Here is a 124,632-nt window from a genome sequence, read left to right on the forward strand (position 1 = left end):
AATAAGCGGGAGGAAGACAAAAAAAAAAAAAAAGAACATGGATTGAAGTACTGATAGCAAGTATGAACACGCTAGAATTGGCCAAGAAAGTAGCTTTAGACATAATTGAATGGAGCAAATTTTGGGATAAGGCTATTGTGATTGTTTTTATTTTGATATTTATGATTAATTCATTTGTATGGCTTTAGACATATTGAAAGATCAACATCGATTAAAGTTTGTAAGGTTTCAGGGGAGAGACTGAGGCGAGTGATTGTGCGACAAGGGATTCCTTCAGTGATTCATGCAGCAATGAGAGTGAGAGCGAGAAGTTGTGGAGATCGGATGGTGGTTCCTCTGAGGATTGTGGATTTGAGCAAGAGAGCCCATGGCATATGAATGATAGGTTGGGATACCTCTATTTTCAGTACTTTGAGAGAGCAGCTCCTTATGGAAGAGTCCCCCTTATGGATAAGGTAATTCATTTTTTCATATAATTATATTGTATTTAAAGATTCGGCAAAGAGTAATGATTTTCGAACTCCCCCACATGGCATACTCAAAATACTCTCCTGATGTGGCATGTGCTAGAACCATAAATCTTTTTTCATCGGAACACAGAATTGCACATATTTATGGGGATGTGTAGATGTGTATCCCAAGGCAAAAATCTATGGTTATAGAACATGCCAAGTAAGGAGAGTATTTTGAGTATGTCACATGGGGGAGCCAGATTATCAGGACTCATTTGACAAACTTCATGTGATTTTAGATATAGAGTACTATTCATTAATTATATACAAGTATTATTCAAAAAAAAAAAAATTAGGATTTTTTTTTTTTACTTTTCTATATGACAAACCCAATTTATATTACAATTCTTCTTTTCAGATCTAGCGATTTATATGATGAAATAAACATGAAAACAACCAAGAAACACAAGATTTATGTGGTTCAACAAGATTGATTCCATTCATATTAGTATATTAAGTTAATATCCTACCAATAAGGAAAAAAAACAGCTTAATTAATATTCTTTCTATAATTAAACCATGGAAGTAATGAAGTTGGTTGTGGATTTGTTAGTATCCTTACCAAGCATGGTTTCAAAACTTTTCAAGACCGAGACGTATCGCTCGAGTTGTCTCAGTATTAGGTATGGACAAGATGGATAGACAAGTCAATCTTTCAGACGAGATTTATAACCCCATGTTTTTTTTTCTCTTTTTTGAACGAGACATCTTAAACATGTTGGAAAACTCATTGGTCGAGATGACTCGGTATCTGGCATGGACAAGATGCGAAACCAAGTTTTAAAACCATGTATCAAAGATATCAATTTAGTGACATATAACTGCTAGAGGAATTTTGAACTTTCTAAATCGTGACCATTTCATTTATAGAATTATTGTTTTGTGCTTTCTATGATGTTACTTTATTCTAGGCTTCTTTATTTTGATATTCAATTAAAGTATTTCTTTCTCTCTTTACCTTTCATTTGCACACATTTTCTTTTTGGAATTTGGATTCTCATCGATAAGGAGTTAGATTAACGTGACTAACTTATTCATTTTTGTACCTTTTGGACACACATAGACTGCCACATTTACCAATAGCACGTAGAGTTTATGGCCTAGATTAGATTTAAATAAATGAATTTTTGTTGTTGTTAAATACTTCTAAAATGGAGATTGGACTCTCCAATTTAAAATTCAAATCCTACTGTTAAAATTATCTTTAAAAAAAATTAGGATTCTTCAAATTTTGTACTATACATCGATTGACAAAAAGTCATGCTTTTGGATTCCACATGGATCTGCAGTCATGGAACTTTGGTGACTACATAAGTACCAAAATTATCGATAAATCAGCCTATCTTTCTTCTTCTTAGGATGAGAAATTCAAACCTCGATTCTCAGATTTTTCAAACAAAATATTAACTCTAAGTTAGATTTGAATTGGACAATGTTGTTACTTCTACCTAAGTCTGCCTTTTTTAGATTTATTATTCACTTCTTTAGAAAGAAAACTATGTCAGATTAAGAGAAAATGAGATTACTTAATTCTTGTTCATTCTTTTAGCTGTAGCCCTTTCCCTATTCCATAAATTCCAATGACCTTTAATTTTCCTGTTCTTTTGTTTCAGATCAATGGATCAGCACGAAGGTTTCCTGGATTAATGACTTTAAAAAGTGTCGATCTTTCACCAGCTAGTTGGATAGCAGTTTCTTGGTCTCTCACTCACTCTCTCGCTCTCTCATCTATACATATAGGAAAAAGGTTGCATGTCCTTGAAATTTTTTTATTATTATAATTTAATGTAAAAAAAAAAGTAAGAGTATCTAAATCATTGTTCAATTACATTTTTGTAAATATTAAAAATCTCAAAAATAAAATGTTTTACAAAAATATCATTCCACTCTGACAAAATCATCCTTGCTATTCTAGTAGTACTAGAAAGCAACATTATATTGCTCTTCAAGAACATTCTGTTTTGCAAAACCCAAGTTGTAGATGCTAACAACATCCCCTCGAAACCTTGGACCTTAACATTTGCGTTAATTTTACTTTTTTTATTTTCATGCACTAAATGACCCATACCTATGTAATTAGGTGATTCAATATTAATTAAAAATTGGGAAAAACTGGATAGCATAGATAATATTGAATCAAGTGTTAGTAAAAAGTCATGATGTTGGATATATATAATGGTGTACCCATCATACCATGGAATGCCACTAACTAATATGATGTGCTTAGATTACATCATTGTGATACTATTCTACTAAAACTATTAAATGAAGAGGTGATTAATGTTATTTGATTTATTCCTACAGGTATCCGATTTATCACATCCCTAGGGGGAGAACTGTGAAGGATCTATCTGCATGTTTCCTTACATACCACACCCTTTCATCCTCCTTCCAAGGTTGTTTTCGTCTTTTATCTGTTCATCTTTTTCATAATATATATACTAGATGTGCAAGCGCGCACATACAGATTCTTTTATTTATTTGTTCATCTTTTTCATCATATGTATGCTTGGTGTGCAAGCGAGCACATACAAATCATCTCCATGTCACAAGTCTAGTGGGCATGTGCGTATACACAACCACTAGACTTGTAACATGGAGGTGATGTCATGCAGACAATGGGAGCGCTCAGACACACACATGTATATATATATACACACAAACACCCACTAAACTTGTAACATGGAGGTGATGTCATGCAGATAAGGGGAGCACTCACACACACACACATATGCCCACTAGACATGTAACATGGATGTGATGTCATGCAGATATAGGGCCTGAAGAAGAGATGGGGATAGCCGAAAGGAAAAGAAAGGAAGGGGATGGCATCGCTCTGGCTCCATTTGGGCTAGCCACTTATAAGATTAATGGAAGCATATGGTTCTCGGATGAGAATGATCGAGACCCAAAACAGTGGTTGTCTTTGTTAAGTGCGGCAGATTCATGGCTAAAGCAGCTAAGGGTCCAACACCATGATTTCAATTACTTTACAGGGATTCAACATGGCTGAAACTCACAGAAGCTTTCCTTCACTCAAATTACTTCAACACCAACTAGAGAAAGCACAGTCAAAGACTTACCTTGCTTTGCTTTTGTTGGAGCTTTAATGCTGGGGTATTCACTAGGCTCGGCCTGGCCCAGACATGTTTTGGTTGAGTATGTTTTAGAGACTAGACTAAGTATATGCTGGGCCTTGGATAAGGGCTTTAAACGTTTTTAATGAGAGATGTTGTTAGCTAAGAGAGAGGAAGTGAGAAGAGGCCCATGGACTATAGAGCTATCTATTTTAAGGATGATATATTATTGCTTAAACAGGTGGAACAAGGACAGATAGTTTCCTTTTTTATTTTGCTTGCACTGAAAGATTGGAAGCAAACATAGTTCTTTTTATCCTTTATTTATTTATCTCCCTCAGTGGTTAGGCACATCAGAGAATTTAAATCATGCAAACCTGTGGATAACAACCCTTGCACTTTGCACCTTTTCATGTTTGAGTGTTATAGTGAATCATTATCGGTAAATCTTGAAGGGAGATACCCGTGAAAAATGTTGGATTTTATTAACGTGTGCTCTAAGGGCATACGTCAAAGTGTAGTTATTTCACTTTAATGTTTTCCTAAGGTACATGTTAACAAGTACTACGTGAAAACTGGAAAATTTGACTGAAAAAATTAACAGGCCAAGGCCCACTAATTTTAGAAATTGAATTTTGACGGTTTAGGACCATTGAAATTCTTGATGTACCCAGATTTGACGGTTTAGAGCTATCGAATTTCTCCCATCCTTCATTAATTTGACAGTTTCGACCCGTGTAAAAAAAAATTTTGACAATGAAAAATTCGATCCCTTGTTCCGTCGAATTTTATGAAATTTGATGGCCTAGAGCCATTAAATTTGAACTTTTATCACATTGTGAAGACCCAAAAATGTTTTGCTCACATATTAGTCAATCTAAGATTTCACAAAATTCTGGATTTACCAAAAGTAGAAACCCTTAGGAGTTGAGGGCATCTCTAACTTTCAAAACTACCCACATCAAGCGTCATGCAATTGGTCGACCAGGATATTGTGAAATACCAGATTGAGTTTTTTGTGATAAAAATCTCTTGATGTACCTAAGCATCATTATCAATGTCATCCAGAGGCAACGCCTAAACTTCTTTAGGAGATCGTGCTAGTGGCAAGTTTCAATAATAAAATCACTATATATGTTGAACTAGACAACAAGTTAATGGGTTTGGAAATTATTTTTTGGGACTTGGGATGTCGCATTGAGCCAATATATTTCTTTTCTTTTGCCAAATAGGTGGTCTCCAACATCAACCAAAGACAGGGTGATTCGATATGATAATGACAACTTCAGATGGAAAATGATTAGAGATGGATCGAATAGTGGTTGAAAATGACTCATGTGAGTAAAACAGTGACGATATCAACGGTAATTAAGAATTGTAAATAATATACTCAACTAGCTTATCTTTGGCTTGAGGATGGATCCATCAATCAATCTAGTATACTTTTATTTTATTTCCTAAGCAAGCCAAATGAGTACTTAGTAATAAGAAGGTGAAGGCCTCACTTACTTTGACCAACCAAGCATGTTGGAAACATGTCCAATCATACATGCCCTTCTATGGATACTGTCCCCAAGACATGAAACGATAGCATTATAGGCATCCCAATTATTATCAAGGTCACCCCCACACCATAGTCAAATTGCTGTCATATGTGGGTTAAATTTTTTGGAATAAGCTGATTTTTGGTGAGATGATCTAGGATTTCTAAATATTTTTAAAAATTAATAAAAACTAGAAAAAAAAAAATTTATAAGAGAGGGATGCACAACAAAAGGGGGACATACTCTCTCTAAGAGCTCATCCTCTCTCTCACACATTTTAGAAGACGAAACATATCTTCTTCTCTCCATCTCTTCCTCTCCCCACGTTTTAGAGGACAAACTAGTTCTTTCTCACAGACTCTCTTTCTCCCACATCTCTTCTCTCTCAGACCCCTTCTCCCCCACGTTTTGTAACAAAAACAGACAGCCCCTCCACGTCTCCCTCTCTTTATAGATAGTCTCTCCTTATTTCCAACTCTCCACAGCAGTAGTAATAACTGTAGATGCTGGAATTTGCTCTATACTTTTCCCCTCTCTTTGCTCAAGCGGACCTGCCAATTAGTCCACTCCGACGATCAAGTTAGACACTATGAAAGTATATCAATCTTAATCTAATTTAGAGAGAAGAAGAATTCGAACCCCCTTTTTACCCATGGTCATCTTCCTTTTATAAGCATCCTATTTGATCGTTTTTCTATGCCATTTGCGGAGGTGGTTCAGGGCAGTTAGGTTACTTCCTGATATGTCAGATGCAGGGGCAATTGCAACTGCTCTGTCAATCCTGGTATAATCAGAGTCGATCTGACATGATATGGGCTGTCAGAGCTATCAATCAATGGCACATCTGTCAGACTCGTCTTGCCGACCTATATCGACATTTGATATCCACTGAGCGCGCCACCCGTGTTACTTAATGGATTGGTGGTGCAAGTTCGAGCTGGACACCCGTGCAACTGAGGAGTTTAATCAACTAGGCCCATATAACTGTCCATCCGAGCTTCGAGTCCATATTTCCGAACATCATTCGAGCCACGTGTCTATATTTGAGAATTTCCCCCACAATAATAACCACAACCCTTTCTTCTTCATAGAACGTCCTAAAATCAGTAGCCATTACAGCCTTCTCTTCTATTCTAAAAAACGTCTTAAAACCAGCAGACATTATGGTCATATCTCCTTTTCAAAAATGTCCCTAACCCAGCCCTTACAGCCCTCTCTTCCTTCTTCACTACATCTCAGTAGCCACCACCACCTACAACCCCCTTCTTTCACATCCATTTCTTCCTAATTCAACACATCCAGCACAAACTCCCCACAGCCATAACCAAGCAGCAATTAGCATCGATGTCCTAGTTTTCCCTTCTTTTGCTTAACAATAGCCACATCAATGTCCATCTTTGTTCTTCTTTCTTTTATCTTATAACCAGCAACCACAGTAACTACCCGCAAGCTTCTTGGGTTGTATAAGGAACCACCCTGCTACTATTTCGTCCTATAGGTAAGTTGTTTTTTTATTGTTCTCTTCTTTGTCTCCTTATTCTTCATGGTAAATTCTTTTTTTTTTTTTTCTTCTTCTATTTTCATGTGTCCTTATAGTTATATATGCCTGTCATTGATATCTTACATTAATTTTGGCATCATGATCATCATAGAGTTTATCATTGGGAAAGTTTTTCATGCTAGCAGGGTTATGTAATGTTTTATCATGTTTAAACTGATTCACAATAATAGTGATGCATTCTTTTATTATTTTTTGCATATTAATAGGAATAGGAGAATAATTTCAAAAAATACTTTACAATCATCGTGCTCGAATTAGATTTATATGATTTGTGATGATAGAAGTTCAAGATCTTTTTATTATTTTGGAGTTAGAAAATATTTATGTTTTTTTGCGATTTCTTCATAATCTCGTGCTTAATTTGACTTATATGATAAGTTTATGATGGCTTGAATTTTGTGGTTAGGAGGAATCATCCCTTATGATTTCATCACAAGGAGTTTGTGATGATTTGAAAATTATTCCATATGATGGTGCATTTTTAACTTGATGAATGTGCATATTTTTTAATTATGACTATTTTAGAAAATCGAAAGTTGTGCACGTTTATTTAATTTAGAAATTGGATAAATATGGAAATTTTCGAATTTGGAAACTTTATATGTATTAAAATTTTGTCAATTTCCAATTTGATAATTCGTCATACGCTTGTAATTTTTTATTTTAAGAAATTTGTTTCTAATTTTGGAATTCATCAAATATTTATAAATTTCTAATTTAGAAAATTTCTAATTCTAATTTAAAAACTTCATAAGTTACCATTTTAGAAATTTCACATTCCTAATTTTCTAATTTGGAAAATTTTCGCAAATTCTCATTGTTGTTGATTTAGAAAATATTTGCATATGTGGATTGCTAATTGATTTTGGATCATGGGGTATAATTATGATTTTTTCACATATTTTTCCTTTTTATGCAAAATTTGAAAAATCATTTAAATAATTGGAGAATTTTAACTATAAGATTCGTTTAGCAAATCCGATATAGATTTATGATGATTGGACCCTAGTTTGACTTTAGTCTTTGTATGTTGACCATAAGGTAGTTTTGGATAGTATTAAAGACCGATCATCTTGATCTGACGGAATTGGTGTCTAACACCTTCCAAAACCCGTAATCTGACCCTTTACCCATTTTCCTTATATGTGGACCGATGTAGATCCATTTGGAGTTATTTTTGATTCTTAAACCTAAATTAGATGGTGACTCTCATTTCTAAAAAAATCCCCAATTTACCAATTGGACTCCTTTAAACTATTTAACGGAAAGGGTCGAGGCGATTTTAAAAGGAAATAAATATTTTACATGTAATATAATTAGAAGAACTCACTCTAAAGTATATATCCCCACCCATTATACAAAATAAAGATTTTAAGGTTGAATACAAAATAAAATTTAATTGAATTTCAATAATTTCACCCATTAGGAAGTAAATTGGTTCATTTGGTGAAAAATCCAAGCTCATGCACTTCTGGAAAAGAGTCGTGGTGTGGTGACATTGGATTTACTGTGATTTTTACATTTTTGACATGGAGGTGCGCACAAAACCGTAGATGCTATTTCGTGTGCCCCAACCCATGGTTGCGTCTCGCTATTAACTTGAAGGTTGTATGCTATGGTTTCTTAAGAAACATGTATTTCTAAGTAATGAGTCATTCTAAACCGACTAAAAAAAATACTCATTACCTGGCAATGTACACAAAATCATAGATTTTTTCATCTAGATGCAAGGAAACAATCAATAGTTTTGCGCACACTACCACGTTAGTGAGTGTCTTTTTTAGTATATTTTTTTAAAAGTTAGTTCAGGCTTTATTCCTAAATAATTTATAGAGTCATACGAAATTGACTCAAAAAAAGATTTAAAGGGAAAATTATTGAAAAAAAACCTATAATTAAAATAAATTATCCAAATACCAATTTTTTCAAATTTATCAAAAGAGTAACAAATTAGCACTTTAACTACCGAAAAAATTAAAAAAAAAAAATTCAATTCAATTTTCGGCACTTAATGTTTTGAATACGACCATTTTATGAACCTTATCTATCCGTTGTGAAAATTTGAAATTTCTAACCGTTGCACTCTATATAAACTTATATTACACTTTCATATTTTTCACAAATTTTACTTTCACAATTTTCATTCTCAAAATTTTTGTTCTCTTTTTAATTATTATAATTTTGTTACAAGATTTTATAATGTAATTGAAGATGTCTACAAGAATTATTATTTGTTGATATGGAGGTTATGTTGAAGGTATCACGTGTATTGATGGAAATATGTGATTTTTATCGTCTTCATTAGAAATTTCATATTCCAAGTTACAAGCTCTTATTTTTTCGATTTGCAATATTCGACAATAAGTTTCGATAAGATCAGTTATCAATTTAGATAAGAAAAATTTTAATTGATATTTTTGACTAGGGTATTTGAGAATATATATTATATAGTAATCAAAATTCCCAAAGTATAATTATTTTTTATCGTACAATATGAAAATATTAGAATATATCAATCAAATTATGGTCAAAGTGGGCCTAGCTCATCCAATCAATGTCTAAATACTATTATCGACCATAATATTGCATATAGTTCAAATGAACCTAATGTTGTAGTACTAAATGATTTTGATAGTGATGTAGATGCATTTGTTGACAATAATTTGAATTCGTCGTTCGACAACGATGAAAATATATTTGATATTTATATTGGTAAAAGAAGAAGAAGAAGAAGAAGAAGAAGAATCAAAAGGAAGAAAAATCTGTTACTGTTCATGTTTTGTAATTAAAATGAACAGTGATCTAGAAGCCCAAATTGATCAAAAGTGATTAGGCAAGACACTGAACTGATGTGGCGGTGTACATGGAACCGTAGATCTTTTCACTAATATCTATAAGCATCTATGGTTCTAAATCCATTTCTACGTCAGTGTTGCAGTGTCAAACACAATATCTGGCAAAGTCACTCTAGCATCACTCATTTTAAAATTGTGTTAAACTATGGGAAAATCCTAAACTGACTTCCTAGGACATTGCATTTGACATTTGACAAATGGGGTAGTGGATATAGAACCATAGATGTTTTTCCTAGAGATACGAATGAAAAGATCTATGATTCTGTGTACATCGGCATGTCAGTACAATGTCGAATGCAGTGTCCTAGGAAGTCAATTTTTAAAAGCTCTAAACTAAATTTAGGGGTGCATTATTTTCACCCATTTTTTTTGTTAGCCACACTCACTTAAATGTTAAATGTCAAAAATGTGTATGTACATAAATACTCTTTTGGGTTTTATTATGTTTTATTGCATACACCCACCTAATACTCACTCAACAAATGCAAGTTTTCCCTCCTACTGATTTGAAGCATATCAAACCCTACTGAAATATCGATGAAAAACCCTATCAAAGTTTAGTTGAATCCACATTACCAACCAATTTTTCTTCAGACATTCATCAAATGATAGTGTTTTGATCCATCTGTGGGGACATTATTCATTAAAATCTATTTGTTTTAACCCTTATTTAGTATAACTAAACATTTAATAAATGGAAGTGAGTTTATATCATTTATTCTCATTATTGTTTGTTCTTGGAATTGTTTTTATCCGTTTCGCAAATGAACCATATTAAAAATTCATTTTACTTTATCGTTTGCATCGATTTTTTATTTTATTTTTTTAAAATTTTGAGTATGTTCGATATGTCAGGACTGAACTCATCGGCATTATTTCAATAGGTACATACCAAATGAATTTTCTCGGATGGGATCCCCATGTAAAGAACTGTTCGGAATGTGCCTGTCATATGATAGCGTATTTTTTCATTATGTTTCTATTGAATTTATCTTTCTTAGATCAGTAGTTACATATTGAACAATTTCGTGCATGAGATCCCATGTGAAATGTGTTTGATATGCTGTTGCTAAACTTTTTTGAAAATGTTCAGTATGCATTTATCGAATTTTTTTGAAAGGTTCAATAGGTTACTATTGCTTTTAAAATAAATTGATGGATGAAACTAGTAGACAATTTTTTGTTGCATACACCCATAAGTACAGTGGGTGAAAGTAGTTAGTAAGTATATTGAGCAAAAAAGTAGGTGCCAATAGCTCGCCCTAAATGGTTCGAAAGGAATAGGCGAACATAAAGATTGTCCAGATATGATTATTTCCATTTTGAGTCTTATCTTTTGTTGGTCCAAAGTCTATAAGGAGTTTAGGGGTGTGTTCTTTGAAGATTTTCTGTACAATTAGAATGGGATTTGTTGTTTTATGCGTGAATAACGGTTGTTTTGTAAAGCTTCACTGGGTTGGTTTTCTCGACTGACCTGATTCTGATTTATAAATGAAATGTTACTTATAAAAAAAAAAAAAAAAAGCTCGCCCTAAATTTATTGTTTAAAATCTAATAGGGTTTTGTTAACATTATGCCATAAGGGCTCACGTTTAGGTGCATTAAATATACATTGGAAATAGAATTTCTTACCAAAAATAACGTCAAAAGATTTTATTTTGTTTGAAATACCCTTAATTGCTTCTTTCCAAGGTCTATTTAATGCGCCTTAAACAAAACCCAACCTAATAAGGTAAGAAATTTGGGGTAGGTACCTTAGAATTGACAAATTAATCTTTGGCCAATCAAAACGGATCTAAAGGATTTTGTATAGCTGTGTGTAAGATTTGTATTTAATTAAAAAATAGCTCAAATCTGCAAGACTCCTCGAGAAGTTAATGTGACTTTAAATGCTACCCTCATTAATTTCTCCTATAAGTATCCATATTTTCACCCCATTTTTGCTCAGGGTGATCCAGGAAAGATCTTTTTCTACTCTTAAGATGTCATTGATGCCCCAATAAACTTTCTTTTATTGTTTTGACATCCATGGATCTACCCAGTTTTATATCGTCAAAATTGGAGATGTTACCTGCAGAATGGAGCCAACAGTCGCTGTCTTTGATCATTGTTTATGACATTTCATCTAGAGTGCATTGGATGGAGAAAGGTCCTGATCCCTCTATGTCCGATAACAGTTGAAGTGACTTCCTGTCAAATCTATGGCCTGTTTTCGTGACACAACGCGCTGAAACGTCAGAAATATGGACCTTCAAGGCCTATAAAGGGCAAGTATACCATATGCTGCCATCACACACAAGGCATACCTCCATTTCCTGCAGTTCTCTCTAGTTGGTAGGGTTGTTTTTGTTTTTGTTTTTTTTCTCTTTTATTTTTAAGAGCAAGCGGGTTAGTGTTTAGTAATTAGTGAGTCAAGGTCGATTTTGAACTCAGATCGTGGTGTTAACACTCAGGAACTTTAACCAACTTAACAAGTTGTTTCTTCGCCAATTTGGATCATGAATATATTAGTGTATTATGGAAAGATAGTCTCTGTTTTTTTTAATCTTTTGTGAACTTCTATATTGGTTTATTTTGTATTTATTTTTTTATGTTATTTTCTAGGGGTTGTAACATGATGAATTAATTCTCCTGATATTGTTTCTTGCTTGAGGAAGGCTAATGTTACTAGTAAGGAGTGTGGCCATAAGTCTCTAGAATTGAAGGATAGGTCGCTCCCCAACTTTTTGGTAAATCTTTTTGATACTCACATGTTTTGTAAAGTAATGAAAGTTGATCTCAATGCCCTCTCATCATCATCATCATCATTATGATTGTCATCATTTTATTGAAGAGGTTGAAGATGACTGGTTTTTGAAAGAAAAATCAAAAGTTTTTAAGTCATTTGTCTTAGTCTATGAGAGAAGACTCATATTGAAAAACCTTTTTTCATTGATGGTGTGCATGATCAAATCTCAATTTATGGCACAATTAAAAAGCAATCATGAATAGAACCAGATGAGAAATAAAATCAAAGAACATACGATAACAAAAATAAAATAAAAACAAGATGGATTTATATATATAACATGCAGGCATCTTGAATTCTGATTGATAAAATTCTTGAAACGAATTGACAGTTGTAGGGAAAATGAAAATTTATGGTTTTTTCTCTCGCTTGTTCGATTTTCGCCCTCTAATAAAATTACTGGGTGGCTCACCTTGTAGAAAATCCTCTGACGATCAAATTAATTAGTATGTCATTCAGTAAGAATTCTTGCAGAGTAAGTTCTTATCGGAAAAAAAATTGCATGTGTATCCAGGGGCGGAGCCAGGTTATTGTTCTTGTGGGGCAAATTACAAATAGAAAAATTTTCTGATTTTCTATGGGGGCAAAGCAGTAGAATGTTAAAAAAATTTGGGGGACAAATTACAAATAGAAAAATTTTCAAAACTTCTGTGGGGGCAAAGCAGTAGGATGTTAAATTTTTTAAAAAAATTATTAATACCTCCCTATTGATTTTAGAAATTCTTGTGGGGGCAATTGCCCCCACTGCCCCCACTGTAAATCGCCCCTGTGTGTATCTTTGTTACGTCGAATAGGTCATATTGCAACATTTTTTTTCCTTCCATGCACGATCCTCCTCCTCCAAAGTATGGCATTCCATTAGGGAGTTAATAGGGAAGATTCGTATTTGCTCCCCATGATTTCCCTTCAATTGTGGAGGTGATTTGGCAATTAGCTTTCCCATGATGAAGATTCTTTTTGTCTATAACTGATTCCTTGCTGTCATGCCAATTGTTTAGATCGTGAGAGAATATTCTTTTGAAAAAACGGGCGATTTACCATCTAATCTGCGTCATCCTATCTACGTGTACCAAAACAGTTGAGCCTATGCCGGTTGCAACATTCTGGCTACACTTTTCTTGTCTACAAACCATTTCCATCTGTTCTAGATATCTATTTTCTACCACCTCTTCCTTTCATTTATTGTTATATTAATTAGGTCTTCGCGATACGTAATCCTTCTATTTATATCTACGTGAAAATTGAAAATTTTGACAGTAAAATTCGATGGGTTAAGGCCCACAAATTTTAGTAATCAAATTTTGACGGCAATGACTGTCGAAATTTTTTATGTTCCCCAATTCGACGGCTTAGAAGCATTGAATTTCTCTCATCCTCCATTAATTTGATGGTTTCGACCCTTCAAAAACAAAAATTTTGACCCCTTGAATATGGCCTTTATTCTTGTTGTGGATTTGTCACGTGTATGTGTCTGATGCAGTCAGATTTTATGAGCCCACAGTGAGAAATTTTCTAACCCGCCCTTTATATGCTAAAAAAAACTCATAAATAATAGTTATTTTTGAGATGAAGGAATTATTTGGTAAAAACAGTACGATTGGAAGGATGGACTACACACGCGTATAGCTATAAGTGGTCAATATCATCTAATAAAATCAAAGTTATAGAACAGTTTCTTTGTGTCTTAAAAAAAATTATCGAGAAAAAGTTTTCTTAGGTTAAGTGGAATATGCTATACTTTGATGCTTGATTAAAAAGACTGTTGGTGAGGTGCAAAACAATAAGACCAATAAAGTAACGATATGTGGGAATTAGCTTATCTTCAATCTGTAGTTATAGATCTCAGACTGGTACTGGATGATGGCGCCCCAAGTCACATTTTGGATTTGAAGATGCTAATTGCTAGGGCTTCCAATCCAACCTGAGTTTTGTTTTCTTTTATTATTTTTTCCAATTAAAGTAAGTAATATATTATGGTTTGTATATAAGAAAAATACTTTTACAATGAGCCATGGTCAGCATACACTGAGAATTAAACAGATACAACCGATGGGAGGCCTATTTCATATATGATCACAGCCTTTGTAACAATAGGAAATGCAAAATTTAACCTTGGAATAAAAGAAGACAGGATAAAGAAGAAAAGAGATTTTATTCCTTTTTGTAGATTTTGTACATTAATAGGAGAGTGACTTGTGAAATTCACAACTTAATTCAATTTGTGAGAATTTTATAGACTTAACGTTCACTTGCCCAATGTAATCCTTGATATATTTCGAGTCCAACTCAAAACCAATTGGCAATGACTGGAGAGGCACAAGAGCTTTTAAGGAGAGAGACAAGGTAGTGAGTATCAGCCCCCGCACGTGTGGGCCAAACTGTGTGAAGCACTTGGAGATATGAATTGGATGATGTGGAGGAGAGAAAGACCCGCTCTAATACCATGATAAATTTGGGGGTCCAACTCAAAATCAATTGGTAATGAGTAGAGAGACCCAGGAGTTTATAAGGAGAGAGACAAGGCAATGAGTGTCCGATGTAGGATAAAACTCAACAATCCTGACTATTTCATTTAAAATGAGATTGTCTAGTTCTCATGCCCATATATGTTATTGAATCTTGTATCTTGGGAGGAGAATAGGAGGTCATTGTTGCATCCCGAAGGAATATGGCTTTGGGTCTAGATAGCTTTAGGATGGAATTTTTCACCTTGCATTGGGACATTGTTGGATTTGATGTATGTAGAGTGCTTTATTTTTTCCATCATGAGAAATTTCTTAAAGAGGTAATACCACCATCTTAAGTTTGATCCCGAAAAATGCAAATTCCAAAAGACTAGAGAGGATCCTAGACACATATCCTTAACAAACCGCAAAATAATTTGAAGGAAAATTACCTTCTACAACCAAACACTTTATGAATCTTGTAGATACACCTAGCACCCACATCCTTGACCCCAAAAAAAATATTGATTTTTGAAGGAAAAAAAACTTATTATACTACTAGAAAAAGGACTTTCGATGTCACTTTTTTTTTAAATAGACATCATTTTTTGAAAAACTAACATCTAAAGTGCAATTTTCGCAGGTGGAGGGATCGCGAAAAAAGGTTGGGAGACTTAAGACATCAAGTTTTGAGAAATCAGTATCTAAAAATCGCCTTTATGAGCATTTTTTCATCCGTAGAATAGACATCACTTTTTTTTTACTATAGACATCATTTAAAAGTGATGTTTAAAGTCTTTTTTATAGTTATACCCCCACATGCAAAGAAATGAAAGTATAAGGGAAACAAATTGAGATTTTATTGCCACAACCACCTTTGCTAACACCAACCCAAGTTGTGTGCTAATTCTTTGGTGATTTACATATGAATTGAGGTGGCGTTAGCAAAAGTTGGAGTGACAATAGAATATCTCTAAAAATTTGTATTCTTTAAAATGTCTAAATTGGTATTACCCCTTCACCTCCAACTAGAATAACTTTACTTTTTCACTCTTTAATTCTTGGAAGGAAATAAATATTTAGCATGTAATATATTGGAAGAACTCATTTTAAAGTATCTACAACCATTACACGGCAAGTTTCGAGCTCAATTTTAAATGATTTCCTTGAAAATGTGGAAAGAGATTGTTAATGGGAGAAGATTCATGAATAATAGAAAGATTGAAGGATGAGAGAATGAAGGGGTATGGTAATTCTAAATAAAATGAGCAAGATAATTTTCTTTGAAGAAGACTAAGTGTCCACCATTCAATCTCTCTGATTGGATGGTGTAGTTGAATTTATTTTCCATTCTATTTTTAATTTAAAAAACAAATCTAACAATTTCACCGGGCAGAAGGTCAGTTGAGACATTGGTGAAATTTTTTTGACAACCCTACTTTTGATGATTGGAGTATTAATATAAGACGTGAAACTGAGTTTTAAAACCATGAGACGAAGTGTCCACTGTTCATTCTATGACTGGGATAGTGTAGATGAATTTATTTTCCATTCTATTTTTAATTATAAAAAAAAAAACAAAGCTAACTGAATTTTAACAATTTCACCTGGCAAAAAGTTAGTTGAGACATTGGTGACATTTTTTGATAAATGTAACCCTAATTTTGACAATTGAGGTTAGAGGCGGATTTATAGTGGGGGCACTTGCCCCACAAATTTTTTTGAATTCCATAGATTAATGAGTTATTGTGATAGATATTAGGGAGGGATAAACACAAAATCCGTCACTATTGCCTCCAAAAAAATTCTCACTTTTAGTTGCCTCTACAAGATATTTTTTCACTCTAAGTTGCCCTCACAAAAAAGTTTCTAATCTTAGTTGCCCCAACATGGGCAAAATCCTGGCTTCGCCCTTGATTGGGGTATTAATATAAGAAAATTAAATACTTGCCCCCAAACAGAAAATAAAAAAAATCCATTAAAAAAATCCTAAGAAAATTGTAGCTCTAAGAAAATTTTGTTTTTCCTCTAATCTCAACCGTCTACTGCTATGTTACCCAATTTGTTGCTACTAGCCAGAACCGGTACGAAGTATACCAGTTTGTGGTACGGTTTGTAAAATCAAGCGAACCATGAACCCTCCAAATTTTGATTAAGTGCATTCTAGAGTGGCGGATAATGAATCCCAACCCGAATTTGAATCAAGTGAACCAAACGATCCAGGTAACATTGTTACCAAATGTATGAGATAAGTGGGACCAAATCTCGACCGTATGCACCGCATGTTAGACTTCAATTCCACTGAATCTGCAATTGTTAAAAATAAATAAAAATAGAAGAAAGCCGTGTAAATTTATATTAAAGCAACCAAATATGGAAATAGATTGAAGGGTTACCAAGGCTGTCCATAATATTTACCATTTAGTATCTAATTGAATAAAATAATTTTAGGAATATTTCTCATCAGCTTTAATGTAAACCTTCCCACTTTTCCTCCATATATACTCATTTTTTCTTGGAGTTATCATTGAAAGCCATTTCTTCTCTATTGTAGAGATTTCTATGACGCTATTAGTCTTCTTTTCTTGTTTTGAGATGAGATTTTGGAAATGTTACCTGCAACTTGGGATTAGATTTGCCTTGTGTTCGTCTTGATTGTTGTTTATGACATTTCATTGATATTACATTAGCAGTTTGCAGCTTTGTATGGATCTCTCAAGGTATTTCTATAAAACTTTTCTTAGTTATGCTTATCTTAGTTATTTTAAGTACTTAATTATCCAAGTTATTATATATTTATAGATATTTCTTTTTATTTGTTGATACCATCTCCCTGTCTTGTTTTGTAAAGCTGGACACCCTGTGGACCAAAGAGGTATTGGATGAAAAGTGATGGCTAGAGTTCCCGGAACTTACGATACTGAGCAAGCAAGGAAGCATTTTGCCCATGATGGGGAAAAGAACTTATTTGATGCTCCTCTACCACACGACGAACTCGAGTTTAACTTACAGAAGTTTCGGGATCGAAGTCCCGCAGCAGGCTATTGACAACACATTACGTGGTCACCCCATTGTTCATGCAAACTAGGGTTAATTAGAGGTCGCGTTGTGTAGACAACTTGGCCTCACTGTTCATGGCATTTCATTGTAACCAACTTTTGTGCCCATGTTTTGGGCATCCTCTTATAGAACATTCTCTCATAAAAAACTTCTGGTATTTTCATGCTTTTGTAGATAGGCCCAATTATGTTTGTGGTGTGACTTTGTAACCATTATTCAATGACTCAATGAGAGTACATGACCAAATGTCTTCCATTGAAACAGTTCACTCTTAATTAGAAAAAATAAAATAAAAAATTACGTCTGGTACACTTTTTTTATAAGGTTAGGGATATAGGACCCCTCGTTTCATTAACATCAGAGAAGAGGCTTATACATGAGCAAATTTACAAGTGACATCATCTAATAAAAGGCATAAAACAGTTTCTTTGTTTCTTCATTGTTATTTTCTTGAAAATGTATCTTTTTAGCTAATACGGCACGTTTTGTACCTATGTTTGAGTGATGAGGGGCGATAAACTACGACCGACAAAGTAATGAGAAGTCGGACTTTGATTATCTTCCATTTGTAAATATAGTCCTCGGGTTCATGCTAGATCACTACAACAGATGTCACTTTTTGCAACAACATATTTAGCCACTAAACTCATTTTGTCCAGTGTTTAGGTCTCCAATATTTATTTTATTTTATTTGCTAAGCAAGTAATATGGTTTAATATCAAAGAAAAATAATGTTTTAGCAACTGAAGGGAGACTTAATTATCTGTGATCACAGCCTTTCTAACAAACATTAGGGAATGTGAAAATTAGGCCTTAAAAGATGAGAGAAAAAAAAGAGTGAGTCGTGAAATCAATGTGGATGTCCATGTCATTACAAGAGGTTACAATGGGTCAACTTAATCAATTTGTGAGAATGTTATTCCTACGAGTCATGCATAATCTTACTCCCCAACGTGGCATACTCAAAATACTCTCCTGATGTGGAACTATAGATATTTTGCCTCATGATACACATCTGAAGATCCCCATAAATATATGCAGTTTTGTATCCTGAGACAAAACGTTCTTTTCCAAAAGTTTGAAGATTTGAAGGATATCCCATCGAAGATTTGTAATGTTTTCAGAGAAGGGAATTGGGTGTCTGATGCTCTGGCAAATCATGCTTCTAGTACTTCATCCACTTCGGCCGGCCACCTATTTTAAGTTGAGAATCTTGCTTCCTTTCTGTGATTGTCAAAACTTTTTATGATAAATTGGTGTAGAAATTGGAGAGATTGATGGCATGCCAAAAAAAATTTCCCACAATCCTCTACACACGCCAATGGAGAAAGAACTATGATGATAAGTGAATATAGATTTTTTTTTTTTTTTTTTGTTGCTAAAATGCAGGGTTTATATTAATATGGAAACTATACACAGGACGAAGTCCTTTAATTTACAATGCGGACTTGAGCAAAAAACTCAATTATATCCCCTATCACACATTTCTTGTAATTAATTAGGGGAAGGTAGGATAACGAGAAGAACATTTGAGAATTCAAACAATTTACCCCAAGTGGAGCCAAACGTATTCTTTTCCCTCCAAAGATGCTGAACTCATCAGATGAGAACAGATAGATGACTCTGAATTCTTAGGAGCCAATTTCCAAGGAATACATAAACATGGAATTATTTGCATTACTTGATGAACCCATGATAATGAAGAAAATGACTGAATCAAATAATTAAACCAAGCCTGTTAGAGGCTTTGTTTGAGTCCATATAGAACTCTCTTCAAATTTGCTCTCCATTTTATGATTGCATTCCAAAAATAAAAGCTGCACTGATTTTCTTCTATCTGGAAACCAGAGGGGAACCAGATCTCCAAAGCTTCATTAACGACAGAAACAATTTTCAAAGCTTCATGGTCCATAGGGTGGACTCTAACTAATGATAGGTTTGGTGTGAAATTTACAAGAGTTCTTGTTAACAATTCAGTATTGAAGTGAACTTCCTTCTTGAGAGTAACAAATTGGGGTAGGATTAAAATTATTAAGAGAGAATAAAATAAAATAAAAGTAAAAAAATCTTTTTTTATATGCCACTAGATGTATATAGATATAGGATTATAAAATATAAGTTAAAGCACCGCGGACACGACAGGCCCCTTTCTCAAGACCGAACCTGGCACAACACCTAAACTAGCCTAGTAACACTACCCAAATCCAGTCCATGCAAGATGAGCCATGCTGAAACCTAGCCCATGGAGCTGACTGTGATTTAGATTGTCGTGGTATATGAACTAATTTCAATGCTTCTCCAGCCAACCTAAAACCCATTTTTGGTGGAAGCCGTGAGCCCGCAATTAATTTCAATGTTTCCCCACCCTGCCTGAAATCCATCTTTGGTGGATTTCCCCCAAAGGTGACAATGAGTATCTACCAATGATCCAGAATCCTGAAAGGAATTCATAAAGTCGATAAAATCCATGGATGTTCCAGTGGACATTACACACTTGTTACACAAACAACCCTCCGAGGAAGGGCCAAGCAAAGAGAACCAGAAGTGGGCCTCAGAGAGTAATAGCATGCTCAGACTTGATCATGCTTCATTCCTCTCAGCATCAGAGGAAGATTCACTACATAGAACGAGAAATAAGAGTCAACAGTGATACCATAGTCCCCCTCCAGGCTTTTCTTGTGTGTTGTAGTGGACACTGAAGCCGTCTCTTGCAAAACTATGAATGATAGAGTGGTCTACCCAACCATCGGTTTTGTCCATCTTTTCAAAGCTTAAATGCACCATCACCCACTTGAAACACATGGATTTAAAGATCTCAGTGAAGTTGCAAAAATTAATTCTAAAAATCAGGATTGCTTGCCAATACAACTGATATTTTTTTAAGCTTGACAACATCATCTCTTTAGCTTGCCGATATACAAAATATCCACAAAAGATATGTTTTCAAGTATCCACACTTTGGAAAGTTGAATTTATAGTGCATAAAGGCATACAGATCTCTTTTCTCTTCTACTTGACATAGATAAGGGATGAACTGGAGTTTTAGCACTATTTCCAAACATGCCCAAAGTTCGTTCTAATACAGTTTATACATTCCAAAAATTAGGCGACTGTCTGCACCAAATCAGTTTCACAATTTCTTCTGTTAATTCAAATTATGTTCATTTCAGTTAACAGTACCTCAATCCAAATCCTCTCGCTACCAGAGTGCCAAAGATTATTTCTTTATTTAATTTCCAATGTAAGTCATGAACCACCATTATAAACTTGTCTACATTCAAAGAACCATAGATCCCACAAACTACATTGTTGAAAAATTTAAACCACTGCAAAGTACAATAATCATTCAATAATTATCATTGTAAACACCATAATATAAGGAAAAACAAGAGGTCAATGTGTATAGACTCTACCACCGGAACAAATAGAAATAAATGTTATCTGAATTATTAATAAATGTGTATACTAGAAGTTTCATCCAAAATTTCTCCAGAATCCTTCTTCAAGTTGCACTTTTTGTTTTTGAATGCAAGCAGCTGTTTTACCGTATTATGTTCAAGTAGAAAACTGACTTTCATTGTAAGACCCAAAGTACAAGTTGCATCATCTACTAACATCAAGCTCTATGGTTTCCGGATGACATAAGTACACAGGGCTACCGGCTTATTCTGATCCACTTGAAAATCCAAATATAGCTGCAGAAGATGTAGTCACTAAGCAGGCGGATTTAGACTCTGATGCTGATAGAAGTGAGGTGCAGCCTCTATTAGCCAAGAAGGGTCAATGGCGATGACGTTGCGCATATAATGTCGATCAGTTGAGACAAGAGAATGGTAGATAATCCACTTTGGATTAACTCTGAAAAGGGAAGGAAAATACTTAGAATCTCTTCTTTCTATTTATATTTGAATTAAATAATGGAATGAAGCGGAAGGGTTACCAAACTACAATAGAGATAGAAAGGCGGATACAAGTATATCATGGAGCTACTATTAAATTTCGACATATTTCCACCAGCTATATCAAAATATTTCCCTTTTCACATGCCTCAACTTTAAAATATTTCCATTTCCATGTCCACTATTTAACAGAGTTTCTTTCCTTGTATATTTAAATGGAATCATTAGTCAAGTTTAAAATCCAAGATTTCAGTAAAAATATTTAGATAAATAGTGAAATTCACTGATATACTTTTTTTTGCTACTAATTATTCAAAAAAATATTGATAAGATTATATAAAAATAATAAATTTCTCATAGATAGGACTAATAAATCACATAATTTTGTTCAATAGTAGAAATTAATAGAGAAAATTTTGTTATTTATATATCATCGTACTTTGATATATTCTAAAGCATATTAGCACATTTGACAAGCACTTATACATAATCATCCATGTTCTAATTAGCCGGATATAGTAATTTGTACATACTATTTAAAATTAAAAAAATATAATAATATAATAATTTGTGAAAGTAGTATTGAATAGTTGGTCACTTTGCAAGTGTTTATATATTGAGGTGTATGTAATCAATTTGATGCATACCTCAACGGAGCGCTACTATTTTCATTTGCACACTCCATGCAGTTATTTATTGTAGTTTGGTGACTTGAGAGTATGTTTCATATCTTTCCTTTTTTTTAATTTCCTCGACTTTTTTATTATTACAATGAAAATTGCATTAACTTTCACTCTAACTGTATATTCCTAAGAGATATATCCATTTCCAAGGTGACCAAAATAAACAATTAAACCAAAATCTAATATATCGATTGAATAGGAAAGGTAGAATTTCATAAATCCAATCATAATTTGTAACATACATATGTACTCAAAGCTTTGCACTTCTGTTTCATAGATCAGACGGATCCAGGATAAAATTTTAGTCCAGAAGAATGAAGCATTATGGGCACACTAACCTGAATAGCACAGATGATGGATGGATATATACTTCTTGCGAACTTCGAACAGTCTTGTACATCCCAGAACTGTATGCCTTTCGAAAAATATAAATTACAAAGAATTAGCAAATTATCATACAAATGCTTTCTTAAAAAGGGAAGTATGAGAATAGATGTTACAGAAGCGTTTATCGTAAAGGTTTTTCAAAAAGGCAAACAACTGGAAACAATTAGATATCATATCCATCAAACAAATATATGTATATGATTTTATGTGCAGGAAAATAAGTAGTGCTTCAAATATAAACATGAGTTAAAAAGTCACAAGTGCATGAAGAACTCCATCCAATAGATTGCAGTGGATAATACAATTATCACTTTCCAATGAAATTCATGACGAGGTTAACACAAGGGTACTCATTCTTTTGCTGAAACATAAAAAAGAAATCCCCTTTCCAGCAGCCACCAACATCTATTTAAGGGAACCGCCGACGAAGAATGACAGAGGGCATCTGTCCTAGTCTCTTTCTCAAAAAGACAGGAGGGTATTTCGATGGACATTGGGCTGATCGAGATTTGGAGGACCCAAACTCGATTCAGGTGGAGAAATTGATAGTACAAACAGAGATGGAAACAGTTGAATGGTTGGTGAGTCAAGCATTAAATATGGCGGAGGAATTTGGAATAATACCTGAAACAGAAGATAAGGATTGCTCGCTTATCCTAAGAGTAGTTATAGGAGATTTGAAGGATAGGGCGTTGCTTGAGGAGGAGATGCAAGAGGTTAGCAAGGAAAGTGGTGTAGGGGCAGAGGAATTGGGGATAGTAAATTTAGATGGTCAGGAAATTCAAACTTTTAGGGATGGTCAATCGAACGAGGTGGTAGTGGTGGCGTCGATAGAGACAGTGAAGAGGATCTCTAGGCCAAAGTTGGCCAGTGAGGTGGCATAATGGTAGAGGTGATTCTTGGTTTAGATCGGGGCTCTTAGTTAGGTTTCTATGTCGATCAAAATTTTTTCTTGGAATGTGAGAAGTTTGGGAGATGGTATGAAGAGGGCGGCAGTAAAAGCGTTTATCAAAACAAAAAGACCTAGCTTAGTCACTCTTCAAGAGTCAAAGCTTTCAGTGTGTGATGAGAAGATGATTAAGGATCTTTGGATAGGAAATATTGGTTGGGTGGCTCTTCCAGCTCTTGGGAGTGCAGGTGGTATTATTTTGATGTGGAATAAGGATCTGATTCATGTTCAGGATGCCCTGATTGGGGCTTTTTCTATCTCCATCCTCTGTAACTGTGTGAATGAGGAGTTCCAATGGGTTTTTTCAGGGATTTATGGTCCAACTAATAGTAGGGAGCGACAACAATTTTGGGAAGAACTGGAGGACATCGAGGGTTATTGGGATAAACCTTGGGTCTTGGGTGGAGATTTCAATGTTATCAGATTCATCAATGAAAAGAATGGGGGGCAAAGCATCACTAAGGGGATGAGGGACTTCAATGCTTTCATTAACAGATTTGCTTTAATGGACTTACCTATGCGCGGTAGGAGATTTACTTGGTCAAATAATCAAGCTAACCCTAGGTTGTCCAGATTTGATAGATTTTTGGTGAGCGGGGATTGGGAGGAGAAGTTTCGTAATGTGGTTCAAACGGCAGCTCCTAGCCCCATTTCGGATCATACTCCTATTGTTATTGAGGTGGGGCAATGCCGTACTAATCCAATTCCTTTCCGTTTTGAGAATATGTGGCTTATCCACCCAAATTTTGCAGATCTAGTTAAAGAGTGGTGGAGTGTTTGCCCTAGGATGGGGCACCCAGGAGTTGCCTTCAAGAATAAGCTCAAATTTCTAAAAGAGAAATTGAAGACGTGGAACAAGGAAGAAGTGGGGAGGATAGAAGTGAAAAAATGGGTGTTACTCAAGGAAATAGAAATTTTCGATCTCAAGGAGGAAGTGGGGGAGCTTGAGATAGATGAAAGAATAAAGAGAACGGAGCTTAAGTTAGAATTCCAAAGAGTGGTCTTGATGGAGGAGATAAGTTGGCGGCAAAAATCAAGGATTCAGTGGCTTAAAGAGGGTGATAATAATACTAACTTTTTCATAAGGTGGCTAATTATCAAAGAAGGAATAACCAAATGTCCAACTTGATGATCAATGGTAGAATGGTGGAAGGAGAAGAGAGTATTAGAGAGGGTGTTGTGGGCTACTACAAAGAGCTTTATAGGGAAAGAGAGGATACAAGACCTCGCCCTGACAATATCGATTTCAATTCGGTAACCCATGAAGAGAGAGAGTGGTTGGAAAGGAAGATTGGGGAGGATGAAGTGAGATTAGTGATTGCATCCATGGGTGGGAACAAAGCACCGAGGCCAGATGGTTTTACAATGGAGTTTTTCAAGCATTGTTGGGATATCATAGCCGAAGATTTCATGAAGGTGGTGTGGGAACTGCAGGATAAAGATTGCTTGGATTATGGTCTTAATAGTACCTTTGTAGCTTTGATTCCCAAGAGAGTAGGGGCAGAAGAGTTGAGTGAGTTCAGGCCTATCAGCTTAGTGGGGTCGGTTTATAAGATTATTTCTAAGGTGTTGGCAAACAGATTGAAAGTAGTGATGAAGAAGTTAATTGGCTTAGAACAAGGTGCTTTCCTCAAGGGAAGACAAATTCTGGATGGTGTGTTAATGGCTAATGAATGCTTAGATTCTAGGATAAAAGATAAGAATGCGGGGCTAATAGGAAAAATTGATATGCAGAAGGCTTATGACCATGTGAGCTGGGATTTTTTGAAGTATATGTTGGGCAGAATGGGTTTTGGTTCTAAGTGGATTGGGTGGGTTATGAAGTGTGTCACTTCGGTTTCCTTTTCTATCTTAGTCAATGGCAGTCCGGCAGGTTATTTTAGGAGCTCTAGGGGGTTAAGACAGGGAGATCCGTTATCCCCATTTTTATTTCTTATAGTGACGGAGGCCTTGGGGAAACTGTTTAGGAGGGGAGTTGAGATAGGAAGGTTATCTGGGTTTAGAGTGAATAATGAGGGTCCTCTTATCTCGCACTTACAATTCGCAGATGACACCTTAGTATTCTTAGATCCTGTTAGAGATCAAGTGAGAACTCTTCGGGTTTTGTTGGGTTGCTTCGAAACAATTTCAGGTTTACATGTCAATCTGCAAAAAAGCAAGTTGTTTGGGGTTTGTGAGGTGCCGAACCTTCCAGTTTTAGCAGCTATTTTGGGATGCCGTAGCGATACGCTTCCTTCATCCTACTTAGGGTTACCTTTAGGGGCTCCGTACTGTAGTAAGAATATTTGGGAGGGGGTTATCGAGAAAATGGAGAAGAAATTGAGCACGTGGAAGGCAAAATATCTCTCTAAAGGTGGTAAGGTTACGTTGATCAAAAGCACGTTAACGAGTATCCCAATTTACTTTTTATCATTGTTCTCACTGCCTAAATCGGTAGAAGTTAAGATTGAAAGGCTTATGAAGAATTTTCTGTGGAATGGTAACACTGGTGGTAAAAAGTATCATTTGGTGAATTGGAAGTTAGTTTGCACTCCAAAGAAGAATGGAGGACTGGGGATTAGAGGGTTAAGACTAACGAATAAAGCCTTGTTGGGTAAGTGGCTTTGGAGATTCGGGGAAGAAAGAGACAATTTGTGGAGGAGAGTGATCCAGGCAAAATATGGAGAGAAGGGGTTTGGTTGGTATAGTGGTGAGGCTAGAGGAACTTACGGGTGCAGCGTGTGGAGAGGTATCATGAAGGGAGTAGATAAGTTTGATCAGGGGGTTAGATTCAAAATTGGTTTGGGGGACAAGATTAGATTTTGGGAGGATATTTGGTGCGGGAATTCATCTCTGTCTACCCAATTTCCATCCTTGTACGCTTGCTCTTTGAAAAAAAATAATTCGGTAAGGCAATGTCTGATCCGGGACGGGAACACAGATTCTTGGGATTTGGGTTTTAGGAGGAATTTCAATGATTGGGAATTGACGGAGGTTGCATCTCTTCTAGATCTCCTTAATTTGACCCAAGTCAGAGAGAACGAACTCGACAGAAGGGAATGGTTCAAGGCTAAGGACAAGAAGTTTTCTGTTAAGTCATTTTATCATTGTTTGCTTCCGTTGTGTGAGGTTGAGTTTTTTCCTTATGTTATTTGGTCCACTCTGGTTCCCTCTAAGGTTTCGTTCTTTTTATGGCTTGCTTCGATGGGTAGAATTCTTACCTTGGATAACTTGATTTCTCGGGGGTGGATTACACCAAATTTTTGTTATCTTTGTTCTAAGGATGGGGAGTCTGTCAATCACATCCTTATTCATTGTTCTTTTACTCGGGCTATTTGGGTGTTCTTTTTATCTCGATTTCAAATGGATTGGATTCTTCCTTTTTCTTGGTTTGCTCTTTTAAAAGGGTGGAATTTCAATATCTTCTCTTCGAGGAAGGGGTATCTTTGGACTATCCTTCCAGCCGCTATTGCTTGGGGTATCTGGAGAGAGCGCAACAACAGGGTGTTCCACAGCAAGGAGAGTTCATCTAACAAAGTGATTTTTGAAATTTTGGGGATACTTTTTCTTTGGTCCAAGATGAGTAAGGACTTTGAGGGGGTGCGCTTTCGAGATTTGGCTTTTAATTGGGACAACATCGGAGATCCTTAGATTCTTGTAGATCGAGCTTGTTCTTCTACAATTCATTATCTGTGCTTTTTATTTGTATTTGTCGGTTTTATTTTCGTTTTTGTTGCTTTTCTTGTTAGCTTGTATGGGGGCTTCCTCAGCCACCAATCTTCTTCTTCTTCTCCTTTAATGATAGTTATATTTATCAAAAAAAAAAACATCTATTTAATTTCAAGGAATAGATGACTAATATATATTCTTGAAAATTCATAACTTTTACTGCAACCATGAACAACACCCTACCCCAGTTATGATTTTGTGACTCTAACCCTTGCAAGAAGGGTATTTACTAACTCATCAAAGCCAACTCTTTTACCAGGGAAATAAGATATCTAGGTCCAAATGCCACATGAGTTGAGAATGAGGTCCTTTTGGGTATTTGGAAATTGAAGAGGATTTACATTATTTCAAAAAGAAAGGAACATCCAGATCTATTTGAGGAATAAATGGTATAATTTCCCTTGGGCAGAGGCACTATATAAGCCCCTTTTGAAGGAGAAATGAGCTTTTGCTGACATGAGAAACAGAAAAAGTTGATCTTGAAGCTCCAATCCTAGAGGGTCGAAGGTTGAACTTTCTCTCTCCACCTCTTGCAATTAAGCTCCACTCCCACCTAATCCAAGCATCAAGCTTCCACTCAACCTCCCCAAGGAAAAATGTTATTACTTACATCCAAACGACATGCATTAGCAAAAAATCCAGCAGTAATTGCCTTCCTTAAAACCTGCAAGAGGTGCAAACAATTATCACAGTCAAGGTCCAAATCAGATAGCTCCGACATTCAAGGAAGGGAATGCTATTATTTATATGAGAGAACATGTAATGGAAACAAGAAAAATAGTTACAAAAAGATTGGGGCACTCCTGTCATAGAGCCTAGAAAAAACATTATCATAAAAGCAATATAGCAAAAATCTGTGTCCGACTCTAGGCACAAACCTTTACAACAACCAAAAGAAAAAAAACGTAGTCAGGAATGAATCCAAGGAACATAGCGAAGCTTTAAAATCTCATTTTGATCAATGTTGTTAAATAGCATATGCCACCGTGTGCAACCAGCACATGTTGTTCACATATGCCATTTCGCACATCACATATGCTACAAAAAAAATAAAATAAGGAAAAGGAAAAAAAATGCAGAAAATGTTTAAATCTCGATTCTTGAGTAGTTTTCTTTTTTCTTTTAAGTCTTGAGAGTGAGAAAGTGACTTGAACTTTGAGAGTAATAGGGTAGAATAGAAATTAGAGAATATTTATAATTATGTGAGAATGTAGTAGAAAATGTAATGAGATTTAAGAGTTTGAGGCTTTGTGAGAGTAAGAAAGACATTAGAAGGTAGAAGAGATATTGTAAAGGAGTATTGGGGGGGTAGAAGGGGATATTTATATGAGAAAAATGAATTTAAGCTTAAAAAGGAAAAAAATAAAAAACTGTAACCAAGGGTCAGAAGTAATCTGACCGTTGAACAGTTGCCATCACATATTGTGCAATGGCATATTTTGGGTGTATGCGACCGCATTTGACAACATTGGTTTTGATACAATGTTTCGGTCAAGAGAAAAACCGAGACAGTCTCTAGGAAACATTTCAAGACAATCCAAAACATCCGATGTATCAAGTTCCACGTTCTATTCTGGACTCAGCCTAAAGCAGAATATTCCGCCAAAACCTTCTGAAACAACACGAAACTTCAAACCATGAATAAAGCTTCGAGCCATCGACCATATTATGTGGCATGGAAATACAGAACAGGTCAGCTAAATTGAAGATTCCCCAGGGCGACCACCTTACCCAACCAGGATCCTTAGTGCTTAGGCAAGTGCTAACCCAGAGTCCACCACAGATAAGCCTAGGTACTGAACAGTGTTGGCCTAGGCATTGCATGCAACTTAATATAGTGTATCTTCAAAAAGAGTAAATCTTGTATAATACAAAGTACAAACGGCTCCAACAGATTATTTTCACAGGCATTTTGGAACCCTAGCTAAGAAACTAAGACAACCTCCTCCTCCCTTTTTATTTCCACAAAAAAAACATCCCCTCCCCCCCCTTCCCCTTCTCCAACCCCACCCACCCACCCATACATCTCTTTTCAGTTTCACGGGGATGAATCTGTTTAACACGCAACATAGGAAGGTCCTCCCTTTCAATTGTTCCATTCCCTTCTTTTATTTTCTTTTTCTTCTTCCCCCTTTCTCTTTTCTTGAGTTTTTTTTTTTTTTTCTCAGTAACCCAAGAAAATATAGGCAGCAGGGGCTTTAGGTTTTCTAGCAGCATTCAACACTAACATAATAATCCCATTTTTTTTTTCTGTGTTGCATAATTTATGGGCATAAGTTTTATTACTTGTACTTTTAAAATTGTTTATTTTTCAGTTTCTTTTTCTTCTTTTTTTAAGGCAAGCGGGTTAGTCGTCAGTAATTAGTGGGCAAAGGCGGGTTTTGAAGCTAGATCATGGAAGCAATACTCACTGACTCACATACCTTACCAACTTAGCAACCTAGCACCTTCTCTTATTATTCTTATTCTATAATCCATACAAAATAAAGTATAGAAGAAAATGAATAAATAAATTCTAGGTTAGGTTTCAGCTTGGCTTCTCCTGGGCACCTAGCCTAAAGGATTCATTGCCTAGGCAGTGTCTAATGAGTTTGAGTTCACTAGAACAGATAATCTCCAATAACATTGGAATACATTTGAAATGTTAATATATGCATAAGCACAGAAAGCTATCTAAATATTTAGGCAATACGATGTTATGATGTTTCTTCTTCTGTCTATGTACTTGGTTATCGCCCTTAATGAGAGCACTGTCCCAACAATTTTGGGTCAGCTAGATTATTCCTTTCCACAATCCTACTCTATCTGGATTCTAGAGGCATATCTTTCGCTAAAGCGTCTAGAATTCGAATTAAATATCACTGAACTGAAAATAAAGCATTAGAGGATCTCCTCAGGTACTTCAAATGAGCATTAAAAAGGGCAATCAAATCTGTCAAGTGCAGAGATAGTATATAAGATGGGGACAGAGCAAGAACAGAAGTGGGGAAGACGTATGTGTAGCACGATAGAGATGCATATTCAAGTGGAACATCTTATATGAGAAATGACACCATTGCCCGGGATATGTGAGTATTGGTATGAGGAGAAAAAGTATATCTGCAAATTGGTGGGCTTCAATTGGAAGTAAGTGTAGCATGATAGAGGTGTCTGTTTGAGCTGGCCACACACTTAGCACGTAAATTGATGTTTGAGGGGGAGGTATACCTGGAAAATAGGACTAGGATGGGAAGGTTGAGCTCTAACACCAGAAGTGAACAACTATGACCAGATAAATGACTTCCATGCTGTACATCAAAGCCACAGTGGGGGCAATTTCTACATCCAATGCATTATGCATGAAGTATGCTCCTACCATCCATCACCGTGGCAATTGTAGTTTCCACATCGAATGCATAATACAGTAGAAACATACTAATCAGTTTACTAGAATTAAGAAGAGTAGGAATTCTTTAAATTGGCAATTGACTGCTTTAAGAGAAGAGATGTCACGAACATTGTGTTTCCATTCCAAGGCTGTTATGAAGAAATATGACCATGTTACCATCTGTCACTCAATGATTGATGGATGCAAGTGGATCACAGATCCTCAAGAATGATTGGAAATTGTTTTCTTAAAAGGAAGTTTCATGTTTGAGTAGTTTTGCTGGTTATGCGATTAAATTTGGTAAGTTTCAAATTATTTGGATGAAAACTTGATCAAGTTTGGCCAACATATAACATGTTCCACACCGATGATAACAGCTAACCAGCTAAGGAGTCATTGGTACTGTTCGTGTGAGTCAGAATGAGGATCTTTCAAGGACAGGTTTCATAAATCATGCTTACACTGAAATGAAAAAATCAAAAGAAAGGCCTCATCTCCAATTTAAGGACGGACAATAGAATATTATCCAACCAGAACAATACAGGAATTACCTGTGTGTCTCTTTCACAAGATTTTAAGCCGATACCTAGCCGCTTCGCTATTCTGTTGAGTTGTTCTCTAATTTCCATGACCTTCTTCTGCTCAAGAATTATGCGCATTAACATGTCAAATGACAGCTAATCATACAATTGCCATTTCTTAAAGCTTTAAAAACATAGATACCTACCATGGCCTGATAATTTATGAAGTTCTTATGACACCACTGTGAAGATCTACCAGACTGAAGGAATCCTTTATATATATTCAAGTACGTCACATGATCACCCTGTATGTTTTTGTAAAAGAAGAATTAGAGTGGACACAAGAGAAGAATCAACAAATGTCAAATAACTCTCAACAGTAGAGATGTTTTAGCGCTAAATTAAATATCTTTCAACCTCCAGAGAGATATTTTTCCACTATGCATGTTATATTTGAAATGCACATTATCTTACAAATATTTTGCATACCTGCCACAATCTGACCTTTACAATTAATTATAATTTTCATGATACATTTTTAATGTTGACATAGCTTAAATGTATGCAATAAATAAGAATTTACAATAAAAATAATTTTTAATGAAGAAAATGTGTTAGTAACAATTGGAGAGCTTCTTAATCTTGATTTCAACAACTCACAACATTTTCGGATCAGAGGCCTTGATGCTGTGATCAATTTCCATTTGACAATCTTCAAAAAGCAAGCAAAGATTGGGGGAAAAAAATGGGGATAGAAATGCTTCCATACTTATCAATAAAAAAATGGTTTTATACACTTTTCATCCCTTTTAAAGTTTCGATCATGAACAGTAAGTCACTGAAATATTACAGGTCAAGTATGCTTCACCAAGTTATAAATTGATTAAATCTGACTATACTCGGACAATTTGGTACCATTCATGCACATGCTACAACTAGATGACTGAGGACAGAAGTTTTTTGGGAACATCTAAATCGTGATATAGCATCATCAAGAACACATCTTTCACCAAGAAAGAAAACAATAAAAATTTTGGATGGAAACTAGTGGACCTATACATATTGGCTGGGATTTGAAATCAATAACCTCAGCAGCAGCAAATCGTAGCTTGATTTCATCCAATTCCTTTTGTACTCCTCTAATAGAAACCCAAATAGACTGCAAAAATGGCACATAAAATGTCAACACCCATTCTGACATGGCAATAGTCATAAAATGGATCAGGGTAATGAGACTACCCACAATATAGTATGACAGTAATATTTAGTGACGCAAGTAATTGATGGTCACCTGAACGGAAAGAATTGCTGCTATAATGATAATCTCTTCAGAACACCCAAGAAGGTTTCCCGATAAGATCATTTTAGAGATCATTGGGTCCTACAAACAATTGAGGAGTTAAGGCATCTAGATTTTGTATCAATGAACAATATATTAAAATTCAAAAGCAAACATGTATCCATGCGTTCAATCTATTCCAAATCCAATTTTTGCAATCATATAAGGTAGTTCTATTCCATCATTATTATCAGCCTTTGTTATGTGTAAGAGATATGCCTTTGTTACGAATAGAAGGACAGACCAATATCATCAGCCCCTTCACATTTGTCTATCATCATTGGGGATGATCTGTAGAAAAGATATAATACCAACCATCATCATTGCCATCAAAGGCATATCACAAATACTTGGTTCAGCTAAATGAACCAGGTTCCTCCAATCAGAAAATCTAATAAACTAAAGGGATAGAGAAATTTGGCTGTAGTGGATGTTTATCAATTTGTTTCCTGGAAATATTTTAGCTTGCACTCCTATTTGGGAGCTCGCAACAATAGCTAACTTTAATAAATTTCCAATTTATATTAGTAGAAATAAATTTCCAAATAATTAATTAGTAGTACTGTGTCATACCATATAGTTCCCCTTGGGTGTCACCCACTTATACATTCCCATCTTTGTAATTTTCTAATTTGCCTTCTACATTATATGGATTCCTTGTGAACCTTCCTACAATGATGAACCGTGAACAACATTAAATATTTTTCTTCATCCAAAAATAAAATTTGATTAAAACATATTTAAGCTTTGATGAAAAATATTTAATGTTGTTCACAATTCATCGTCGTAGGAGGATTCACAAGGAATCGTATAATGTAAAAGGGGAATTTGAAAAAATATATATTTTTTAAAATGGAAACATATAAGTAGTGACACCCAAGGGGAACTATACAAGAACCCCGTCCAAAGATACCTCAAACCCCATAACACACTCAACACTGACCAAACAAATACTCTGAAAAAAAAAAAAAAAAAACAAACACTCTGAAAAATGGTCATCTTAACTCTCATTCAAAACTTAATCAAACTAACTATAACCAACATTTCAACCTATATCCATTATATTGGAAATAATCTAGTTGTTATTTTAGTTCTAGCTGTTTTCTAGTAATAGCTTTTTTATTTATTTCTTATATGTAAGGGCAGTTTCGTCTTTTTACTCTTTTTATTATTATTATAAATTCCTGCCAAGATCTCAAATTGAGACTTGACTTGATTCTTCTCAAATCCTTCTTGGAATCAGAACCAAGGAATTCTGCTCCTCCCCCTTCCTTCTCTTTATTTACTAAACCTAACCTAGAACAACCTCATTCGATCTTCTCCCCTTCGGGTCTTTTTCTTTTATCACATGCTGCAATAACCTTTCTGCTTTGTGTTTATACCCTATGTTAGGGTTTGTTCCTTCGACTTAATTTCTTTTTTTGGATTATAACAGCAGTTGTTCTTTTTTGTTATTTTTAGGGTGTGCGGCAGCACTGGGAGTTCTGTTGAGAGGATTGACAGCCCTGCCACAGCAGTGGGTGCTTTTTTTTTAGTGCTGCAACAGCAACTTCTCCTTCCAACCTGCCTTGCAACAGCACTAGGAGTGCTGTTGGGGAGATTTACAGCCCCTACTAGGCCCTTTACAGCCCTGCGGCAGCATTGGGAGTGCTGTTGGGAACTTTACAACCCTACGACACCAACCCCTAGCAATTCTCTATATTGCGGCAGCACTTGGAGTGCTGTTGGGAGGATCAACAGCCCTGCGACAGCCCCTATTAGGCATGTTTTTCAGCCTGCTACAGTTCTTTGAAGTGTTAGGAAGACTTGTGGCAACATCTTCACAGCCCTGGGAAGCTTGGTATTGCACCTAGGGTGCCCGTAAAGTTTTTTTTTTCTTCTTTGGCCCTCCAACTTCCTTCTTCAGATCTCCCTTCAAACCAAAACAATGTCTTCTAAAAAAGGAATTATGACTTCCGCTACAATCCTTGGGTCTAACTCTTCAACCCAACGTATCACCATTGCTCTTCTTGATGGTCGAAACTTTCAATCATGGTCCCGATCCGTGCGACTCTATCTAGGTAGTAAAGAGAAATCTAGATGGCTCCCTAGGACTATTACTAAACTACCACTTACTGATTCTAAATTTGAATCATGGGAGATCGAAAAATACACTATCCTTGGGTGACTATTTAACTCCATAGAGCAGTGCATGTATACCATGTTCATGTATCATGAGACAATCTCATCTTTATGGTTAACACTTACTCAGACATACGCACATGCCAGGAATAACTTGAGGATTTATAAGCTTTATCAAGACATTGCCCAAGCTACCCAAAGGACTTAGAGTGTAGCCAATTACTTTGGATTCCTTCAGTCATGTTGGGAGGAACTCTCATTATGAGTCTATGGCTGAGTTGTCTTCAAATACAATCAGTTATATAGTTAAGAGGATTGCTCGACATCAGACCTACTAGTTTCTTATGCGTCTACGTCCAGAGTTTGAGGCGCTTCGGACACAGATCCTCAGTACCACTCATTTACCTTCTTTATTTGAGATATTTGCGACCATTGACAGTGATGAGCGTCGTCACAGTATTGCTCCTTCTCAAACTCAGGTACACATGGCATTCTTTCTGCTCTACCTACAGATCAGATGGCTTTAGTTGCTAGCTCGAGTTTCTCAGACTCTCGTACCCCTAGATCAGGGAGTCATGGTAGTCATAACGGGAGTGACCTTACTTACAGTCATTGTGGGAAGACTGGCCATGAGAAGGCTCATTGCTTTTAACTCTATCCTTACCTAATACCATTATCTTCTTCCACTTCGTCTTTGGGACAAACTATTCCTCATGCCGCTACAGTGGAGTCATCATCTATTTCTCTCACTGATCATCTTTCTTCACTTAGTATGATTGACTTGCAACAGCTACTGACTCAGATTGCCACTATTATCCGAGATCATATTCATGCTCACACTCACTCGTCGATTGTGGCCTCTACTATTACGCCTCCAAGTACATTATCTGCTTTCCATGTCACTCAATCTAGCTCTACTCCTCTGACATAAGTAATTGATTCTGATGCCTCTGATCACATGACCGGTGAATGTAGCTATTTTACTTCTTCTATTTTTCCTACAGCTCATAGGGACGTTCGCCTTGCTGATGGATCCTTTACACCTATCCACAGTAAGAGTATCATCCCTTATCCTCTGAGATTTTACTAGATTTTGTGATTCTTGTCCCTCCCTTGTCTCTCAATTTTTTGTTTATAAGTAGTATTATTAAATCTCTAAATTGCTCAATTACTTTTTTCCTACTCACTGTATTGAAAGAGGATGTTGGCATGGGGTATGAGCGATGGGCTATATTTGTTTGGATCTCAGCCTACTGCAATTCCAGCATTTGTGCTTCCTTCTTTTGGGAGTCACACATATTCATCTCAGACTCTAGACTTATAGCATGCTCGTTTAGGACATGTCAATCAACACTTATGTTCTTTATATCATACTTTAAAAACTACTTGTAGTGGCCATAAATTTTAGTGTTCTGTGTGTGAACTTTCTAAACATACATGTACTTCTTATATTCCTCGTATGTATCGATTTAATGCAATGTTTGATTTAGTTCATTCTGATGTTTGGGAGCCTTCTCCCGTTACTGCTTTTAATGGTCATAAATATTATGTTACGTTTATTGATGACCATTCTCGTTGTACTTGGGTTTATGTGATACTTTCTCTCTCTGAGGTGCTTTTTATCTTTGTCAATTTTCTTAAAATGATTCAGACTCGGTACAATATTACCATTTAATCTCCTAGGTCTGATAATGGAAGGGAATATATATCTAATGGGATTCGCTACCATCTTCATGAGCATTGTCAAGCTGGGTTTAGTTGATATATTTTCCCCAGCTTGAAGGGGACTATTGAAAATAATCTAGTTGTTTTCTAGTAATAGTTGTTTTATTTATTTCTTACATGTAAGCCAATTTTGTCTTTTTACTCTTTTTATTATTATTATAAATTCCTACCAAGATCTCAGATTGAGAGTTGACTTGATTCTTCTCAAATTCTTCACATTAGATGTAATACTGAACATCGTTCATAGGAAAATGAGTAGGCCCAATAAGAAATTACGAAGTTGGGCCCATCATATAACCCTGCCATTTTCATTATCTCTCGGCAATGCCATCCTTCTTGTTTTGAGTCACATACACTCAATGATCATTTATGATGTTGAAAATGGTAGAATGGTAACATACTAATGGAATCTCTGCAACTTGGAATCCAATGGGCGAAGTAAGTTTGGCATCATCATCAAGAATTCCAAGTGAATAAAGAACTTCAAGCGCTCTAACCATTGCCTCTGGTGATGGGGATGCAGGCCAATCAAACCCTAAGATATTATCTATACCCAAGGCCTTCAACTGTGAAAATAAAGCACAATCATTAGCATTTTAATTATTAAACTGCAGCAGTAAATCATTCCATAGAAAACATAAAACACGTAGGATAAGAAGATTGTAAAGATAATCAGGGTGTTATTAGCACAAAAGCATCTACTCTGTCATCCATTTCAAAGAAATACTTAAAAAAAACATCTTCAATTACACAAGATGTTTGTACGTATACAATTGAAGTAATAAATATTAATGATTCTAATACCCATAGAGCCTTCAATCATTGTGGCAGAATTACGTACTTGAATTACACAAGAGACAAGGTTTGATCTTTGGATCTCTGGGATCCCTCCAGTAGACATTTCCTTAATAAAATACTCCTCAGTATATAACCTGGTGTGGGGAAGCAACAAATCCAACAGATAAGTGCATTATGCAACTATCGGCTACAAGAGAAATGAGAGAAAATGTACATGGAAAATGTTAACTGAAACTAACACGAGAACATATATTAGGGCTTAGACCCATAGCTCAGTTTGTTTGACATATTGTAAAAACAACTTTGAGACTGTGGGTTCAAGTCCAGCTTACCCATAAAAAAGACATATTAATACAGACAATGTTATGAACTTTGAAGATGAAGTTCTAGAAATTATCAGGATGGTATCAGAAACAGAGAAACAACTACGTAAGTGTACAACTCCAAAGGGGCTAGCCAGTGCAAGTGTGCAATGGAGATGATTTGAACAATATGAAATCTCTCTAAAGCTTTATCCCATATAAGTGCAACATAGCAATAAAAAATGCATGGCAAGACCATAGCATGTGCTAGAAACATAATTAAACCTACAAAATTTCAAGAGGCTGATCTTTCAAAACTCTCCACTATCAGATCCAAGAAAGCCTAAAATGGTAATTAACTCCTAGACAGTAGCCGAAAAAGAAAGGAAGAGAACCATCTTCTACGGTTGTGCCTCAAAGTCACAGAAAGCTCTTCCAGTCTTTGAATTTTGGCAACCATAGAGCTCTGGATTTGCTTAAAAAATGATTCTTGAACTGGAAAATATTTCAAATCAAAGAAGAGTCCATTCTAGATAACTTAAATGCTATGTTTAGCCTTACAAAAGAAATAGCAAACTAGAAGAGAAATAATTAGACCAATAATGGAAACTGGGAAGCCTTCTATGAAACTTTTCATCTCCAACCAAGCCTGTTCAAAATGGGACTCCCTGGTGAAGACCCATATCCAAAATAAACCTACTAGAGGCCGATCCAATATCTCCAACAAGAACTTGTGGACACATGTAATCCCAATTATTTCCTCCATTTTATTCCAAACCCCAACCTTTGGAGCGTATAATGCAAGAAACACTAAGTGATATATTCATTTGCCCTCTTTCACGCATTTGAATTTTTTATATTACTATCACTGTAACCTTAAATTGGTTATTGACTAGTATTCCTAGGATCTTGGATAGGGAAAAATTTTCTATACTGTACAAAGCCAGTTCTACACACTATTATAGGAGTTAGAGAAAAACATCACAAGATAATTACGTAGCGTTATTAAGTAGAAGCCCTAGAATAATTAAGTAACCAACTTTGATCTAAGATTACCCTACATGAAGAGTTAGAGCAAAGGTATGGAGGAAACAAAACATTCTTTCTCATGCGAATTAGCCATCCATTGCATGTTAAATACCTATAACACTTCCCTGGACGTACTCTCCCAGCTCTCCCAGCCCTTTGTCGAGCAGATGCCTTGGATATTGGTGCCACCACCAAGTTTTCAATATCTGAAATCTGTATCAAACCAAATAACGGAAAAGGTTAACTTATTTGTATTTTACACACTGAAGAATGGGAATGAGTATACCGGATTATAGAACCGCTGTTTCGAAAACCCACTATCCACAACATAAACAATTCCCTGCCATAGTTTAAATGAAAATAAAGATGAATGGTAGAGAAAAATGACTGTATACCATATGGATACAGTTATTGGTAATCATTTCTTGAAAGGATTCCAAAAGAATACAAAGATGTTACCTCCAAAGTCAATGATGTTTCTGCAATATTAGTTGATATTACAACTTTTCTCTTTCCTCTAGGCATAGGTGAAAACACAAGGTCCTACCAACAAAGCAGTTCTACGAAGATGAAGATTCCACCAGTTAAATATTAAGTGCAAGGACTAGACGGCCAGATACCACATGATACATCACTGACCTGATCTGCGCGTGAAAGCCCCGAGTACAAAGGCAGAACAACTAACCCTGAAAAAACAGTTTGATACAAAATTAAGTACCTGAAAACCAAGAGGTGCTCGCATATGCCGTAAAAAATTCAGAAATTTTGAGAAATGTAAACTGTTTTCATTTCAGAAAAGCATCACGAGCCACAAAATTTTGAGAAGGATAATCCATAACATGAGTGCAATTGTTTTGTACAGAAAAATATTCATGTTGTGAATAATCTAACGATGGGCTATGCTTTTTTGCATGGAATCCAAGATGCATGGTTAGGGTAACCAAAAACAGCGAGTTCAACAAGAAAGCCAAAGAGTGTACAGATTGATCATTCATTCATTCATAGAGTGACCACCATCCAGGACAAAAATTCGTTGAGTAAAAGTACTAGACGTGCTTTGCTTGATTTCCGATATGAACTATACAGGTTGTAGATCGACAGCTAGTCACATACAGACTAAACGATGAAATTTGTTCCCACAATTTGTAGATGTGTAACCACAATTAACATGGATAATCAGTAAAAAAACACCCTTTAAAACAGCTAATTGTGTATAATGGATGCACATCTGATATTGCCGAAGGCACCCATTGAGCTATGTTTCAGCTTTTTGGTTTGGGTAGGTAAGCATATAAGAACTGGAAAAAAAAAGGTTCTAGGAATTCAGTTGCCTGAGAAAGGAGACAGACTTCCATCTTGGATGCTTGGGTTGGCAATTCCTGTTGGAACTAAAACACATTGTGTCGGAGTCAAGAAGACCCTATGCTAGAAACGTGAAGTGAAAAGTCGAAGAATACCATGTTTATTGAATGGCCAAAATGGATGAAAATTAACTAGAATTATTTATGACATTACTACATCACTCAAACATGAATTAGAGTATTCAATGCCAATGTAAGGATACCCGAAGAGTGTTTTCCATGACTTTGAGCTTCTTCTGTAAGTAATTGAACGGCCGCATCAATATCATCTTGACCTGTAAGGAACACCAGAACATCCCCCATAGGTTCCTATAAAACAAATTTAAAATGGATAATGAGTGAAAAATATTAAATATCAAAGGGAAGATACAAAAAAAGAGGAGGATTAGGATAACCTTTTTTATGAGTATGGTTGAGAAAACCTACCTAAAAAGATAACAACATCATCTACCACCACTTACCTTTCACAAGGGTGTTCAGATAAAAGATAACAACATCAGCTACCACTACTTACCTTTCACAAGGGTGTACCATCTAATATCCTCAGTAACCCTCTACACTCCTTGGAAAATTTAGAGCACAAGAAAATTGATAACTAAATGTCCCAAAAGAAATAAAAGAAAAGTTAGTGGATTAAGTTAAGAACACCAACTTCATGGTGGAAGCATTACCAACATGATCAAACATCCTACCAAACATTACAAAACCTTCTGCTGTGTGAAAAAAACATGAAAGACAGTAATCAAGAATTTCATAGATTGACAAGGAGCAGTCTTGGCGAAATTGAAAAACATACAAGACCAATAGGGACTGCATAAACTCTACAAGTGAGCAATGCATTTCAGTTCTAAGAAATTTGGAACTGTGCCGCTGGCCTGGTGGATGAGCTCCACCCAACACGATCAAACATTTACAAAAACCTCAATGAGGAAGAAGTAACCAAGGACGTGGCAATGGATAAGGTTAAGGTGGGACTTGGATGCATCAGATGCATGGGTCTTAGACATCAAACAAGGGATTGTCCGAGGAGAAGAAATGATGTTCAAGTAAATTTAGTGGAAGATCAAGAAAGAGAGGTTGAAGAAAATTTTACAAACATGAAGGGTAAGCCACATTATGATGTAGAAAAAGAACCCGAAGGCAAGACAAAAGGCTTGAATGACTAACCTTAGCGTTTAAAAAATATTGCCTCTTACAATATAATTCCACAAGTACAAATTTCTTTGTATCCAGGATAGGTTTTATAGTGTGTTTGGCTGCTAGGATAACCGAGGGATTTTCATGGAAAACCATCACCTTGCCCTGGAAAAGTGCTTCCATTGATTTACAACTTTTTCCCCTATTTTTTGGTATCTATGTTTATAGGTCGGGTGGAGGTGGGGCTGGGGTAGGAGTGAGGGTATTGGATAGCATAATCCCCATCCCTTTATTCAACCACAATCCAAACAGCGGGTGATCCTGGACAAGGAGAAAGCTTACGCAGTATCCAGACACACCCAACTTTATAACTCTGAAGACATAATCCCAACAATCTTTCCACTCCACTACCCTTTTTAGACAGTAAAGTCATTGCAGAAGGTTAGCACTTACAACATTAGACCGGTAAAACACATTGGTGTATCACACTGAAACAATGGATCCACCAAACAGTCAAATGGATAAACAACACAGGCAAAATTATCGAGGATGACCCATTCATCAAAGCAGAAATCACTAAAATGAAAAGGTGTGGGAGCTAACAAACTTATGAATATCAATAGGGTTCTCTCACCAGTGTCAAGCAAACAAAGCAGGTCTCGAAATACTATGTTAAGAGCTTATTCTACAAATTACACAAAATATATTGATGGCATAAACATTGTCTAAACAAAATTCTACTTATCACAACATGCTACCTACCTGATCATGAATCGCTCGCACAGTTGAAATGGCAGCTTGCAGATAGTCGGAGACAGGTTCCTCAAGGTAATGAATTTGAACATTAAACCCTCTACCCTGGCAGTAATACAAAATTAGCTGAGACTTTGATTTGAAATATTTTAATTCTACAACACCAAGGATTAAGTTGTAAGATACTCTAAAAGGCAATTACCATTATAAAAGAAACAAAAACTAGAGATAGCAGTTAACATACTTCAACAGAAAGAATGACAGGCTCTGTTCTTGGTCCTGGTTCTTCTCTTGCTTTCCCTTGACGGTTTTTGCTGGTTAACAGTGAGAGCATACAGAAAAGTGTAAATGCACATTTAGACTTGAAATCTTTTGTCGAAACAGACTCCAATTTTGAGGAAACCGGCTTGAGAGGGGGCATCGAATCTTGGGTGAGGATGATATAGAAAGGTCGTACAACAATGCTTAATGGGAAATTTTCAGATTAAATGCTATGGAGGATGTGTACTATGATATGTATATCAACAATAACATTCTCCATAGTAGTTTATAGTTCTCTAGAAATGGTCATCAAAAGTTCAAGATGGCAAACACAAGGTGATCCTCTATCTCCTTTTTTTTTGGCTTATAATGCTAGCAAAGAGGCTCTTAGTCACCTCACATCAAGGGTGGTAAAGGAAGGAATCATCAACGATTTTTTCTTTTCCTTATTCTTTTTATTTTTATTTTCCGTTTTTTGATAAGTATAAATTTTACTTACTTCAGTAAAAAGTAAAATGCATGCAACAAATTGGTGACACCAATTTAGAAATCAAGACCAATATCCAAACTTTAATCAATTGGCGAAGGCAAAAACCTGGTTTTGAAAAAAGCAGACATTGATTTAGCTTCTATTGTAGCAGATGAGATTATCAAACGCAACTCAGGTCGACGTCGTTGAATCTGAAGTTTTGTGCCAGCAAATTAACTTTTGAATGTGGTATAAGCTACAACAAGGACAACAATCACATCAATAATAGGTATTCAAATTAATACCTTTTTAAGAAGACCTAATAAGATATCTGTCGAAATGGACCTCTCATGGGCTTCATCTACCATTATAACACTGACAGAGGACACAGAAAAAAGTTATGCAGAAAAATCCCAAGTACTAATATTTCTATTAAAAAGTTCCAAACATATGTGCAGGAAAGAAATACCATCTGCATTGCCTAGGCTAACCTAGCCACCAAGTAACGGCCTAAACTGGCCTGGGCATGGTCTAATCAAGGCCTGGTTATGGCCGGACCTAGGCTAGCTAGGATGTGAGTGCAGCGCTGCACTCCAGGACTCAGTCCGAGCACAACCTGGGTTGGACGACCCAAGTCCCAAGTTGGCACGGCATGGTATGGGCCCAATCTGGGCTAGCCTAAGCATGGCTGGCTTTCTTTTTAGAAAAACAAACAGCAATGGAATAAATATTGATTGTAACTGTATGTATTGTGAGACTACCGATACAATTCGAACTTACCAAAATACGTGTTTCCGACAAAATACATTGTTTCATTCTGGTATGATGGTGTCTCAAAATAATGAGTCTAGGGCTGTAACATACTTAAATGAAATGGCATCTTGAGCCATTCTCTTAGTATAAAATTTCATATTTCGACAAAATTTAATAAAATATATCTATTTTCACAAGGCTCAACAAGACATTTTACCTAACAATCTGCTTTTTGAATATATTTCAGTAGATATTAATATTCATTTGGCACAAATGTTAGGTATAAAAATGCAAGATTTTGATGGAAATATTCAGATGAACAATGAAATTTAGCAGAAATATTATGAAATTTATGTATATATATTCATTAAAAGAAACAAATAATTAGTGGTTATGTATTGGTATATCATTTTATTTTGACTATTCTAAGCATATTAACTCGTTCAAAAAAGCACAAGATACAATTGCCCATGTTCCAATTACTTGGTTATTCAATTAGTAATTTTTTCATAAGCATTTAAAACATATATATATATATAATAATGTGCTAATATAGTACTTTATAATTAGTTTATTTCAGCAAGTATTTTGACGAAAAGGCATATGTAATTAATATGACACATTTTTTCTCGTTTTTATGTTAAATATTGATGTTTTTGGTTGTCAACTCTCAGATACTAACACCAACGCAAATCGAAATGCCATTGATCTCAATTCCATAGTTTTTTTACTATAGTTTGACGACCTATGAATGTGTTCTCATGTTAGTTAATGATTTCCTACAGTTTTAGTGAAAACTTTTTCCACATTTCCATAATTTCTATTAAAATTGTGTTAATTTCTACAATAGTCAAAATTTTACATTTCTAAGTTGAGCAAAATAAATATTGAAGTTAATTTAATACCTGGACCATCCAACTGATCATCTATTTTGAAGGATGGTGGAAGATATGTTAGAAAGAATAAGAATAAATAACAATGTCCTAAATTTAGAATTAGTTGCCTCTTAATTAGTACCTATACTTGGTCAAGAGAGGATCATCCATCATTTCCCTAAGTAAAACTCCATCGGTGAGAAATTTGATCATGGTTACACCCTGTGATGCCAAACAGAAATGAAATACCAACTTAAATGACATTTAACCATCAAATAAATGAATAACAAGGAGTTCTTACAACAACAAAATTCCTATAAAGCAAAACCTATCAAATATTTTGTCATGAAGCAAGGTAACCACAGTTTACAAGCATTGATGCCCTTCACAAAGCTAATATTAAAAGCATGCTTGGAAAATGAAGAAACAAAGACGAGCACTCACTGGCTTAGTAAGATCCTCAAAACGAATTGTATACCCAACTTCATCTCCAAGCTTCACACCCATCTCTTCAGCTACCCTTGAAGAAACTGCCTGTTTACAAATAAAATCGGGAATCACGCCTAGTTTCAATCATTCTTAGTGGCTAATAGCCAACATCTAAGAAATTAGGGTTCTTATGAATCTATCCTATTCTAAACAAGAAAATGAGTCCTTTGATCATCTAAAGTGCATGAGACAAATAAATCAAGGCTCCAGAAGATGGCTTGGCCTCACTATATCAATTGGTTGTAAATATGCCACAACTTCGAGGTTGTGGGTTTAAGTCCAAGTTACCAATACAAAAAATAGTTTGTAGAAGACATTACACCAAGATACGTAGAACCTCATGTATGGGTAGTTGAGTACTTAGAAGATACTAATGGCATTTTTATAATTATTTAGCTTGAATATATATAAGAGAGAAATAGAGAGAAAATCTCTCAACTCTTTTTCCCACAATTCTCTTCTTCTTTCATTTCTCTAAACCTAACTTCAAAGATAAAATCTATTTGGTATCAGAGCAGTAGATCGAAAGGAAGTGTGCCTCGGAATGTTGCCACAAACCTTCAAATTACAACCGTGAAACTAGATGACCATAAATTCCTTGCTTGATCTCAATATGCCATATTATATGTCAAGGGAAAAGGAAAGATGAGGTACTTGCTGGTGATCTTCCCATTCCTGGCCATTTAAATACAACTTTCGAAAGAGGGGATGCAGAAAATGCTACAATTATGTTGTGGCTCCTCCATTCTATGCATCCCAACATAAGTAGCAGTTATTTGTTTCTATCAACTGCAACAAAGACATATTCAGAGATAGGTAACACTGCTCATGTTTATAAGTTGCGCCATAATATTTGGCAAATGAAGCAAGGAGACAAGCCCTTATCCACATATTATTCAACTCTTCGACATCTATGGGAAGAGTTGGATCACCACCAGACCTTTCGGGCCAAGTATTCAATCGATGTTATCGCCTATAAGAAGTTGGTTAAGGAAAATTAGGTATTCAAACTTCTTGCTGGGTTAAATTTTGAGTATGAGTAGGTTAAGGTTCAAATTTTTGGAAATGAGCCTCTTCCATCATTTACTGAAGTATACTCTTACTTGCATCATGAGGAGCGTTGCCAAAGTGCTATCTCCAGACTATCACTTTGGAAAGATCTGCTCTAATTTCTATATCTCAACGTGGAGGTCGAGGTGGTAGTCGTGCTAGAGGAGGTGGTCGTTTAGGAACAACTTTTGATGAGCAAGATAAGTTGAAATGTGAATATTGTGGTCGTCCTTGCCATATTATGGATACCTATTGAGATTTTCATAATCTCCCATAACAACAAAGTCCTTCAAATAACAATTGAGGAGGCAGTCGCTACAATGGTAGAAGGGGGTCCAATGCTTTGTCAATTACCTCCACGAAATCTATAGAGTCTACTCTTTTATTGGTACCAATCCTTACACCAGATAGTATTGGCCTCTCACGAAGTGAGATTGGAGCATTCCGACATTTTATGGCTCAATTGGAACCACCTAGTGTTCCTTTTACTTCAACTATTGCTTATTCAAGCACTTCAACCTCAGCTTTCAATGCATTTGTTTCCATTCCTAACAACTCCTAGATTATTGATTCAAGAGTATCAGATCATATCAATAGTATGTCCTACCTTTTTCATCTTATCATATTTGTTTTGGTAAGGACAAGGTCAAAGTTGTTGATGGTTCATTTTCATCTATCTGGCAAAGGTAGTATTGTTGCTCATCCCTTTATGCCTTTATCCTTTGTCCTCCATGTTTCCAATTTTGTTTTAATCTTCTATATGTGGGTCATATCACCAAGTCTTTGAACTGTAATGTCACCTTCTTCCAATCCCATTGTAATTTCTGAGATGCTAAGGACAATTGGTATGGGACATGAGGAGGGAGGACTTTATCTGTTTTACACTCCATCACGAACTGCTTCATCTGTCCAAAAAAATCTATCTCATACTCGAAGTGCTCGTAGTTATGCGGAGTTATTACAATCATGGTTTAAAATGTCGTTTCGACTCAATGTTTCAATTTTTTAGAAAATCAAAACGATAACGAAACAATACGAAACATTCCCGTAATATTTGAAACATTAAATTGACTTTTTACAAAATCCTTTCATAGAAGACTATGGTCAAGGGACATATCATTAGTTTCAAAGCAGAGGGTTTTTCAAATATTTATAGAAATATGAGTCTTTTATCTTAAATAACTTCAATCTTCAAGAGAAGACTAAAGGCAAGGGCATATTTTCGATGAAAACCCAACAACCTTTGTTAATTTCAAAAAAAAAAAAACAGGGGAGAAAAACCTGAAGAAGAAGACAGCTGGGTTTTATCATGAATCCGACATAATAAAAATTAATTTCGGCAAATCAACGACCTCACCCAATTTCCTCTCTCTCTCTCTCTCTCTCTCTCTCTTCTCTCTCTCTCTCTCCCGCCCTTGTTTCTTTCCTTCCTTCTTATCCTTTATTTTTGGTTTCAATTAAGTTTTGTCTCGGGATTTCAAAAAACTGAAATGTTTTGTATGAAACATTACAATACAAACTAAGATTTTAAACCATGATTACAATGGTACAAACACCTTGGCCATCCATCTTTTTTGTTGCTTAAGCGCATGTTTCCTCACTTCTTCCCATCTATTTCTATTTTGGATTTTCAGTGTGATATCTGTTAATTTGTCAAACATTGTAGAACTTTTTATCCTGCCAATGGTAACAAAAGTAGTGCAGAATTTTCTATCGTTCACTATGATGTGTGGGGTCCTTCCCCAGTTACTTTGATGCGTGGTTGCCATTATTTTGTCACATTTGTGGATGATTTTTCTCGTATTACTTGGGTTTACTTGTTTAAATCTAAAAGTGATGTCTATTATGTGTTTAAATTCTTTTACAAAATGATTGAAATCCAATTTGAACAAAAAATCAAGGTCCTAAGATCTGAAAATAGTAGAAAGTATATGTTTAATGGTCTTACTTCTTATTTTCACGAGAATGATATCATTCATCTATTGGAAATTACTTGTGCCCTCTTATTTACTATGAATGTCCCCAAAGTAGTTTGGTTGGATGCCTTATTAATTGCTACTTTTCTAATTAACTATATGCCTTCTCAAGCTTTTACAAAAGTCATAGAGTGAAGACTAGGAGAATTGGTGATGATGGCCAAATAGAGATTCCTATTACAAAAGAACTAAAGAAAATCCTCATGTGCCCTACCAAGAATCCTCCTCGGATCCATCAATTACAAGTAATATTCTCATTTCTCCTATAGAGACTCCTAGTGATTCTTGTTGAATTTAGTCTCACATTGAACACTCATTGCCTTGTCTCTCTCCTCATAAGCTCTTGAGCTTCTCCACTCATTGCCAATTGGTTTTGAGTTGAACCCCCAAACTTATCATGGTATCAGAGTGGGCCTTTCTCTCCTCCATGTCAACCAATTTATATCTCCACATGCTTCGGCCCAGTCTGGCTTACACATGATGGGGCGTGTTAAGTTTAGTCCCACATCGGACACTCATTGCCTTGTCTCTCTCCTTATAAGCTCGTGGACCCCTCCACTCATTGCCAATTGGTTTTGAGTTGGACACCCAAACTTATCATAACATTCCAATTGCAATCAGAAAGGATGTTCGAAGGCGTACTCAACATGACAACATCATATCTCCAACTTCGTTTCATATTGTACTCTATCTTCCGACTATCATATTATTGCTTTGTCCTATGTATCTATTCATCACAGTGTAGTTGATGCCCTCTCTCAACCAAGTTGAAGAAAGGCAATGGTAGAGAAAATACAAACCTTTAAGATGAATAATACCTGGGATGTGGTTGACCTTCCAAAAAGAAAGAAACCAGTAGGATGTAAATGGGTGTTTAATGTGAAGCATCGCCCAAATGGATCAGTTGATAAGCTTGTTGCCCAGAGATATACTCAAACTTTTGGCATCGACTATTGTGAAACGTTTGCTCCAGTAGCAAGATGAACTCTCTTAGAGTTCTCATATCCCTTGCAACCAATAATGATTAGCCTTTGTTTCAACTTGACATAAAGAATGCATTTTTTCACGGTGACTTAGAAGAAAAAGTGTATATGACACCACCTCTTAGTTTTAAATGTTTATCTGCCAAAGGAAAAGTGTGCAAACTAAAAAAAGCATTATATGACTTGAAATAATCACCTAGAGCATGGTTTGAGGAGTTTCATAGTTCCATGGTGAGGAATGGTTACAAGCAGAGTCAAGCTAACCATACAAATCAATCTAGGACAATGAAAATGATTTTTGATTGGCCAAATAGGGCTTGAGAGTTTTCCCAAAATCAAACTTTGTCCCTATTACCAATTATATCCCTAATAGCTTCTACAAAGAAAGAAAAATCTTTGCAAGTGTATAAACTTTCCAAAGTTTCTCTCATAAAGGATAGGCTAAAAAATGGTATGAAATGCTTAAACAAAACAAACAACCCCAAGTGATAGAAACTTGGAAGAAAATACATGGAGATAGCAGCCATAAAAATCACAGAAGGAAAAAACATTGTAGCAAATACAATTTCAAGCAATAAATCAAATGATAAAAAACCTGGACAGCTAATCGTCTTGGTTGTGTGCAAGCTATAACACGCCCACCCTCAGCCCAACCTGCTTCCTTGAGGAACTGAATTATTAAAAGCAAAATGAGAAATACTTGATTAATTAGAATTCACAGAAGAAAATATTTGCAAGTATCTAGAAAACCTCAGAGATACAAAATCATAAAATATGACTACCCGTATGAAATCAAAAGGTAATGCAAAACATGTGAATTCAACAACATATACAGCGTTCTTTTAACCCTCCCTGGAGGAAATCTGACCTTAAGTCTAGCATATGCTAGTTCTTCCTGCCATCTTGCTCTTTTATCCACCTCCATTAAACCCTCAAGTTGCTTACCAATCAGTTTGAAGACGTAGTCATCCCAAAAAATGAAAGAGAATGCCCATAACTCTAACCCAAGTTCCATCTTTCTCCCAACCCCAATCTAGTTGCTCACATCAGCGAACCAAGATCTAAACAATATTGTCTCCCTACCTATGGCTACCTCTCGAAGATATTTAATGATTGATGCCTCCCCCATGTTGTTCAACAACAAAAAACCTTCTTTTGACCCCAACTAAGCAATTTCCTGTTAAAAAGGGTTTTGTCTTTTAGAGCGTGCTTGCAAATCCTCACCAACTCGTTCCAGTCAAAGTGTTTGGAGCTTGCTTCACACACAACAGCCCACCTCCATTTCCCATTCCCCTTGTAATTGCTCACAGCATGTTGATCCTTCCCCTTTACACCCTTCATACCTTCCTTAATAGGAGATTTCCTTATCCCCTCTATGCTCTGGATTCCTTCTGATTCTGTGACCATTTTTACCCCATAATCCTTTAACAACTGAAAGGCATTCGTTCCTTTGAAAACAATCTCTGCCCACTTTGGGTCAAGGTCTAACTATTTATTCTTCTCCAGTTTGTTCCTCCAGTTCCAAAAGATTTTTAATTAGCAAGTTAACTTCCCCCCAACCTTTGCCATTTTTACCTTCTGAAAAAATCACAGCAATAGTTCTTTCACTATCTATAAATCTTGAGAAACCTTCCGCCCCTATTTTCGTCTTTAGTAGCCAAGAAAGTGCTACCCTTTAGCGAGAACTTATCTCTTAAAAAACCATTTTTCTCCTGAGCTTCTTTTAACACCATCCACAGTCAAACACCCTCATTCATCGACATGCACAGACATGACTCCCAACGTCTCAGTCTCCTTAACTTCTAAGCCCACTCTCTTCTTGAGCCAACATCTTGTGGAAAAGAACTTCTTGGCTTCAACCCCCAAAGATCTGCTCCGAGTCTCCAACTTTGTGGTAGCTATCAACTTTGAGGCTTCAACCTCCACATAGATTTTTCTAGGTTTTTCAGTCTAGTTATGAATGAAACCTAGTTTTCAAGTGAAGATCAATAATGACTCCAAATGTCATTATGAGATGAGATTTTTTTCAGGGGGCTTCAAAGCCTTATCCAAAAATAAATAAAATTGTGGAAGGTTGAATAAATCAAGTTCAATTGTGTTTCTATCTACTCTCACTACCTCAATCCATGACTTTTTTGGTCTTCCTCTCGCTCTTTTAGAGCCTTTAACTTGCAAGTCCATTCAAGTTACCCTTAAATTCTTAAGAATGTGTTCATTTCTAATATTTTTCTTCTTAGTCCTTCCACTTATAAGTTCATTTCTAATAGAGTCAGTCTAGCCTAACTAACTTGGTAAGATTTCAAATCTTACTATGGGTCGTGAGCTCACATCTTGGCCTCCAAAAACATGATCCGATGACATAGGCTTGTAGAGGACGAAATTCTAAGACCTTTGAAAAAAACAAACATTATTTTTCACCAATAAACTTTAATTTTAAGTTTGGGGAATTCAGTAACCGCACATTTTCAACACCTCGGATCAAGCTCAAAAAAAAAAAAAATTTAATAAGATGTTTTCCATGTAATCTAGAAGGTTGTTAATCCATGTGGACCAAACGACCTTTACTAAGATTTCAAATTAGTAAGGAAAGTGTTTTTCTTTCTAATATTCTTCACATAGCACTTCATAAGTTTAACTCCACTTTAAACATCCAATTCTAATTCTATGGATGGCATCCTCCTCAATCTCAACATTCCTATGGATGATAGTACCAAGGTAACAAAAGAAGATCAATTTTTAGTAGCTCTTCTTCTCAATGTCCATCATTATTATAGTTGCACTCAAAAAACTCACTCTTTAGAATGAGTATGAAATGAGGATTTTCGCACTGATGGAAGAAAAGATAAAACAAGAAATGAAGACATTCGGAAAAATCTAGGAATAGCCCCAATAGAAAATAACATGGACTATTAGTTCATCCATATCATCTTATATTGTTGTTCTTCAGATTGTCTCCTATCGGCCCCCAGCGAGACCAAGATGGAGTGAACAAGTCAAACCCTTACAAAATGAGTCAAACGGAACCAATACATATGAATGAACAAACACGAAACCCAATCTATACTAATTAACTTGGGTAAGTTTTTCAAAATCTCAAGTCATGATGTGACCGATTCACAGTGAAAATCTCATTTGGATGCCTTATCCCAAATATTGAGGTCATTAACACGAATTCATCTTATATCAAAAAACCGACACCTGATACATAGTGAGAACTTGAAAGTTGCAACCAAATAGTATTAGCTCTCACAATCATAAATTACAGAAAATAAGAGAAACAATCCAATCAACCATATAATTAAAAGATGAAATTTTTTTACACATTCTTGATGCCATATTGAATTTGAATGATTTAAGTGCACGAATTCTAACAAGATTATTCTCAAATTAACAACAACAACAACAACAACAAAAAAGTTTGAAACTAAGGGTTTACTTGAGGGATCTGAGTTGTTTTCCCGCTACCAGTCTCACCAACAATGATGGTTGTGGAGTGATTCTCAACTAGATAGAGAATTGATGTACGGTATTTGAAGACGGGAAGTCTCTGCCTTTGTTTTTCCAAACTCGAATTCCCGAATCTGCGAATACAAAGATTTCTAAATGAGAAAATTGAGATGGAGAAAGATAGACAGAAAAAAGACGAAGAAGAAGGCAACCTTGAGGAAGAAGAGGAGGGGGTAGCAGAGTAGAATATGACTCCGCCTTCTTCATCATCAAGAAGGCGAGGCTTCTCGGACCCTGGCTTCCAGAACTGAGACATCCTCTCTCGCTCTCTTCTTGCACTTTATTTGCAGGAGGGGCTGAAGGGGGAGAGGACTAAGAACCGCGCCAAAATAAAGAGTAACGAAAATCGTACTCGTTGCCCCCACATTTTCCCAAACGCACCCCCAAATTAAGGGAAAAAAGAGAGAGCTCCTATTAACATGCCAACTTTTATTTATACGACACTGTTCTAATTAATTTGAAGGGATTATTTCTAAAAGTTATTTTTCTAATCAATAAATTCATTAATAAATTACTAGCGAGATCATTGAAATGTCAAAATCGTTGGTATTTTATCAACGAATTCCTTGATATTAAAAGTGACGAACTCACTCACAAGTTTGTAGATTACAAAAATGATGAATTCACTGGAAAAAAACATGTTTTGAGAATTAAAATGATCAAAGTATTGAGCTTGAAATTTGGTCGTATTCAACACACAAAATGGAGGTTCACCCTAAATTCGATGGGATTGGTGTGTTGTAAGTAAAACTTGGTGTGCCAATAGAATGTCTCAAAAATATTCGGATGTATGTTCTTGCTAATAAACTGAAATCTGAACTTTGAATAATATACAAGCCTCTTAGGATACCGAATTGACTTGCCTAAGTCATTTCTACTAATAAATCATTTAAATTAGGTTTATAAATATGTATTTTGTATCCAAATAATTATAATTTTGTTTATAAGAAAAGATGGATGAGAAGATGCCATTCACAATGTCACATTTAGATAATAAATATTTAAAAGGAGCCATTCAGGTGCCATTTATTTAGCTAACACATTATTTCCTACGTGGGTTAGAAGTTTCGGAATGAGTTGATTTTTGGTAAGGGATCACTCTATGATTAAGAGATCATCCTAACCAAAAATTAACTTTTTCAAAATTTCTAACCCTATCCATATTTTGTAAATAGACATGGAGTTAGAAGTTTTGTAAAAGTTGATTTTTGGTGAGGATGATCTCCTCATCGTATGAATCATCTTCACAAAAAATCAGCTCATTCTCAAACTTTTAACCCATGTTTGAGTGGAAGGATGGAGTTTTCTACATGGCATTAGATAAGGTGGATAGTAAAGAATAGTTTTCCATTGAAATTAATATTTTTTTTAGAAAACTTGATGAACAATAATTGTTATATTTAGAAAATTCTTCGCATAGTGCATACAAATGTTGATTCAATAGAAGATTGAGCATTCAAGATAAGGAAAGTGTCTAATCAAGGAGAAGAATTGTTAATTCTTATTCTCTAAAAGTGTTGAAAGGCATTCCTGTAAACATTTGAAGTTAAACCATTTTTATAATTCTTTTTCAATATTGTGACATCAACAATATTAACTATATAATGCTCTTTTAGGCCATCCATCTCTTTGAACTAACCTAAAAAACTCTCTGCTCAAGATGCCACACTATTCTCTACTCTTCAAAATTTGTTATTATTTAGTTCTACATTACAATATTGTTTACATAATTTTCGACTATATCAATTGACGTAAACCCTGGTCAATTAATTTTATATATATATATATATATATACAAGTGAAGGATGAAAACATTTTTAGAAGAAAAAAAAAAAAGCAGTGATGGGTTGTTCACCCAATTATCTAGTAGATAATCTGTATTATATCCATGATTTGATCTCCACCAGGCTCACCTTGTGCCCCTAAGTCTAAGTCATGGGCTTGACTACCCATTTCAGCTGCAAACATGCATAGTTCATCTCTGTTAGGATCATGATCATCGTAAGCTGATATTTCATGCATTCGGCTATTAGAAGACCATCTTTGGAGAGCACGGCGAAGAACGAATATCAAGAGTGCAACTGTAGAAGTTCCTCCCGTTATTACAAAAAGCCCTCCAAAACTAGTTACACCCAGACTACCAGTATCATCCTCGGAATCAGAACTCGAACAATTGTAAGAGTTAAGCATTGCATTCTCTAACTCTAACAATTTTCCTCTTTCAGCTAATTCTAAAACCGCTTTAGAGAGGTCGGGAAGAATAGGTGATCTTGTCGGAAATACAAATGCAAACCCACCAATTTTGTAGGTTTGTCCTTGAACTTCGAAGTCTTTGCAATATTTAGCTAGGAATACATTGACGTAAGGTATTTCCAAGAATACGGCTGTAATTTCTCCTTTTTTTAGAGCTTGAGAATAATGGTCGTAAGATGTGAATGTCCTGATGTTGTTGGGGTCGAAACCTAAGGCATCTTCCAAGTACTTGACAACGAAGGATCCGGTGTCGCACCCAACTTTGGCATTGGATTTCTTTAAACTGTCAACTGTAATTACTTCGGATTGAATCCTTCTGATGGTGAGCATGGAAGTAAGGCTAGCTGTGTAGCTTTGTGTGATGACCAATGCAACAAATAGCCATACTACCATGGTCATCCTAGATAAATTGCTATGTTGTCTATCACCTATGTATATATAGTAAAACAAGTAGAACAAAGAATGAGTTTCTTCTCTTTCAATCAAGTACACGATCTAAGTGAAACACACAAAGAGATGCTTAAGTGAAAATTTGACTTAGGGTATACTTACCGATGTGCTAACCATCTGATCTAATGAAATCTTTCGATTGATCAAAAATTGTGTTGAAGGATGAATTAAGATCAGATGGTTAGAATAATTGAGATATTCTTAGTGATACCCTTGGGACATAGTACATCACAATCATAGAAAGAAAAGAGATTTATCAAACTGACCCAACTGTTGCTTTTTTATTATAAAAACTCCCTTGGAGTTTCGACAACTCCAAAGGGAATAGCCTTACTCTATGAAGTTTGTACCCACCAAACCTCAATTTATAAAGTTTGTTACACAGCAAACCTTGGAGTGTGGATCATGTCATAAAATTCAAATTTACGTGGTTAATTTGTAATTTAACATACTTGGAGTGGATTCTAACTGCATTTTGTGGCATCCTAAAACATGACCTGATGTCATAGGGTTGCCAAGGACAAATTTCTAAGAACTTTGAAAAGAAATTAAAAAAAAAAGAAGTTAATTTTCACAGTTTAATTTTAATTTTAATTTGGGAGTTCGGTAACCATCCATTGTCAACACCTAAGATCAAGCTCAAAAAAGTTATTTTATTTTTTCTTCTGAATCTGAGTTTTCCATGAGACCTAGTAGGATGTCATTGGATTGCTAATTTGATCATGCATGTGGGCCCAAAGACCCTTAGTACGATTTGAAATCTTACCATGTTAGTCATGGAAGTATGATTCACAAAGTAAGGTTTGTTCAAGTAACAAAGTTGATAAAGTAAGGGAGTTTTTGTAATAAAATTGCAACAGATAGGTCTGACCATTAAATCTCTCTTCAATTAACTCTAACGAAATAAAATTTAAATTTTGTATTAAAAATAATACTTCCAATTTTAAGACTAGTTCAGTCCTTAGTAGGAAGAATCTCTCTTACCATTTACTGAAAATAGTGTTGAGAAGGATAAAAAAATTAAGGACCCTATTTGGTTCCATGCAGAGCCTTTGAAATCTGGATTGCGCATTCTCTCGATCAACAAGACGACGAATCCATTGTAAATGTTAATGCCTGCAGTTAAGCCCCACATCTCTTTCGTGAAGGGCTTCATGAACAGCCAAGCTTTTTCTGATCTTATTGATTTCTTTAAGACCACCATCTGGAGGCCTGATTCCGACCAAGGCTGCGAGAATTCTGCATAATTGCAACGGTTGGCCACTATCGATATATCGCCAACTGCCGCATCTAGCGTCTTCTTTCACACCATTCATGCATAGAAGGATCGAAAATAAGTCTTAGTCTCTCTAGAATAAGAGCCTGAGGTACTGAAATATAGGGTTTGGCATGATTAGAAGAAATATTTAAGGGTAAATTACTATTTCGTAATCAATGCTTTTGACTAATTTACGACTCACTGTTCATTTTAATTATCAAAACATGAATGGGTAACGTACTTGGAGGTTTTAAAGTGACTATTTTGCAGGTTTAAAGTGACAATTTAACCAGCTAAAAGAGAAATTGTCACTTTAAACCTGTGAAATAGTCACATTAAAACTGCCGAATTCATTGCCCATTCACGTTTTGGTAATAAAATGAACAGTGAGATGGAATCGCAAATTCATCAAAAGTTGATCACGTTTTCGTAAATATGTCGATATTTAAAGTGATTAATTAGCAATAATCCAAGCTGAATGGTTGTGAGTTTAAATACAATGATGCACTCTAGTAATTAGAGTCCATTAATGATTTTGTATGTAATGTCGTGGAATGGAATTCTAGAAGAGTGCGGATAATTTGATAGACTTTTGGAGCATGCTTCTGACGAACATTGACATGGAAGCACATAACTTATTAAAAAAAAAAAAGAGAAAGTTTCTCTCTTTTACCCATTCTCTACCCACATATTTATTTTTTTAGATTTCAAATCTTACAAAGGATCATTGGGCCCACATTGATTATCACATTGATAATCCAACAACACAGCCATCTAGGTTTCTTGAAAATATTCATATTCGAAAAAAATAATTAATTTATTTATTTATTAAAAATAATTGTTTTTCGAGCTTTATCCAAAGTGTTTAAAATGGACAGCTACCAAACACCCAAATTTAAAAATAAAATTCAACGGTGAAAATAACTGTTTTTTTTTAATTCATTTAATTTTATCCTCTAAAACCCCATTTCATCAGATCATAATTTTGAATGTCACAAGGTGATCAGATATGAAAGTTTCTCTTTTTCACTATGGGCGAGAGAGAGAAACTCTTTTTTTTTTGTTTTAATAAGTTATGTTCTTCCACATCAGGTTTGTATGTCAAAAGTACGTCAAATTATCATCACTCATTCTAGAATGTTAGGAAATAGAGTGAAGAGAGGAATAAGAGGCATTTTGACTTGCTTGACATATTCTTCCTTTTTAATCGAATTTCTATATCTAATTTTGGAGAATCTTCTTTGATGATTTGTATTCAAATGGGAGTCAATGGTTTTCCACGATAAAAATACGAAAAGAAACGGAGGGTTTCTTTATTGAATGCATTCTATACTATTTTTGTTAATTTTCATTTGTCAGATTTCATGAAATATTTAAACTTATCAAAAGGGGACAAGGAAAAGTTAAGCTATAAAGTTCTCACCTTGAGATGAATCTGCTCCACCAAAGAATCATAGGTGCCTAATTCAACAGGATAGAACTCATGTGGTAAGGGATAGGGCATACGATCCAGTACTGCATTGAAGACGTCAATTGAAAAACCATCGACTAACAATTTGCCGCTAGGACGTTCATCTCTAACATTAACATACTGATTAAATGTAGGATTCTTAGGCACACCTATTTTCAATGGATTCTCAATTGTCGGAAGAACCCATCCTCTCCGAGTCAACCAAGGGCCTCCTGGCCAGAACACTTGACCTAGGATTCCCATTGAGGTGTTATGGCTCACCCCTTTGTCGACACTTAAAGAGAACCCCGATACCTCAGTCCAGAAACCCAATTCTCTATAACTCTTTCCAACCACATTGACGATACGAAAAATGCGGGCAGGAGCCAATTCACCGTCTAAAAAACGGAGATCACCCGTTAATCCCTCGAAACTAGTTTGTAAAATTTCATCTCTCAATTTTTTTCCATGAATTGAAGCCACAAGATTCATTTGGTCTTTTTGGGTATTGTTCCTATTTTTTCTTCCCTCCATTGCAAGAGCCACAGCCCATAAAGCATCATAGGCCTGCAACCCGAAAATTCCAGGCTTCGAATCCATTTCTTCGGGATGCTCCAAACGAAATTTATGTTGAAATCTTGTGTAGAAATCCTTAAATCTTGACCCAGTTCGAGGGATGTAACTCTTGACACCCAAGATGCCTTGCATTGAGGAGATGACTGAGACATTAACATGATCAAGAAGACTTGTAATGGCATCAGTAGTGATCCATACATAGTCCTTCTCAATCATTCCCATTTTCTTCGCCTCCATAAACAGATGGGTAGCCAATTCTAAAGAAGTATGAACAATGTAAACCCTACATTGCCTGCTTTTAAGCTTCTCCAACTCTTTTGATAAAGAAGAAGGCAATGGAGGGAGAGGTAACATGTAATCTACTTCACATCTTACCTCTCGAAGGGCCTCAACTAGAAGCAGGCCAATATTAGAAGCAATGGAGTTGACATCTTCATATATGAAATTCACTCGTCGCCATTCCCAAGTCCCTATTATAGCAGCTATAGCTCTCAATTGTGTTTGATGGTTTTGAGTGGTTTGAATCAAGAAAGGCCACTTCGTGGTGGCCCATGGTGGGGCTATGTCGGTGAAGGAAAGAATAGGAACTTGAGCTTTGTTACTGATATCAGCAATTAAGGCTGCTTCATCCCATGCCCGTAAGCCTAAGATTGCTCGCACTTGTTGCTCATTGATAAGGTCCATCGCTGCGTTTATAATTTCCATCTTTAATTAGTACCTTAAGCTCTTCTCTTATTATTATATTTTACAATACAATGCAACTAAACCTGGAAAAACCAGCTTTATTAAGCTCTTATATATTTATCTAAATAAATCTTATATCTGTTCTCCTCTCCCCAAATTATATCTAAGATCATGTCCAACATGGGTAATCTAGTTCATGCTATCTTCTATATTTTTACATAAACCTTATTTTTTTCATATACCTTTAAAGTACAATCATATTTTGATCTTCAGGGCAAAAGGCAAGGATCATATCGTAATTATGCCAGATTGTATATTCAATTATTTTTTTCATCATTGACTTATAATGCAAGCATGGACATTTTAACATAGAAGACTGGCAATCACGAAGCAAGCTGATTATTTTATTATTATTATTATTATTTGCATAATTAAGTTGTGATGGAATAATATCATGTGTCACTAGATCCAAAATAATTTGTCATATGTTCATGTAAAAGGAAAGAATCGCAGCAAACTGATTCGAAATTCACTCGCTTGATGGGAAAAGGAGTTAAAACTTAAAAGTTCCCTCTCAACTCTTGGTTTAAAGGATTAAAGGGACATTAGTTTTACTTGCATGGATGAAGTTTAAAGATTCAAGGAGGTTATTGAAACTGTTTTATATCAAGGGACTTGTCAAAAATGTTTCTAATCAATCAGGGAAGTAAAGTAAAAACTTTCCTTTTTCAAAATTTCATTGTATCAATGCTGATAAATTTGGGGTCCAACTCAAATCCAAATAAGGAGAGAGACAAGCCAATTAGTGTCCGATGTGGGACTAAACTCAACACACCCTACACGTGTGGGTCAAATTGGGCCAAAGCACGTGGAGATATGAACTAGGTGACGTGAAAGAGAGAAAGGTTAATACCACGATAGATTGAGGGTCCAGCTGAAATCAATTGGCAATGGTGGAGAGGACCGGGAGGTGAGAGAGAGAGAGCAATGAGTGTCTCATGTGAGACTAAACTAACAAATTCTGAAAATTAAAAGAGAATAAATTCTAACCAGCAAAAGCAGCTTGGAGGGGTTCCCCCTTAGAGTCTCTAATGTGAAGAACTGGTCTGTCACTATTGGACTTGTAGAAATCTTCCATGGCCATCTTCAACGCAACCTCCTCTACTTTGCCCACCCAGGAACTATTATCTACAATGGCACCTATACTCACCCTTTTCCCCATATCACCATCACCCATAGCTTCCGATGATGAAAGTAACAAAAGGTAGACGGAGTAAGGGAAGAAGAAAAAGAAGAGATGAAGAGATGGCATTTGGTTCTCTTGTCCAAAACTGAGAAGTGAGAAGTGTTTGATGATTTTTCTTAATTTGCTTATATAATAAATTATTGTATGATAGCTTACTATGTTAAATCGAGTAAACAGACAAAAGTCATTGTCCCACCAAGGTAGTCTACAGAGTCAAAAATCATTAATTTTTTTTTTCTTGAACTGTTCAAAGATGAAACGTTGGTTACTTCACTGGGTGGACGCCACGTGTAAGGTACATATCATCATGACTTATCAAATCCCTTAATTTGCTCGAAGGTCTTAAGTTCAAACAAACCTCTTGAACCCCTTCTTATGCTAACCACACACCCAACAAGCAAAAATAATAAAAAAAAAAATTTTAAAATCGATGAATATATTTGCATGCGATTCTTTTGTGTTAATGGCCAATGAGACAATGCGATTCTTTTGGGGGGAGAACGTATATATGGAATCAGTTTTCCTTTTAAAATCAAAGGTGTTGCCCTGGTTCTCAAGCTTTGGCACAAGTTTAATTATTGGTCAGCGAATGCTTTAGTATCCAATGAAGTTGGACTTTATAATCCTCCCTTTTAGTACTCTAGGAAAAATTTGAATTTGAGTCCATTCCAGATCCGATGTTGATGAAGAGTGTTGAGTAGCAAATGCCACTATATTTTAGTGTTACTAGCTATGAATATTTATCCCACTTCTAATAAAAAAGGAAATTATCAAATAAAATACAGGAATTGGTTCCTATTTCAGTGCATTATTCATTTTAATTCCGAAAATGATAAATTACAATTTTGAAATTAACTTAATTGGAGCGAAAATTATTTTAAATTGTCAAAATACCCTCTTCGTTTTTTTTTTTTTTTTTTTTTATCGGTAAAATTGGTAAGCTTATAAGAGTTAATTCATTGATCCACTCCAAAAGTTTGTCCCTGTGTTATTCCTATGAGGTAGATTAAACCAAATTTTGAGGTGGATCAAATTGAATATTGATGGATAGAGAAGGATGCAACTCTGCAAACGCTTTAGTTGGAAGAAGAGTAAAAAAGACCTAGGTGGCACATTCTACAATATTCCCTTAATTTTTATTATTAAACATATAACATTTTTAGATAAATTTTTTCATAATTTAATTTCAATTTTTCTATTTGGTACAAATTTTAATTTCGAAAATTGTTATTTAATTACCATTTTTGAAATTCAAATGATCGCACACTATAATGAAAATTTTACAATTTTCAACGAATATTTTGATAAATCAGCCTAATAAAAATCAGTCGAACCTGTGATTTATATTGATTGGCTAAATATTCTCTTTACCATATGTTTTTTGAACAGGTTTAGGGATCGGTTTTTAAAATAATAAGTCCTCAAATCCAATGACTTAAATTAACCACTAGGCGAGATTGTCAATCACATGTTGGACTAATTAAACATTTATTTCTCAATGGGACAAAGTATTGTGCCATCTTCCTCATTTACATTTCTTCTTAAATCGAACCTCATTTCACACTTTTTGATGTGAATAAATAAAATATCAGTTTTAACATTTTCTAAGAAAGTTCTGCTACATCGAACCTAGATTTGTTGAATTATGGAAAACGAAAGAAATGTCAAATATTGGACGAATCTTTTGTGTTTGACTGGTACAAACATCTTAAGATCAGATAAGGAAAAGAGTATATATATATAATTTTATTTTATTAAGTTATTATGTCAAGTTGATTGATGAAATTGACTTACCTTTCTTATAATAATAGAATATTAGACTTGGTTGAAGTTAAAATTAGATTAATGTAATTAATTTAATAATGATCTAAATAAAGAAGTGATCAAAGAATAATATTTTCCTTTCCATGGTGGGTATAGCAGTTATTTTCACTAGCTTGGCATGAGTAACGGTTGCCTACCATCATCTTACTCTCTATAATCTCTGTAATCTAGGACTGATCAACAATAATAAATAAATAAATAAACAACAACAAATTAAGAAAACTTGGCACCGAACTTGTCAAACTAATTGAGAGATGCATTGTACGATAACTATGTTCTGTTTTTGATAGATAATAAGAAATACGATAACTATGTTTGGAACAACATGAATGTGAATATTAGTTGTTGGGTGATATTTTTGCGATTCCATCAAAGCAAATTTCTATTATGAAAATTCTAGAGTGAAAGCCATAGTCCTAAACTAAGGAAAAGCTATGAAATTCTCCACAATTTGAATTAATTTGCATCATGGAAACCTAACCCCTACTAATATACATTTTTTCATATGGTGGCAGTCATTGGAGCAATTTTTCGAAGAGATTGGGACTAAGATTCTTTAAGTATTTTTCCCTTACTATTATTATGAGAGAAGGCAGAGTATTGAATGGTCACAAATTCCCCTCACTTTATTTTATATTTAAATTTAATATAATTAAGTCATTTCTGTCAAAAATCAAGAAAATTGCAAGCACAAGTTGCTTAGTCTTCAAAATTATAAAATATCATTTTTACTATATAATCTTCAAAAATCATTTAATTAATATTTTAAATTATATAAATAATACTTATTGATAATTGTGCATTTGCACATGCCATCTTCTAGTGTGAATAACTCCATCACTACATGGACTAGAATTTTCCTTGTCAACAAAACATCGCAAATGGTCAAATAAAATGGTTTGGTGGATCCATTCGAGTAAAAATAATGCGAAAGTGACCTCAAGATTATACCTCACATCGCACCTTCTTGACGATGGAAATTTCTAAGAACAATAAATGCTTTTCATCAAGATACGAGTGAAATAGCATCTATGATTCCAACGCACTTTCGCATGAGGAACATGCGATGTGAGGTAGAATCTTGAGGTTACTCTAGCATGACTTTTTGAGTAATTAACGTTTTAATCAACAGAGATTTGAGAAATGGAACAGAGATTTGTTGTTTTGAATTGTGTGTCCCAAGTTGATGAACCAATGGCAGGCTACCACCATGTGTATTTAAAAAATTAGGAGTGATTGGTTAGGAAAGAGAAAATTTCACAGCCGTTAAAATGCATGGATTTTAATTTTTTCAATACACGTGGAGGCCTGCCATTGGATCATCAGCTTAGCGCATAAAATTCAAAACAGCCGATCTTTGTTCCTAGAAATGTCTCCATAAAGGTCAGTTTGAACATTTTCTAAGAAAGTTCTGCTACAACGAAACTCGATTGGTTGACTCGTGAAAAATAATAGAAATGTCAAATATTATTCCAAATCACGCGCATGTAAAAAGTCAAGTTGTTCTAATCTAGATTTTTATATAATATTATATAAAAAATTAGTAACAATGGTGACACTTGACCATTATTTTTCGGGAACCTTTGTACGGGTGGGACCCATTTTCAATAATCTTGAGTAGGGTTTTTATTTGAGTTGATTTGATTAAGTTATTATTTCAAATTATTGAAATTAACTTAACTTTCTTATATGAATTTAAAATTAGAAATAATTGAAATTTATATATTTGATGAATATAAAATTAGATTATTCTAGTTAATTTAATATTCATCTACATAAGAAGTGATTAAAGTATAGTTTATCTTTCTAAGATGGGGAGAGCTGTTATAACCGTTGTCTACCAACATCTATTCACTATAATCTAAGATTCAACAATAACAAATAAATATACAAATAACTATTAACATCTTTTCCAATCTACAAATTATGAAACTCGAGAAAATCCAGAACTTCAGAAGGCAAAGCAACTAACCGATATTTATGGCATTGTGATAATGTCGATTGGGATACACCAAATCATATTATCTTGAGAATTAAGATAAAAAATAAGATTATGATATTTCTAATTAGATTAGGTTTGATAATTAATTTTAGTTCGTTTATATTTATTGGAGTATTGTTCTCAATTATTTTCTATATAAATCTTATTAGGATAACATGATCATAACTAAGACAATAAATCTAATTCATTCTTCTTCATGATATCAAAGTCAATCATCTAGCAACTTATGTTCTACTAATAATCCAATCCTGCAACCCCGTTCTACCATCATTGGTAGATTACCACCCATTTTTTTTGCATACATTTATCGTGTCTATACCAAGTCACCATTATTTACCACATACAAGAGATCGTCCTTGAGGAAACAACACTTCTGATGTTGTTGATCAATTGTCATCCTATAGGCATCGCCACATTCAATATGAGCCACTCACTTTTAGCCAGAAACTCATCCATCCCTGTTGCATTCCATCCTATTTATCATCACTGTTGTCGTTCATCTCCATTGCCATCAATGGATGCTATATCTTTACCAAATCATTGTTGCCAAATTATCGTATTTGACAACATCAATTGCTTCATTTCCGCTGATAAATTTCATGTCACATTAACTAGAACCCCCTATAGCTCTAGTAAGGTATCTCACAGTCTACCTTTAATTTGCACAATTACCTCACAAACAACCCTTTGTTCTAATTTCATGAAGAAAGCTTCAAGATTTTGGGCTCCATTCCAGTATCCAAACTTCAGTTTGCGAATTTACTAGACATAAGTTCTTGAAGCCCAATGATCATGACTTAGTCCATGGTCCCTTAAAACCCACAAAGCTTATGTTGTATCCTTGTGTACGAAGAATAACAAAAAAGAGACTATTATTTTCAACCTATAATTGGTTTAGACCAATCATATGGCCCAAAGAACTTTTGAATCATCCATGATCAGGCTAGCTTTTCAAAAAGCCTTTGGATATTTCGTGATCGAGCTCTCTTTCAAATAACATTTGAATCAATTGTTATCAAGCACATCGTTTTTAAGTTTTTAAACATTTACAGATCAAGAACATATTTAACCCTTTTTGGATTAAAATCCATTTCACGGACTCAACATGAAGGCGCTAACCTCTTTTTTTTTTTCTTCTCAAAATACAACTTGCGCTAAGCGCTTCATTGTCATAAAATAAATGATTTGATTCCCATTATACCTCTCAACAATTTTACATTTTAAGCGATATATCCCAACCCAACCCTCCTTCTACACTCCGCTCATTGGGTAATTATAAAATCACCCCACGAATTAATAAGAGCATGCATCTCATACCATAGTTGATTTTATTTTGTTTTTGGTCTTATATGGGTTAAAATTTAGGAATGAACTAATTTTTAGTGAGGATTATCTTTACGGAGAAGATATCATCCTCTTCAAAAATCATATTCACTCACCAAAAATCAGTTCATTCCAAAACTTTTATCATAAGGAAATCATCTTCACAAAAAATCAGTCCATTCCAAAACTTCTAATCCCATCAAAACAAGTTCAAGAATGATAAATTATCCATTTTTTTGTAAACCACTTTTGATGGGGTTAGAAGTTTCGGAATGGGTAGAGTTTTGGTGAGGATAATCTCTTCGTCATATAGAACATCCTCGCCAAAAATGAACTCAATTCAAAACTTTTAGCCCATATAATTAAGACAATAATTTGACTATGGTGTGAGTTGCCTTTATTGATTCAATGGAAGATTGAGCATTCAAGATAAGGAAAGTGTCGAATCAAGAGAGAAGAATTGTTAATTCTTATTCTGTAAAAGTGTTGGAAGTCATTCCTGTAAACATTTGAAGTTAAACCATTTTTATAATTCTTTTTCAATATTGTGACATAAACAATATATATTAAATACATAATGCTCTTTTAGGCCATCCATCTTTTTGAACTAACCTAAAAAACTCTCTGCTCAAGAAGCCACACTACTCTGTATTCTTCAAAATTTGTTATTACTTAGTTCAACCTTACAATAAAACATGTATTGTTTACATAATTTTCTACTATATTAATTGACGTAAACCATGGTCAATTAATTATCAGTACTACTATATATGCATACATACACACACATATATATATATATATATATACAAGTGAAGGATGAAGAACATTTTTAAAAGAAAAAATAAAGAAAAAAGCAGTTATGGATTGTTTACCCATGTATTATATCCATGATTTGATCTCCACCAGGCTCCCCTTGTGACCCTAAGTCTAAATCGTGGCCTTGACTACCCATTTCAGCCGCAAACATGCATAGTTCATCTCTGTTAGGATCATGACCATCGTATGCTGATATTTCATGCATTCGGCTATTAGAAGACCATCTTTGGCGAGCACAGCGAAGAACGAATATCAAGAGTGCAACTGTAGAAGTTCCTCCCGTTATTACAAAAAGCCCACCAAAACTAGTTACACCCAGACTACCATTGTCATCCTCGGAATCAGAACTTGAACAATTGTAAGAGTTAACCATTGCATTCTCTAACTCTAACAATTTTCCTTTTTCAGCTAATTCTAAAACCGCTTTAGAGAGGTCGGGAAGAATAGGTGATCCTGTCGGAAATACAAATGCAAACCCACCAATTTTGTAGGTTTGTCCTTGAACTTCGAAGTCTTTGCAATATTTAGCTAGGAATACATTGACGTAAGGTATTTCCAAGAATACGGCTGCAATTTCTTCTTTTTTAAGAGCTTGAGAATAATCGTCGTAAGATGTGAATGTCCTGATGTTGTTGGGGTCGAAACCTAAGGCATCTTCCAAGTACTTGACAACAAAGGATCCGGTGTCGCAACCAACTTTGGCATTGGATTTCTTTAGACTGTCAACTGTAATTACTTCGGATTGAATCCTTCTGATGGTAAGCATGGAAGTAAGGCTAGCTGTGTAGCTTTGTGTGATGACCATTGCAACAAATAGCCATACTACCATGGTCATCCTAGATAAATTGCTATGTTGTCTATCACCTATGTATATATAGTGAAACAAGTAGAACAAAGAATGAGTTTCTTCTCTTTCTATCAAGTACACGATCTAAGTGAAACACACAAAGAGATGCTTAAGTGCAAATTTGACTTAGGGTATACTTACCGATGTGCTAACCATCTGATCTAATGAAATCTTTCGATTGATCAAAAATTGTGTTGAAGGATGAATTAAGATCAGATGGTTAGAATAATTGAGATATCCTTAGTGATACCCTTGGGATATAGTACATCACAATCATAGAAAGAAAAGAGATTTATCGAACTGACCCAACTGTTGCTTTTTTATTATAAAAACTCCCTTGGAGTTTCAACTACTCCAAAGGGAATAGCCTTACTCTATGAAGTTTGTACCCGGCCACCAAACCTCACTTTATAAAGTTTGTTACACAGCAAACCTTGGACTGTGGATCATGTCATAAAATTCAAATTTACGTGGTTAATTTGTAACTTAACATACTTGGAGTGGATTCTAACTGCATTTTGTGGCATCCTATAACATGAATTGATGTCACAAGGTAGCAAATGACAAATTTCTATGAACTTTGAAAAGAAATTTCAAAAAAAAAAAAAAGAGAGTTAATTTTTACAGTTTAATTTTAATTTTAAATTTGGGAGTTCGGTAACCATGCATTGTCAACACCTATGATCAAGCTCAAAAAAGTTATTTTATTTTTTTTCTCTTGAATCTGAGTTTTCCATGAGACCTAGTAGGATGTGTTGTTGGATTGCTAATTTGATAATGCATGTGGGCCCAAAGACCCTTAGTAAGATTTGAAATCTTACCATGTTAGTCATGGTAGTATGATTCACAAAGTAAGGTTTGTTCAAGTAACAAAGTTGATATAAAGTAAGGGAGTTTTTTGTAATAAAATTGCAACAGATAGGACTGACCGTTAAAATAAATTTTTAAATTTTGTATTAAAAATAATTTTTCCAATTTTAAGACTAGTTAAGTCCTTAGTAGGAAGAATCTCTCTTACCATTTACTGAAAATAGTGTTGAGAAGGATAAAAAAATTAAGGACCCTATTTGATTCCATGCAGAGCCTTTGAAATCTGGATTGTGCATTCTCTCGATCAACAAGACGACGAATCCATTGTAAATGTTAATGGCTGCAGTTAAACCCCACATCTCTTTCGTGAAGGGCTTCATGAACAGCCAAGCTTTTTCTGATCTTATTGATTTCTTTAAGACCACCATCTGGAGGCCTGATTCCGACCAAGGCTGCGAGAATTCTGCATAATTGCAACGGTTGGCCACTATCGATATATCGCCAACTGCCGCATCTAGCGTCTTCTTTCACACCATTCATGCATAGAAGGATCGAAAATAAGTCTTAGTCTCTCTAGAATAAGAGCCTGAGGTACTGAAATATAGGGTTTAGCATGATTAGAAGAAATATTTAAGGGTAAATTACTATTTCGTAATCAATGCTTTTGACTAATTTACGACTCACTGTTCATTTTAATTATCAAAACATGAATGGGTAACGTACTTGGAGGTTTTAAAGTGACTATTTTGCAGGTTTAAAGTGATAATTTAACCAGTTAAAAGAGAAATTGTCACTTTAAACCTGTGAAATAGTCACGTTAAAACTGCCGAATTCATTGCCCATTCACGTTTTGGTAATTAAATGAACAGTGAGATGGAATCGTAAATTCGTCAAAAATTGATCACATTTTCGTAAATATGTCGATATTTAAAGTGATTAATTAGCAATAATCCAAGCTGAATGGTTGTGAGTTTAAATAAAATGATGCACTCTAGTAATTAGAGACCATTAATGATTTTGAATGTAATGTCGTGGAATGGAATTCTAAAAGAGTACTGATGATTTGATGGACTTTTGGGTCATGCTTCTGACAAACGTTGACGTGGAAGCACATAACTTATTAAAAAAAAAAAAGAGAAAATTTCTCTCTCTTACTCATTCTCTACCTACATATTTAATTTTTAAGATTTCAAATCTTACAAAGGATCATTGGGCCCACATTGATTATCACATTAATAATCCAACAACACAGCCGTCTAGATTTCATGAAAATATTCATATTTAAAATAAATAAATAATAAATAAAAAACAATTATTTTTCGAGTTTGATCAAAAGTGTTTAAAATGGACGGCTACCAAACACCCAAATTTAAAAATAAAATTCAACGGTGAAAATAACTGTTTTTTTTTTTTTAAGTTCATATAATTTTAGCCTCTACAACCCCATTTCATGGGATCATGATTTTGAATGTCAAAAAGGTGATTAGATCGGAAAGTTTCTCTTTTTCACTATGGGCAAGAGAGAGAAACTCTCTTTTTTTTTAATAAGTTATACGCTTCTACATCATGTGTGTGTGTGCTGAAAGTACGTCAAATTCAGCACTCATTCTAGAATGTTAGGGAATAGAGTGAAGAGAGGAACAAGAGGCATTCTGACTTGCTTGACATATTCTTCTTTTTTAATCGAATTTCTATATCTAATTTAGGAGAATATTCTTTGAGGATTTGTATTCAAATGGGAGTCAATGGTTTTCCATGATAAAAATACAAAAAGAACGGAGGGTTTCTGTATTGAATGCATTGTATACTATTTTTGTTGATTTACATTTGTTAGATTTTATGAAATATTTGAACTTATCAAAAGGGGACAAACAAAAAGTTAAGCTATAAATTTCTCACCTTGAGATGAATCTGCTCCACCAAAGAATCATAGGTGCCTAATTCAACAGGATAGAACTCATGTGGTAAGGGATAGGGCATACGATCCAGTACTGCATTGAAGACGTCAATTGAAAAACCATCGACTAACAATTTGCCGCTAGGACGTTCATCTCTAACATTAACAAACTGATTAAATGTAGGATTCTTAGGCACACCTATTTTCAATGGATTCTCAATTGTCGGAAGAACCCATCCTCTCGGAGTCAACCAAGGGCCTCCTGGCCAGAAAACTTGACCTAGGATTCCCATTGAGGTGTTATGGCTCACCCCTTTGTTGACACTTAAAGAGAACCCCGATACCTCAGTCCAGAAACCCAATTCTCTATAACTCTTTCCAACCACATTGACGATACGAAAAATGCGGGCAGGAGCCAATTCACCGTCTAAAAAACGGAGATCACCCGTTAATCCCTCAAACCTAGTTTGTAAAATTTCATCTCTCAATTTTTTTCCATGAATTGAAGCCACAAGATTCATTTGGTCTTTTTGGGTATTGTTCCTATTTTTTCTTCCCTCCATTGCAAGAGCCACAGCCCACAAAGCATCATAGGCCTGCAACCCAAAAATTCCAGGCTTCGAATCCATTTCTTCGGGATGCTCCAAACGAAATTTATGTTGAAATCTTGTGTAGAAATCCTTAAATCTTGACCCAGTTCGAGGGATGTGACTCTTGACACCCAAGATGCCTTGCATTGAGGAGATGACTGAGACATTAACATGATCAAGAAGACTTGTAATGGCATCAGTAGTGATCCATACATAGTCCTTCTCAATCATTCCCATTTTCTTCGCCTCTATAAATAGTTGGGTAGCCAATTCTAAAGAAGCGTGAACAATGTAAACCCTACATTGCCTGCTTTTAAGCTTCTCCAACTCTTTTGATAAAGAAGAAGGCAATGGAGGGAGAGGTAACATGTAATCTACTTCACATCTTACCTCTCGAAGGGCCTCAACTAGAAGCGGGCCAATACTAGAAGCAATAGAGTTGACATCTTCATAGATGAAATTCACTCGTCGCCATTCCCAGGTCCCTATTATAGCAGCTATAGCTCTCAATTGTGTTTGTTGGTTGTGAGTGGCTTGAATCAAGAAAGGCCACTTCGTGGTGGCCCATGGTGGGGCTATGTCGGAGAAGGAAAGAATAGGAACTTGAGCTTTGTTACTGATATCAGCAATTAAGGCGGCTTCATCCCATGCCCGTAAGCCTAAGATTGCTCGCACTTGTTGCTCATTGATAAGGTCCATAGCTGCACTCATAGTTAACATCTTTAATTAGCCACTTAAGCTCTTGTCTTATTATTATGTTTTACAATACAATGCAACTAAACCTGGAAAAACCAGCTTTATTAAGCACTTATATATTTATCTAAATAAATCTTGTATCTGTTCTCCTCTCCCCAAATTATATCTAAGATCATGTCCAACATGGGCAATCTAGTTCATGCTGTCTTCTATATTTTTAGATAAATCTCATTTTTTTTAATAAATACCTTTAAAGTACAATCATATTTTGATCTTCAAGGCAAAAGGCAAGGATCATATCGTAATTATGCCAGTGCATTTTTGTAACTAACGTTTCAAGGTTTTTTTATGTCATAAAAATGAAATCGATCAACGACAGTAAAATTCTTTCATTTTTATATTAAATATAAAATAAATTATTTCAAGAAAATATTTATTGGAGAAAACATTGTTTTGGATTCAAATATTGAATTTGTGACTTACTTCCCTGGATTATAAAGAATTTATTATACACCTCCCTTGACTGATAATTTGAATTACCACTGGAGTTTTTGTCATCGCCAGAAGGGTGTCTGTAACATATATGGAACACTCTTTGGATCCACTGAGTCATAAATGTTTGGCCAGCCCACCCACCAAACACAAAATTACTGGCTGTATATTCAATTATGTTTTCTTCATTGACTAATAATGCAAGCATGGACATTTTAACATAGACGACTTGGCAATCACCAAGCAAGCTGATTTATTTTACTATTATTATTATTATTTGCATAATTTAGTAGTGATGGAGCAATATCATGTGTCACTAGATCCAAAATAATGTGTCATATGTTCATGTAAAAGGAAAGAATCGCAACAAATTGACTCGAAATTCACTCACTTGACGTGGCGTCAAGCAAGTGAATTTCAAGTCAGTTTATCATCATTAGTCAAAAGGAAAAGGAGTTAAAACTTAAAAGTTCCCTCTCAACTCTTGGTTTAAAGGATTAATGGGACATTAATTTTACTTGCATGGATGAATTTTAAAGATTTAAGGAGGTTATTGAAACTGTTTTATATCGAGGGATTTGTCTAAAATATTTCTAATTAATCAGGGAGGTAAATTAAAAAGTTTCCTTTTTCAAAATTTCATTGTATCAATGCAGATAAATTTCGGGTCCAACTCAAAACCAAATAAGGAGAGAGACAAGGCAATAAGTGTCCGATGTGGGACTAAACTCAACATGCCCTGCACGTGTGGATTAGATTGGGCTAAAGCACGTGGAGACATGAATTGAGTGACATGGAGGAGAAAGGTTAATACCATGATAAATTTGGGGTCCAACTCAAAATCATTTGACAACGAGTGGAGAGGCCCACGAGCTTACAAACAGAGAGAGAGAGAGAGAGAGAGAGAGAGCAATGAGTGTCTGATGTGAGACTAAACAACAAATTCTGAAAATTAAAAGAGATTTAACTTCTAACCAGCAAGAGCTGCTTGGATGGGTTCCCGCTTAGAGTCTCTAATGTGAAGAACTGGTCTGTCACTACTGGACTTGTAGAAATCTTCCATCGCCATCTTCATTGCGACCTCCTCTACTTTGCCCACCCAAGAACTATTATCTACAATGGCACCTATACTCACCCTTTTCCCCATATCACCATCACCCATAGCTTCCCATGATGAAAGTAACAAAAGGTAGACTGAGTAAGGGAAGAAGAAGAAGAAGAAGAGAGGAAGAGATGGCATTTGGTTCTCTTGATCAAAACTGAGAAGTGAGAAGTCTTTGATGATTTTTCTTAATTTACTTATATAATACATTATTGTATGATAGCTTACTATGTTAAATCGAGTAAACAAAAAACAAAGAAAAGTCGTTGTCCCACCATGGAAGTTTACTGGATCAAAAATCATTATTTTTTTTGTCTTGAACCGTTCAAAAGATGAAATTTTGGTTACTTCATTGGGTGGACGCCACGTGTAAGATACATATCATCATGACTCATCAAAACCCTTATTTTAACTGACGATGAAATTAATGAATAATTAAGTGGTAAGACCTTATGAAGGTTATTCCTAAGTCTTTGGTTCATCAAATCCCTTATTTAAAGAGACGATGAAATTAATGAATAATTAAGTGGTAAGACCTTATGAAGGTTATTCTTAGGTCTTTGGTTCATCAAATCCCTTATTTAAAGAGACGATGAAATTAATGAATAACTAAGTGGTAAGACTTTGTGGAGGTTGTTCCTAGGTCTTATGTTCAATCAAACCTCTTGAACCCCTTCTTATGCTAATCCCACACCCACCAAGCAAAAATAAATAATAAATAAAAAATCAATGAATATATTTGCATGTGATTCTTTTGCATTAATGGCCAATGAGACAATGAATGTTGGGAAGAACGTATAATGGAATCAGTTTTCCTTTTAAAATCATAGGTGCTGCCCAGTTTCTCAAGCTTTGGCACAAGTTTATTGGTCAGTTAATGCTTTAGTATCCAATGAAGTTGGACTTTATAATCCTCCCTTCTAGTAATCTAGGAAAATTTTGAATTTGAATCCATTCCTGATCCATGTTGATGAAGGGTGTTAGCTAGAGTAGCAAATGGCACTATGAATATTTATCCCACTTCTAATAAAGAAGGAAATTATCAAATAAAATACAGGAATTGGTTCCTGTTTCGGTGCATTATTCATTTTCTGAAAATGATAAATTACCAATTCTGAAATTAATTTAATAGGAACAAAAATTAGTTTAAATTGCCAAAATACCCTCTTTGTTTTTAGTTTTTTTATTGGTAAAATTGGTAAGCTTATTTGAGTTAATTCATTGATCCGCTCCAAAAGTTTGTCTGTGTTATTCCTATGAGGTGGATTAAACCAAATTTTGGGGTGGATCAAATTGAATATTGATGGATAGAGAAGGAAACAACTCTACGGACGCTTTAGCTGTTTATGCATCCTCCTCGGGTTCTTCTGAAAATTTTTATTTTGCACATGATCTTCCATTTTTAGTTAAGAGGACATTTGTTGGTGACCAATTGGGTCTCCCAAATACCTGAATTCTGTAATTCTTTCCTTAAAATTAATAAATTTTTGCTTGCTTAGAAGAAGAAAAAAAAAAAGAGCTAGGTGGCACATTCTAAAATATTCCCTTAATTTTTATTATTAAACATATAACATTTTGAGACAAATATTTTCATAATTCAACTTTAATTTTTCTACTTTGTACAAATTTTAATTTCTAAAATTGTAATTTATCCTTTTCGAAATTCAAATGATCACGCACTATAATGAAAATTTTACAATTTTCAGCAAACATTTTGGTAAATCGACCAAATAAAAATCAGTCAAACCTATGATTTATATTGATTGGCTAAATATTCTCTTTACCATATGTTTAATTTTTTGAACAGGTTCAGGGATTGGTTTTTGAAATAATAAGTCCTCAAATTCAATGACTTGAATTAACCACTCAGATGGATTGTCAATCACATGTTGGACTAATTAAACATTTATTTCTCAACGGGACTAAGTATGGTGCCATATATGCATGAGACATGCAAAGGAGACTTGAAATAGAGTAAATAGCCATCTTTCTCTTTTACATTTTTTCTTAAGTCAAACCTCATATTGCACTTCTTGATATGAAAATTGATATATAGGATCTATAAATGCTTTTTCATTTGTATTATAATGAAAAACAACTATGATTATCATACACTATCACGTCAAGATGTGCCATTTGAAGCTCCATCCTCAGGTCACTTCAGCGTTATTTTTCTTAGAATATTCCAATGTCAACGGTGTGTTGTGTGGCACAATTGTCCAAAGATAGTAAAGAATTTTCTGGAGATATATCTATATATGTTTCCTTGGGCCTAAAGAAACTTATATCAAGGAAAGTGGACTAGACTTTTCATGGTATCCAACTACGGTGCACCCTAGCAATGTGACAAATAAAATATCAGTTTTACCATTTTCCAAGAAAGTCCTGCTACGACGAACCTAGATTTGTTGACTTATGGAAAACGAAAGAAATGTCAAATATTAGACGAATCTTTTGTGTTTGACCGCTACAAAAAGGTCGGTTCTTTTAATTAAGGATTTTATATAACATAAAATACACAGTCGATAACAATGGTGACACTATTTTTGGGAACCCTTCGTACGTGTGCAACCCATTTTCAATTCATCTTCAGATCAGATAAGGAAAAAAGTATATATAGAATTTGATTTGATTCTATTTAATTAAGTTATTATGTCAAGTTGATTGATGAATTTAACTTAACTTTCTTATAATAATAGAATATTAGAAATGATTGAAGTTAAAATTAGATTAATGCAATTAATTTAATATTGATCTACGTAAAGAAGTGATCAAAGAATAATATTTTCCTTTCCATGGTGGGTAGAGCAGATATTTTCATTAGCTTGGCATGAGTAACGGTTGCTTACCAACATCTTACTCTCTATAATCTCTGTAATCTATGACTGATCAACAATAATAAATAAACAACAACAAAATTAAGAAGTCTAAGCTGATTGGTAGGAGTCCAACTTCAAATTTCGAAAGAACTCTCTTCATTACAAAATTGAGAAGTCTAGTGTGCGTATTATGATACACCAAATTATTTTCTCTTGAGGAGTATTGGTTTCTATAATTTCCTATATAAGTCATATTACAATCACATAATCATAAACCAGACAATAAATTCAATTCCATTCTTCTTCATGATAATGCAATCCTACAATTTCGTTCTACCATTGTCGGTGGGCTGTCACCCATTTTTTTGTCCATTAGATATTTCATCAAACAATTATAGGCAAAGACGATACATCCCAACATATCACAAAAGAAATGGCTACCAAAGATGGTGGTCTAGGCCCTTTGGTGTATTTGTATTGGTACCTAACCGATGTGCTTCTGAATAATATAGAAGTCATGAGGGTGCACCACCATTGTTGCATTCTTTTATCTTGCCTACACCAAGTTACCATTATTTACCACGTATGAAAGTCACAAGCGTGCCTCAAATTTTGCACAACCATAGTGACGGTCTAAACATCTGGTTAGCGCAATAATATGTTTTAGTGTCGGTCTTCATTTCTGGCCATAGGTATATACACTTTTTGCGATGGTCAAAAGCTGGTCATCGCGATATGTAGTCGCTAAAAGACCTAATTTGCCCTCTAATAAATTAATTCATAAAATTACATAACTCTTTTTTGAGATGATCATTAAAAAAACCATCATCATAGGACTTTATATATAGCATGGTCAATACGTGGCTGTTGCTGAAAAATTGTTGCTATAGGTAATTTTTCTTGTAGTGAGGAGACGATACTTTTGATGTTGTTCATCAATTGTCATCCTGTAGGCATCACCACATCCAGATCTCATCTATCCCCGTTGAATTCCATCCTATTTATCACCACTGCCATCGTTGATCTCCATTGTCGACAATGGATGCTATATCATCTTCACGAAATCATTGTTTCCAAATCAACATATTCCACCACAACAATAACTTCATTTCCATCGATAAATTCCTTGGTACATTAACTAAACCTCCTATAGCTCTAATAAGGTCTTTAATTATTCTAATTTGATGAAGAAAGCTTGAAAATTGTGGGCTCCACTTTCTATGCCCCGATTACACTTCGCTAATTTTCTTAACACAAGTTGTTCAAGTCTAATGACTTAGTCCATGGTCCATAAAATCCACAGAGCTTATGTCAAATCCTTGCATAAGAAGAAAGAAAAAATATTATTTTCAATCCAGTTGGCTTAGACCAAATGTGGAGGGATAAAATCTGCAAGCCATAAGATTGTGGTATGTGTCCACGTTTTCGCATCTCAGCAAAAACAGCCTCAGCCTTCTCTAGCAACCTAGATGCGCAATAGCCCTAGATGGATGGACTGCTACTATAAAATGATAAAAGTTTGCAGTGAGGCTACTTGCTTCGCTAAGGCATCTGCTATTTTCCTAACAATCGTCTTTAATTAATGCAATTCACCCAACTCTCCACTAGTCAAGTATAATTGCTCCCCTAATAGTGAGTGATTATTCAGTGGCAGAGATTGTGTATATTGGAGTATATCCAATAATGGTACATCATTCACAATAACTCTTCAAATATAAAGTAGTAGATCTTTTATAATGCCGTGTTTAAAATAGTTATCGAATCTTTACTAATTCAGAGCTGCATTGTACAATAACTATGTTGTGAGGTATAATCTTGAGGTTACTCTAGCACAACTCTTTTAATAATTAAACATTTGAATCAAGGAAGCTATATTTTTCATAGTATCCAAATACGATGGACCCTGGAAATGGAACAGAGATTTGTTGTTTTGAATTGCGCGTGCTAAATTGATGAACCAATGGCAGGCCACCACCACGTGTATTTAAAAAATAAGAGTGATTGGTTAGGGAAGAGAAATTTTCAGAGCCGTTAAAATGCATGGATTTTAATTTTTTAAAATACTCGTGGAGGCCTGCCATTGGATCATCAGCTTAGCACATAAAATTCAAAACAGCAAATCTCTGTTCCTAGAAATGTCTCCATAAATATCAGTTTTAACATTTTCTAAGAAAGTTCTGCTTCAACGAAACCATATTGGTTGACTCGTGAAAAATAATAGAAATGTCAAATATTAGAGGAAGCTGGACTGAAATATTTTTTTTTGTATGGATGCGAGATATTATTCCAAATCACGCGCATGTAAAATGTCAAGTTGTTCTAATTTAGATTTTTATATAATAATATATAGAAAGTTTGTAACAATGGTAACACTTGACCATTATTTTTTGGGAACCCTTTGTAAATGTGGGACCCATTTTCGATAATCTTGAGTAGGGTCTTTATTTGAGTTGATTTGACTAAGTTATTATTTCAAAGTATTGAAATTAACTTAGCTTTCTTTGATGAATTTAAAATTAGATTTATCAAGTTAATTTAATATTCATCTACATAAAGAAGTGATTAAAGTATAGTTTTCTATCTTTCTAGGATGGGAAGAGCTGTTATAGCCGTTGTCTACCAACATCTATTCTCTATAATCTAGGATTCAACAATAATGTACTAATAAATATACAAATCACTATTAGCATCTTCTCCAATCTATAAAGTATGAAACTCGAGAAAATTCATGACTTTAGAAGGTAAAGCAACCAACCGATATTCATGGCATTGTGATAAAGTTGAATGGGATACACCAAATTATATTATCTTGAGAATTAAGATGAAGAATAAGATTATAATAATTCTAATCAGATTAGATTTGATAATTAATCATAGTTTGTTTATATTTATTGGAGTATTGTTCTCAATTATTTTTTATATAACTCTTTTTAGAATCACATAATCATAACTAAATCAATAAATCTAATTCCATTCTTCTTCATGGTATCAAAGTCAATCATCTAACGACTTATGTTCTACTAATAATCCAATCTTGCAACCCCGTTCTACCACCATTGGTGGATTACCACCCATTTTTTTTTGGTTTAGGCTCTTTGGCGTATTTGTAGAGGTACGTAACAGATGTGCTTCTAAATCATATATATAAATATGAAAGTCATGAAGGTGTACCACCGTTGTTGCATACTTTTATCGTGTCTACACCAAGTCACCATTATTTACCACATACAAGAGATCGTCCTTGAGGATATGACACTTCTGATGTTGTTGATCGATTGTCATCCTATAGGCATCGCTTCATTCAATATGAGCCACTCACTTTCAGCCAGAAACTCATCCATCCCTGTTGCATTCCATCCTATTTATCATCACTGTTGTCGTTCATCTCCATTGCCATCAATGGATGCTATATCTTTACCAAATCATTGTTGCCAAATTAATGTATTCGACAACATCAATTGCTTCATTTACGTTGATAAATTTCATGCCACATTAACTAGAACCCCCTATAGCTCTAGTAAGGTCTCTCACAGTCTACCTTCAATTTGCACAATTACCTCACAAACTACCATTTGTTCTAATTTCTTGAAGAAAGCTTCAAGATTGTGGGCTCCATTCCAATATCCAAACTTCAGTTTGCGAATTTGCTTAACATAAGTTGTTGAAGCGCAGCGCAATGATCATGACTCAGTCCATGGTCCATTAAAACCCACAAAGCTATCCTTGTGTACGAAGAATAACAAAAAAGAGAGTATTATTTTCAACCTATAATTGACTTAGACCAATCATATGGCCCGAAGAACTTTTGAATCATCCATGATCAGGCTAGCTTTTCAAAAACCCTTTGGATATTTCGTGATCGAGCTCTCTTTCAAATAACGTTTGAATCAATTGTTATCAAGCACATCGTTTTTAAATTTTTAAACATTTACCGATCAAGAACATATTTAATCCTTTTTGGATTAAAATCCATTTCACGGACTCAACATGAAGACCCTAACCTTTTTTTTTTTTTTCTTCTCTTAATACAACTTGGGCAAAGCACTTCATTGCCATAAAATAAATTATTCGATTCCCATTATACTCCTCAACATGTTACATTTTATGCGATATATCCCAACCCAAGCCTCTCTACACTCCGTTCATTGGGTAATTATAAAAGCACCCCACGAATTAATAAGGGCAACTCATACCGTAGCCCTTCTTTTTTTTTTGGTCTTATATGGGTTAAAAGTTTTGGAATTAACTAATTTTTGGTGAGAATGATTTTTACGGTGAAGACATCATCTTTACCAAAAATCATATCTACTCAACCAAAAATCAGTTCATTCCAAAACTTTTATCCTAAGGAAATCATCTTCACAAAAAATCAGTCTATTCCAAAACTTCTAACCCCATCAAAACAAGTTCAAAAATAATAAATCGTCCATTTTTTTGTAAATCACTTTTGATGAGGTTAAAATTTTCAGAATGGGCTGAGTTTTGATGAGGATAATCTCTTTGTCATATAGAACATCCTCACCAAAAATTAACTCATTTCAAAACTTTTAACCCATATAAAACAATAATTCGGCTATGGTGTAAGTTGCCTTTATTAATTCGTAAGGAGCTTTTATAATTACCCTGGTTTATTATACCCTAACCCAGAACGTATCTTATTGCTTGGTTCCATGAAATTGCAACCACCATATTCTCCCTCACTCCGGCGATTGTAGCAACTTTCCCTCCCTCAGGTGACTACAATGGTGAAATTTTCTCCTCCCACCGGCTATTGCAGCGGCAAGAACTCACAAGGTATGTCAACTACATAAAACCCTTCTCTCTGTTTCTCCGTGGTGTTGATCCATAAGACTCAAAGTTTGACTCCTGAACTTCTATTTCTCTTCCTAATCTTGCTCTATATTTTTAACCCTTTTTTTTTTTTTTTTCTTTTTTCCTATTCATCTACTGTAGTGAATATTGCAAAAACCTTTTCTTCCAAAACAGGAAGACCAACCAAAAAATAATAATAATAATAAGTCACCTTTTCTTGTAAAGACTCAAATCCAAGATCTTTCCACCAAGTGTCATGAAAGGAATCAATCAAATAATGGAACCAGAGTTTAATAAGATCAATAAAAACATGATCTTTGGCTTCATAAAGGATAATTTTTTCTTCCACAAAAATACCAAATATTACTAAATAATAAATACCTATGTCAAAAAACCCAAATCCAAGTAAAGCCCACACATCCAATAACTAGGAAAAGCTCAAGCTTGAAAAAAAAATGTTTTTAGTATCTATACCAGTATTTCTAGTATGAGTAGACAAGGCCTGATGATAGTAAGGGAATTTAACATCATCACTGAGTAACAAAGCTTCTGATTTGGGAGAAGAAAGGCTCAACATGTATTGTTGTCCATCAGAGAAAACATAATTAGATCTAAGCAATGAAGGGTTCCTCTGTTGAAGCAGCATTGTCTTAGAAGCTGAGAAATCATCAGTTCTCGCCAATTTTAAGCTCCTCCAATCATCTTCAACAGAACTAGATTCTCGTTTTCAAGGGCAAGACAAAGATCACTGATAACTGCATTTTTCTGTCAAAAAAGGCACATGTCACCACAATTGGAGGTTTTCAAAGCAACTAAAAGTTTTGGAAGACATAACGGAACGACGTGAAAATAGAACAAACAGACAATGAATGTTAATCATGCCAAGTAGGCAAATAAATGTATTCCTAAAACAGAGCATAATAGTTCCATCACTTTTACAAGTAAATACTTGGAGAGCTTCACAAGAACCATAAGTAAAGGTTCGTGGTTGGTCGTATCTAAGATCCTTTTATCAATGAATATCTTGTTAATAAGCTGACAAGTGGTTGAAGCTTATGCAATATATATATCATAGATAGTCGAAACATAACATTTTAGATTATGAAACAAAAAGAAAAAAATATTTTTTATATAGATTTAGATGATACATATAGTAATATTTAAATGTGAAGGGAAATGGTGTTTTTGAGATTTTCTTGTTACCAATAAAGCTTGCAGATGGACTATCATCCTTTCTTCATGAGTGGTGAAGTTCCTTCTCTTGATTCTTGGTCTGAGGTTGTTAGTCCATCTCAACCTGCAACTTTTTTTTTTTTTTTAAGTATCAACCTGCTACTTTTGTTGCACCTCAACAACCGTTCATGTTGTGATCTGATTGAAACAATAGAGAAAAAATCATGAATAGAAATAAACAAACCTTCATAACATGGAGGCCTTCATATAGCTTTACTTCAATGTCCTTTAGGTAGGGAAGTTCAATTTGTCATTGTCATGTCACATGGAGGCCTTCAAAATCTCTTAATTTTTTTTTAAAAGAATTGTCAAATTACACAACCGACACTGCCCCAACCTGACCAACCTGCAAATTGGAAGCATAATCCATTAATAATCAAGAATTCCACTTTAGACACCAACACATCCCAGCACAAACACCAAACCTTCCACCTTATATTCTCAAATGGAAAAAATTAGAACAATACACAAGATAAAATTTTGGCAAATTCATGACATAAAACATTGATTGAAGTGACAATTCTCTGTAGGTGTGGGTGGAGGTGGTGGTGGAGGTATGCTTGCATGGTCAATAGATTTGAAGAAGAAAAAAAAAGGTGATAATTTGTTCCAGTTTGCATAGGCTAAAGATGTGATACTATCGCATCAAATACTACCTAGTTTTCGTTTCTTTAAGAAAATTTACTTATCAATGGTATTTAAATAAATAACAAGTAAAAACTATAAAGTTTTGTACAATGAGGTAGGGAGCAGTTGATGCGTTATGGAATATGATTGATACAGGGAATTCACTAACTGTTCTCTAATTCACCAAGAACTAACTTAGGGAAAGAACCTACACAAATAAGGACTGGATTCATAAGAAAATACTATCTAATTCACTAAAAAAGCATCATTTTTTTTTTTAATATCCAACATTACCCATTATGAAAAACATAGATGAGAAATCCGAGCTTGAGAGGACTTGGTGTCAACCACAAGGAGATTTTTTTCCGTACAATTCCATGTTGAATGGCTCCTTGATTCCATTCCTCCATAATCATCATAGAGATCGCTCTTCAATGCTGTACATGTAGATAAACTTTTGGAGATCAATGCACGGAAACTCTTAGATGATGTTGACCAAGACATGGTGGACCAACGCCATGTGATAGCTCGATTGAGTTAATTGACTTCTTTACATTCAAAATGGGAGGAAGCATGAAAGAGAGCAAGGAAGAGTACTGTGAAGATTTGCTTAAATAGAAATCAACAAATATCCAACAATGTTAACCTAATCTTCCAACAAGTCACAGTTATGGACGATACAGATGAATATAGTTAGGCAAGTGTATACTATACCAAGAAACCCTTTACAGGAACCCAACACAACCAACTTTATTTCATTCAAGATTAAGAAAAATATTGAACCCTAGGCAGTATGAACTTAGTCATCAACACTATAAAGCAAGGTAAAGATAAACCACCTTTTATTTCCTCAAAACTAGGTTGAAAATGAACTCTTTGAGCCTCAAGAATTTTGGAGATGTCCTTGACAGAATCATAAGCCTCGATGAAATGGTCATCCACATTCTTGGATCAATAAAATATCTAATTAGATGTCAAAATATGTCGCACCCCGATTTTTGGAATCCATGAACTAGTCTATGATCCATTATCCGACCCGTGGTCCAAAATCCGAAGTGTGAAAATAAAATAATAAATAAATTGACAATTTTCACATTTTTTTCATTAATATAACACTCATGCTCATCAAATGTAAGAGTTTATTTTCTTTTTCTTACCAAAAAAAACTAATCATATAATCTCTTTTCTAATCTCATACATTCACAGTAAAATCGTGAATATATTCTAAAATTGAGAAATGCAAAGCATCCTTCGATTTGGGTTCTCCAATCCTTGCCACCCTCATTCAATTAAATCTGGAATATTGAAAGAATGAGCCACAAAGCCCAATAGGAAAACATAATATTCTTCTTCCAATGATTCAATAATAATATAAAATTAAGAGCACATAACATAATAATAATGAAATAATACAAAACAATTAACTCAACACTTCATAAACGACAACATCACATAACAATTTTCTTATCACTCATTTTAACCATTTTATCCTTGGTTTGGCTAAACCTTCATATTCAATTCGGCCATTTTATCCCGGTCTGAAGAAACTGCAACTACCCCATTCCAGGGCCTTCCTCGAGGGCTTTAGGGTTTTGCACCCAAGGGCCTACACCCTACTTGCCCCCACACACATCAATTTCTCATAATCACATGAAGTGCCACAACTTCATTTCATGCTCATGCAATGATCATAACCTTATCATTGTATCAATTTTCACTCATTTCATGTTTAAGAAAATAATAGTTGTAATCATTTCAAGCTAGTAATCCTACTCATTCTTACATTAATAATCAACTTTCATAATATTTTTTCATTTCCTCTCATACTAAAGAAACATTTATTAAAAATATCATAATTTACTCAACTACACCACCAACACCCCTACCATTATTATTCTTTAACCTGCAAACATGTACTCTTTCATCTCCTATTATTAATAAATCATTAAAAAAAAAAAGGATTAAACCTACCAAATACGTTTACATCGATTCCTTTTGAAGTCTCATTTCTCCTATAGCACATATCAATTCTTGATTTCCTTCTAGCAATTCGAAGTTGAACAAATAAATAGAGACATGATAGTATGATAAGAGAAATGGGATAAATATGCGAAAGAGAATAGATGGATAGATCGGAGGGTGCCCCTTTAGATTGGTTAATTTCTTTGAACCAATTTAAAAAGAAAAAAAAATTTATGATTGCCATGTGTCCTTCTCTAAGCTTCTCTCCCTCAATTTTCAATTTATTTCTTTTGTAGGTTCCCCCATTCTTTCTCATAAAAAGAGATAAAATTTAAGATAAATCAAGACATTCTTAATTGAAGGATACCAAATAAAAACTTCCTAAGAAGATTAAGCCTCTTAGGATATATTTGAATTTTTTAAAAAAAAAATTCAAAGGAAAGAGAAAAGATTTCAATTTATTTCCAATGATTATCTTCTCACACCCTAATCAATGGTGAGACACCCCCACCTTCTACAATTGCCTTTCAATTAATATTAAATTACTTTTACGTCCTATATTGAAACACTTGAGATATCCTTAACTACAAATATGCCATGCTTATAAATTTCCTTATTACTAAACCTAAAATATCCTCCAAGTCAAGTGACTAAAAATGATAATGGACTAAATCCACTAGACTTTGGATTATGGGTATTCACAATGTACCCCTCTTATAAAGAAATTTCGTCCACAAAATTTGAAGACAAACCTCTAGTAACAAAAAACAATACTCTAATATTTCATACGGATCTATGACTCTCATTACTCCTCACTATAATGATTTTTACTATCCTTTTATTGATACCTATAATTTCTACATACTTCCATTAAAACTTATAAGTCATAATATTTAACCATTGTTAACATAATATTCTTTTATATCCACCAATTCTCTAATAGAATTTAAACTTTATTCCCTTATTTCCCTACATCAATTGTGAAAACCCATAATCCAAAGTTCAATGGATCTAGTTCATTATCATTTTTTAGTCACTTAACTTGGAGGGTATTTTAAGTCTACTAATAAGGAAATTTGTAAGCATAGCATATTTGTAGTTAAGGATATCTCAAGGGTTCTAATATAGGACTTAAAAGTATTTTAATATTGATTGAAAGGCAATTTTAGGTGGGGATGTTTCACCATTGATTAGGGTGTGAGAAGATAATCATTGGAAATAAATTGAAATCTTCTCTCTTTCCTTTGAAATTTCTTTTTTTTTAATTCAAATTTATCCTAATAGGCTTAATCTTCTTATAAAGTTTTTATTTGATATTCTTCAATTAAGAATGTCTTGATTTATCTTAAACTATTTCTTTTTTTATGAGAAAAAATGGGGGAACCTACAAAAGAAATAAATTGAAAATTGAGAAAGAGAAACTTAGAAAAGGACACATGGCAATCCTATATTTTTTTTTCCTTTTAAATTGATTCAAAGAAATTAACCTATCTAAAGGGACACCCTCCAATCTATTCATCTATTCTCTTTCACATCTTTATCTTATTTCTCATTACTTATCATACTATCATGTCTCTATCTATTTGTTCAACTTCGAATTGCTAGAAGGAAATCAAGAAATGATATGTGCTATAAGGAGAAATGAGACATCAAAAAGAATCGATGTAAAAATATTTGGTAGGTCTAACATCTTTTTTTCTTATGATTTATTAATAATAAGAGATGCAAAAATACTTGCTTACAGGTTAAAGAATAATAATGGTAGGGGAGTTGATGATGTAGTTGAGTAAATTATGATATTTTTAATTTATGTTTCTTTAGTATGAGAGGAATTGAAAGAATATTGTGAAAGTTGATTATTAATATAAGAATGAGTAGGATTACTAGCTTGACATGATTACAACCAATGTTGTCAAATGCGATCGCATATGCAATTTCAAAGCATATTTTTTCATATGCCGCAGTCGCATATGTGAAAATATGTTATTTGGTAAGTATGCGATGGCATAACGTCCAACGGTCAAAAATATGACCGTTGGACACATAATTTTCTTTTGTTCTTTTCTTTTGAACTCTACTTTTTTCTATAAATACCCCTCCTACCCCCCATACTTCTATTACAACATATTATCTACTCTTTTCTCTATTCTCTACTCTCTAATACTCTCTAGTCTTTACTACCACCTCTAAGATTCAAGACTCTCAACTCTCAAGTCTCAAGAACTCAAGATTCATCATCATTCAAATCAAGCTTCAAGTCTTCAACTCAAGCATTGAAGAATCAAGATCAAGACTCAGGATTCAAGAAACAATCAAAAAAGAATAAAAGTTATACAACAAGTATACAAGTATAAGTTGTACAACAATACACGAAGTCAAGGCTCAAGAATCAAGATCAAGATTCAACACATCATCAAGCATCCAAAGCAATCAATAATTCAATATCATCATCTTTTCAAGTCTCAAGTCTCAAGTCTCAAGTCAACTCACCATCATCTCTATTTTTCATTCCAAAATTAAATCTCATCTTCTCAATCTCAACTCTTCACTCTTAACTTGAGGTATATATATATATTGTTAATTTGTTAATTGTTATTGTTACTTTAATTTACTTTGTTAGTAACTTATTAGTTTATGAACTTGTTATAAGTTAGAAGTTAGATTAGAAATAGAATTTAGAAGTTAGAACATACTTTGACTCACATTTTGATTACCTAGAGCTTTGAACTTTGAATTTAGAAGTTTTAAATTAGAACAAAGTCACACTCACACATTCACACATTAGAATTTAGAAGAACATTACATATTTACATCACACATTCACTATCACTAATACCACCATCATGTCTTCTGCATCGGCCAACTCTTCCCTAAGGCCAAAGTCTAATGACCCCAGTTGGAAATATGGGCATTATCGTAGTGCAAACGAAAAAAGTCAAGTTGTGTGTAAGCTATGTGGCTACATAAGCCAAGGTGGCATTGCATGCCACAAACATCTAGTGCATATGTCGGGATCAAATCCAAAGACATGTGACAAGGTTACACCCGAGATCCAAAGAGAGATCATGGAATACATGGATAAGAGTTCTAGGAAAAAACAAGTTAATGCAATAAACTTAGAAAGTTACATTGAAGGCGGTGGGATTGATGAGGATGATATGATACTCCTCCTACATCAAAGGGACGTAGTCGACCACTAGTTTTTCCCCCACCAAGAGCTACTAAAAGAACTCGAGCACGTGGTCCACTTGACAAGTGATGTATATCACATCCAGAGGATGTGGTCGATCAAAGAGCAAAAGGTAAGCGTCATGTAATTTTACATTATTATTGAATCATTGGAAGAATAATGTTGTGTTTTCTTATTGGGCTTCGTGGCTCATCCTTTCAATATTCCAAATTAAATCGAATGAGGACAACAAGGAATGGAGAACCCAAATCGAAGGATGTTTTGCATTTATCAATTTTAGAAGATATTCACGATTTTACTGTGAATGTATGAGATTAGAAAAGAGATTATATGATTATTTTATTTTTTTTCAAGAAAAAGAAAATAAACTCTTACATTTGATGAGTATGAGTGTTATATTAATGATTTAAATATTAATTAAAAAAAATGTGAAAATTATCAATTTATTTATTATTTTTAATTTTATTTTTACACTCCGGATTTTGGACCACGGGTCAGATAATGGATCATAGACTAGTTCATGAACTCCAAAAATCATGGTGCGACAAAATACGTACTTCAGGTTGGTCCAGCTCTTGGATCAATTGCGTGTGTCCAATTTGTTCCACACAACACATCAATATACACCATTTAGGACAAAATTTTCCAAGTCACACACTTTGATTCAGAGAAAAATCTAAAATTTGGATTATATAACACATGAATTTAACAATAATAAACAAATCCAATTCATAAAAAATTCTAAGAAATTTCGATTGAAAAACTCACCTAAAAAAAATTCAGGAAGTATACCAATAGCATATAGGTGATTACATTGTTCATCCCCCACTCTTCCTATAAACAATGAGATTAAGCATATACTCAGCAACGAATAAAGACAAAAGGTACAAAAACAATGACCAAACAATTAATATCAAGACAAAACAAATTAATAATGCAAATTAATTTTCGTAACTTCAATTGCACGTTCACATGATCAGCCCAATCTGCAACAAGCAAATAATAAAGGAAGAATGAAAGTTTTCGTTCCTGGATAAAGCAGTTTCATTAGGTTGTTTTAATATGAATTAAACGAAACAAATTTTATCTGAAATGAAACCAAATTTTGCTTTGCTTCAACTATCCCAAATAGAACCAACAATAATATAGTACTGCTAACAATATCCAGCAGACATGTCTCCAAACCCAGTACCTTCATTCCATAGCTTCCCATTATCTAAATAAATTATAAACATAAGAAAAAAAAAATTAAAAATACAAAATGACGAACTACCTTGCAAGAGCAAGTCGCGTCTTCTCAGACTGTCCTTCGGACTCACTCAAATCCAAACTTCATTTCTTCCTCATCATAGAATTTGATCTCTCTATAGACCTAGTCTGCCTCTGCATTTAGGACAATTTCTAAACAAAACCCCAAAAAACAAACACCAGATTCACAGATCTGAAACAAATAACCAAATCAAATCATTCTTTCGCTCCAACATCAAACCAAAATAAAATAAGCAAACTTTAATAACTCAAATTCTTCTCCGATCTAAAAAACACTCAAAGATCAGCTAATATTACATGAATTTCAGTAGATGCAAAGTAAAATTACAAAATAAAATAGCTCAGAGAGAGAATCCGACCTAAAGAGCTCAGAATAACTGAGATTCAGCGAAGATGCGATCGAGTCCACAAGATTTCTCACGCTTTTAAATCCAAGTTTACTCTCTCTAAGACAAATTAATAATGAGTTTAGATAATCTTCATAAAGAATCTGGCTGCTAATGTATATGAGAAAATGAGACAGTGGAGCCTGAGATATCAAGAGAGGTCGAGATCGAGTGACGGAGTGAGAGAGAAGAGAGGTGCGTTAGGGTTAGATTCGTCTGAGTCTCAGAGAGAAGTGGAGGAACAGAGAAATGGCAGATCTAAGGTTTTTATTACTATTTATATAGATACTATTGGCACCCCAACTTTTAAGTATTACACTCCAACTTTAGTAAACCCCGTTGTCTAAAGTCTCGTGAAATTTCGTCTAATCCCACTTCCGTGAAAATAGATTTTAGATGTCCCTTTGTACGAAAACTGATGTTCATTTAAAAACATAAGAGTGTTCCTTTAAAGTGTTTTTTTATTTTATTTTATTGTAGTGGCAACCCAATCCAAACCAAATACCATGGGTCCGACCCATACCCCAATCAATTTGGCCAAAAGGGATCCAACCATTTATCCATAACCCAAGGTGGTTCAGCCTCTATATTGGTTGATCTCTCAACCTCTTCAATCCCAAGGTGGTTCGGCCTTTATAGAAGCCAACCCCTCCATCCTCTTTTTCACAAGGAGCTTCGGCCTTTTTTTAGGAGCTAACCCCATTACTTGCTAGCATTCAACAGTGTGGCCTTCTCAAGGATCTAATCCATCGGCTACAATGCCATAAGATAATACAATCTCCTCAAGGAGTCGACCTTCTAAAACAATATACTTACAAGAATCAATCCCTTTAGAGAGTAAATCTTTTGTCAAGTATTATTACTTACACTCCAACTTAAAATTACTCAAGTAATGTTAGAGGGAAGAAATATAATATTGACAAAATGAACATCAGGTGCATAATACGATTGAGTTAACTTGAGGAACTGACTATCCACCTAGTTGAAATGGCAACAGAGTAAAAGCCACTTCTTTCGTCAGTTACGAAAGCCAAGAAAGTAGAGTTTTAAGGCCATTATGAGTCTACGTAGTGATACTTTAAAGCCATTATGAGATAAGACAATGAGACTTTAATTTCATAAAGACATCATGAGTCATTAATGATAGACATTATACGAAGAAGTTACATGCTCTAAGTTAATGAGCCAACTCTATAAATAGAAAGACTTCTCCCACGTCATGGTAGGTCAAAATACTATAATACTTTACCTCTAAATTTTGTTTCATTGCGTTATATTTTCTCAAGTATTAATTTGATCGTCGGAGATCCTTTGACCAACACCACATTGATGTCCTTTTCAGGTCAAATCAACGAAGAAGACAATCACAAAACTAAAATGCATCATCAACAAATATCGAAGACAGGAATAGTCAACACAAATACCGAGATCAAGGCATCATCAACAATACGAATCTTGAGGAGTGGACGATCCCAAAAATTTCCTAGATATGGTATATGTTATAGCAAAAGTAGTATTATATTAATTTTTAAGAAAGGAGAAGAAAATAGGTATAAAATAATAAATTTTGAGAAGAGTCCTGTTAGTAAAATAAAGGATAACAATATGATCTAAAGTAAGTTAAGTGGTTTGATTGCCTGCTTTGGCAACACAACTCGGCATTAAGAGCATTTATTATAACATTGCATAGCTATGTGAAGTGTGTGAGAGAGAGACTGTTGGTGTTGGGAGTTGATGAGTCGACTCGATCAAGGTGATGCTAGAGTATTCTCTCTTCAGATGAACATGTAATCATTCAAAGTCATTACCTCATTTAAGAATAATTTACTATAGTTACAAGAAAAGAAATGGAAAAATATTATTTTAGATCTGTTTTTAAGGGTTTTGTTCTCACCTCCATTTCGGTTCGAGTTTTCACATGGTTCATCTAATTTTTAGAAGTAATTTATGCATTTATAGAAAATATTGTATCCTGATTTATCTTGTATGTTAGTTGAGGATTGGCTACTTTCTTGTTTGTGTTCGTCTTTTAATTAATGATTGGGTTAGTTGGACCATGTATAGCCCTTCTAGCTCATTAGTTAATAAAAAAACTAAATTAAATTAACTCAATTTTTATAGACACATTTTTCTTAGGAATGTGTAGCATCTTAACCCTTTGTTTAATGGTTGAGATAAGAGGGTGAAATTAAATTAAATTTCTTAGAGATCAGATCTTTTTTTATATGGATCAAGTCACTTTTTCGTTTTTATACAGAGAGTTTTGGCATCTGTAGTATCTCAACCATTTGTTTAATGGGGTTGATGACGGTTGAAGCTAGTGTTTTCCTTTGAGACGTGCAATGCAGATTGATGTCAAATGGGGAAAAGAGGAAGAATAATGATGAATGCACGCAATCTTGGTACATGGCTGATGTGGCAAGGGCACAGAATAACATAACTTTTTCCTATGTATCCCAATGAAAACAAACTATGATTTTATCCTCTTGCCACGTCAACATCGTACCCAATCTTGTACCAACACCTTGTGCATTCAGCACGACTCAAATAAGAAAGTGAGAAAGAAGCAGGTGTCTTGAGAAAGATTTGTGATTTTCTAACTCTTTTTTCATATGCTTCTTGACGTGGAAGCTACAGAACTATAAATCTTTTTCTTGAGTATCCCAAGCAAAGGATCTATGGTTCTATGATGGGAGTATACATAGATCATATGAAAAAAGAGAGTCAGATTATCCCCACCCTTTGAGAAATTACAAAATAACAATAATTTAGAACATACACACAGAAGTTCATACATAAATAAGAAAAAAGTCATGATAATCTGACTACCCCACGTGGCATACTCAATTGACTCCCCTGACATGACATGCACGAGAACCGTATATCTGTACTCCTTGCGATAACAACTGCACATCCCCAAAAAATTATAGTTGTGTATCCCGAGCAGTACAAATCTACGGTTCTAGCACATGTCATGTCAGGAGGAATCAATTGGGTATGCCACATGGGGTAGTCAGATTATCATGATTCTGAGAAGAAACTTATTGCACATGATTCTCATAGATTAATTCTCAATAATGAGTTGATACAACAAGTTGAAATGTATAGTTTTATAAATAGAAAAATGCTAGACTAACTTCCTACGACATTGCATTCAACATTGCGCTGACATGATAACATGTATAGATTGATAGATGTTTTCCTTGAGATACCAGTAAAAAGCATCTATGGTTTTGTGTACACTATGTCAGCCTAATGTCAAATGCAGTAACTTTTCAATTTTGGATGCAGGTTTTGATAAATTACCATGTAAGTAATGATATATTAAATGGGTGGAGTTGCCATTTGAGATTCCAATAGTGGCATGTTAATACTTTTTTTTTTTTTTGAGTCATTTTAAATTGACTTCTTTCAACAAAGCAGCCTAGATCTTGGTTCAAGAGTCCACATGACTTGGAATGTACACAGAACCTTTTAAAGAATAATATTGAACTGACTCAATGAAACATAAAAAAAACTCAAGTCCCTGCAATTGACGTGGAATGTGCACAGAGCCATAGATTTTTCCTTGTGTATCTTAAAGAAAAATCTAGGGTTTTGTGCATATCCCACGTCAGTTGTGTGAAAAAATCGAAATAGCAAAAACAACACAAAATACAAAAATTTACGTGACTCGACAGTGTGCCTCATCCACAAAACAGAACAAGAGCAATCACTATTTTCTCATGAGTTTTACAGTTTTAGAGATCTCAATTTATATAATCGAGAGTTATCAAAACATGTAAAACTCCCCAAAATAGAAAATCCCTTAAGAAAATAATATATGATTGTCCTTTTTATACCCCTTAAAAAATTTGGCCGGGGGGCTCTTTCTTCGCACCGCTAGGAAGGAGTGCTACCCACTTCACCCCACCCGCTAACTAGGTAGCAGGACCCCCGCAACTCTATGTAACACAACAGAATACAAGACATTTACACAACAAGTTGAGTAGATTTGAGTATCTTAAAAAAAAATTTATTCAGCTTATCATGACTCTTATTTAAAGGGGTGCAAACAATAAGAATATAAAATTAGAATTGTATAAAAATATTGATGAACACCAGAAAGGTAAATTGAAACCCCGAAGGGGTTGCTTCAATGGTAAACTAGTGACAAGGGTCACTAGTTGTGTGTTTGAAACTAGATAGCCTTATTAGAAAGATTCCTTTGAATCGAAGAGTGCAATTGGGATAGTAGGGATTAGTCCACATCCCCGAAGGGATGTAAGATACCATACGTTATAATAATAATAAAAAAGTGTAAATTGGAGATGGTCTACCAAATGGCTTGTCAGTGCAGATGTCGCAGATGAATGTCAAAGGTGCACAAAATTGGTGAATCTAAGAGATTTTAAAATGAATTATTGACATTAATCTTTGAAATTCATAAAAAGGTTAATGAAATCAAAGGAACTGGGTGCATAGTGAATTCTTCGCCATACCATTCTTTGATCCAGCCCAAACACATTAGAGGGTATCTCACATCTTGCCCGACTTGAATAAAGAAATCCCAAATTTCTCCATATAGGGACAATAAAGGGGGTAATCAGATCAACCTCTTCAATTGCATTGCATAAAACAAATCTATTTAATAATTTTCTAGTAGGATTTACTTATATTAAAAATAAAGTCACAATTATCTTTTATAGGACAAGAAGGCATTTTCTTTACTTATTAAGAAGTAGAAGGGATGTCCATTGGTCGGTTCCTAAGGGCCTGTGTGGATTGACTTTTCTAAGTACTTCTGACTTTTGCGGGGAGTCAGAAGCACTTTAAAGGTGTTTGGATAAATTACTCCTGGAAAAAATTACTTTACTGTGGAGTCATTTTAGTGCTTTTTCACGAAGTACCGATGGTGCTACTTCTCTAAACTACTCTTGCGCGGAGCCATAAAAATATTGTCAAAATAACGAGATTAGGACAAGTATGCCCCTCATAAATTTTGAAAATTACAAATCTACCCTCAAAAAGGCAATTGAAATAATATTATATTACTATCCATTGATATGGTGGTAGCCTTTTGGTGTAACATTTGGGACAAGTATACCCCTCATAAATTTTAAAATTACAAGCATACCCTCAAAAATGCAATTGTAGTAATACTATATTACTATCTATTGATGTGGTGATAGCTTTTTGGTGTAGCATTTGGGACAAGTATGCCCTCATAAATTTTGAAAATTACAAGCATACCCTCAAAAATGCAATTAAATAATATTTTATTATTATCCATTGATGTGGTGGTAGCTTTTTAATGTAGCATTTGAATTTGGATTTCTAACTCCCTTAATTGCTCACTCAATGATTTATTCATGAGCATTCCAACCATAGTTAAAATTTTCTTATTGGAAGATTGATGTGAATTACACACAAATTTACTATCCATTGATGTGGTGAAAACTTCTTCATATTTTTAGTGGTTATATATATTTGCTCACAATATTTTCTATTTATTTATAATTGTTGGGTGTTTATATTAGTTTTTGTGGATAAAAACAATAACTTTTATTTCTTTTGAAGAATAATTTGTTTAGTTATAATGTTAAAAATAGTAATTGATACTTATTAGGGCATTTTGATCATTTAAACAGAATTCAAAATAGTTTCCAAACACAAAACTCTATCAAAAGTACTTCTAACAATATTTTTCAGAACCTACATCCAAACACAGAACAGTTATCCACCTACTCCAGACAGTACTTAAAAAAGTACTTATGTTCTAAGTACTTCTGGCTCCTGTATCCACACGGGCCTTAAGTTTTTAGAACGAGAATCATCACATTTTTTTATATTTCGATATCCAATTTTAAAATTAGTAGAATTAGAACCGCTAAAAACCGTGGGTACCATTGGTTCCCGATCTTAATAAATGAATAAGACAAAAAACAATGCATGTAACGATAGCACTATATATATATCATTTATAAATTATTACAAAAATTTCTCTTTCAAGATCATAATACGTCAACTATAAAAGCATCAATAACATAATTACAAATTATTTTAACAAACATCTGAGTTAACTTTTTTTCAAAAATAAAAATCTATCTACTTTACAAATAATAAACTATATAGAAAAGATGAACATTCTAAATTAGAATACATAATTCATATGAAACCATGAATTTTTTTTACATAATATCTATTAATTTTTAAGGTAAAGAAAACTTCAATTATTTATAATATGAAAAAAGTGATAAAACAAATTGGTTCAATTTACCCACAGGTACTCATAGGGTAGAACTAATTGAGGTCTGTTCCTATTCCTTTCGATTTCTTTTAGACCTGATTTTTATATGGGTGTTTGAAAATAGAGTCAGGATCCAGATTAATATCCTACATGGAGTGTTTTGGTAGGAGTTTAACTTGCATTGGGCTTTTTAACCAAGATGTTCTTCTATATAACATGTAGCCCAATGTGTCACGTAGACACCTATTTTGCTATAAAAACAGGATATCGTTCTAGATGAATCTTGAAACTAAGAATCCATAATCGGAGTTTTTTTTTTGTTTTGCTTTTAGTTACGATCATGATTTTAAAACTCATCCGAGACTGACACATATCACCTGAGTTAACTTCATATCAGAGCTGAACGAGACCAACTCACAAAATCATTTTTTGACCGAAATTTAGGACTCACACTCAATATTTTGATTTTTCTCACGAGATGTCTCAAACGTATTGGAAAACTCATCTGAGACAACTCGGTATTGGGCCTGGATGAGACGAGATGTGAAATCGAGTTTTAAAATCATGGTTACGATTCGATTTGGGTTAAATAGTACCCTAATGCTTAAAATCTTTCCATTTTAAAATTTTCTTGGATTATAGCTTACGGGGAATGTGTTGAGGTGTGGGAGGAATTCTATTCATAAACCCTAGAAAACCTGTACTGATGCATAGAAACTTGTGTTTCTCTAGTCTCTGCCCATTGCAATTGTGAACGTTGGTGTAACTTCAAAAGGTCCTCTCTCTCTCATACACACACGCACACACACAAACAGCTCGAACTCAATCGGTCAAACAATCGAGATGAGAGGTCGCTCTTCTTCAGTCTTAGATCGAAATATTCTCCTTCGTCGTCTCGAATCATGCAACAAGCGCAACAAATTGAGTGTCAATGTAATCGTTGATAATCTCCGCTCAAATTACCCTGATTACAGACGAATCAAGCTTCAACCCTTCACTAAATTCGTCCAAAAAACCCTAGAATTTCGTCAGAGAGCTTCAACCTCTAATCTTGACAATGAAGACGAAGATTTCATTCCTTTTCGAAGCCCAGTTCGTAAGAAGCTCAAGAAAATCGGTCAGATGGAAGAGAATTTGCTCCGTGCACATTCATCTTCTTCATCGGATGACAGTTCTGAAGAAGAAGAAGATGGAGGGGTTTCGACATCTGAAGATGCAATTTATGAAACAAAAGTTGAACCAGAATTCGATTTGATGAAATCAATGCTTCGATCGAGTTACAGTGCTTCCAAGAAAATCGATTCAAAGGTCGACGACGAAGAGAAAAATTTGGAGGTAGAGATGGTTAATAAGGAGAGGAGGATTGATTTTGTGGAAGGAGGCAGGAGTGAAGAAAGGGAGAAGGGGAAATTGACGGATTCGAAAGGTTCGGTCGGTGGTTTTGAGGTGAAGGGGAAGGATGGACCGAGGTTTAGGGATCTGGGAGGGATGAAATCGGTTTTGGATGAGTTGATGATGGAGGTGATCATACCTCTTTACCATCCGCATTTGCCGCGATGGTTGGGAGTGAAGCCGATGGCAGGGATTTTGTTGCATGGACCGCCTGGTTGTGGAAAGACCAAGCTCGCTCATGCCATTGCTAATGAAACTGGGGTTCCATTTTATAAGATTTCGGCGACTGAAGTTGTCTCTGGTGTCTCAGGTTTATAAAAAAACATCCCTTTTTAAAGCTTCTTTGAACTGAAAAATTGCATTTTGTATTGCTCTCTTTGTTGTGTCCTAGTTTGGATTCTATTCTTTTGATGAATGTTTTATGTTAGTAATCGAACAGTAATCTGGTTATAATTAGAATTGGAGATATTAAGAATATGGGTTCTATTGGGACTTATGTTGGAAATTATTGGTGACACTAGGAATAAGAGGGCATTGAACTTCATGTCTGGGTCAATTTTAATTGGTTTATTTTACTACTAGTGTATGCAATTGGTCGTGTAGGTGTGATTAACTCATTCTAATACTCTGCAATTTTGAGGTTCCTTCACTATGCTAGTAGTTGTGCGGCCTCTCTATAATGACTCAAGATTATTGGTCAGCTACACACACATGCATTATAAGCGCATGTCAAAAAAATTTTAAGGCAATAAGCATCCTTGTAGAAAATAATTGAAGGCCACGTAAGTCCACCACTCTAATAGTGAGAGAATACCAAATACTTGTTGTGTATTTGAACACCTTTTTGAAGTTCACTTAGTAATTTCACCAAACACCTATTGGGTATTTCACCAAACACCTTGTATGTCACACCTTCCTAGACCTTATTTGATAATGGCAATGAAGGATAAACGTAACTAATTGTAGAAAATACAAATATGATAAACAATCACAAAGAAAGAGTAAGAATACAATACCTACAACATGAGATTTTACGTGATTCACTCAAAGGCTACGTCAACGGAGGAGTGAGCATTGGTGCTCGATTTTACTATGAAGAAAATGAGATAAATCGATACAAGGGATCACCTCTATCACTTAGTTTCACCTTCTTCTAGATCTCGATCTTCCCAAACCTCTTGACCTCTCCTCTCTTGAGTTTTCATTCTCTGCTCTCTTCTCTAGAAAAGACTTAGACTTCTTACAAAAGAAAACACCCCTATTTTTAGAAGCATCACAAAGTGGGCCACTTACATGAGTTACAAAGCCCAAACTCAAACTATCTTGGACCGAACAAAAAACACACACACTTGGACCGGGCCCAATATGTTTTGAGCCATACTTCAAAAATACAAATGTTGAATGAAGACTATTGGCTGAGGAGTTAAATTGTTGCACTGGTCACTTAATGTTATTTTTCTTAATTATTTATGAAAAAGAAGTTTGGAATTTAGGCCCTGCTTGGTATGCTGCAAATCATTTGCAAATGCCAATAATTTTTTGAAATCAATTTTACTAGTGCTTGGTTAAACAATGCAAATGATTTGCATTGCAAAAAATTTGCATGGTTACCTAAATTTTTAAGAAATTTCAGCAAATGATTATGGCTCAAAAAGTACCGCAAATCATTTGCAAAATCACAATGAACATTTTTATTGCAAAGATCAACCAATCACAAAAAAAGTTTCTCAAGAGATTTCCCAATGGTTACCAAGCAATAGTAAATCATTCATCACAAACCATTTGCATTACAGAACATTTGCAGTGCAAAACACCGTAGTGCAAATCATTTGCATTTGCAAATGATTTGTCGTGTACCAAGCATGGCCTTAGTATTCTTGGCATTCCTTGTATGATATTTTTTCTTGAAGTGTAATTATTTCTTTTGAAATGCCAACTGGTTTTCATTGATACCTAAGATTCTGCAAGGTTTTTCTTTGAAGATTTTTCTTTAATTGGGTTATTTTTTTATGGGGGAGTAGTGCTTGTGATATTATTTCTTTTTTATCCTTGGTATGTCTCCTCAACCTCTTAGGTTATATCTTTGTATTCTTTCTATTTAATAAAATCCCTATATTTGTAAGGCAAAAAAATTGCAACTGGTTTCATGGTGATTGTCATTAGTTCATCCCTAGACCTAGAAAGCCTTGGGGATGGAATGCGTCGCGTGGTTCTGCCATTCTTTGGTCTGAAGAGTGAGACATTTGTCTCTTGGTATCGAAATGGTCATTTGCCATTTTGTCGTCTTATTTTTTCTGGACTCTCAATTCCCATGATTTTGGCAGCTTTCCTTAAAGCTCAATATTGATATGATAAATATTTAAGGTGCATCCGAAGAGAATATACGCGACCTTTTCTCGAAAGCTTATAGGACTGCTCCATCAATTATATTCATTGATGAGATAGATGCAATTGCTTCGAAAAGAGAAAGTTTGCAGAGGGAGATGGAGAGACGGATTGTGACACAACTTATGACTTGCATGGATGAATCACACCAAGTTATAGGGTCAGGCAATGTGGAACTCGATACAGAAAAAGCTGATCAAAGACCTGATTATGTTCTTGTAATTGGAGCTACGAATAGGCCTGATGCTGTTGATCCTGCCCTAAGACGGCCTGGACGATTTGATCGAGAAATTGTTTTGGGTGTCCCAGATGAAAATGCACGGGTTGAGATCCTTTCTGTGATTACGCACAACCTTCGACTTGAGGGTACCTTTGACCTAGGGAAAATAGCTAGGTCTACCCCAGGCTTTGTTGGAGCTGACTTGGCAGCACTGGCAAACAAGGCTGGTAATCTTGCTATGAAAAGAATAATTGATAGAAGGAAGTCTGAGCTATCGAGAGAATCCAAAGATGAGGATGGAAATGAAGAATGGTGGAGACATCCATGGGTACCTGAAGAAATGGAGAGGCTTAGCATCACTATGGCCGATTTTGAGGTAATTTGGAAACAATGAGACTACATACACTTGCTACTATGTTTGTCTTGGATTTTCTTTAATTTTGTAGATGATTAGGGAAGTTAATAATTTTTTCATACTCAAGTTACTGCTTTTAAAATTCCTTGTACACTTTGTTTTCTAGTTCATATTATTTGATTTCTTGGTCTTAGGAATGTGCAAATTCACTGTTATTATTTCCACCTTTTTAAGTTTTGAAAGCACTTCAGCTTTTCCTCAAAGAAGCTATTAAAGCCTCTAATTCACCTGGCTTTGCATGCATCATAAGTTTTATATTCCCTAAAATGTAAACAATTGTCATTCCATGTTTTGGTTTGTATGCATTCGCATTTTCCTATTATCTTCAGCATACATCTATCTTGATTATTTACCCTTGGGGTCTGACTGCTACCTTCAGATGGGTAGATGGTTTTATCTTTCTAACAAATAGTATTTCTTTCGAATGGGCAGCCTACTACAATAAAAATCTTCCTTTTTTGTTTTTAAGAGAAGCTGACCAATTTTAATATAGAATTTTGTTTGTTTTGTTGCTAACTAATTCATTTAACATGATGGTAGCAGCTCTCCAAATCTTGGGATAAGGCTCTGTTGTTGTTGTTGTATGATGGTAACAGCTGTTCTCTTTCATGCTATGCTGCAGGAAGCTGCTAAGATGGTTCAACCCTCGTCAAGAAGAGAAGGATTTTCTACAATACCAAATGTTAAGTGGGAAGATGTTGGAGGACTTGATCTGTTGAGGAAGGAATTTGACCGTTACATTGTTAGGCGCATAAAGCACCCTGAAGACTATGAGGTAATTATTGTCTAGGTGTTTTGTGAAGATAGGCAATACGAGATTCTTCCTTCAAGTAAAATGCAAGGTGTGGTGTTCCAAGGTTCCCTTGCTATTTCTCTTTTATTTGCTCTAGCCACCCACCCTTCGCTAAGTATCTAAGGGGGGGGGGGGGGGGGGGGGGGGGGTTATGAACTTATGATGTTAGATGGCAGAGTTAGTTTTTTTCCCCCATTATCGTTGAGGAACGAAGACGGTATGATAGGGATTTAAACATAAATATATGATTAGATACAACATTTTGACAATAGATCCCACTGGAAAGATCTTGATGCGAGCTTTCTGATAGATTCAGTTTTATGCAAACTGGGCTATGTACAAAAAGCTATGAGTTTCTGAAAATTCTCGAAGGAACTTCCTTAATAAAAATGCCATTACCATTTTAAAAAGGTAGAATATAGAAAATATGGGAAGCATTACTCTTTGATTTTTTAAAAGAGACAACATAGGACTGGGGACTTGTAACTGAGAGTTTTTAGGTGCGTGTATTTTTGAATGATTCTTCGACTCTTATAGTTTCTCTAAAATTGTTATATTAAGTTTGATCCACTTGAGATTTTGAATGGTTGTTTTGTTTTGAGAAAATTGAATGATTTTGAAACCCAACAATAACCTTCCGGATAGTACTTGCTTCACATAAATTCTTGCATTTTTTTTTTTTTGACAATAAATTAAATCTTTAATAAAAATTCTTGCATATGTATATGGGGTGCGTTCAAGGGACATAAGTAAAAAACATATGAAAGAACAATGATTTTTCAAAATGTGGGTTAGATGTTTCAGACTGAGCTGATTTTTTGTGAGGATGATCTCTGTGACAAGGAGACCATCCTCACAAAAAATCAGCCCAATCTGAAACTTCTAAATCCATCAAAAGGAGTTTACAAATTAGGTAAAAAATCGACGATCCACATTCTAAATCACTTTTGATGGGGTTAGAAGGTTCAGATTTGGCTGATTTTTTGTGAGGATGATCATCATAGAGACCATCCTCACAAAAATCGGCTCAATCTGAAACTTTTAACCCATATTTTGAAAAAATCATTGTTTTTACATATGTTTTTACTTATGTCCCTTGAATGCTCCCCATATATATGTATAGCTTAGAAGATGGCATTATTTTGGTATATAATATTCCATCCTGTTAAATACAACTATACCTATTTGTAGCTTCCCTCTAATTATACTTGTTTGTGGTCTTCCCTATTATATTGTACTATCTATTCGTTATTATTGGATAGCTTTATGGTGTAAGATGTTTTCTTTACTTAAAATAAACATCTGCGTACTTTCCAGGAATTTGGAGTGGATTTGGAGTCAGGATTTTTGCTTTATGGACCTCCAGGTTGTGGTAAAACACTGATTGCTAAGGCTGTCGCAAACGAGGCAGGAGCCAACTTCATACACATCAAGGTTTGTCTGTCTGTTTGTTGTCTCTATGTTCATGTTGCTGTCCAGCATTCCCTGTCTTCTCAGTAGGTATTCTTTCCAGGAAAAGAACTTGAGCTATCATAAACAGTGTAAGCTTAATGACCAGGGAATCTAATTTTTTTTGCTTTTGTGAGTCAAGTCACCTATTAACTGTCTTGATTGATGTTTAGGGTCCTGAACTTCTGACCAAGTATGTTGGAGAAAGTGAGTTGGCTGTTCGTACAATATTTAGCCGTGCTCGGACGTGCTCACCGTGCATACTTTTCTTTGATGAGGTACATTAACTTATTCGTTGTCCAATTATTAGTTATTGGAACTTAGTATCACCTAAGCACATAATCACAGAGCCGGAATATGGGTTTAAAACAGAAAGGGAAAGCTTCAGAAAAAACGGGATAATAACGATGAAACATAAAAATAAAGAATATATTAAAAATTGTAAAAAATGTGTATATAAAATAATAAATTAGACATTTATTTTAATTTATTCCATGTTTTCAATATTACCTGTGCTCAAATGTAATTATATATGTTTTGATGCTAAAAGAGTTTACACATCAACATATTTTTTTTTTATCATAATAATACACTATTGAAAAAAATTAAAAACTATAACATCAAGATATTTTCATAAAATTTCATATTTCTACATGAATGAATCACCAACTTCTATTATGTATCAATTCTCACATCAAACAACATTCTTGAATAAAATCACAAAACAACCACAAGGCTACAAAGAAAGTTTTTTCTTTCTATTTATTTATAGAAAAGGCGTGTTCAAAACGTAAAAAGCAAGACTTTCTAAAAAAAATGTGACTTTCAAAAAAGTGCATTTTTTTTTATTGTTTTAATCGCCAGAGGTATAATACGTGTTTTAATACATTTTTTTCAAACACACACACCGTTTTTTGTTACTATGCCTACATGTGTGTGCGCACACAGACAACAATACCAGTGTCCCATGTCGACCTTTTACTTTATGAATCTAGAATCCCGATGGTAATTGCTAGCAGTAACAAACAAGTGTGCTTGTGATGTGTTATTGCTAGGACATTAAATCAGGGCACTAGGCTACCTCAATGCTGTCACTAAATTAATTTATAGTTCAGGCACAATTTACAAGGACACATGCATGCTTGCACAGGTATACAAACCCAAATGTGTATTTTCTCATGCACACAGCCTCTGGTTTATGCACACATCAAATACCCGAATATTCACAAGTGCATCTCTTGTCTTTGAGGCTTATATTTCTGTTTTGTTTGAATATTCTATGCATGAGAATGCCATTGAAGCGCTGCTTATAGCCCACTCACTAGAATGAATATGCTTAGGATCTGCATTCTGACATTTGAAAGGTGCTGCATTTCCATTTTTGCAGGTGGATGCTTTAACAACCAAACGGGGTAAAGAAGGTGGATGGGTTGTAGAGCGGCTTTTGAACCAGGTAAATGACTTTCAAAGGCAGTCTATCTACTAATGTGTCTGTTTGTGTTGGAGGGGGAAGCCCCGGAGTGGGGGGTGTGGGTGTTTGTGTTTGTGGGTGTGTGTGTGTGTGTCCCCGCATACTTTCTGCCAATTGATATGGGTCCATTGCTTACAATTGCAGCTACTCATAGAGCTAGATGGTGCCGATCAACGGCGGGGTGTTTTTGTCATTGGTGCCACAAACAGGTAATGTTTAACCTTCATTTTTGTAATGTTGCTATCCTAGCAGGAAGATCTTCTTTGTCTCCCAGATATCATCGATCTTGATATACACTACATGTTGGCAGACCCGAAGTGATGGATAATGCCATCTTACGGCCTGGCAGGTTTGGGAAACTCATTTATGTCCCTCTGCCTGGTCCTGATGAACGTGGATTGATTTTAAAAACTCTTGCTCGAAAGAAGCCTGTCAATGCTGATGTTGATTTCATTGCTATTGGGCGGAAGGAGGCTTGTGAGAATCTAAGTGGAGCTGATCTTGCCGCAGTGGTATGTATCAGTAATATTGAAGTTGGATCTCCCTATAATCTTGAAAATTGACTTGAACCGACTTTTGAAATGTTTTGCTAACAAAGAGCTTCAGGGCGATGGATTTACATTACTTTTATCTTCTGCCAGATAAATGAAGCTGCCATGGCTGCCTTAGAAGAGAAACTGATGTTAGGCAATGCAAATTCTGATATGATGAATCATCCATGGACCATCAAGACACAACACTTTGAACGAGCATTGGAGAAAATATCTCCATCTGTATCACACAAGGTATGAGAACTTATAAGACTTGAATACGTAATACCTAGTTTATCAATAGTGATGTACCCTAATGTTATTAGAATACTACACATCTTGAGAGCTATCCAGTGTGAGTTCTCTTTGACACCTCCTAATTAATGACTCTGGGTTTTTCTGTACTTTTTTGGGGAAAGCAGCAAAAGTGCTACTACAAGACTTTGTCCCAAAACTTTAGAGCGGCATGAGAAGAGCACTGGAAGAGAAGTTCTGTGGGAGTTTTAGTTTCCTGTCGAGGCTGCTTGGAGGATGGTCCAATGTACTCATGGACATCATAAGATTATCCAATGTACTCACGGATCGACACAAAGCAAAAAGAATCTTGGGGTTGAAGCCCTTAACCAGCTTTTTATTGACTTGCACCACCCGAAAAGAAGCCAATTTTGCATGTTTAAATTTTGATTAATTCTTTTGATCTTTCTTTTTTTCTTTCTTTAATTGATTTTCCAGTAAAGTTTCAGCTCTTAAAGAGGTGGTGATTTAACTTCCATTCTCCTTTATCTGATCATCATCTATGCCTTTTGGGGTCAGTGACATACTATCTTGAGCGTGAGGAAGCTTTAAATGACAAAAGAAGTAAAAAATTCATTGGAAATTTTTTGTGGGCTCAGAAATTGCTTGGCTTTTGCACAATAGGGAAGCTAAATTTTGTAAGGGGGTGATTGAGAAGGTAGTCAAATTATGCAGAAATTTACATCTATTTAATTTTTTTTTTCTTGAGAGTTTAAATTGATTGGTCATTCTTCTGTACTCGTCAAAATATAAAATTATTAATTCTTCTGTTCATTCATTTTCTTGGAAGGTAAATGTAAATTATGAGGAATTGTTTTTTCGATCCTGAAGAGCACCGTTTCAATAAGTATTTTGTGTCTTGCGTGCGTGCGTGCGTGTTGGGTGGGGGTGGGGACAAGAAAGTAACAAGTTGGCATTCTATTACTTTTTTGAAGTTTTAAACTATAAAGTCTCTTATTATTTCGAAATACCTCTATTATTAAAATAAAAACAAAATGATTTCACTTAATAATACAGCATTTGTATGTGCATTCTCCCTGAAAAGTTTGGAGATTATCCTATCCAACGGCTTGGATTTAAACTTAACAATACATGATTGGTGATAAGTTTGACCAATGATAGTCCATATATGTTTGTATAAATTATGATCCAACGGTTAAGACACCTCATAATTCAAAGAATACAACAGCTAAGATCTCAGCCCTGCAAATTTTTGCCGCAAAACACATGCAAATTCACCTTCACCAACACGTGCAAGTCCTTCCACCAATCTTTGCCTGACCCTGATGTATGGTATAAAACCCCTCTCCACCATATCCAGAACCACCTTTCCCGCCAAAACCAACTCTCCCCTCTCCAAACAACCCTCCACCACCATCTCATACCCCTCAAACCCGACCCGAAAACCGTTTCTCTCCAAAAACTCCACCATCTCCACAGCCAACCGAACCTCCCGGTTCGCTCGCATTGCCGCCACCATCTTCGCCACCGTCCCTTGCCTCGGCATCAACCTGATTCCAATTCCATCCCCCACCATCTCTCTCAACAGCTTCGCTGCTTCATCGGTCTTCCTAGCTCCACACGTTGACCCGATTACAATTTCGTAACTCTCCGAATCCGGATCACACCCAACACGACCCATTTCTTTTAAGACCCGAACCGATTCGTCCAACTGATCAACGGCGCAGAGAGACGAGAGTAGGTAATTGCATGTGCCGCGATCGGGTCGGTATCCGATGGATCGCATCTCAGATAGGATATGGGTAACCGAATCGGATCTACGGCGATCCATCCATGCAGAGGTGAGGGAGAGATGGGTTTGGGGGATGGGGACGCATCCAGAGCGGAGAGTGCGTTGGAGGATGGCGAAAGCGAGAGGAAGAGGGTTAGGGTTTTGAAGGGAGTGAGAGAGGAGATACGAGTAGACGATTTGGGGGAGAGATCGAGGTCTGAGAGGGATCAAGGATTGAAGGATTTCGTCAATGATTTGGGTTCTGTGGGATTGAGAGAAGGAAGAGAGGAAGAAGAAGGGATTACGGTTAGGGTTTTTGTGGGGTTGCGCTGTGGTAATGTTCCCGACGAGGAGATTGGGGATTTGGTCGTAATTTTTACTTTCGATTGCAGATCTGATTGATTCTTCTAGGGCTTGTAAAGAAGAAGGAATCGAGTGGAAGAGAGAGACTCGTGTAAGATTGACAAGAGCTGATTTGCTGAGCTTCTTAGAAGCTGCGATCGCCATTGTTGAGTAACTCAACAATTGCTTCCTCGACTTTGTACTTTGCAGTTCGTTTGTACGAAATATGCAGATCCTGTAATCCCCGTGGTTACATTACACAGACTCTCATTCTACCACGTGTCCTAAGGTAATGGGCCTATACTTAAAAGCCCAATTAAGAGAAATTCAGGTAGGTACTTTCTCTACCTAAAGTCAATCGGTGTTGGGTGGGGTGTACATGATTTGGATTTGTTCGAATTTTTGTAAAATTAGAATCGAACCAAATATAGTCGATTCTAAAAATTTGGAATCGAACCAATCCAATTATCTTATAGAACCGAATAAATCCAAACCAACTTTGGTTCGGATCGATTCTCGGTTCTCATACTTTCAAAATAGAAAAATTAATATTTTTTTCTTTCAAAAGAGGAACCCTTTAGATCAGATCATAAATAATGCTTATTTTAAAAATGAAAATGATTTTATGATTAAATTTTGACTGAAATGTGTATAAATTGAATACTAGAGAAAGCTCAATGAAACTAAAAAAAATATTATAATTTTAAAATTGGTATTTTCGATGGATTAGTGAAGAAATTAATACATAAATGATAGATTAACGAATCTAAGTTTAGGTTCATCTAGTATATTTTATCTAACAAACACGGCATAAAGGTTCTCGTAAAAAAACGAGGGATCAAACTTTTTGAAAAAGTTTTTCTATAAATGAGTTGATTTATTTGAGAGTTGAGAGAGAAATTTGTGTACATTTTTTTTATGAGTTTTTATTAGAAAAAAAATAGAGGAGATGAAGTTGAAGAAGAGAAATAGGTAATAGAATAACGAAATATATATATTATAATAGATATTTCAGATTAGTTCGGTTCTCAGATTGATTCGGTTCTATTATACCCCTAATCCGAAATCAAACCAAATCAATCGCATTTTTTTATATATATATCCGCACCTGAACCAAACCATGCTTAATCCAAACCAATCCAATCCAAAAGGTTTCGGATTAGTTCGATTCTCGGATTTACCCAATCCAATGTGCACCACTAGTGTTGGATACCAATTACCCGTTCCATCATTGATTTGTGTCTGTATAAAATTAAGTATACTTAGTTAAAATTCGAATCTAAAAATGATCAGGAGTTTTTATTTATATTTCTTATTCTTTATTAATTTCAACTGCAAACTTATTCATGTATCCAATTTTTTAAACATTTTCTAGTCAAAAGTTTGATTCATTCGAAGAATTCATTGTTTGTATGAACCAAGCGAAGCATTAAATTATTTTTTTCTTTTTGTAGTTAAAAAATAACTACAGTTTGCCCATGCCTACAACATGAGTATCTCTTTGGGATTAAAGGGTTAAAGGTGAAAAAAAATGAAGTTTAGGAGTATTATTAAAAAAATAATACAATGAGTTAAAAGAATAACAGGAACTATAGTGAAATTAGATGTTTGAAGAGGAAAGGAAAAAAAGTAAATCCTACAAAAATTATAGTTGGATGGAAGTTTATCCCCCACAGAATTGGACCCTATAATTATTTTTTTTATTTTTTATTTTTATAGATCTTTTATCTTATTGGGTACTTGATGGTTACTGAATATCTATAGCGAATAGAATGTGAAAAGAATCGGAACCGATATTTCATTTAAGTTTTGATTTTGGCATATGTGAAAATAGACTTGACACCCCTTACTTCAAAGAGATTCTAAGAAGAAGAAAAACACTTCCTTTACCAAATAAGGAAAGTTTCCAAATTGTATCACCTTATGTCTTAAAATATATATATATATATATATATATATATATATTATATATATATATATATATATATATATATATATATATATGATTTGACATGGCAGGTTGTAGAAGACAAAATTCTAAAAGGTTAAAAAAAAAAAATCACCATTAAATTTAAATTTAAAAATTGTATAGCCATCTATTTTCAAAGTTTTTTTTTTTTTTAACTGAATTTTTCCATGAAATCTAGAAGGCATGTTCGATTGCCAATGTGTTTAATTCCATTCGACCCAACTACCCATAATAAGATTTGAAATCTTACTTAAATGGGTAAGGCTTCCATGGTTCTAAAAGAATATGGAATGGGCCCACAGATAGCACGTGGCACGAAAGGGGAGAAGGTGTTAAATTACAATCCCACTATCTGCACTAGAAAAACAATGCGATCTTTTTCTAAATGTTGGGGTTGTGCTTCTCTTCTCCGGTCTCTGCTATTATACGCACTAAGCGCACAATTACTTCAGTAAAGAGGAGGCGGCCCCAAATCAGAAGCATGAGAGCAGTAGTTCAACGAGTAGCATCTGCCAGTGTGGAGGTTAGTTAAACCCTAAAATCTTTATCTTTTCCATTTTATCCTTCTCCCATGGTGCATGATAGAGAATTGCAGGTAGAAGGGCGCACGATATCAGAGATAGGACCAGGCCTCCTCGTTCTCGTCGGTCTTCACGAATCTGATGTTGAATCAGACGCAGATTACATGTATCTATCTCTCCCTCTCTCTAAATCCTTTTTTTTTTTTTTTTTTTTATAAATTAAAAATAAAAAACTATTTTTTTTTAAAATATAATTATAATAATTTTATTGTTTGTTGTGCAGATGTAGAAAGGTGTTGAACATGAGGTTGTTTCCAAATGAAACGACTGGAAGAGCATGGGATCAAAACGTAAGACTTTCCACTCTTCACTAATTAACATAACGATTTTAACGGTCATTGTAACTGTATTCTTTTTTACCCCATTATTTATTTATTTATTTATTTGAAAATGAATATAATTTGAACCATGGGAATCATCCAAAAATACTTGAACCATTGAAAAATAAAGGAAGAATTTTTTTTTTATAAATGTAATAATTGTTGGAATTTAATCCCAAAAACTTATATGTAAAATGGGAATTAGAGCTGCTTTACTATGAATCAAAATATGTAAATAAGGATTGTTACCTACAAAAGTAAATTCAAATGTCTCATGATCACAATATTCAACCCTCAAATCTACCAAAGAAATTACTTCCTCGAAATATATTCTCCCAATCTGCAAAATCAATTTCGAGAGAACAAGAGATTGAGAGTACTACCCAATTCCCACACTCAATGAAAGTGATGGGAGAAAAGTGGAATAACTAATTGGTGAAGGATGGGGATGACTTCTCGACTATCCACTCTCTATATAGAATTAGAACCCTAGAGTTGCCGCTAATTATAGAAACTAGGATTTGGGTAGTACCCACTCTCTTTAGAGAAATCTAAAATGTATATAAAATTCTAATTATACACTTATTAGATTTGGTAACTGTTCTACCCAAATTAAAACAATAATCGAATAGAATAATAATATTTTATTTGAAAAAATAAAAATAAAAAATCCCAACATTAATGTTTGAAATGACACTATTTGCACAATTAGCTATATTTGAGAAAACTTTAACCTCTCTAGAAAGCTCAGACTCCTAACCTATTGGGATTCAAGAGTCATCATATGTACATGAGAGGGGATATACCATGTATAAGTGGCTGCTCCCGTTTATAGTGCTTCCTTTGCACTACATTGCCGGTCTTAGGCCTGGATTAAGGAGGAGGGTCGCATCTGGTTGGTCGTCGGTGTAAAAATCCACCACCAATCATGATGAAAATTTTTACATGTGGCATGAATGGAGTGGAATGGAGGAACAAGATTCATATAGCCAACCCCATATTCTTGGAATAAGGCTTTGATGATCTTTTTTTTTTTTTTTCCTTTGATTATTGATGAATACGATTTGGGTGCCGATGTCCAACATCGGTGTGGAGTCTTGGATCCATTGAACCTTAAAAAAATTAATAATCTATGATAAAATGTTCATCAATATCTTGCACAAAGAAAGAAAAACCCAATAAAATCCATGAATTCCAATGCATGCCTGATATTGGTACTTCACCTTTTTAGAAGAGTCTATATGCAACATAGAAAATTAGGATCTATTTGGAAGGTGGAGTTGGAGGAGATGGAGTTGGGAGTTTGCAACAAATCCCAAAGTGAGCTCCAATATCAATTGTGTTAAGATGAATGTAATTGATTCCAATATCAATTGGGATCCAGGAGGTTTCGACCTTGAGGACAATGTCGGTTTCAAGGAGGATGGAATGTTATGTGCCTAATTGTAGGGATGAGAGTAGAGTAGTTTTACGTACGTATGATGTATAGAATATATTCTTAATAAGTAGTATAATAGTTAAAATATGTTAGGTGCATGGGATCATAATCTATATTGTGGGAGAAGTTGAGTTGTGGGTTATGGGATAGTGGGTAGTGTTTCTCTTGTATTTAAATTTATTATGAGATTAATGAAAAGATATGCAAAAAAATTATTATTAAGATCCCCCACAATATAGATTATGATCCCATGCACCTAACCTATTTTAACTATTATACTACTTATTAAGAATATATTCTATACATCATACGTACTTAAAACTACTCTACTCTCATCCCTACAATTAGGCATATAACATTCCATCCTCCTTGAAACCGACATTGTCCGCAAGGTCGAAACCTCCTGGAACCTAATTGATATTGGAATCAATTACATTCATCTTAACACATAACTTCCAAACTATTTGACTCTTGGAATCAATGATGTCCTCGTGATAATCGTTTTGGATGTCGTTGTCTTGACACTTCTTGAAAATAATTAATGGCTTGATGACATACGCTTTGAATTCCATGGGAAGGATAAAGTCAACTTTTGAATATTTTTCGAAAATATTGACTTCGCCTTTGTACTCTTCATTAGATCTTTGATGTTCTTTGTCTTTAGCAAACGTGACGAGATTTTCATTGGCATTTATCTCACATTTTTGGAAAAATGATTGTGGAGGTTGATCTTCGATCACATCTAAGATCTCACTTATAGGGTCATCGACTCTATTAAATATAGTTTCTCCTCTTCGAATAAGTTCTTCATTTTTTTTGAGAAATTCTTCGATTATGAGACAACATTCCCTCAAACCATCACGCAGAAACTCGCAAAACTTCTTGAATTCATCATCCATCGACTCAATTTCTATGTGAGGATCGCCGCTCTGATACCAATGTTACGTACCCACTTAGATTGGATCACAAAAATAATAAAAGAGGAAAAAAGATCAGAAATTGATCTCGTTCGAGGGAGATCGGACCTCCTAAGCCACCAATTCGAAATGGTGAATCTTCAAAATCCAATAGGATCTTAATAATAATTTCTCTGCATATCTTTTCATTAATCTCATAATAAATTTAAATACAAGAGAAACACTACCCTAACTACCCACTATCTCATAACCCACAACTCAACTTCTCCCACAAGATAGATTATGATCCCATGCACCTAACCTATTTTAACTATTATACTACTTATTAAGAATATATTCTATACATCATACGTACTTAAAACTACTCTACTCTCATCCCTACAATTAGGCACATAACATTTGTAGTTACGAGTAATCATAGGGTCCAACACAGATGTTGGCTTCAGTCATCATAGGGTGGCATGGGCGCTCTGGGAGCAAACAACTTGGGTGGTTGGGCTACATGGCCTTAGTTGTTGTTGGAACTCCTTGCCTTTTTGGTGGAAGTTGCAACTCTATCTACTTCGGTCATTGGTGTGATTTTTGGAGTTGAAACTCCTTGTAATTCGTGACCCAAATGGGGAAGTGGAGTAGAGTCAAGGAGTTGCTTCTCCAACGCCCATGACTCCGCCATACAAAATGGTGGTTATTACATATATAATAGTTATTATGAAAATCATGTGTTCTTTAGTTGCTATTTTGCTAGCTAGATGTTTGATTGATCCTTCTTCTTGGGATTCATTCTTTTTCTTGCATTTTCCTCTAAAACTATTAATTCCATGAAATTCACAGGTTATGCAGAAAAACTTCGGAGTTCTATTGGGTATTTGAAACAAAAACTGCACCCTCTTCTGGAGAGTTATTTTATTTATTTATTTATTTTGGTATATGGTTTTTAAATTACTAATTATCTCTATCTTTTTCAAAGGAAAGAAAAGAAATCATGAATGGGCATGCAGCAGATAGTGTTTAACATGGTGTTTTGTTGTTTCAGTGAGTCAGTTCACGTTGTATGGAATTCTGAAGGGTAATAAGCCTGATTTTCATGTGGCCATGCCACCTCAGAGAGCGAAGACATTTTATGCTACCCTTGTTGAAAAGTTTTGCAAATCCTATACTCCTGATGCAGTAAAAGGTACACACATGGACATGAAGTAAATGTTTCGCCAATAATATATTTTTCTTCTGATCTTGCTTTTATTTGTTTGTTTATGAAATCAACGTAACTCAAATCGAGTAACTAGGTTTTGATTGTGAAATGTGGTAGCCTGTATTCAGTTTCTCAATGGGGATTTCCCTTTCTTCCTTTTAATCGTGTTCACTGTTCTCCAGCCCCAACAGAGTCAGACTACAATGTGAGCATAATATTTTTTCTTGGTTACATGTTACTCTAAAACAAGTGTCTGTTGGGAGCGGATCCTCTGTGGTACTACTTTCCTGTAGTTCCCTGTAGTGATCTGTCTACAGTCTTGGTTGATCACTTTTGAAAATCAATAACACCCCAATCGTCTTATTTTGGGAGTATAGATCTGATTTGAAAAGAAAAAAACCTTTTCAAACCCATGATCAAAGGTTTTGAAAACCAACGGTCACTGAAATCTTAAATCTTCACGGCATAGATTTATTGTTGTGTTGACATGTCCCATGTCTTAACCGCCTAAAACTACTACATGGAACTTCAGGAAAAAAAGATTACAGAGGATCCGCTCCCATGTTTGTTGCTGATTTCACATTATACGGTGATTAAGATAGATACTCTTTTGGAATTACATTCATTTTAGTTATCTTGCTGCTTGCATGGGCTTATTTATTCTCTGTTTTTAATTTATCTTCTAAACTTCTTCATCTTCGGGCTGTCGTATTTTGAGGGCTTCTATAATTATTTTTTAATAAGATACCAACTAATTAAATTACAAATAACGCATCAAACAAGTAGATACACACACTAAAAAAAATGAGGTTTTCTCAACCAAGTAGGAACCCAACCCGAAGAGCTTCTTTGGAGGAAAAGAAATGGAAATGGAGTGCCGTCGTGTAAAATAGAATGGTTGTCCAACCCCAGACATCATAGTTAATTTCATTTTTTCGGTGTGTTATGAAAAAAATTGTTAGTGTGGCAATATAAGTTATCTCTATTTTTGGTCCTTCTTTATCACTCAGTCTGCTAGTAGCAACATTGACGTGTTACAATTTCAATATCCGACTACTATATTAGAAACATTACAAACAGACCCTAAAGCACCCATAGGGCTTGGAGAGACTTGCACTACTTAACTGCTTTTCAGAAACTCGAGATATAAAATTCCTACATTGCTTCACAACTTTGATAATTAAGTAATCTTAGAATGGGTTCTCTAAGAAGTTTGAAGATGCTTGTGTAAATTTGCTTCCATCCATAAAACATCCAAGTTGCTATTTTTAGCTTACTTGCTGTCAATCAGACTCCTTGAGTTTATCTTTCTATAAATTTGCTCCTTCAAAGCTTTCATCACTCTGCTTCAATGCTTGAGCTTTTCACAGTTCTTGTAAAATGGTAAAGAGAGAAAATTAAAAAAAGAAGGCATAATGTATATTTGTCTATTTATATAAACCTAGATGCATTTTACTATCCGCATTTTTGGTAAGTATAGGATTTCATTAAAAGAAGGGAAAAATAAAACTGGCTTGACAAGGTCAAAACAACCATCCTAGCTAGAAAGCCTGAAGGATACAAGATAATAAATAGAACAGAAGAGAAGAAATTAAAAAAAAAAAAAAGAACAAAGAAAAAGATAATCCCCAACTACATCGCTTCACTGATCAATTTAGCCAAAACATGGCTATATGATGTGGTATCTGAATTAACTGTGATTGCTCGAGTTGGGTACTTGGGTATGTTACAGATGTTCTTATCTCTACCAATCATTTCCTCCCTTTGTGAATAATAATTCTATATCCTATCTCAGTTTAGCAGTGTCCCTTGTCTTGATTTCTTCTATCGTGGATTTAATATTATTACGTCTCTCTTCCATTTTTCTGTGTCTCACAGATGGTGTATTTGGGGCTATGATGAAGGTAGAGTTACTCTGACATTAAATTTCAGTAGATTTCTGTCAGTCTGGAAGGATAGTCTAACTCTTTCTTCTTGTGATTATGGAAGGTTAATTTGGTTAATGATGGTCCTGTCACGATGCAGCTTGATTCATCACAACCATCCAAGTGAGTATATGCCAATCACTAGGAACATGGAGCTGCATTTCTTTATTAATTATGTATCTAATACGATTAGCTTTTAAGGTTCAATAGTTTCCCATTTCAACAGAATGAGATTGTAACCTTTTCAGGAACACACAGGATTCAGTAGAAGGGGAACCCTAGTCAGGTTGAATGGCTTGAAGAGATTTAGGTCGAGGTCTAAAAATCCCTTTTTTTTTTTCCTTTTTATTGGTAATCTGGACTAGATCCCCACCACCTCAAGGTTGCATTGCAATATGTAAACCAACAAACAATGATTTATTGTTCAGACGCATATTTATCATCTTAAACATGCGATTGATTCCTTTAATTGAAGTCAGTCGGCAATTTCAGTTTCAAGTTGTAATTTGATTTTATAACCTTTCTTTTTTTTTTAATAAAGAAGACATGGCTTTAGATAGAATTGAATGGAGGGACAAAATTCATTCAGTCAAACTTCAGATTTTTTTTAGTTGAGTCGTGCTAGAGTGAGCTCAGTAGGGGACACACGGGGGGCACCTTGATGTGGTGGCATGCGTGCGTCACCACATCAAGATGTCCCTTGTGAGTCTCCTCACTGACGTCACTCCAGCATTAATCTTCTTTTTTTTATTTTATAATGACCCGTTTAAAAAATGTAAAAGGAAGATTCAATGGCTTAAGAGCCAAGAGATTTTTGGATTTTTATTATTGTTGAGAGCCAAATGTTTAAGCATTCTCATCAACATCCAGTTCCCACCAAAAGTGAAGCAGCACGAAAAGCTTCGAGGAATGTAAGTCTTAAGATTCATCAAAGAAATAGAATCACTATAGAAGATCAACCGAATGAAGCCTTAATGTTTGCAATTAACCCCTAAATTTCAAGTGTCAACTAAGTAGTAAGACATGTAAAGTGTTGTTCCCATGTCCTAGGTTCAAGGTCCCTTGAACCCAACTTCATTTGTTAACAAGGACCCTCTCAACTTAGATTGTGCCCACCATCTTCAACCTTTTTTATAAAAAGTTTTATCCCCATCTTTCAATTTTCAAACCTCTAGAGAACAGATAGGATCATGGGGGAGATTGGATGTTTGTCATGAGTTTGACAACAATGGTATTTAGATGAGATTAAATAGTTAAAAAGATTGTACCCTAGAGGTTGAAGAAAATGGATTTTTGAGTAAAATAAATAAATGATTTTTGGCAAAAAGTTGAAGATGAGGACATTTTGATCATTCTATTTTTTATTTTTTGGTAGTCTCTTTAAGGAAGAGCATGTACGATGCGGGGTATGCCATCAATTTGAAAATCTCAGGGTATCTCTAATTTTAACCAAACCCGAAGGGCTAATACGCATTTTCATTGGTATGCAATATTTAAAATTTGCAATATCTACAATAATCCATATGGAGTAGGGCAGTAACTTGAAAGACTAGCTTGTTGTGCCCAACCTGGGCTAACTCGATTGATGGGCAAGCCTGGGCCGAGTTTTGTAGAACATGAGCTGAGCCTTGATTAAAGTAACTCAATCAAACCTTAATTTGGGTTGAGGGTTTGGGCAATCCAACTCAACCCGAACTCGAGGCTATATAATAATATATAAATATTTTTAAATTAGTTATATATTTTTACTAATTTTTAAAGTATTTTGTTTAAGATATAAAATCTTCTTATTAATCAAAACCAAATTAAGCTTGTTCAACGAACTCAATCCATCCAAAACTACCTAACTCGAGTATAGAAGCTCAAGCTCATGTTGAGCTGGGGTTAATGAGCCCAGGCTCAATGCTCAAGTTGAGTTGAGCTTGGATTGAGAGTCTGCCAGTACTTGAGTTGAGCTTGGGTCTAGCCTCCAACCCGCCCGGGTTGCAACCCTAATAGAGAGATGGCCTTGTGAAAATATGTTTGCTTGGTGCAAGTAAAATAGTTTTAAAACTTCAATAAAGATAACAATTTATAAATAAATATAAATATTTTTAAAGAAATATAATATATTTTTTTTCATTTTTGAACTCCCTCCACACACAACCGGTAATTTATAGGATAAATCCCTGAGGGTGGCTCCTAAGGGGTGATTCGAACTCAAGACCTCTCTGCTTTCTGAGATGTCGTCTGGGTCATCTCACCAACACTTTGGGGTTAGAATATTTAATTTTTGTTCTTTAAAAAAGATTAGATATACTTGAATAAGTCGTTCAATTTTTCAACTCAACTTGATGTATTTTTAAGCTGACTTAGTTAATGTGACAAGTAAACTTGGCTGATTTCCCAAGTTGAAGGGTGAATTGGTTTCATAATCACAAAATTCTTAGAATTTTTTTGAAAAAGCATCTTAACATTCTCCAATTTTTTTCAAAAATTCATAATATTATCCTTATGAGGTTCTAGTCCCTTGTTAGCATTCGGAATACGGCAAAAATTGGATCCGCGAAAAAATCAAGTTCTACTCAATTTTGGATTGCAAAAATCCAGTCTAAAATTCGATAAATGGGAAATATGTGGCATATGCTTTATGCATGTATTATCAGCTTCATTTCAAAAAATTCGAAAACAAAAAACTTGGCCATGTGATAGTGATAGTGATGATGAAATTGGTGATGTTAATGGTGATGGTAATAATGATGGTGGTGATAATGAGGACGTTGAGGTCATTGTGCAAAAGCGTAACAAGATTAAAGAAAATAAATGTAGAGGGTCGTGTCATTAATTTTTTTAAAGGATAAAATGGACATTTTTCACATAAAAAAAAATGGATTCCTCCAAAATTTTAAGGTATGGCCGCTTCTAAGTTGACTTGTGTTACATGTCACAATTTACAAGTTTACCCTTTGCAACAAGTTATAGTAACATTTTTTTTTCCACTAAGTTTTATAAAAATTTGTAGAATTTGTAAAAAAAAAAATACATTTTATTCTTTTCAAATTTAAAATCCGTGAATTATTCAAAATAGGTCAATAACTCCGAGAATAATACTTTTATTGAAAAACAATGAAAAAAATCGTGAGCTTTTCAAGAATTAAATGGGAGATTGCTAACAAGGGTCTGGTCAATTATATTTGCGAATCAATGAATTAGTTGTTGCTTTATCGATTAATCGTGATTTATGATAACATTTTTGCCCTTCAGCTTCATAATTTTATTTTCTTTAACCTTCAATTTTCAAAAACAAATTAAAGTTTTCGGAGAGATTGAAGATGATGGGTTTAGTAAAAAACCCATAAACATCATTTTATATTCCTGAAATTTTTCTTATTTTATTTGAAAATTTCTCAACTTTATCCCATTTTAACTGAATTGAACCCCTCCAGATAATTATCAAATCCAAACTTTGTAACTATGGTTGGTTCCACCAAGCCTTGGTCCTGTCTCGAAATATAATTGAGTCAAGAGATTTGGACAAATTATGAGTCAACTCGATGAGTTTTAAAACTATTATTTAAAATGAAAAAAAAAAGGTGTATAATTGCATGGTTGTGTGTATTAAACATGTCTACCCAAAGAGAGAAATACCACGTTCAAGCACGTTCATGTTATGAAGGCCATATAAAATTGTTTTGGCAAAACACAGCTATGAAACCACTAATTTATGGTTAGTTGGGTCCTTTTAATTCTTATAAATACCTACTCTAGAACTGATTGAATTTGAATTGAAAGGTGTCAGGAACATTAATTCACTTGTAAAGCATCCCTAACCATTCCTTTATATGTATTTATCTGTCACATGGCTGACTTTAGGCCCATTTTCATTCAAAGATTCCCAAAATTTAATTAAATACATCATTAGTTGATCTCATTCATTTCAATTTTTCGATAATTGAATGCAAATGTACTTAATTGTAAGAAAATTTTAAGACAGTTCGGAGGACCATTAACAGTTTTGACAATTACATTGATATTGTCAATGTTACATTAATACTCGAAGACAAATATTAGCCCCAACCCAAAATTGAGGCTCTCCATCAAAGAGACAGTTGAGATGCTAGAAATTTTCAAGAAAATGCAATCTTATAAAAATTTGTATTAATACCCCGGAAGAGAGTATTGACCTCTAGGAAATATATGTTTTTCCTCTTATCTAGAAAAATCCATTCTACAATTATGCTTAAAAATTTTTGAAATTTAAATAAATGATATTTAAGTTCAACATTTGAAATTCAAAATGAAAAGCCAAAATAATATTTTGATTGCTGATATTCTAACTAGAAAGTCTTCACTTGGTCAATACTCGGCTGATGTGTTACGGACACGGAACCATAAATCTATTTCTTCAGGATACACAAATGCAAATATCCTGTGTATCCTGAAGAAACAGATTTATGATTCCATGTCCGTAACACATCAGCCGAGTATTGACCTAATGAAGACTTTCTAGTAAGAAAATCCTTATTCTTAATATTTTGGGTAAACCACAATAGTCATTGGCATATTGAAAATAAAAGCCATTATAAATAGTAAAATTTGTTTGATGTTACTTGGGTTTCATAGCTAGTAAAATAGCATGTGTGCAAGGTTAGAAATCCATTTTTATTTTGTGTTGTCATTTAATATAATACGAGGGCATTTTATAATTTTTATAATAATTTATGTGGGATTAACTCAACAATACTCCCCTTTCTTTCATTTTTTTTATTTATTATAAAATAACCAGGTATCCCTATAGGCAGTGGATCGGCCCATATATGAGCTTTGCTCAATTCATAGACCATGGTCTTATCCAAAGATTAGTCCCGGGGCACGTGCAACGTCCGCGCATCACACGCACTAGGTAAGTGAGGGTGTGCCCTCAACAATACTCCCATTTCTTTTTTCATTATAATAATAATAAAAATGATTGAAGTACATAATCGATAGAGGTGTCTAATATCATTAATGTTTTTTTTTACATACTCAGAGAGAGAGAGAGAGAGAGAGAGAGAGAGAGAACAAAAGTGGTCTAAAACACTCTTTTTACATGCTGTCGCATTCAAAAAATAAACATCACTCTTATAGACATCATTGAAAATATAATGTCCAACGTCTTTTTTTGTGTTAGTGAATTTTGGTGTTTTTAAAGCAAAATAGTCAATATTAAAGTTAATATTAATATAAATTAGAAAAACAATGAAATATTTTGGTCGCTTGTATGATATTGCACAATTTTATTATAAAATAAGTCATTGTAGATAAAGAATTTGTCCGTTTTAAGGATGAGCAATGCGTGCAAGGAAAGACAAGCACTAATTGTGAGGATGATCCTTCTATCCCATTGGTAGGTCATCACAACTAGTTATCGATCAAAAGTGAGAGGGATGTAATGACCGATGCCATCTATCGTGATTATCATTGATATGTGTTAAGAATGTTAAGTTGGAATTATAATTGATCTATTTATGTAGGTGTTTTGTATTACTTGATATGTGCTACACTATTTTCATGATTATTGTTTTTATTTTTCATGACTAGTCTTGTTGAATTATATATATGAAATTTATGTTCTTATACTAGTGTTGATTAGGATTAATGTTGATGTTGATGACACATTATACAATTGCATGTTATTCACGGGATGAGTAATTAATGATATTGGTGACACCTACAATTAAAGAAAACAACGGACGTATATTTTATAGGTACCCAACTTGGCAGGTCTATGTGTATCATTTACTATCGAATAATTAATAGTTGTCTATTTAGTTGTAACATACGTACATTATTTGCATTACAATGACAAGTACATTTTTTTGGCAAATGAAGTTGAAAGTATTGATTTTGAAAATGGAATAATATAAAAAATAATCCAAAAAAAAGAAGAAAGACAAATATATTATATTATATTTGCATTGGTGGATTGTATAATTTTTATGAGTGCTGATTTTCTAACTAAAAAGGTCTTCACTCGATCAATACTTGGCTGATGTGACACGGACACGGAACCATAGATCTTTTTCTTCAGGATACACAATTGCACATCTTTTATGGGGATGTATAGTTGTGTGTCTCGAGAAAAAAGATCTATAGTTCCGTGTCCATTCACAACAGTCGAGTATTGACCGAGGGAAGACTTTCTAGTTAGAAAATCATTATTCAATTTAACTGTAATCATCTTAGTTTTAGTTAAATTTCTTATGAAAACTATTTTGCTTCGATGATACTATGGACTTATATTTAGGATATATTTTTGTATGACTTTGATCATCTTGTATGATGGGCATATATATATAGGGTGGCGTTTGGAAGCTCTAAAGATAGCCAAACGTTGTGCCAAACATTTTTTCAATGTATGGGTTAGAGGTTTTGGAACGAGCTAATTTTCTGTGAAGATGATCTCTATGATGAGGAGATCATCCTCACAAGAAATCAGCCCATTTAGAAACTTGTAACCCCTATTTTGAAAAACATTTGGCTCTCTTTAGGGCCTTCGAACCATAGTCACCAAGTCAGGGTTTGGGAATAAATCGACAAGGGAAAAAGTTGAAAAAATTGAGAGAAAATTGGAAAAAAAATCAAAATAGTGTTAAGACAATATATATATTTTTCTATTAAGTGATGTTATCATTTATATCATCAAATCCTATTTTGAATTTAAGAATAAATGATTTTTGAAAAAACCTTTTAAAAATAGTTTGCTCAGTAAAAAAAATCACACTTTTTTATGTTTAAATCGTGAATTTTTTTAAAAAGTTGTGATTTAATCGCCAATATTTAAACTCGCGATTTAAACACAATTTTTTGAAAAAGTCAGCGACTTTGGTGACTATGCTCTGAACACTTCTCATATATATATATATATAACCCATGTTTTTTGTCTCCTATATGGGGGTTCGGAATGGGCTGATTTTTTGTGAGGATGATCTCTGGTGAGGAGATCATCCTCACCAACAATCAGTCTATTCTAAAAACTTCTAACCCTAGTTTACAAGTTGAAGAATCGTGGGTCATCATTTTTTTAAAACCATTTTTAATCAAAGAGATCATCCTCACCAAAAAATCAATTAATTCTGAAATGTTTAACCCATATAAGTGCATTCTTATGTCTTATTAAACATTTAAAGCATTCTAGTCATTTTACTAGAAGCCAACAACTGTATCAAACAAGAATCACCAGATTCTTGTAAAAAAACACAACACTTCTATAAGAGTCTGTCAAACAATCTTTACTCAGTTGTAACATTTTTTTAGCTACAAAATTCAATTGTTGCTAGTCATAAAAATTGACATTATTATCAAACAAGGCATAATTGATTGTTCCTAAGCAAGTAGTCACTAGTGGGCAAACTTTGATTTAGAATGAAACTTTTATTTCCTTGAAAAATGCAATTTTAAAGTGTATGATTGCATATTTTCCAACCCAAAGCAAATTTTTTTTCTAGGCAAGAAAATGTTTTCAAGCTCCACATTCCTAATTATTCTCTCATGATTATCCCACCCCCAAACGAAAACTAACTCTGGCTTTGACTTTTTCTTCAGTGCAATAGAAATGTGGAATTCCTTTCCCAAAGAATTGATTTATCTCACGAGCAATACATATGTTCTTGAAAACAAATTCCTTGCGATCGTTAATACTTTATATTAGAGAATGATGAAGAGCAGTTGCTGATACGTCTAAATGATGATTTGATATGTCCGAGGAGGTAGTTTTCTTTTTGCTATGCTGTTCGAGGAGGTAGTTGAAAGTGGAACATCAAAATAAAAAACCCATTGTGTTTGAAGATGACAATATGTATGATCTGTCAAAATGAGTTTCTATTGCATTTAAAATTCATACAACTAGTGTGCAAGAATTGAATCGATGGTTAGACAAAACATTTGTCACATTAGTTGGTGTTATGGTTTGTGAAGCCTATGGTACTGGTCAGGAAAGGTTTCGTGCAATTGCATTGGTATTATGTAAAACCTTAGTTAAGTTTTCTTGGAGGGGTATATATATATATTTTCGGTAAAAGGGTGTACTATGTAATTACGAATTTTCTTTTCATAGTATAATCCATGTGATTCGTGTACCTCAATCTTGAAGGAACCACATAAAATCTATAGGTTTTGTGTGATTGCATCTTACTTTACTTCTCTACAATTGAATCCTAATTCTATATGGTCAAACCGATTTACATTTACTACATATTTTAAAAAATATAATACAATTTTTCTTAACTAGTTTATTTTATTTTCACAAAAAGATAATATTAAATATGTATTATTAAGATTTGGTTATTAAAGAATCTTTCCATAACAGTTAAGTGTAAAAGCAATTCTTACAAATTTAGAATTAGAAATTGATTAAAGTCTAAAATCATTAATGTGATAGATCCAATTTCCTATGCTACAAATTTCTTTGAATTTTTTTGTGCTAAGAGGAAATTTCTTACTTTTAGGTATATAGTACCTCATATAATTGATTCATAACAAATATGACCAGTAAAATGAGATTCCAATTCTAGATTAATCAATTTCCAGAGTAGTGTAGGCAAACAAGATTTAGGATTCTTAGAACCAATTTCTAAAATCTGATTCTAACAATCCCAAATCAGAATCCACAATCATATACAGATAATCAAAAGAGTCTTTCCCAAATATTATATTTTGAAAACCAAACATATAAATAATTGAATTATTATTGATATAATTAAAATAATGTTATATGATTGAATCTGATACCATGAATGGTTATATTTCAAACCTTTTACAATAAAATCGATATTATTTCAAATTTTGATTGGACAGCTAGTTCATTTAATCTTTAAAGCATTTATTTATTGGGGTGGGCTGGTTGGCAATTGATGTTGAGGGCTCCAGTATGTACACCACAATATTGACACGAACTTCACGCGTACGTAATAAAATTTGTACGATTTCACCAACATAAGAACCATAAAATAAAATTTTGTGGTCTATAAGTTGATAAATAATCAGTTATTGATATCTATCATGATGTGATTGGGCAAGATCATCAAATGTGAATAGTCCATCGCAATCCTACGATCCAACGTGATATGTATTATCATATATATAGTGTCCCATTCGGCAGTCAACTTTAAGGAGCTAACGCCTTTGTCTTATATGGGTTCGAAGTTTTGGAATGAACTAATTTTTTTAAGGATGATGAGGGGGGAGGGGGATCTTCCTCAAGAAAAATCAACCCAATTTGAAACTTCTAACCCCATTAGAATATTGGTCCATCGGTTTTTTTACTATTAATTTGTAAATCACTTTTGATGGGGTTAGAAGTTTTAGATTGGGCTGAGTTTTTGTGAGGATGATCTCTTCACCATAGAGATCATTCTCACAAAAATCAGTCAAATTCAAAACTTTTAAATTATATAGGGACGTGTTTGGGGGATATCTAAAATTGACGACTGTTTTTACACATTGAATGCTGTTAATTTTTTCAATGTTTTCTACAACACCGTCAAATGCCATTGTATTTTGTAAAATAGATGGTATCCGAGAGATACAAAAATAGTTGTCACTTGTAAATATCCCCCGAATGCAACCCATAAAAGGTTGCATGGACCAAAGGACCATGTAAAGTATGGACCGAGGTCCATATTTGGACCATGTGGACTATCGAATCTCAACTCGACTGGTTGACTCCTATTATTAAAAATCGTGTGATGATCGTGTTCCATTTCCACATCTACAAATTCATACAAATAAAATGATCTGGGCCCAAACTAAAACCATTTTTTTGAAAGTTTTCTATGTGGAATCAAACACCAGAAAATCTATTTTTTGCGATAATTTTCCTAAGAAATTGATTTTCTTAGGAAAATGTTCTTCTCTTCAATCAGAATAAATATTTCATATAAGAAACTCTATCCAATTAATCCATTACCACATTTACAATTTGAAATAAAAAATCCGACCCAAAATCAATTATTGTCAGAATTTTTTTTACTCACAATCAAGCACTAGCAAAAGATGTTGTGCCAACTTGATAAGTTAATTACAGTCTGAGTGTTGATATCACAGTCAGGATTCAAAGCCTGCTTTACTTACTAAATTATTGGCCAATAGTCTCGGCTTCCTATCAAAATAAAAAATCAAATAC

General features: G+C 34.6%; 7 protein-coding genes and 1 long non-coding RNA gene across 18 annotated transcripts in view; 3 read left to right on the forward strand and 5 right to left on the reverse strand.

Moving 5' to 3' along the window:
* Positions 1-3,912, forward strand: part of LOC147392162 (uncharacterized) — a 4,823-nt gene extending 911 nt beyond the window's left edge. The window contains exons 3-6 of one of the 2 annotated variants that reach the window (XM_086460194.1): positions 233-455; positions 2,126-2,259; positions 2,817-2,908; positions 3,284-3,912. In XM_086460194.1, the coding sequence (XP_086316320.1) occupies positions 233-455; positions 2,126-2,259; positions 2,817-2,908; positions 3,284-3,525 (691 nt within the window). In that variant the 3' untranslated portion in view covers positions 3,526-3,912. The remainder of the gene's footprint in view (positions 1-232; positions 456-2,125; positions 2,260-2,816; positions 2,909-3,283) is intronic. The other variant, XM_086460195.1, reaches the window with a different exon arrangement.
* A 17,354-nt stretch (positions 3,913-21,266) lies between these two features.
* On the reverse strand, positions 21,267-52,655 carry LOC147392163 (RNA helicase family protein). 4 transcript variants are annotated; one of them, XM_086458783.1, is made up of 23 exons: positions 52,436-52,653; positions 52,213-52,357; positions 49,372-49,446; positions 44,723-44,812; positions 44,421-44,500; positions 42,956-43,025; positions 42,777-42,862; positions 42,165-42,234; positions 41,930-42,025; positions 40,234-40,339; positions 39,309-39,355; positions 39,129-39,212; positions 38,956-39,009; positions 38,782-38,882; positions 37,382-37,472; positions 36,942-37,106; positions 32,647-32,736; positions 32,443-32,514; positions 31,562-31,660; positions 31,386-31,472; positions 28,078-28,131; positions 22,762-22,838; positions 21,267-21,699 (listed from the first exon to the last, which is right to left on the reverse strand). In XM_086458783.1, exons 1-23 carry the CDS (start codon positions 52,537-52,539, stop codon positions 21,555-21,557), a joined length of 2,088 nt encoding a protein of 695 aa, XP_086314909.1. In that variant the 5' UTR covers positions 52,540-52,653; the 3' UTR covers positions 21,267-21,554. The 4 variants fall into 4 exon arrangements, 3 of the variants coding, with proteins under 3 accessions (XP_086314909.1, XP_086314912.1, XP_086314911.1); XM_086458786.1 differs by lacking the exon at positions 36,942-37,106 and having other exon boundaries at positions 52,436-52,655; XM_086458785.1 differs by lacking the exon at positions 28,078-28,131 and having other exon boundaries at positions 52,436-52,654.
* Positions 52,656-54,045: 1,390 nt separating this feature from the next.
* LOC147392164 (glutamate receptor 2.8-like) lies at positions 54,046-59,044 on the reverse strand. The gene is made up of 3 exons (XM_086459151.1): positions 57,668-59,044; positions 55,954-56,283; positions 54,046-55,031 (listed from the first exon to the last, which is right to left on the reverse strand). The coding sequence occupies exons 1-3, from the start codon at positions 58,973-58,975 to the stop codon at positions 54,147-54,149; spliced, it is 2,523 nt and encodes an 840-aa protein (XP_086315277.1). The 5' UTR covers positions 58,976-59,044; the 3' UTR covers positions 54,046-54,146.
* Positions 59,045-66,220: 7,176 nt separating this feature from the next.
* Positions 66,221-71,023, reverse strand: LOC147392165 (glutamate receptor 2.8-like). Its single transcript, XM_086459152.1, has 3 exons — positions 69,725-71,023; positions 68,034-68,346; positions 66,221-67,032 (listed from the first exon to the last, which is right to left on the reverse strand). Exons 1-3 carry the CDS (start codon positions 71,021-71,023, stop codon positions 66,221-66,223), a joined length of 2,424 nt encoding a protein of 807 aa, XP_086315278.1.
* A 9,728-nt stretch (positions 71,024-80,751) lies between these two features.
* Positions 80,752-89,246, reverse strand: LOC147392166 (uncharacterized). Of its 6 annotated transcripts, XR_015182907.1 has the most exons (8): positions 88,874-89,246; positions 88,519-88,686; positions 88,014-88,079; positions 82,933-83,038; positions 82,388-82,530; positions 81,651-81,812; positions 81,437-81,580; positions 80,752-80,998 (listed from the first exon to the last, which is right to left on the reverse strand). It is a non-coding gene; the product is annotated as an uncharacterized LOC147392166 (long non-coding RNA). The 6 variants fall into 6 exon arrangements; XR_015182908.1 differs by lacking the exon at positions 82,388-82,530 and having other exon boundaries at positions 88,874-89,244; XR_015182905.1 differs by lacking the exon at positions 82,933-83,038 and having other exon boundaries at positions 88,874-89,209.
* Positions 89,247-95,756: 6,510 nt separating this feature from the next.
* On the forward strand, positions 95,757-104,786 carry LOC147392167 (cell division control protein 48 homolog C-like). Its single transcript, XM_086458231.1, has 10 exons — positions 95,757-96,831; positions 98,886-99,502; positions 100,164-100,316; positions 101,652-101,768; positions 101,957-102,061; positions 103,171-103,236; positions 103,399-103,463; positions 103,565-103,766; positions 103,896-104,039; positions 104,207-104,786. Exons 1-10 carry the CDS (start codon positions 95,973-95,975, stop codon positions 104,252-104,254), a joined length of 2,376 nt encoding a protein of 791 aa, XP_086314357.1. The 5' UTR covers positions 95,757-95,972; the 3' UTR covers positions 104,255-104,786.
* A 171-nt stretch (positions 104,787-104,957) lies between these two features.
* Positions 104,958-106,406, reverse strand: LOC147392168 (Pentatricopeptide repeat (PPR) superfamily protein). Its single transcript, XM_086458232.1, has one exon. It carries the CDS (start codon positions 106,315-106,317, stop codon positions 105,268-105,270), a length of 1,050 nt encoding a protein of 349 aa, XP_086314358.1. The 5' UTR covers positions 106,318-106,406; the 3' UTR covers positions 104,958-105,267.
* A 2,018-nt stretch (positions 106,407-108,424) lies between these two features.
* Positions 108,425-114,989, forward strand: LOC147392169 (D-Tyr-tRNA(Tyr) deacylase family protein). 2 transcript variants are annotated; one of them, XM_086459895.1, is made up of 8 exons: positions 108,452-108,644; positions 108,717-108,808; positions 108,926-108,992; positions 112,209-112,239; positions 112,411-112,551; positions 114,445-114,470; positions 114,556-114,614; positions 114,740-114,989. In XM_086459895.1, the coding sequence occupies exons 1-8, from the start codon at positions 108,507-108,509 to the stop codon at positions 114,771-114,773; spliced, it is 588 nt and encodes a 195-aa protein (XP_086316021.1). In that variant the 5' UTR covers positions 108,452-108,506; the 3' UTR covers positions 114,774-114,989. The 2 variants fall into 2 exon arrangements, with proteins under 2 accessions (XP_086316022.1, XP_086316021.1); XM_086459896.1 differs by lacking the exons at positions 114,445-114,470; positions 114,556-114,614; positions 114,740-114,989 and adding an exon at positions 112,684-113,975 and having other exon boundaries at positions 108,425-108,644.
* Positions 114,990-124,632: the final 9,643 nt, after the last annotated feature.

Source organism: Akebia trifoliata, chromosome 11, assembly GCF_017979445.1.
Source record: "Akebia trifoliata isolate Shusen 1 chromosome 11, ASM1797944v1, whole genome shotgun sequence".
In the NCBI taxonomy this organism is placed as follows: Eukaryota; Viridiplantae; Streptophyta; class Magnoliopsida; order Ranunculales; family Lardizabalaceae; genus Akebia; species Akebia trifoliata.

Excerpts from the sequence above, each read along its gene's own strand:
- LOC147392163 (XM_086458783.1), bottom strand. The coding sequence starts at position 52,539 with ATGTCTCAGTTCTGGAAGCCAGGGTCCGAGAAGCCTCGCCTTCTTGAT. Across the intron at positions 42,235-42,776 it reads TCTGCTTTTTTCAAAACCAG|CAAAAACCGTCAAGGGAAAG; the intron begins GTTTTTGCCTTC and ends ACTGTTAACCAG. Across the intron at positions 39,010-39,128 it reads AAACATCATTGACTTTGGAG|GGAATTGTTTATGTTGTGGA; the intron begins GTAACATCTTTG and ends AAACTATGGCAG.
- LOC147392164 (XM_086459151.1), bottom strand. The coding sequence starts at position 58,975 with ATGGAAATTATAAACGCAGCGATGGACCTTATCAATGAGCAACAAGTG. Across the intron at positions 56,284-57,667 it reads TGGAGCAGATTCATCTCAAG|ACGCTAGATGCGGCAGTTGG; the intron begins GTGAGAACTTTA and ends GTGTGAAAGAAG. Across the intron at positions 55,032-55,953 it reads ATGGTAAGAGAGATTCTTCC|ATCGTGTACTTGATTGAAAG; the intron begins TACTAAGGACTG and ends TGTTTCACTTAG.
- LOC147392165 (XM_086459152.1), bottom strand. The coding sequence starts at position 71,023 with ATGAGTGCAGCTATGGACCTTATCAATGAGCAACAAGTGCGAGCAATC. Across the intron at positions 68,347-69,724 it reads TGGAGCAGATTCATCTCAAG|ACGCTAGATGCGGCAGTTGG; the intron begins GTGAGAAATTTA and ends GTGTGAAAGAAG. Across the intron at positions 67,033-68,033 it reads AACACTATTTTCAGTAAATG|GTGATAGACAACATAGCAAT; the intron begins GTAAGAGAGATT and ends ATATATACATAG.
- LOC147392167 (XM_086458231.1), top strand. The coding sequence starts at position 95,973 with ATGAGAGGTCGCTCTTCTTCAGTCTTAGATCGAAATATTCTCCTTCGT. Across the intron at positions 103,464-103,564 it reads GTCATTGGTGCCACAAACAG|ACCCGAAGTGATGGATAATG; the intron begins GTAATGTTTAAC and ends ACATGTTGGCAG. Across the intron at positions 104,040-104,206 it reads CTCCATCTGTATCACACAAG|CAAAAGTGCTACTACAAGAC; the intron begins GTATGAGAACTT and ends TGGGGAAAGCAG.
- LOC147392168 (XM_086458232.1), bottom strand. The coding sequence starts at position 106,317 with ATGGCGATCGCAGCTTCTAAGAAGCTCAGCAAATCAGCTCTTGTCAAT.
- LOC147392169 (XM_086459895.1), top strand. The coding sequence starts at position 108,507 with ATGTTGGGGTTGTGCTTCTCTTCTCCGGTCTCTGCTATTATACGCACT. Across the intron at positions 108,809-108,925 it reads GAATCAGACGCAGATTACAT|ATGTAGAAAGGTGTTGAACA; the intron begins GTATCTATCTCT and ends TTTGTTGTGCAG. Across the intron at positions 112,552-114,444 it reads TACTCCTGATGCAGTAAAAG|ATGGTGTATTTGGGGCTATG; the intron begins GTACACACATGG and ends TGTGTCTCACAG.